We start from the raw sequence: 144,179 nt of genomic DNA on the forward strand, positions 1-144,179 counted from the left end.
TACTTAATGCCTTCTTTGCCTCGGCCTTCTTACAAAAAGAAAGTCATCTTCAACCTCAGCAAGATGGAGTGGATGAGGGATTAGAGGACATCCAACCCCAAATTGGGAAACAAGTTGTCCAGGAATCCCTGGCCGCTCTCAATGAATTCAAGTCCCCTTTTAGGGCCAGATCAACTACACCCAAGAGTACTGAAGGAACTAGCGGAAGTCATTTCGGAACCATTGGCAACCATCTTTGAGAGTTCTTGGAGAACGGGAGAAGTTCCAGCAGATTGGAGGAGGGCCAATGTGGTCCCAATCTTCAAGAAGGGAAAAAAGGATGACCCAAACAATTACCATCCGGTCAGCCTCACGTCAATACCAGGCAAGATTCTGGAAAAGATGGTTAAGGAAGTGGTCTGCGAATAGACTACTGCAACGCTCTCTACTTGGGGTTGCCCTTGAAGACTGTTTGGAAACTTCAACTAGTCCAGCGAGCGGCAGCCAGATTGCTCACCGGGGCGACATACAGGGAGCATACCACCCCCCTGCTATGCCAGCTCCACTGGCTGCCGGTTCAGTTCCGAGCACAATTCAAGGTGCTGGTCTTGACCTATAAAACCCTGTACGGTTCCGGTCCAGTGTATCTGTCCGAACGTATCTCCCGCTACGTCCCACCTCGGAGCTTGAGATCATCTGGGGAGGCCCTGCTCTCGACCCCACCACTCTCACAAGTGAGGCTGGTGGGGACGAGGAGCAGGGCTTTCTCAGTGGTGGCCCCTCGCCTGTGGAACTCACTCCCCGGGGAAATCAGAGCATCACCATCCCTCCTCTCCTTCAGGAGGAGGGTGAAGACTTGGTTATGGGACCAGGCCTTTGGGCAACCAGGCAATTAAAGACCAGCAGGATTGACGAAATGGTATTAAAAGCGGATCTATGAGACAGCAAACACTGACAATGTAAGGGAGGAATTTAGGTTTGTATTGATTTTATTGATTTTATTGATTTTTACTGGAATAATGCATGAAGCTGTTAGTAACTGTGAATTTTACTATAAGTTGTGATGATTGTTGTGATGCTGGCATCTAATCGTGCCTTTACTGTGTAAGCCGCCCTGGGTCCCCTTCGGGGTGAGAAGGGCGGGGTAAAAGAACCCCAAATAAATAAATAAATAAATAAATAAACACTTAGAAACAAATGCGGTCATCGCTAATAGTCAACATGGATTTATCAAAAACAAGTCATGCCAGACTCATCTGATCTCTTTTTTCGACAGATTTACAAGCTGGGTAGATGTGGGGAATGCCGTGGATGTAGCGTGTCTGGATTTCAGGAAGGCCTTCTTTGACAAGTTCCCCCATGCCCTTCTGGCAAGCAAACTAGTCCAATGTGGGCTAGCAAAACTACGGTGAGGTGGTCACAGCTGACCTCCAGTAAGAGCACTCAAGGGCCAGGGATTCCTAGTCCTCAGTGTCTATGACACAGTTTCATTTTAAACATGGTACCCACTCTCCAAAAGCTTCCGACTTCTTTTGGAGTTGCTGCATTAATCTCAAAGTGGGCAGCGGTTGGGAAAAGGGTGAAGAAAGGTTGGCTTGGCAATGACGTTCACATTACATTTGACGCTGAATTCATGGATTGTCGAAGGCATGACTCTGCCCTGCTCCATTTCTATCAAACGAAACCAGATAACCAATGCTTTATTGACATCTATAGCTCTTCTAAATTTTAATTACTACTTCAATCTGCAAGAGTCAATATTTTGTTACTCGAACAAGTTGTCAGCTATGAAATGAGTGGGTTGGCTATTAATATCTCCTGTTTATCTCCAGTAATGAGATCTTGGGATTAAACATCCAGAATGTGCAAAGCTGTGTTGCTGTGCTGTTAGAATATACACTCCAGTCTTGGGAGCTTAAGCTCAATGCTGGCAAATATATAATATCCGTACGGACTTGTGCTCAGTTGCGGTGTGAATGGGAGGAAGAATAGGCAATGGTCCTTGCGTACCTGTGAATTAAGATGTATATGTGTGTGCTTTCCAAAATATATCCCTGCAAACTTGGAATCTCCTAAACCAGAGGTCTTTCAAATTCAAGGTATCCAAATCTCGGTGTGTCCTAAACTTAGGATCTCCAAAACTTAAGGTCTCCCAAACTTGAGCTTTCCGAAATGTAAGGCCTCCCAAACTTGGAGTGTCTGAAACTTGAGCTTTGCATCAATATCTCCTCCAAATGTGAAATCTTCTAAACTTGGGATCTCCAAAACCGAAGCCTCCCAAACTTGAGGTCTGCCAAACTTTGGGTCTCCCAAACTTGGGATCTCTGAATCTTTGCGTCTCCAAAATGCTGAATCTCCAAAACTCAAAGTCTCCCAAACCTGGGATCTCTGAACCTTGCAATTTCTGAAACTTGAGGTATCCCAAACTTGGATTCTCCCCAACTCAAGGTTTCTGAAATATAAATGTCTCCAAAACCAGGGTCTCCAAATTTGGGCTTACTAAAATTTAGCTCTTCCAAATTTGGAAGTCTCACAAACTCAGAATCTCCAAAACCTGAGGTCTGCCAAACTTTGGGTTTCCTGAATTTTGGGTCTCCAAAATTTGGGATTTCTCTAACGTAGGGTCTCTAAAACCTTTGGTGTTCAAAGCTTGGGGTCGGTCCCAAAAAAGGTGGGGTCTCCAAAGCTTGGGATCACCGTATCTTTCGGTCTCCAAAACTCAGGAACTCTGAAACTTGAAGTCTGCATAACTTTGGGTTCTCCTTAACTTAGTCTCCAAAACTTTGAGGTCTCCTTAACTTGGTCTCCAAAACTTTGGGGTCTTCTTAATTTGGTGTACAAAACTTTGGGCTCTCCTTAACTTAGGGAGCTCCTTAATTTGAGATGTTCCAAATTTGAGGATTTTCAAACCTTGAGATCTCCTGTGTCTCTTTGCTAACTAAATGTGGAAAGAAAAGCTATCTTTTTCTTAAAACTCCGGATAAAGATGCCCTTCGCTTTCTGTGTGTATATCTCTCTCTCTATATAAAAATGCTCTGTGTGTATTGAGTACCTTAAAAATAAAAGAACCAATGAATGAAATCACACTAAATTTGGCAACAAAATGTCTCACAACACAAGGAGTGACCATCACTCAACTACCTGGACCAGTCACAGTCTGGTTTCAGGCCTGGCCATGGTACTGAGATGGCTTTGGTCGCCTTGGTGGATGATATCCATAGAGAGCTGGACAGGGGGAGTGTGACTCTGTTGGTTCTCTTGGACATCTCAGCGGCTTTCGATACCATCAATCATGGTATCCTTCTGGGACGACTCTCCAGGATGGGCCTCGGAGGTACGGCTCTGTCGTGGCTCCGGTCTTTCCTGGCGGGTCGATCCCAGATGGTGAAGCTGGGAGATGCCTGCTCAGACCCCTGGCCTTTGACCTGTGGGGTCCCACAAGGCTCTATTTTGTCTCCCATGCTTTTTAACATCTACATGAAACCGCTGGGCAAGGTCATCCGGAGTTTTGGAGTTGGGTGCCATCTCTATGCATACTCCTCATAGGGCTTGTTCTCCAGACCCTTGAGGGTGACTAAAATGATCAAGGGTCTGGAGATGTGGGCGGACCATGGATGATGAGACTTGAAGTACCTCCATTCGCTTGCCGAGACTGCTGCGATCCTCATCCAATGACTGATCAAGACCAAACTTGGGAAACATAACCCCCATGACCCCCTTTATGTGCCAGTGAGGTCTGGGGGAGGATGGACAATGGATGATGGGATTTGTAGTCCTTTCAAACCCTTCGGTTACCACAGACCACTGTGGTCCCCAACAAAGACCGATAAAGACCAAACTTGGCTCACAGAGGCCCCATGACCCACTCTACATCCTGGTGCAGTTTGGAGGAGGATAGACCACACATGTTGGGACTTGAAGTACCTCCACTCACTTCCCAAGACTGCTGCAACCCACATCCAATGTCTGATTAAGACCAAACTTGGCATACAGAGCTCTCATGACCCACTCTACATCCTGGTGCAGTTTGGAGGAGGATAGACCACAGATGATGGGACTTGAAGTACCTTCACTTACTTTCTGAGACCACTGCGACCCTCATCCAAACTTGGCACACAGAGCCCCCATGACCCACTCTACATCCTGGTGCAGTTTGGAGAAGGATGGACCACAGATGATGGGACTCGTAGTACGTTCACTAACTTCCTGAGACCATTGTAAACCATATAAATAACTGATAAAGACCAACCTTGATACACAATTCCTTTCTCAAATAACCCGGGCAGCACCAGGTCCCCAAGCTAGTAAAATAGTAAAGCTAATGGACATGCAAAGATACAGCTATGATCCATAGCATTAAGCCATGGCAGTTTAAGTGTTGTCAAACTCAATCAATTCAGCAGTGTAGACATACCCTTTGTTGTTCTTGATTCATATTTGAAATACGTTTGGTGTTCTTTCCCCTCCTAAATAAGAAGTAGCAGCCAAGAATATTCTTCTGGGGGAATTAAATTTGGACCGTGGCAATTTCTCAGCTTTTTGCAAGGTTGCCATGGAGATCTTGTCAAGTTTCCCGATTCATTGATCTACTACCTTGGACAACCTTTCCGAGGATGATGCGGTGAGGCAGCATGTCAGCCAAGGGAGACGATCCTTACTTTTTAAATGGGGCAGAGATGGGAATTTGGGACACAGTCATCTTACGGAGCCCTCATTTGTTTATTTAGATAGCAAACCGCAGGCTAAAGATGCGAAAACGTGAATATCCTTGTTGCTAATGGTTGCTACCTGATGGACTCTGACAAGCACATAAATATGGTGGAGCTTGTTTATTGATAGCGGAGGTTATTCATGGAGGCACTTATTTAAACAAATAGACACAACCACAACGTAAGTGCAACCCATTAGCTGGAAAGGAAACAGGCTGCTGATGTCTAAGCTATATATATATATTTTTTGAAGAGATGACATCTTCTGAAGTTTGCATCCCTGCAGAGGTAATTGTACACTTTCTTCTGGAACAGCCCACAAAATTTCAGAGAAACGTCTAACAATACGGTGGTAGTTTTTCGACAAGTTTATTTCTACCCTGTTGAAAGTATCCTTTCAAGTAGCTCAGGTGCCTTCTTTGTACTTATGATGGCACAGAAAAGCTTTGCATAACAAGAAAGTTCCCTCTTTTTTGAACATCCTTTATCCAAATGAATCATCTTGGGGTGCATCTTCACTGCCGAATTAATGCAGTTTGTGTTGCATCCCAGTTCAAGAAACAAGACCATAAGATTAAATCCACCACTCTGGACTGTAGAAAAAGCAATACTTGTTTATTGATGAAAAATTGGTTACAAAAGAAAGGTAAATGCAGAGTCAAAAAGCCATAGAAAAACACAGTAGTCAATAGGATCTCTGAACTTGAGCAAAACTTCAAAAGCCACAAAACAATAACCAGGAGTCTGTTAGCCTTTTACTAACCATGAACTTGGAAACTAGAAGCCTCTGGGATTACTGGCCATGGAACACAGGAATTCTGCCAAGACCAGCCACAGTCCTGAACGTTGCTTGACCTAAAGAAGCACCCGGCAGGGACGCTCTTAAACCAAAGAAGCCATTCTTAGAAACGCCCCTTGACTTTTCTGTCTGGGCCTCTTTCTGCTGTAAGCGCTGTGACCTTCGTAAAGACTGGGAAACATTTCTATCTCTGACTATCTGTTCTCTTCGGTCCTCATTATCAACCCTAGGTAGAGAGATATCACGGCTAACTTCCAAAACATTCTCTTCTAGCTGTTGGGTTTCATTTTCATCCTCGCTGACCTCTGCATCAACAACAGATTCCACACTGTCAGAGTCAGGGAGAGCTTGCTCAGTTGGAAAAACTATCAGAGAATCCTGTTCACACAGATCAGGATCAGGCTGAACCCCAACAGTTTAACACTACCTTCACTGCCATGGCTCAATGGTAAAGAGTTGTGTATGCTGTAGTTTGATAAGTTTTTTTTTACTCTTCTTTAGCAAACAATTCTGGTACCTCACCAGAGAGGGAGCAGTGGCGCAAGAGATTAAACTGCTGATCTGCTGAACTTGCTGACTGGAAGGTTGGTGGTTTGAATCTGCAGGACGGGATGAGCTCGCACTGTTAGTCCCAGTTTCTGCCAGCCTAGCAGTTCGAAAACATGCAAATGTGAGTAGATCAATAGGTACTTGGGAGTCGCTCTGGACCGTGCTCTGACCTATAAGAAGCACTGCCTGAATATCAAGCAAAAAGTGGGTGCTAGAAACAATATCATACGAATGCTGACTGGCACAACCTGGGGATCACAACCAGACACAGTGAAGACATCTGCCCTTGTGCTATGCTACTCTGCTGCTGAGTACGCATGCCCAGTGTGGAACACAGCTCACCACGCTAAAATAGTGGATGTGGCTCTTAATGAGACATGCCGCATTATCACGGGGTGTCTGCACCCTACACCACTGGAGAAATTACACTGCTTAGCCGGTATTGCACCACTTGACATCAGCCAGGAAGTAGCAGCCAATAGTGAAAGGACCAAGGCAGAGACATCTCCAGCTCATCCCTTGTTTGGGTATCAGCCAGCACATCGACAACTTAAATCAAGACATAGTTTTGTAAGATCTACAGAGACATTTGCTGGAACACCTCAGCAAGCGAGAGTCCAAAAGTGGCAGGCTCAAACCCAGAACCTCAATCTATGGCTGATAACAAATGAGAGACTCCCCCCTGGGCACACAGAAGACTGGGTGACTTGGAAGGCGCTGAACAGACCTTGCTCTGGCACCATGAGATGCAGAGCCAACCTTAAGAAATGGGGCCACAAAGTGGAGTCCACAACATGCTAGTGTTGTTGTTGTTATTGTTGTTATTATTATTATTATTATTATTATTATTATTATTATTATTATTATTATTTTACTGACACAAAAACACAGTATGTCACAGCAAATGAGCTGGAAGCAACGAAGTTGTAATATAATAATAATAATAATAATAATAATAATAATAATAATAATTAGATGCACAACAAGATGAGTCCACAGCAAACAAGATCACTCTTCTGGCTGTTGTATTGGTTCACACATCGGACACTTCCCAAGCCTCTAGGACTGTGTGATGTTTCAGCGTAATTATACGCATGCAGATCCCAGTAGGGTGGCCTTTTGCAGCTGGCAGAGGGTAATGTTGTCAGTGCCGATTGTGTTTAAGTGCAGGCCAAGGTCTTTAGGCACTGCACCCAGTGTACCGATCACCACTGGGACCACCTTGACTGGCTTGTGCCAGAGTCTTTGCAGTTAAATCCTCATATCGTGTCAGGTTTTCAAGTTGTTTCTCTTTTTCTTATTATTTTCATCATCATCATCACCACCACCAAATTACAACTTCTTTGCTTCCATAGTTTCCATGACAATGAAAATGATGTCAAGCTGCATGAATTTGACAGTGTAGGACCAGTTTTACTTGCTTGTTCAAGGCTAGAGGCATGGTTTAAAATCTAAAAGAATTATATGAACGTAATATGAAGATATGTGATCTTTTCCCTTTTCCTAGTAGTTGCCTTGACCAAACCAGGTAGCAAATAAAAACACTGTATGTGCAGAATGGTCAAAAAAAGGTTGAGAACCACTGGTGTAGACCCAGCCTAATTTCCTTATATTCGTGAGATTGGATGATGGCTTCAACAGCTGGCCTTCTGAATAGATCGGAAAACTCTGAAAAGGTTTTCTCCCCCTTGTCTCTTCTTCAACCTCAGCCAAGAATGATGTGATCTAAATCCATGTGAGGGGAAACGGCAGATTGAGATGGACAGAAATGAAAACAGACAGCAGAGACAGAACATCTTAGGGCAATGGCTGATTCTGTAGTGATCCAACTTGGAGACAGGAGCCGTTGGCGATTGGAGTGTTTAATTCTCTGTTAGAGAGCGGAAGCGCTGTTGATTTGGGGATTGCGCCAGTTGTTGTTGTTCATTCGTTCAGTTGTCTCCGACTCTTTGTGACCTCATGGACCAGCCCACGCCAAAGCTCCCTGTCGGCCGTCACCACCCCCAGCTCCTTCAAGGTCAGTCCAGTCACTTCAAGGATGCCATCCATCCATCTTGCCCTTGGTCGGCCCCTCTTCCTTTTGCCTTCCACTTTCCCCAGCATAATAGTCTTCTCTAGGCTTTGCTGTTTCCTCATGATGTGGCCAAAGGACTTCCACTTTGTCTCTAGTCTCCTTCCCTCCAGTGAGCAGTCGGGCTTTATTTCCTGGAGGATGGACTAGTTGGATCTTCTCGTAGTCCGAGGCACTCTCAGAACTTTCCTCCAGCACCACAGCTCAAAAGCGTCACTCTTCCTTCGCTCAGCCTTCCCTAAGGTCCAGCTCTCACATCCGTAGGTTACTACAGGGAAGACCATGGCTTTGACTAGTCAATGGATCTTGGTTGCCAGTCTGATGTCTCTGCTCTTTACTATTTTATCGAGACTGGACATTGCTCTCCTCCCAAGAAGGAAGCGTCTGCAGTCATCTTTGCACCTAGAAATACAAAGTCTGTCACGGCCTCCACATTTTCTCCCTCTATTTCCCAGTTGTCAATCATTCTTGTTGCCATGATCTTGGTTTTTTTGACGTTTAGCTGCAACCCGGCTTTTGCACTTTCTTCTTTCACCTTGATTAAAAGGCTCCTCAGCTCCTTCTCGCTTTCGGCCATCAGAGTGGTGTCATCTGCATATCTGAGGTTGTTAATGTTTCTTCCAGCAATTTTCACCCCAGCTTTGCATTCATCAAGCCCCGCACATCCTCGCATGATGTGTTCTGCATACACATTAAAAAGGTTGGGTGCAGCCTTGCCGTATGCGCCAGTAGAAAAGCATTAATTCTTCGGTGAGACAGGGAGAGTGCTGCTTTTGGATCAATCCATAATTAGAAAGGAGAAGGAGGTTTTTTTGATCCCTGGTGTTGGGAATTAGCCTGTGTTTCTGTTTCAGGATCCTGATGTGGGAAATGATGAGGGAAATGATGGTGCCGAGGCTGAGGTACAAGATGGAGATGGTTTGGTATGTATAAATATGTGAGAGGAAGCCACAGGGAGGCTTCCCTGGAGACTAGGACGCAATGGAACAATGGCTTCAAACTACAAGTGAGGAGATTCCATCTGAACATGAGGAAGAACTTCCTGACTGTGAGAGACGTTCAGCAGTGGAACTCTCTGCCCCGGAGTGTGGTGGAGGCTCCTTCTTTGGAAGTTTTTAAACAGAGGCTGGATGGCCATCTGTCAGGGGTGATTTGAATGCAGTATTCCTGCTTCTTGGCAGAATGGGGTTGGACTGGATGGCCCAGGAGGTCTCTTCCAACTCTTTGATTCTATGATTCTATGATTCTATGGTCAATGATTTTCAGGCAGACAACGACAGGGAGGCCCCAGTGCAAAGGGCAGTTTCTCATGAGAATATTCCTGCTGGGCCTAGCTGTCGCACCTCGGAGTAGAGACACCTTGCTTAAGACACCAAAGGACATACCAGCAGTAGTCTTTATAGTTCATTAAAGTAAAATATTATTTCTTTATAGTTCATCAGCAACCAGACATTTGTATTATATTTTAACAAAAACAAACAGACAAAACACAGAATATGAAAGCTTGGTAGTTGATCAAATGTCCTTTGACCATTAGCTGGCCACTTGGAGTGTCTCTGGTGTTGCTGCAAAAAGGTCCTCCCTTGTGCATGTGGCTGGGCTCAGGTTGCATTGCAGCAGGTGGTCTGTAGTTTGCTCTTCTCCAAACTCGCATGTCGTGGATTCCACTTTGTAGCCCCATTTCTTAAGGTTGGCTCTGCATCTCGTGGTGCCAGAGTGCAGTCTGTTCAGCGCCTCCCAAGTCGCCCAGTTTTCTGTGTGCCTATGAGGGAGTCTCTCATTTGGTATCAGCCATTGATTGAGGTTTTGGATTTGAGCCTGCCACTTTTGGACTCTCGCTTGCTGGGGTGTTCCAGCGAGTGTCTCTTTAGATCTTAGAAAACTATTTCTTGATTTAAGTCGTTGACGTGCTGGCTGATACCCAAACAAGGGATGAGATGGAGATGTCACTGCCTTGGTCCTTTCACTATTTGCTGCTTCTTCCTGATGGATGTCAGGTGGTGCGATACTGGCTAAGCAGTGTAATTTCTCCAGTGGTGTAGGGCGCAGCACCCCGTGATAATGCGGCATGTCTCATTAAGAGCCACATCCACTGTTTTAGCGTGGTGAGTTGTGTTCCACACTGGGCATGTATTCTCAGCAGCAGGGTAGCATAGCGCAAGGGCAAATGTCTTCACTGTATCTGGTTGTGATCCCCAGGTTGTGCCAGTCAGCTTTCGTATGATATTGTTTCTGGCACCCACTTTTTGCTTGATGTTCAGGCAGTGCTTCTTGTAGGTCAAAGCACAGTCCAGAGTGACTCCCAGGTATTTGGGTGCGCTGCAATGCTCCAGTGGGATTCCTTCCCAGGTCATCCTCAGAGCTAAGTTCAAAAAAGCAAAGGTATATTTCAAAAGACTAATCCAAGGTAACATAGGCAAACAAGATCCATGAAGACACAGGCAAGGCAAAGTCCCATGAGAACATGACAAAGTCCCAAAACATAAACATGAAAGCTGCAAGATAAATCCAAGGTCTCTTGGTTGAAGCGGGAAGTTGCTCTGACACTGAGGCACATTCAAACAGCCTGTTTAATACTCTTTGGACAACACGAAGGCATTCCTATGGCCCTGAGCCTCCCTCTCTCGCCTGCTAGCGATCCTGATACTTCTTCAAACCTTAAATTCCAACTGATCAGCTCGATCTAAACCTCCGGCTTCATCAAGGTCAATTCCCTTGTTAGTGCTTTTCCTCTCATTATCAGGCTGAGAACTCTCTGGCCGAGAACCGTCTTCCCTTCCTGAATCCTGCACCTGGCTCTCAATAATTTCACTTTCCCCAGCATCATCCCTTGCTGTGGGAAACAACTGAACTTCTGTCCCCTGTTCCTGATCTTCTTCATCTAACACAGAGACATCCTTGCTTTGCACCTGACTGTGAATCTGAATCCCATCATCCCCATCAGAATCATTGACACCATCACTCTGTGATTCCAGCTGAGTCACAACACTAGCAATGATAGTTCACTCCCTCTCTCTTTGAGCTCTCAAAATTTGGGTTTAGAAAACAATCTGACACCTGGGAATTTTAATGAGCAGCCAGATAGGGAGCTGAAGAATAGGTGGCTGGAGATTAGCCAGGATCGACAGCAAACTCAGTGTTTACTGGGTTGTTGTAGGTTTTTTCGGGCTATATGGCCATGTTCTAGAGGCATTTTCTCCTGACGTTTCGCCTGCATCTATGGCAAGCATCCTCAGAGGCAGTGAGGCGTTTTGGAACTAGGAAAAAGGGTTTATATATCTGTGGAATGACCAGGGTGGGACAAAGGACTCTTGTCTGCTGGAGCTAGGTGTGAATGTTTCGACTGATCACCTTGATTAGCCTATAATGGCCTGACAGCGCCTAGAGCAAACTTTTGTTGAAAGGTGATTAGATGTCCTTGTTTGTTTCCTCTCTGTTGTTGTGCTGTTGTAATTTTAGAGTTTTTTTTAATACTGGTAGCCAGATTTTGTTCATTTTCATGATTTCCTCCTTTCTGTTGAAATTGTCCACATGCTTCTTTTGGATTTCAATGGCTTCTCTGTGTAGTCTGCCATGGTGGTTGTGAGAGTAGTCCAGCATTTTTGTGTTCTCAAATAATCTGCTGTGTCCAGATTGGTTCATCAGGTGCTCTGCTATGGCTGATTTCTCTGGCTGAAGTAGTCTGCAGTGCCTTTCATGTTCCTTGATTCGTGTTTGGGCATTACTGTGTTTGGTGGTCCCTCTGTAGACTTGTCCACAGCTGCATGGTATATGGTAGACTCCTGCAGAAGTGAGAGGATCCCTCTTGTACTTTGCTGAGCTTAACATTGGTTGGATTTTCTCGGTGGGTCTGTAGATAGTTTGTATGTTGTGTTTCCTCATCAGCTTCCCTCTGCGGTGAGTGGTTCCCTTGATGTCTGGCAAGAACACTTTCCCTCTGGGTGGATCTTCGTCTTGACTCTCGTGGCTTCTTCTCGGTGGTCTTGCAGCTCTCCTGATGTCTGAGGTGGAGTCTCCATTGGCCTGGAGAGCCCAGTTGAGGGGGTTCAGTTCATCTTGGAGGAGGTGGGGTTCGCAGATTCTTTTTGCACGGTCTGCCAAGGCTTTAATGGTGCTTCTTTTCTGACTTGGGTGATAGTTGGAGTTTTTGTGTAGATATCCATCTCTGTGTGTGTGGGTTTTCTGTAAACGGTGTGACCCAGTTGTGGATCTGGTTTGCGGATGACTAGGACATCTAGAAAAGGCAGTCTTCCTTCATTTTCTTTTTCCATAGTGAACTGGATGTTTGGGTGAATGCTCTTAAGATGGTCCAGGAATCTTTGCTGTGGCCCAGTCCATGTGTATGTGTTCTCTGTGTGTATATATCTCGGTGTATATATTTGTGTTTATGTGTATATATGTGGTTTTTGTGCATGCGTTGTAATGTATTTTGTTTGGCTTTAAGTCTCTTCCGCTATGTTTTTCAGCGTTTTTATGAGTGATGGTCACTCATTGGCCTGATAGGTGTGTTGTGTCCAAATTTGGTGTCAATTCACCCAGTGGTTTTTGACTCTCATGGCTTGTTCTTGGTCTTGCAGCTCTTCTCAGTGTTTACGTTGCTCTGAAACGCTCTGTCTGATAAGGGGGAAATCTGGGAGGAAGCTAAACCAATTCCTGAGTTTTGGGATATAAAGTTTGCCTCAAGGGGAAACCTGTTAGATCAGGCATCGTTTGGAAACCAAGTTCATATGCCATGGGAATCCTGTCCAAGGGATCCTGTTCCTGTGGAGTTTTTAAGCCTTTTGGATTGTCTTTGCATCCTGTTTGATTCCTGTCTGGATTAATGCTGTCTTGGATTGCTTTTATTACATGTGTGGACATTGCTTGATGTTACTGCTTTTTATGGACTTATTACTACTTTTTGGAACCTTCTTATTTTCTTACAAGCATTTATTTCTTCTGACTTTTTACTAAGCTTCAATAAAAGAAGATTTGTTTCTTCACTCTTCGTGTGGTGTGTTTTAAAGTCAGAGGGCTTCTTCCTGACCTGGAGTGCAACACCTCGAATATTATGAATGCCAATTATTTTATTCAGATTGAACAGGTCTCTTGAAGTTCAACAGTGACAAATGCAAGATACTCCACTTTGGCAGAAAAAATGAAATGCAAAGATACAGAATGGGGGACAATGCCTGGCTCGAGAGCAGTACGTGTGAAAAAGATCTTGGAGTCCTCGTGGACAACAAGTTAAACATGAGCCAACAATGTGATGTGGCGGCAAAAAAAGCCAATGGGATTTTGGCCTGCATCAATAGGAGCATAGTGTCTAGATAAGGAAGTAATGCTATCCCTCTATTCTGCTTTGGTTAGACCACATCTGGAATATTGTGTCCAATTCTGGGCACCACAATTCAAGGGAGATATTGACAAGCTGAAATGTGTCCAGAGGAGGGCGACTAAAATGATCAAGGGTCTGGAGAACAAGCCCTATGAGGAGCGGCTTAGGGAACTGGGCATGTTTAGCCTGAAGAAGAGAAGGCTGAGAGGAGATATGATAGCCATGTATAAATATGTGAGAGGAAGCCACAGGGAGGAGGGAGCAAGCTTGTTTTCTGCTTCCTTGGAGACTAGGACGCGGAACAATGGCTTCAAACTACGAGAGAGGAGATTCCATCTGAACATTAGGAAGAACTTCCTGACTGTGAGAGCCGTTCAGCAGTGGAACTCTCTGCCCCGGAGTGTGGTGGAGGCTCCTTCTTTGGAAGCTTTTAAGCAGAGGCTGGATGGCCATCTGTCAGGGGTGATTTGAATGCAACATTCCTGCTTCTTGGCAGGGGGTTGGACTAGATGGCCCATGAGGTCTCTTCCAACTCTTTGATTCTATGATTCTATGATTCTTCAAGTAAGCATTCAGAATCCAGCTATACATTTGGAAAAAAAACCTCCCTCAAAACCTATGCAAAATCTCAACCCTAACGAATTCAATGGAGGCCATTAATGAGTCGCTTAATCCCTTCTCTCTGAGTGGATGCAATGTTGACATCAATAAGGCAGTCGATACTAATAAGTTTCAATTCCCTCTGGGGTTGTATGATTCTGCCGACTCTCCCGCACAACAACGCACAACAAGCACACTTTTGCTTTCTTCCACCTCTTACTGAAAAAAAACTGGCACTGTTTCATCTACCTCTTGGTACTTTGTTAAATAGTATTTGTTTACACGGGGTTGGAGGATCAGCACCCAGGAGATACTTGTGTTTGGAAATCCGTTCCTTTTCACAGCACTCGCTGTCATCTGACATTAGACGTGTCTAACATGATATGTTTTCCCTCTAGAGATACACATCCATTTTGGCTTTTTGTTAATGTTGTTGAAATTGGCTTCAACAGCTATATAGGCTTTCATGGCTGGAATCACTGGGTTGTTGTAGTTTTTTCGGGCTATTTGGCCATGTTCTAGAAGCATTCTCTCCTGACATTTCGCCTGCATCTATGGCAGGCATACTCAGAGGTTGTGAGGTCTGAGGATGCCTGCCATAGATGCAGGCGAAATGTCAGGAGAGAATGCTGGCCATGTTCCAGAAGCATTCTCTCCTGACGTTTCGCCTGCATCTATGGCAGGCATCCTCAGAGGTTGTGAGGTCTGTTGGAAACTAGGCAAGTGATGTTTACTTATCTGTGGAATGTTCAGGGTGGGAGAAAGAACTCTTGTCTGTTTGAGGTAGGCGTGAATCCAGCAATTGGCCACCTTGATTAGCATTTAATAGCCTAGCAGTTTTCAAGGTCTGGCTCCTTACAGCCTGGGGGAATCTTTTGTTGGAAGGTGATTCTCTGGCCCTGATTTTGTTTCTTGTCTACAATTCCCCTGTTTTTTGAGTGTTGTTCTTTATTTACTGTTATGATTTTAGATTTTTTTTATTACTAATCATTTATTCACCTCCCAACAAAGGATTCCCCCAGGCAGTAAGAAGCCAGACCTTGAAAACTGCTAGGCCATTAAATGCTAATCAAGGTGGCCAGTTGCTACATTCACACCTAGCTTCAACAGACAAGAGTTTTTCTTCCAGGCTGTACGGCCATGCTCCAGAAGCATTATCTCCTGACATTTCACCCACATCTATGGCAGGCATCCTCAGAGGTTGTGAGGTGTGTTGGAAACTAGGCAAGTGGGGTTTATATATGTGTGGAATGTTCAGGGTGGGAGAAAGAACTCTTGTCTGTTGGAGGTAGGCATGAATCCAGCAATTGGCCACCTTGATCAGACAAGAGTTATTCTTCCAGGCTGTATGACCATGGTCCAGAAGCATTCTCTCCTGACATTTCACCCACATCTATGGCAGGCATCCTCAGAGGTTGTGAGGTGTGTTGGAAACTAGGCAAGTGGGGTTTATATATCTGTGGAATGTTCAGGGTGGGAGAAAGAACTCTTGTCTGTTGGAGGTAGGCATGAATCCAGCAATTGGCCACCTTGATCAGACAAGAGTTATTCTTCCACGCTGTATGACCATGCTCCAGAAGCATTCTCTCCTGACTTTTCACCCACATCTATGGCAGGCATCCTCATGGCTAATCAAGGTGGCCAATGGCAACATTCACACTTGCCTCAAACAGGCAAGTGTTCTTTTTCCCACCCTGGACTTTCCACAGATACATAAACCCCACTTGCCTAGTTTCCAACACACCTCACAACCTCTGAGGATGCCTGCCATAGATGTAGGCAAAACGTCAGGAGAGAATGCTTCTGAAACATGCCCATACAGCCCGGAAAACACACAACAACCCAGTGATTCTGGTCATGAAAGCTTCGAAAACACATTTTTGCCTCCCTTTCACACTTACGTAGCACTGGCCCAGATGTCCCCGTCTCTCTTTAGCAAAGGCTGGAAATGTCTGGAAAAGAACACGATGTACTGAAATGTTTTAATATTTGAAGTTAGTCACCAAGGAGCTGAGAATGAGAACAGGGTTTTGAAGCCCGAACAATAGGCGCAAAGCCATCAGAGATGCTCCGGCACCGGATAAAAATATCTCCTGCTTAGAAAGACGATGTGAAGGTTCAGGTTGGTGCGGGTCTCCATCTCCCTTCTTTTTTGCCTTTAGATTGGAACTACAGGGCCACTTCTCTGCGGTTTCCCAAATGCCTTACTTGTGAAACTTTCTGTGAGTTTTCCATTGATCCTAAGATGAAGATCAGGGATTTGGGTCGAACTAGATGAGAAGATTCCATTCTTTGAAGTTGCTGCCTGAGCGAAAAAAGGTCCAGTACATTTTTGAGACGCGTAGTTCTAAGGTCACTTCAGCTCTTTGGAAACCTACCAATGATTAATGCAATGCCCTTGAATATATCTATATATCTATATATCTATATATCTATATATCTATATATCTATATATCTATATATCTATATATCTATACTAGCCGTCCCCCGCCACACGTTGCTGTGGCCCACATGGCGGTTCAGTGTGGGAAGTTTGCCCCAATTCTGTCGTTGGTGGGGTTCAGAATTCTCTTTGATTGCAGGTGGACTATAAATCCCAGTAACTACAACTCCCAAACGTCAAGGTCTATTTCCCCTAAACTCCATCTGTGTTCATATTTAGACATATGGAATATTCGTGCCAAGTTTGCTCCGGATCCATCCTTGTTTGAGTCCACAGTGCTCTCTGGATGTAGGTGAACTACAACTCCCAAACTCAAGGTCAATGCCCCCCCCCCTCCAAAAATAACCCCTTCCAGTATTTTCTGTTGGTCATGGGAGAACTGCATGCCAAGTTTGATTCAATTCCCTTGTTGGTGGGGTTCAGAATGCTCTTTGATTGTAGGTGAACTATAAATCCCAGCAACTACAACTCCCAAATGTCAAGATTCTATTTTCCCCAAACTCCACCAGTGTTCACGTTTGGGCATATTGAGTCTTCGTGTAGAGTTTGGTCCAGATCCATCCTTGTTTGAGTCCACAGTGATCTCTAGATGTAGTAGAACTACAACTCCAAAACCAAAGGATACTGCCCACCAAATCGTTCCAGTATTTTCTGTTGGTCATGGGAGAACTGTGTGCCAAGTTTGATTCAATTCCCTCGTTGGTGGGATTCAGAATGCTCTTTGATTGTAGGTGAACTATAAATCCCAGCAACTACAACTCCCAAATGTCAAGATTCTATTTTCCCCAAACTCCACCAGTGTTCACGTTTGGGCATATTGAGTCTTCGTGTAGAGTTTGGTCCAGATCCATCATTGTTTGAGTCCACAGTGATCTCTGGATGTAGGTGAACTACAACTCCAAAACCAAAGGACACTGCCCAACAAATCATTCCAGTATTTTCTGTTGGTCATGGGAGAACTGTGTGCCAAATTTGGGTCAATTCCATTATTGGTGGGGTTCAGAATGCTCTTTGATTGTAGGTGAACTATAAATCCCAACAACTACAACTCCCAAATGACAAAATCATTTTTTTAAGTGAAGGACATACATTGGATTGTTAGGTGTCTTTTGCCCAAATTTGGTGTCAATTCATCCAGTGGTTTTTGAGTTCTGTTAATCCCACAAACAAACATTACATATCTATCTATCTATCTATCTATCTATCTACACACACACACACACACACACACTAGCTGTCCCCCTGCCACGCATTGCTGTGGCCCAGTCTGGTGATCTGGAAAATAAAGTAATTAGAAAGTGTCGGTTTCTAATATATGTGATTTATTTATGCTTGTGGGTCAACAGTATATTGTCCTTCTTTAGGGGTCCCTTTCAAATCTGTGATACTGTATCTCTCCCTCTGTGAATCATATCTATCTATCAATATCTATGGCTGGATGGCTCTTTATCAGGAAGGCTTTGATTATGTTTTCTTGCCCTGGTGAAGGGAGTTGGACTGGATGGCCTTAAGTATTTTCTGTTGGTCTTGGGAGTTCTGTGTGGGAAGTTTGCCTCAATTCTGTCGGTGGGGTTCAGAATGCTCTTTGATTGCAGGTGGACTATAAATCCCAGTAACTACAACTCCCAAATGTCAATGTCTATTTTCCCCAAAACTCCATCTGTGTTCATATTTGGGCATATGGAATATTCGTGCCAAGTTTGCTCCAGATCCATCATCGTTGGAGTCCACAGTGCTCTCTGCATGTAGGCGAACTACAACCCCCAAACTCAAGGTCAAACCCTTCTAGTGTTTTCTGTTGGTCATGGAAGTCCTGTGTGCCATGTTTGGTTCAATTCCATCACTGGTGGAGTTCAGAATGCTTATTGATTGTAGGTTAACTATAAATCCCAGCAACTACAACTCCGAAATAACAAAATCATTTTTTGAGTGATGGTCACTCCTTGTGTTTGTAGGTGTCTTGTGGCCAAATTTGGCAGCAATTTGTCCATTGGTTTTTGAGTTATGTTAATCCCACAAACAAACAATACATTTTTATTTATATACACACACACACAGACTTTAAGTCAAGTCATGTCCGACTCTGGGGTGTGGTGCTCATTTCCAAGCCGAAGAGCCAGCGTTGCCTGTAGACACCTCCAAAGTCATGTGGCTGGCATGGCTGCATGGAGCGCCATTACCTTCCCGCTGGGGCAGTACCTATTGATCTACTCACATTGGCATGTTCACGAACTGCTAGGTTGGCAGAAGCTGGGGCTAAAAGCAGGAGCTCATCCCACTCACCAGATTTGAACCTGCAACCTTTCGGTCAACCAGTTTAACCCGCTGTGCCACCAGGATCCAATCATAGTTTAAAGTCACATCAAAATATGGCCATGATATAAATTATTGTAAAATAAATTACTATGTGCAACTCCATCTGCAAACTGCTTCTCCCACACTGTATCATAGAATCATTGAATCATAGAATCATAGAATCAAAGAGTTGGAAGAGACCTCCTGGGCCATCCAGTCCAACCCTATTCTGCCAAGAAGCAGGAATATTGCATTCAAATCACCCCTGACAGATGGTCATCCAGCCTCTGTTTAAAAGCTTCCAAAGAAGGAGCCTCCACCACACTCCGGGGCAGAGAGTTCCACTGCTGAACAGCTCTCACAGTCAGGAAGTTCTTCCTCATGTTCAGGTGGAATCTCCTCTCTTGTACCTCTGAGGATGCTTGCCATAGATGCAGGCAAAACATCAGGAGAGAATGCCTCTAGAACATGGCCATATAGCCCGAAAAAACCCACAAGAACCCATGGCCCTGATAGTTTGAACAGACCATGGCTTGCCCTTATGCCAGGCTCTGAAACCACAGAGTGCACATGAGGACAAAGGCATGGATTCAATGCGATAACACATTGGTTGGCCTTCCTTTGATGAGACATGTAAGCCTAAATCCAACTCACACCTATCTTGTTTATGACTTGAAGGTAAACAACAGCAACAGCAATAACAAGCGGAACAGCAAAATCAGGAATAGTTATGAATCTCTTGAGGACCGATCACATTTGCATCTTGCTACATCTTGACGCAAACTAGTATTGACTGGTCTATTTATGAAAGAGTGTTGAAGCCTCTCAGGACACGAGGAAGCATTGCCAGGTTCCTTAAAATGCAGAGTTGCGAGCGGTCACTTTTTGCCTCCTGGACACTTTCGTCCTCTCTTTTTTACAGCATGACTCATGGGGGAGGGACACGTGAGGAAAACAAATCAGAAAAGGGAACAAGGCTATTCATAGAATCATAGAGTCATAGAGTCGGAAGAGACCTCGTGGGCCATCCAGTCCAACCCCATTCTGCCAATAAGCAGGAAAATCTCATTCAAAGCACCCCTGACAGATGGCCATCCATCCCCTGCTTAAAAACCTCCAAAGAAGGAGCCTCCACCACACTCCGGGGCAGAGAGTTCCACTGCTGAACAGCTCTCACAGTCAGGAAGTTCTTCTTAATGTTCAGGTGGAATCTCCTTTCTTCCATTGCGTCCTAGTCTCCAGGGCAGCAGAAAGGAAGCCTGCTCCCTCTTCTCCCTATGACTTCCCCTCATGTCTTGATACATGGCCCTCACCTGTCTCCTCTCAGCCTTCTCTTCTTCTGGCTAAACATGCCCAGTTCCTTAAGCCGCTCCACATAGGGCTTGTTCTCCAGACCCCTGATCATTTTAGTTGCCCTCCTCTGGACATATTCCAGCTTGTCAATATTTCCCTTCAATAGTGGTGCCCAGAACTGGACACAGTGTGATTCCAGATGTGGCCTAACCAAGACAGAATAGAGCATGGGGAGCATGACTTCCCTGGATCTAGACACTAGACTCCTATTGATGCAGGCCAAAATCCCATTGGCTTCTTTTGCCATCGCATGACATTGTTGGCTCATGTTTAAGTTGTTGTTCATGAGGACTCCAAGATCATTTTCACATGTACTGCTTGCGGGCGGGTTTTTGGACCGGGAGGGCCCTTATCTTTACATGCTCCCGAAAGTACCAAACAAGTCTAATAGGTAAGTTGTATATGTACGAAAGTATATATCTGTTTTGTGTGAAATTGGATGCACGCACAAACATGTGTTTTAGATATCAAACTTTTTTCCCAATCCCGAGAGCGCTTATCATCACGGGCTCCCGAAAGTACCAAACAAGTCGAATAGATAAGCTGTATATATACGGAAGTATATATCTGTTTTGTGTGCAATTGGATGCATGCACAAACATGTGTTTTAGATATCAAACTTTTCTCCCAATCCCGAGAGCCCTTACCATCACGGGCTCCCGAAAGTACCAAACAAGTCTGAAAGGTAAGTTGTATATGTCTGAAAGTATATGTCTGATTTGTGTGAAATTGGACACATGCACAAACGTGTGTTTTAGATCTCAAACTTTTCTCCCAATCCCGAGAGCCCTTACCGTCATGGGCTCCCGAAGGTACCGAACAAGTCTAATAGGTAAGTTGTATATGTATGAAAGTACATGTCTGATTTGTGTGAAATTGGACGCATGCACAAACGTGTGTTTTAGATAGCAAACTTTTCTCCCAATCCCTTCATGTATATAACTGTGAGACACTACAGTAGGAAACCAATGCTGCTGTAGAACAAAATTAAACCCATCCAGAGGGGAAAAAACCCAACATGAATGTATAAAAGTTCCCAATTTAGTTGCTTTTAGGGTGGATCATACGTTGAGATCAGCAGCAAAGGATGCAACCCAAGCATTTCCTCCCATTATTCTACTGGACTGTCTGTCTGCAGTGAAAATAATAAAACGAGGAGACTTTGTTCTGGGAGGGGAAAAAAGAAAACAGATAGATAAACAAACATTCAGACCTTTGTCTCCAGAAATAACATTTGTTGTCAGGCATGTGTCAAGGATGCTCTTAGGTTTAGGATGTCTTACTAGTAAGCTAATACTGATGGTTTGGAGAAACGAAGCCTGGAAAAGTTGCTTTTAATAATATACCACCAGATTCTGGATGCTACATTTGTTTAAAAAAAGTTGTGTAAGATTTCTTTCAAGTATATGAGTTTATAATAATAAATCACTACTTTATTTTTGTAAAAACACATACTATTAAAGAGGTCTTCTAAAAAGGTGTGATCATGAGAGTTTCTGTGCATCTTGAGGATTTCTTTTTGCACTTTGAAGCTTTGTGCAATAACCTTGCTTTCGTGTAAAAAAAGGATTTCTGTACAGAAAAATGTATTTTATGCAAAATACCCAGTTATCCATACAATTAGGGGTTTTCTATGCAGAAAATTCTCCTAACTTGGTGGCATCATAAGAGTTTCTGTGCATCTTGAGGATTTTCTTTTACACTTTCATACGAGGGTTGAATGAAAAGTAATGCCTCCACCTTCATAACTCCTCAACAGATGGCAGTACTGGTATGCGGCAGGTACTGGCTTGTTCAGTAGACTCTCCTCTACAGTTCCGTTTTGGTGGAAAGACTTAGCATTGAACGGTTGTGTTGTTAAAGTATGAAGTATGGAACCCTGCACAGACGGTCAGTCAATGCGACTTAAGCAACATGCAGTCATTGGATTCTTGACAGCAGAAGGTGTCACCCCAAAGGAGATTCATCCGAGAATGCAAGCTGTTTATGGTGATTGTGTTGATGTGAGTACTGTGCGTCATTGGGTGAGTACGTTTAAAGATGTTGAGGTGACACCTTCTGCTGTCAAGAATTCAATGACTGCACATTGCTTAAGTCACATTGATTGACCGTCTGTGCAGGGTTCCATACTTTGTACTTTAACAACACAACCGTTCAATGCTAAGCCTTCCCACCAAAATGGAACTGTTGAGGAGAGTCTACTGAACAAGCCAGTACCTGCTACATCCCAGTACTGCCATCTGTTGAGGAGTTACGAAGGTGGAGGCATTACTTTTCATTCAACCCTCATAGAATCATGGAATCATAGAGTTGGAAAAGACCCCTTGGGCCATCCAGTCCAACACCATTCTGCCAAGAAGCAGGAAAATTGCATTCAAAGCACCCCCGACAGATGGCCATCCAGTCTCTGCTTAAAAGCTTCCAAAGTAGGAGCTCCCACCACACTCTGGGGCAGAGAGTTCCACTGCTGAACAGCTCTCACAGTTAGGAAGTTCTTCCTAATGTTCAGATGTAATCTCCTTTCCTGTAGTTTGAAGCCATTGCTCCACATTCCAAGCCTTCATAAAGGCCTTCAAAGAAAGAGCCTCCACCACATTTTGAAACTTCAAAAAAAGAAAAAAAAAAGAAAAAGGAAAATGTGAAATAGCCTTGCTTTTGTGGGGAAATAAAAATTCTGCACAGAATTTTTTTGCAGCATGCTCAGTTGTATAAATTGGGGGTTTTATGTGTGTGCAAACCACAACAAAAATAAAATAAAATAAAATGTGAAATAGCTTTGCTTTTGTGGGTAAATAAAAATTTCTGCACAGAATTTTTTGCAGCATCCTCAATTGCATCAATCAAGATGTTTTGTGTGTGTGCAAACCCAACAAAAACGAACACACCGTTATGAACACATCTCATCAGGCAACCTTCTTTCCCCAATGTGTTAAGACGCCCTTTCTCTGTGAAGATGAGAGAATGGAGACTGTTCTTTCCTGCTTTACGTCGTATTCTGCCTCCCTTTGCCTTTTGCTTCTCCCTTTCCTGGAACCGAGTCTCTGGGGACAGCTTGATCCTACTGTCTGTCCTGCGCTGCAGACGAGGTTTGAGGAGAGAGGGTTTCTGTCAAGCGCACGGATCCTGAGCTATTTTGGGTCCTGGAACTTGCGAGAGGGAAAGACCAAAGGAACTGCCAGCTTCTCTTTGCCACACAGTGCTGAGCCTCCACCCTCTCCTGACCTTTTTCCTCCTCCAGCAGTGATATTTATAACTTCATTCGCTCTGATCCATGGCTTAATACACAGCCTCATTGCTGATGGAGACAAAGAGACACATACCTTGTTCCCCAGGTGAGCATTCCTTGACTCAATCCGTACCCACTGCCACTACGGGCTGAACTTTGGCACAAACGCCAACGAATTCTGTGCCCAGATCTTCATTAAGCAGTATTTAGTGATCACTTGTGTAATGAAACATCATAGCATCATAGAATCCTAGAATCAAAGAGTTGGAAGAGACCTCATGGGCCATCCAGTCCAACCCCATTCTGCCAAGAAGCAGGAATGTTGCATTCAAATCACCCCTGACAGATGGCCATCCAGCCTCTGTTTAAAAGCCTCCAAAGAAGGAGCCTCTACCACACTCCGGGGCAGAGAGTTCCACTGCTGAACGGCTCTTACAGTCAGGAAGTTCTTCCTCGTGTTCAGATGGAATCTCCTCTCTTGTAGTTTGAAGCCATTGTTCCGCCTCCTAGTCTCCAAGGAACAGAAAACAAGCTTGCTCCCTCCTCCTCCCTGTGGCTTCCTCTCACATATTTATACATGGCCCTCATCATATCTCCTCTCAGCCTTCTCTTCTTCAGGCTAAACATGCCCAGCTCCTTAAGCCGCTCCTCATAGGGGTTGTTCTCCAGACCCTTGATCATTTGAGTCGCCCTCCTCTGGACACATTCCAGCTTGTCAATATCTCTCTTCAGTTGTGGTGCCCAGAATTGGACACAATATTTCAGGTGTGGTCTAACCAAAGCGGAATAGAGCATGGGGAGCATTACTTCCTTTAGATCTAGACACTAGGCTCCTATTGATGCAGGCCAAAATCCCATTGGCTTTTTTTGCCGCCACATCACATTGTTGGCTCATGTTTAACTTGCTCTCCACGAGGACTCCAAGATCTTTTTCACACACACTGCTCTCGAGTGCCTTTAAAATAAGTGAGCAGAGGATGGTGTGTGAAGGTGGGATGGTTCAAATGACCCCAAAGTCCCTGGCATTCCATATTACCTGCTAATGAGAACCTGCCTTGCAGGAATTGACAGACAAGCAGCTTGACTTCATTAAAATAGCTGTGGCTGCCCTGAGTTTGCAAGGCTTTTAATCCCATAATATCTTGGAGGTCTGTTTTTCAAATAGCCCCCACAAGTTGAAGGCTATTGTCATTACATCACAATAAGGCCACAGCAAACACAAGCATATAGAACTGTGTACCAATAGGTAGGCCGCTGCCTGCTCATTACAGACAAGGATGAAGGCAATTCTGTCATCTGCCATAGATGCAGGCGAAATGTCAGGAGAGAATGCCTCTAGAACAGGCATCCTCAAACTGCGGTCCTCCAGCTGTTTTGGCCTTCAACTCCCAGAATTCCTGACAATTGAACAAGCTCATTAGGGCTTCTGGGAGTTGGAAGCCCAAACAGCTGGAGGGCCACAGTTTGAGAATGCCTGCTCTAGAACATGGCCATATAGCCCAAAAAAGTCTACAACAACCCAATTCTGTCAAGAACAGCATATCTTTTTTTCAATAAACCCAAAGTTCCTAGTTTCCAACAGACCTCACAACCTCTGACGATGCTTGCCATAGATGCAGGCGAAACGTCAGGAGAGAATGCTTCTAGAACATGGCCATACAGCCCGTAAAAACCTAAAACAACCCAGTGATTCCAGCCATGAAAGCCTTTGACAATACTCTGGGACTTCTGAATTCAGACTGATAGAGTTTTGGAGCACAATACTCCTGACCTCACAACCATGTTAAAAAACCAAGTATGGATAATTGATGTTGCAGTCCCAGGTGACGGCAGGATTGAAGAGAAACAACTGGAAAAGCTGACACAATATGAGGATTTAAAGATTGAACTGCAAAGACTCTGGCACACTGGTGATCGGCACACTGGGTGCAGTGCCTAAAGACCTTGGCCTGCACTTAAACACAATCAGCGCTGACAAAATTACCACCTGCCAACTACAAAAGGCCACCTTACTGGGATCTACACGCATTATTTGCTGATACATCACACAGTCCTAGACACTTGGGAAGTGTCTGACGTGTGATCCAATTCAACACCCAGCAGAGTGTCTGCTGTGGACTCATCTTGTTGTGTTTAATAATAATAATAATAATAATAATAATAATAATAATAATAATAATAATGAATACCGTAAAAACACAATCCAGAGCAGAAGAGAAAACTGGCCAAAGAAGAAGGCTCTCAATGGTCAGTTCCTGGGAAAAATTGAGAGCCAAATTGACAAAGAAAAAACATGGCTGTGGCTCACAAATGGAACTCTGAAAAAGGAGACAAAGGAGGGCCTGATTCTGGCAGCCCAAGAACAAGCCATTCCAACCAAGGCCATCCAATCCAGAATTGAAAAATCGATGACAGATCCCAAATGTAGACTCTGCAAGGAAGCAGATGAAACAATATATCCCATCCTCAGCTGCTGCAAGAAGATCGCACAGACAGACTCCAAGCAGAGGCACAACACTGCTGCTCAGATGATTCATTGGAACTTGTGCCACAAACACCATCTGCCTGCGACAAAGAACTGGTGAGATCACAACCAGAAAGAGTTACAGAGAATGAACACGCCAAACTCTTCTGTGACTTCCGGATTCAGACTGACAAAGTTCTGGAGCATAATACTCCTGACCTCACGATCATGTTAAAAAACAAAGTATGGATCGTCGATGACGCAATCCCACGTGACAGCAGGATTGAAGAGAAACAACTGGAAAAGCTGACACGATATGAGGATTCAAAGATCGAATTGCAAAGACTCTGGCACAAGCCAGTCAAGGGGGTCCCAGTGGTGATCGGCACACTGGGTGCAGTGCCTAAAGACCTTGGCCTGCACTTAAATACAATCAGCACTGACAAAATTACCACCTGCCAGCTGCAGAAGGTCACCTTACTGGGATCTGCACACATTATTTGCTGACACATCACACAGTCCTAGACAACTGGGAAGTGTCCGATGTGTGATCCAAGTCAACAACCAGCGGAGTGACCTTGCTTGCTGTGGACTCATCTTGTTGTGTTTCTAATAATAATAATACCAACAACAACAACAGTAACAACAATAATGTGATCCAATACAACAGCCAGCAGAGTAACCTTGTTTGCTGTGGAGTCATCTTGTTGTGTTTCAAATAATAATAATAATAATAATAATAATAATAATAATAATAATGTATTGTCGAAGGCTTTCATGGCCGGAATCACAGGGTTGTTGTAGGTTTTTTCGGGCTGTATGGCCATGGTCTAGAGGCATTCTCTCCTGACGTTTCGCCTGCACTTTGGCAAGCATCCTCAGAGGTAGTGAGGCTCACTACCTCTGAGGATGCTTGCCAAAGTGCAGGCGAAACGTCAGGAGAGAATGCCTCTAGACCATGGCCATACAACCCGAAAAAACCTACAACAACCCAATAATAATAATAATAATAATAATAATAATAATAATATCAGTAATGGACAGGATGAAAGCTAACACGTTGAAACATAGTCCAGCCAAGACAGATGGGGGAGGCTCACAATCACTCTCAATGGAGATGGTATGCTTCAACATATGGTCTTGTTTGCTTAAGTGCCTGGTAGGTCTGATATGGAAACCTGATGAAACTTCATCACCATTAATTTGGATCATTTGGAGGACGGGAAACCTATTTGTATACCTAAATGTGCCAATATAAGTAGAATGAGGACAAATTTGTCAGCAGTGGGGACAGATGGGAATTTAATTCCGGCTTGTTTTTGATCAGAATGTTCTAAAAGTTGCTAATCAACAACCTGTCACACAAGGCTGGGTTCTTCTACGGTGTATGCAAAACCGTGGATCCTTCCATGAGAAAGATGCCATACTCCATAATTGATATCTTTTGGAGACCAAGATCACGTTGACAGGTAATATAACACAAAATTACACTACTGTAGCTTTGCTGGAGTTCGGTCACACTGTTGAGCAATCAGTCATTCAATAGGTGTATGGCTGTTCACTTAGTGGTTGAATAACAGTCAATCCAACGTGCGCACACACCACTCCTACGGCTAAGAACCTCACTTATAGATCCTTCTAGATGTCACAACTCTTTGCACAATGATTAGTACTGCTATAACATAGTTTAAGGAAATCTGAATAAGATACCACTCTTGCTCAACTTCTGAAAATGAATAATGGCTTGCATGTCAGCACTTATGGGCCCCTGACCATGTGATCAGATCTGGGACTATTCAGGACTCAGACTCCATTTTAGAAACTGTATGCTTTCAGACTCCAGTTGAAACAGTATGATTTTGGAAGTCTGTCGAAACATGCATGAAGGTCCAACAGGCTTCAGGACAGAGTTTGAGGAAGTATGTGGAAATTGGAAGACTTACTTATTTAGGTGATCCCTCGTTGGCTGAGTAGGATAGTCTTCCAGGATCAGTATTCTTGTGGATCTGTAGGTGACTGTGGAGCTCTATTCTTGATCTGCATCTTCTCCCGCAGTTAGGGCATTGGTTTCCAGGTGAAAGGCGGTCTTGGTCGTGGTTGGCTTGACGCGTCTTCCTCTTGGCACGTTTCTCTCTTTTGTCCTCCATTCGTGCGTCTTCAAATTCTACAGCACTACTGGTCACAGCTGACCTCCAGCTGGAGCGCTCAAGGGCCAGGGCTTCCCAGTTCTGTGTCTATGCCAGAGATTTTAAGGTTGGCTTTGAGCCCATCTTTCAATCTATTTTCCTTCCCACCAACATTCTGTTTTCCATTCTTGAGTTCGGAGTAGAGCAACTGCTTTGGGAGACAGTGGTCAGGCATCCGGACAATGTGGCTAGTCCAGCGGAGTTGATGGCGGAGGACCATCGCTTCAATGCTGGTGGTCTTTGCTTCTTCCAGCATGCTGACATTTGTTCACTTGTCTTCCCAAGAGATTAGCACGATTTTCTGGAGGCAGCGCTGAATGCCCTGGAATGTGCCATTCAGTGAACTTGGCTGAAAGATTTTCTTAAGTAGATTTTCATACCCTCTAATTGGCATATAATTGAAAACCAGTGTGGTTTGAGTGCTGGACTACAATTTTAGGAGATTCAAATTCACTTTTGACCATGGAAATCCCATAGCTGCCCCTGGGCACACACTCCCGACCTTGATAGATGAAATGGCAAACTACTTCTGAACAAATCTTGCCAAGTAAATCCCATGATAGGTTTGCTGTAGGACCTCATCACAAAGACCTTTGGATTAGCCATGTATTGTTGTGAATCCATGGACTTCTGGTGGGGGAATGTGGAGAATCTGTCATTCCATGCCCTGCATTGCGCATTTGCCCTTTGCCCCCATCCCACAGGGAGAAGCATCATCACCTGGCTATGCTCCATTGGTGGTAAGATAACATGGGACGGCATCCATGTTGCCGTGGTGGCAACATACGGTTCCAGCCCAGTTTACCTGTCCGAATGCATCTCCTCCTATGATCCATGGGAGATTAAAATAGTTTGGGGAGGCCCTGCTCTCGGTCCTGCCTCTGTCACAGGCATGTCTGCTGGAAACGAGAGACAGGGCCTTCTCAGTGGTGACCCCTCGGCTATAGAACTTCCTTCCTTGTTGTCTAAAGACATTGAATATTTGCCATATGTAAAGCCACCTTGAGTCTCCTTCGGAATAGAGAAAGGCGGGATACAAATAGAGTAAACAAATAAATTTATCTCCCCTTTCTGTATGGATCCTGGCTGGAAGTACACGTGTGCCATGTAATGGGCTCTGTTCTGAAAGGGGAATACGACTGATCAAGTAGTCCATCTGATGAAATAATTAGAATCCTAGAAAGCCAGAAATGGAGGCATAGAAGAAAAAGGTTTTTTTTTCATATAAGGAGTGACTTGAGAATCTGCAAGTCACTTCTGGTGTGAGAAAATTGGCTGTCTGCAAGGACGTTGCCTAGGGAACACCCAGATGTTTTACCATCCTGTGAGAGGCTCCTCTCATGTCCATGCATGAGAATCTGGAGCTGACAGACAGGAGCTCACCCTGCTCCCTGGATTTGAACAGCTGACCTTTTGGTCAGCAGTCCTGCTGGCACAAGGGTTTAACCCATTGCATCGCTGGAGGCTCCTGAGAAAAGGTATATAATGGGTCTACAGTAAGTCTAAAACAAAGACCAAATTTCAGATCTGCATCAGGTTTCTGCAATCGTCACATTTTCCTTGTTTTCCGAAAGGTCTCATTCTAACCCATCTGAAGAGAGGACCATTTTGCATGGGCAATATAATCAATGTGTTTTAGAGCCTGGGAATTGGTTTTTCTTCCCATAAAGACATTGAGAGTGGACAGAATACGTCTCAGACAAAGGAAAGGTTCTGGAGACTGGCCTTAAGCACATTTGTGCTTATTCTGTCAAGACATAGAGAGGCTCTTTGATGAAGATCCACAGTGATGAGTGTCAAGCACTATCGGTAGTGTTGTTTAGGGGGTTGTCAGAACCTTTCTAGGCAACTTTAAATTTTCACAAAATATTGCTGCTAGAGACGACAAGTTATAAGAAAGGTCACACCTTCAAGGCCAGAATGGAAAGCTGAGAGGAGCCCTTCGATGAGATTATCACTGTTGGAAATAGCAACCTTCTTCAAACCTCCACTATTGATTTGTTATGTATAGAATTTAGATTGTTTACTTATTGTATATGTGTGTTTTGGTATGTAGTTTTCCTTAAGTCTATGTTGTGGGAGGGGCCGCAGACCATGTGATCAGATCTGGGACTATTCAGGGCTCAGACTCCATTTTAGAAACTGTATGTTCTCAGATTCCAATTGAAACTGTATGATTTTGGAAGTCTGTTGAAGCTGAATCCTTTAGAGCAAAAAAGGGGGCTGCAGACCATGTTATCAGAGACTGGGACTATTTTGCAAATCTGCAAAAAAAAAAAAAAAAAGGGGGTTGCAGACCATGTGATCAGATCTGGGACCATTCAGGACTCAGACTCCATTTTAGAAACGGTATGTTTTTAGACTCCAGTTGAAACTGCATGATTTTGGAAGTCTGTTGAAACTGAATGCTCTAGAGCAAAAAAAGGGGCTGCAGACCATGTGATCAGATCTGGGACTATTTTGCAAGTCTGCAAAAAAAAAGGGGGGGGGGCTGCAGACCATGTGATCAGATCTGGGACTATTCAGGACTCAGACTCCATTTTAGAAACGGTATGTTTTTAGACTCCAGTTGAAACTGCATGATTTTGGAAGTCTGTTGAAACTGAATGCTCTAGAGCAAAAAAAGGGGCTGCAGACCATGTGATCAGATCTGGGACTATTTTGCAAGTCTGCAAAAAAAGGGGGGGGGGCTGCAGACCATGTGATCAGATCTGGGACTATTCAGGACTCAGACTCCATTTTAGAAACGGTATGTTTTTAGACTCCAGTTGAAACTGCATGATTTTGGAAGTCGGTTGAAACTGAATGCTCTAGAGCAAAAAAAGGGGCTGCAGACCATGTGATCAGATCTGGGACTATTTTGCAAGTCTGCAAAAAAAAGGGGGGGGGGGCTGCAGACCATGTGATCAGATCTGGGACTATTCAGGACTCAGACTCCATTTTAGAAACGGTATGTTTTTAGACTCCAGTTGAAACTGCATGATTTTGGAAGTCGGTTGAAACTGAATGCTCTAGAGCAAAAAAAGGGGCTGCAGACCATGTGATCAGATCTGGGACTATTTTGCAAGTCTGCAAAAAAAAGGGGGGGGGGCTGCAGACCATGTGATCAGATCTGGGACTATTCAGGACTCAGACTCCATTTTAGAAACGGTATGTTTTTAGACTCCAGTTGAAACTGCATGATTTTGGAAGTCTGTTGAAACTGAATGCTCTAGAGCAAAAAAAGGGGCTGCAGACCATGTGATCAGATCTGGGACTATTTTGCAAGTCTGCAAAAAAAGGGGGGGCTGCAGACCATGTGATCAGATCTGGGACTATTCAGGACTCAGACTCCATTTTAGAAACGGTATGTTTTTAGACTCCAGTTGAAACTGCATGATTTTGGAAGTCGGTTGAAACTGAATGCTCTAGAGCAAAAAAAGGGGCTGCAGACCATGTGATCAGATCTGGGACTATTTTGCAAGTCTGCAAAAAAAAGGGGGGGGGGCTGCAGACCATGTGATCAGATCGGGGACTATTCAGAACTCAGACTCCATTTTAGAAACGTTATGGTTTCAGACTCCAATTGAAACAGTATGATTTTGGAAGTCTGTCGAAAGAGAATGCTTTGAGCAGTGGTTCACAACCTGTGGGTCCCAAGGCGTTTTGGCCTACAACTCCCAGAATTCTTAGTCAGTTTACCAGCTATTAGGATTAACTGAGAAACCTAATTGCTTTGCATGAATACTAGTGGATATTTAACACTAAGGAGAAGGTTGACTCAAGCGAGTTTTTAACTCTCTTCAGGAAGATCATACTTTACAAAAGGTTAGGATCTCTAACAAGGTCGTGCCTCTCCAAAGGTTATGATTATTCCAAATAGTGTGAATGCAAGATACCACACTTAGGCAGAAAAAAATGAAATGCAAAGATACAGAATGGGGGATGCCTGGCTCAACTGTAGTACGTGTGAAAAAGATCTTGGAGTCCTCGTGGACAACAAGGCGAACATAAGCCAACAATGTCATGCTGCGGCAAAAAAAGCCAACATGATTTTGGCCTGCATCAATAGGAGTGTAGTGTCTAGATCCAGGGAAGTCATGCTACCCCTCAATTCTATTCTGCCTTGGTCAGACGACTTTGTCTGGAACCACACTGTATCTAGTTCCAGGCACCATAATTGAAGAGAAGTATTGACAAGCTGGAATGTGTCCAGAGGAGGGTGACTAGAATGATGAAGGATCTGGAGAACAAGCTCTATGAGGAGCGGCTTAAAGAGCTGGGCATGTTTAGCCTGCAGAAGGCTAAGAGGAGACATGATGAGGGCCATGTATAAATATGTGAGGGGAAGTCACAGGGAAGAGCGAACAAGCATGTTTTCTGCTGCTCTGAAGACTGAGATGTAGAACAATGACTTCGAACTGCAGGAAAGGAGATTCCACCTGAACATGAGGAAGAACTTCCTAATGGTGAGAGCTGTTCAGCAGTGGAACTCTCTGCCCTGGAGTTTGGTGAAGGCTTCTACCCTTGGTGGCTTTTAAGCAGAGGCCATCATAGAATCCTAGAGTTGGAAGAGACCTCATGGGCCATCCAGTTCAACCCCATTCTGCCAAGAAGCAGGAAAATTGCATTCAAAGCACATTCAATCACTTTGAATGTGATTTTCCTGCTTCCTGGCAGAATGAGGTTGAACTCGATGGTCCATGAGGTCTCTTTCAACCTTATGATTTTATGATACTGCTATAGATATGTTTTTGCGCATTGGCAAAAACATATCTGCAGAAGTGAGAGGATCCCTCTTGTCCTTTGCTGAATGTAGTATTTGTTGGATTTTCTTGGTGGGTCTGTAGATAGTTTGCATGTTGGCCAAGGGAGACTCCACTGCAGACATCAGAAGAGCTGCAAGACCGAGAACAAGCCACGAGAGTCCAAGACCAAGACCAAGACCCACCCAGAGGGAAAGTGTTCTTGCCAGACATCAAGGGAACCACTGACCGCAGAGGGAAGCTGATGAGGAAACACAACATACAAACTATCTCCAGACCCACCAAGAAAATCCAACCAATGTTACGTTCAGCAAAGGACAAGAGGGATCCTCTCACTTCTGCAGGAGTCTACCGTGTCCCATGCAGCTGTGGACAAGTCTACGTAGGGACCACCAAATGCAGCAGAATTGCCCAAACACGAATCAAGGAACACGAAAGGCACTGCAGACTACTTCAACCAGAGAAGTCAGACATAGCAGAGCACCTGATGAACCAACCTGGACACAGCATATTATTTGAGAACACAGAAATGCTGGACCACTCTCACAACCACCATGTCAGACTATCCAGAGAAATCATTGAAATCCACAAGAAGCATGTGGACAATTTCAACAGAAAGGAGGAAACCATGAAAACGAACAAAATCTGGCTCCCAGTATTAAAAAAAACTCTATAATTACAACAGCACAACAACACAGAGGAAACAAACAAGGACATCTAATCACCTCTAACAAAAGATTGCCCCATGCACTGTCAGGCCATTATATGCTAATTAAGGTGGTCAATTGAAACATTCACACCTAACTCCAGCAGACAAGAGTCCTTTGTCCCACCCTGGTCATTCCACAGATATATAAACCCATTTTCCTACTTCCAACAGACCTCACTACCTCTGAGGATGCTTGCCATAGATGCAGGCGAAACGTCAGGAGAGAATGCCTCTAGAACATGGCCATATAGCCCGAAAAAACCTACAACAATCCAAACCTAAGTGCCTTGCATGAATACTGGTGGATATTTACCACTAAGAAAAAGTGAGTTTTAAACTCTTTTTAGGAAGATCTTACTTTGCAAAATGTTAGTATCTCTAACACGTTTATGCCTTTCCAAAGGTTATGATTATTCCAAATAGTGTAAATAGCCATTTTCCAAAAGATTATGGAAACTGCCATTTCCCAGGGGAAAAAAAATCACCCCAACCTTTATGCCAGTGGTTCTCAAAGTTCCTAATGCCGCGACCCCTTAATACAGTTCCTCATGTGGTGGTGACCTCCAGCCATTAAATTATTTTCGTTGCTACTTCATAATTGTAATTTTGCTACTGTTATGAATCATTATGTAAGTATCTGATATGCAGGATGTATTCTTATTCATTGGACCAAATTTGGCACAAATACCCAATATGCCCTAATTTGAATACTGGTGGGGTTGGGATGGGAGGATTGATTTTGTCATTTGGGAGTTGCAGTTGCTGGGATTTATAGTTCACCTATATTCAAAGAGCATTCTGAACTCTACCAACGATGGAATTGGACCAAACTTGGCACACAAAACTCCCATGACCAACGGAAAATACCGGAAGGGTTTGGTGGGCATTGACCTTGAGTTTGGGAGTTGTAGTTTGCCTACACCCAGAGAGCACTGGGGATTCAAACAATGATGGATCTGAATCAAACTTGGCACGAATATTCAATATGCCCAAATGTGAACACTGGTGAAGTTAGAAGAAAATAGACCTTGACATTTGGGAGTGGTAGTTGTTGGGATTTATAGTTCACCTACAACCAAAGAGCATTCAGAAGCCCACCAACGATAGAATTAGGCCAAACTTCACACACAGAACTCCCATGACCAACAGAAAATACTGTCTGTGATGGTCTTTGGCGACCCCTCTGACACCCCCTTGCGACCCCTCCAGGGGTCCCAACCCCCAGGTTGAGAACCACTGCTTTATGCCATTGTAAATGGTATTTTTTTTTGTTTACATTACATGACATTACATTTTGTTTACATTGTATACATTTGTTTTGCCATGCCTTTCATTGCTATAGGTGAGTTCTGTTGTATATAATTTCGTATGGGATATTGTGTATAGTTTTGCATTGTTGTGTGCTCAAAAATTGCAGCATTCCAGGGAAGTTCTGATGCAGAATATCAAACAAAAGGGGAAAAAAAGTAATGCTAGGGGACACACACACACACATGGATATGAAAAGCCAACCCCAATCCAGGGAAATTGGCTGTGAATAGAGAAAGGTGCTGTTTATGCCAATCCCTTCATGTATTTCAGTTATAGATCAAGCTAGGCGGACACAATCTCCCCACGTAACAGGTAAATGGACCGTGCGGAAGGGTAACTCATTTATGAAAAATGTAATTGCTTGCCACAAAAGGGAAGCTGGCAATTTGCGATGGCAAGCATTGTAATTTTCGGGAAATTCAAAATAGAAGCAAAAGCGCTTGGGAGGGACCGTCCCCATTACGGCTATTCTTTAGACCCTTGACAAGTCTTGCCGTAAGACGGGGAAGGAATTAAAAAATAAGAACATGGGTGATTTCCTGTCAATTTGGAGGGAAATGAAGCAATTTTCTCCTGCTGCCTTTGTTTCGAGTGCTTTGCATCCTGCCAGCAAATGAACACATCACTATGCATACTACCCTAGGGTTCCTTTACTACAACTAGTAGAAAGGGGCTGCAGTAGTAGTGCAGTGGGTTAACCCGCTAAGCTGCAGAACTTGCTGACTGGAAGGTTGGTGGTTCGAATCCACAGGATGAAGTGAGCTCCTGTTGTTAGCCCCAGCTTCTGCCAACCCAGCAGTTCGAAAACATGCAAATGTGAGTAGATTAATAGGTACCGCTTCTGCAGGAAGGTAACGGCTCTCCATGCAGTTATGCCAGCCACATGACGTAGGAGGTGTCTAGGTCCATGGGACAGGGCGAGCTCCCACTGTTAGTCCCAGCTTCTGCCAACCCAGCAGTTCGAAAACATGCAAATGTTAGTAGATCAATAGGTACCACTTCGGTGGGAAGGTAACAGCACTCCATGCAGTCATGCCAGCCACATGACCTAGAGGCTTCAGCTTCTGCCAACCAAGCAGTTTGAAAACATGCGAATGTGAGTAGATCAATAGGTACCACTTTGGTGGGAAGGTAACAGCACTCCATGCAGTCATGCCAGCCACATGACCTAGAGGCTTCAGCTTCTGCCAACCAAGCAGTTTGAAAACATGCGAATGTGAGTAGATCAATAGGTACTGCTTTTGTGGGAAGGTAATGGCTCTCCTTGCAGTCATGCCAGCCACATGACCTAGAGGGTGTCTAGGTCCATGGGACGGGGTGAGATCCCGCTATCAGCTTCAGCTTCTGCCAACCCAGCAGTCTGAAAACATGCAAATGTGAGTAGATCAATAGGTACCGCTTCTGTGGGAAGGTAACGGCTCTCCATGCAGTCATGCCAGCCACATGATCTAGGAGGTGTCTAGGTCCATGGGACAGGGTGAGCTCCATGGGACAGGATATCAGCCCCATCTTCTGCCAACCCAGCAGTTTGAAAACATGCAAATGTGAGTAGATTAACAGGTACCACTTCTGAGGGAAAGTAATGGCTTTCCATGCAGTCATGCCAGCTACATGACCTAGGAGGTGTCTAAGCCCACGGGATGGGGTGAGTTCCCGCTGTTAGCCCCAGCTTCTGCCAACCCAGCAGTTTGAAAACATGCAAATGTGAGTAGATCAATAGTTACCGCTTCTGCGGAAAGGTAATGGCACTCCATGCAGTCATGCCAGCCACATGACCTAGCATGCAGCATGCATCACTTTCAAGTGGCCATGAATCCCATAGTGATGGTGTGCCTGAATGTCTCCTAGCACTGGGTTCTAGAGGCTGTCTGATTGAATGACAGACATGTAATTTGATCAATGGATCTTCCTTCTAGTGCTCTGCCTCATGCCAGGCCAGCCTGTATTGCTATAACATCAACAATGGTGTGACCTTTTTTCACTTCCAAGCTTTTGTTGCTTGGATGTTTTGTTCTACTTCCTATGGCTAATATTGATTTCTAGCTGCTAGCCCTACAAACATATATGGGAGTGAAGGAAGGAAAGAGGGAATGAAGGAAGGAAAGAAAGAAGAAAGGGGGGATGAAAGAGTGGAAGAGAATGGAGAAAGGAAGAAAGAGTGAAGGAAAGGAGGGAGGGAGGAAAGAGAGAAGGAAGGAAAGACAAAAGGGAAAGATGGATGGATGGATGGATGGATGGAAGGAAGGAAGGAAGGAAGGAAGGAAGGAAGGAAGGAAGGAAGGGAGGGAAGGAGGAAGGAAGGAAGGATAAAAGAGTGGGAGGGAATGGAGGAAGGAAGAAAGAGGGAGTGAAGGAAGGAAGGAAGGAAGAGAAGAAGGAAAGAAAGAGAGAAGGAAGGAGGAATGAAAGAGCTGAAGGGAATGGAGGGAAAGAAAAAGAAGAAGGAAGGAAGGAAGGAAGGAAGGAAGGAAGGAAGGAAGGAAGGAAGGATAGATAGATAGCATGGGAAGAGGGGGAGGGCTGAGAAAAGAGCTCAAGGGGTGCTGCACTATAAGCCCGTACCTGCACTATAAGAACAAAGTAGCTGGAAATTAGCAGATTGAGGCTGGTTTCAGAAAGAGAATCTGAATGAGAAGGAAGGTTAGAAGGCAGTCCAAACATTGTGTGGTGGTGATGTTCCAGTATCCAAGTAGGTAGACCGGCCCGGCCATCAACTGTTTAATTATATTCCAGCACTTGACTGGAACTGAAAGGTTTAAGTCCCTAAGAACCTAGTCCAGAGTACATTTACATGCCATTAGTATCACTGGTATGGTTTGTATACACGTGAGGAGGCTCTTACTCAAGAGTAACCCTCTCCATACAACCATCTAATGAAGAAGCCAGTAAATCTTCAAAACCTGCCTGGTGGACTTTCTGAAGGTTCAGTGACCATCTACCCTGTGGACCCTCTACCACCTCAATCTGGAAAAATGTTAGAGACGGCCAGGGTCTAAAGGCAATGAAAAGTAATACTGAACATTTCGGGACTTTTTGCAACTAGACTCCAACCACAATGTGCCAATCTGCTTACCTGGCTTTTTTCTGCACCTGCTTTTTCCTTAACGAGCAAGTTAAGTGGCAAGTTTGCAAAAAAAGAAGAGGAGAAATGTGACATTTGTTCTGCATGCCCGATGATACAAGTGTCTAAAATTGAATGCTCTCCTTTTCCTGTCAATTTCTTCCACTTTTTAATCCTCAGGCTATATATATATATATATATATATAGAGAGAGAGAGAGAGAGAGAGAGAGCGCACTTCGTTTTTAACAAAAGGCCCCATTTATGCTTTTTTTCCCAGGCACTTTGAAATATTGTGGGTATAGTGCTTAATAGCGGAAAAACGAACATGTCCTTAGCGTTATGAGCTACCCTGCTGAGATGGCAACTTGCAAAATACAGGGCTAAATGACATAGTTGACTGCATACTGAGGTCTTGGAATTCAGGTTGCTGCTGAAGCTGCAAAGCGGTGGGTGTGATTTAGACGAGGAGAGGAAGGACTGTGCAGTCTTCTCACAACACCCCACTTTTAGCCAACAGTGTCCCACCACAAGCTGCTGTTACTTTAGGACTCTATTCTCCACAGATCTCCAGCCAGCATGACCAGCAGCCAGCATGACCAGCAGCCGTTACCTCCCCGCAGAAGCGGTACCTATTGATCTACTCACATGGAGGACTTGAGAGAATTGGTATAATGTAGTGTCGAAGAAGGATTCTGGAGGACAGGGCCCACTTGGACATGGAAACCCACGGGTGACTTTCAGCCTTAGCAGAAGGCAAGGGTAACCTTCTCTGAATGAATTTTGCCGACAAAGTCCTATGATAGTAAGGTAAAGGTTGTCCCCTGACATTAAGTCCAGTCATGTCCAACTCTGGGACTCATCTCTATTTCTAAGCCGAAGAGCTGGCGTTGTCCATAGACACCTCATAGAATCTAAGAATCAAAGAGTTGGAAGAGACCTCCTGGGCCATCCAGTCCAACCCCATTCTGCCAAGAAGCGGGAATATTGCATTCAAATCACCCCTGACAGATGGCTATCCAGCCTCTGTTTAAAAGCTTCCAAAGAAGGAGCCACACCACACTCTGAGAGTTCCACTGCTGAACGGCTCTCACAGTCAGGAAGTTCTTCCTCATGTTCAGATGGAATCTCCTCTCTTGTAGTTTGAAGCCATTGTTCCGCGTCCTAGTCTCCAGGGCAGCAGAAAACAAGCTTGCTCCCTTCCTCTCACATATTTATACATGCTATCATATCTCCTCTCAGCCTTCTCTTCTTCAGGCTAAACATGCCCAGCTCCTTAAGCTGCTCCTCATAGGGAGGAGACAGCAAAGCCTAGAGAAGACAATGATGCTGGGGAAAGTGGAAGGCAAAAGGAAGAGGGGCCGACCAAGGGCAAGATGGATGGATGGCATCCTTGAAGTGACTGGACTGACCTTGAAGGAGCTGGGGGTGGTGGGCTGACAGGGAGCTCTGGCGTGGGCTGGTCCATGAGGTCACGAAGAGTCGGAGACGACTGAACAACAACACAAAACATTTGCATGTTTTCGAACTGCTAGATTGGCAGAAGCTGGGGCTGACAGTGGGAGCTCATCCCGCTCCACGTATTCGAACCTGCAACCTTTCGGTCAACAAGTTCAGCAGCTCAGCGGTTTAACTCACTGTGCCACCGGTGGCTCCAGAGAGTAGTGCAACCCAAGTCTAATGGAGGAAACAGTCTCCCAAACCTTCACAATGGAAGCTGATTGCCATTGCTTGATTTGAGCAGTATATAGGACTGAATGAATAGATGTCATGAGGTATGCTGAGTGACACCCCTAAATAGGCAGCCTCTTTAGTCACAGTCCTTTTTTTTTTTTTTTTTTTTTGCAAAATACATTGTTAATACCCAGATGACATACTTTTCACCAGTTTGGAACAGTGCTGAGTTGACGGAAAGCATGCTGAGCATGCTCCAAAACAGGAACACCTCCACACAACCTTATACTTAAGCCAGGTGCAGGTAATATACTGTTGCTACCCCACCAGGATCCATTTAAATCTGCTAAACTATAGTTTCTCTTGTTTGTGGTAGACTATTTGAAAAGTAAAATCTGCTGACCGGTACATGTTACAAACACAGCTTAAGTGCATAGAACCGGAAAGAAATCCTAATGCAAGGAATTATGGATATCATAACAGCTCGAGCCCTGAATGTCATATCGCCTCATTGGCTCAATTTCTTCCTTTTCCTTTTTTTTGGGGGGTGTAAAAAAAATATAATGCCAGACATGAAGAAAATATTAGTTATGTGACAGCTGTGGAAGGTGTGAAGGCAAGCTTGAAATTATAGTCCTCATTTTGAAACTGTTTTGCTCACAGATTGTTCTGTCATTTCTTTTTTCAACAGCGGAGACAAATAAGTAAACCCATCCTGCAAAAAATACTATAGTATATTATTTGTGATAAGGACTAAAAATGCAGTATTTACACTTTTTATGGGGGGAAGGAAGAGTTAGAGGTCAACAACGCAAGTTTTTGCATATCCAGTAGAGTCTCACTTATCCAACCTTTGCTCATCCAACATTTTGCATTATCCAACTCAGTCTGCCTCCAACACGGATCCACATTGGTTTCAATACATTGTGATGTCTTGGTGCTAATTCTGTAAATACAGTAATTACTACATAACATTATCATGCTATTTTTTATTTGCTATTTGTTATTTTTTCTGTCGATTTGTTGTAAAACATGATGTTTTGATGCTTAATTTGTAAAATCATAACATAATTCGATGTTTAATAGATTTTTCCTTGTTGTTGTTTATTCGTTCAGTCGTCTCCGACTCTTTGTGACCTCCTGGACCAGCCCACGCCAGAGCTCCCTGTCGGCCGTCACCACCCCTAGCTCCTTCAAGGTCAGTCCAGTCACTTCAAGGATGCCACCAATCCATCTTGCCCTTGGTCGGCCCCTCTTCCTTTTTCCTTCTACTTTCCCCAGCATAATTGTCTTCTCTAGGCTTTGCTGTCTCCTCATGATGTGGCCAAAGTACTTCAACTTGGCCTCTACTATCCTTCCCTCCAATGAGCAGTCTGGCTTTATTTCCTGGAGGATGGACTGGTTGGATCTTCTCACAGTCCAAGGCACTCTCAGCACTTTCCTCCAACACCACAGCTCAAAAGCATCTCTCTTCCTTCGCTCAGCCTTCCCTAAGGTCCATCTCTCACATCCGTAGGTGACTACAGGGAAGACCATGGCTTTGACTAGGCAATGGATCTTTGTTGCCAGTCTGATGTCTCTACTCTTGACTCTTTGATCGAGACTGGACATTGCACTCCTCCCAAGAAGGAAGTGTCTTCTGATTTCCTGGCTACAGTCTGCATCTGCAGTCATCTTTGCACCTAGAAATACAAAGTCTGTCACGGCCTCCACGGTTTCTCCCTCTATTTTCCAGTTGTCAATCATTCTTGTTATCATGATCTTGGGTTTTTTTTATGTTTAGCTGCAACCCAGAGTTTGCGCTTTCTTCTTTCACCTTGATTAGAAGGCTCCTCAGCTCCTCCTCGCTTTCGGCCATCAGAGTGGTGTCATCTGCATATCTGAGGTTGTTAATGTTTCCTCCAGCCATTTCCACCCCAGCTTTGCATTCATCAAGCCCCGCACATCCTCGCATGATGTGTTCTGCATACACGTTAAAGAGGTTGGGTGAGAGGATGCAGCCTTGCCGGACGCCTTTCCCAATCTTGAACCCGTCTCCTGTTCCGTGGTCAGTTCTGACTGTTGCTACTTGGTCCTTGTACAGATTCCTCAGGATTTTTCCTTAATCCCTCCTTATTATCCAACATTTTCACTTATCCAACATTTTCCCGGCTCGTTTATTTATTTATTTAATTACAGTGTTTATATTCCGCCCTTCTCACCCCAGAGGGTACTCAGGGCAGATTACAGTATACACATATATGGCAAACATTCAATGCCAAAGACACACAACAGATATAGACAGACAGTCAGAGGCTATTTAACGTTTTCTGGCCACCAGGGAAGCTGTCGCTTTCATCGTCCATCTGCGACACTGATGAAGTACTTTCACATTCCCCCGCATGCTTTTGCTGGAGTGCTTTGCTGGAGTCTTTTTTATGGCCTCATAAATTAGTTAAATTAGCCTCCCCGCACATAGGTGGTACCTAATTTTCCTACTTGACAGATGCAACTGTCTTTCGAGTTGCGAAGGTTGACAACAAGCTACACAATTGGCCGGAAGCTCACTCTGACCCAGGCTAGCTTTGAACTCATGACCTTTTGGTCAGAAGTGATCTTAATGCAGCTGACACCCAACCAGCTGCACCACAATCCCGGTGTGTTCGAAAAGTGAAACGCTACTTTATAAGCAAAGTCTAATTGCATGGGGATCACTCATGTTGATGTTTATTTATTTATTTATTTATTTATTTATTTACTTTGCTTGTATACCGCAGTTTCTCAGCCCATAGGTGACTCAACGCGGTTCACAACAAGAGCAAAAAAGTCAATCGTACAACATACAATATTTAAAACCATTAACAGCCTAGTATACAAATAATGACACATCAATAACAACACATTAGCATCTCGTAACTAAAATCGTGATCCAATTCGTCATCCATAAATCCATTCCTATATTCATCGTTCAATTGCACTATTTATCTGAACGCCTGTTCAAACAGCCAGGTTTTTAGTTTTCTTCGAAACACGATTAACGAAGGGGCTGATCTAATGTCCATGGGAAGGGCGTTCCACAGCCGAGGGGCCACCACAGAGAAGGCCCTGTCCCTCGTCCCCGCCAGCCGTGCTTGCGATGCAGGCGGGATCGAGAGCAGGGCCTCCCCAGAAGATCTTAGCGTCCTGGTGGGTTCATAGGCAGAGATACGTTCAGATAGGTAGCTTGGGCCAGAACCGTTTAGGGCTTTATAGGCCAACGCCAGCACTTTGAATTGAGCCCGGTAGCAAATCGGCAGCCAGTGGAGCTGGTGCAGCAAGGGAGTTGTATGCTCCCTGCGCTCCGCTCCTGTTAGTATCAGCTAAATCAGTGGTTCCCAACCTGTAGTCCGTGGACACCTCTGGTTGTGTGGCTGGCACAACTGTTTGCCTTCCAGCCTACTCACATTTGCATGTTTCCCAACTGCTAGGTTGGCAGGAGCTGGGGCTAACAGTGGGAGCTCACCCTGTCCCATGGATTCAAACTGCCTACCTTCAGGTCAGCAAGTTCAGGGGCTCAATATGTCACCCACAGCCACAGAAAATGGACTGGTGTTAGTCTTCCACAGGCTAGAAGCGGCCATTGATAAAGCTTTCTCTTGACCCGCACTAATGATGCATCTTTAATAGGGATGGATCTGAGAAAATGGCCTCTCCTGATATCTTTGACCTAAATCCAGTTGCTCTCTACAAGAATACACCCATTGAATGAATCGGATTTCTCAAAATGCTGAAGTTTCAGCTGACTCAATGGGTAGTTGGGACTAGACATTGTTGGATTTTCCTCCTGAGCCTTCACTAGCGACATTGCCTTTGGGACACACCTAAATACCTTCTCCTCCCTCTTATTTCCTCTCTAAAATGTCAACCAGAAAGGATACTATGCAATTTCTGGACACCATTTTATAGGAGCAATGAAAAAATATTGGGAAGTTCAGATTGGTATTGTCGAAGGCTTTCATGGGCCGAATCACTGGATTGTTGTCGGTTTTACGGGCTGTATGGCCATGTTCTAGAAGCATTCTTTCCTGACATTTCACCTGCATCTGTGGCAAGCATCCTCAGAGGTTGTGAGGTCCGTTGGAAACTAGGAAAATTGGGTTTAAATATCTGTGGAATAATGTCCAGGGTGGGAGAAAGAACTCTTGTCTGCTGGAGCTATTATTTATTTATTTTATTATTTATTTATTGCATTTATTGACCGCCCCTCTCAGCCCGGAGGCGACTCGGGGCGGTGAACAACAACAAAGAAGACAATGTACAGTGAGTCAAGACGATACAAACCAGACAAATACAACATAACATATACTTATACTAAAAATCCGCTTCGTCAAGTCCTGGGGTCATAGTCGAAATTCGTAGTCCTAATTCATTCCAGTGTCAATTTAACTACACTCAATTGAAGGCCTGCTCGAAGAGCCATGTTTTTAGGCCCCTACGGAAGGCCATCAAGGAGGGCGCCTGTCTAACTTCAGCAGGGAGAGTGTTCCACAGTCGGGGGGCCACCACCGAGAAGGCCCGCTCCCTCGTCCCCGCCAGACGTGCCTGTGAGGCGGGCGGGACCGAGAGAAGGGCCTCCCCGGATGATCTCAAGGCCCTCGTGGGCTCGTAGGCCGAGATGCGGTCTGCAAGGTATTTTGGGCCGGAACCGTTTAGGGCTTTGTAGGATAACACCAGCACCTTAAATTGGGCCCGGTAGCAGATCGGCAGCCAGTGGAGTTGGGACAGCAGAGGCGTTGTATGCTCTCTGCGTCCAGCTCCCGTTAACAACATGGCTGCCGCGCGCTGTACTAGCTGAAGCTTCCGGGCCGTCTTCAAGGGCAGCCCCACGTAGAGAGCGTTGCAGTAGTCGAGGCGGGATGTGACCAAAGCGTGTACCACCGTGGCCAAGTCAGACTTCCCAAGATACGGGCGCAGCTGGCGCACGAGCCTAAGCTGTGCAAATGCTCCCCTGGTCACCGCTGAAACCTGGGGCTCCAGGCTCAACAATGAGTCCAGGGTCACACCCAAGCTGCGAACCTGCGCCTTCAAGGGGAGTGCGACCCCGTCCAGCACAGGCTGTAACCCTATACCCTGTTCGGCCTTGCGACTGACCAGCTAGGTGTGAATGTTTCAATTCGACACCTGAGGAACGAACCTGGACACAGCATATTATTTGAGAACACAGAAATGCTGGACCATTCTCACAACCACCATGCCAGGCTATGCAGAGAAGCCACTGAAATCCACAAGCATGGAGACAATTTCAACAGAAAGGAAGAAACCATGAAAATGAACAAAATCTGGCTATCAGTACTAAAAAATTATATCAGTAAATGAAAAAACAAAACTCAAACACAGGGGAACTCCAGACAAGAAACAATCAGGAACAACTAATCACCTTTCAACAAAGGAATTTCCCAGGCAGTAACAAGCCACACCTAAAAACTGTCAGGCCATCAAATGCTAATCAAGGTGGCCAATTGAAACATTCACACCTGCCTCAAACAGGCAAGAGTTCTTGGACATTATTCCACAGATATATAAACCCAACTTTCCTAGTTTCCAACAAACCTCACAACCTCTGAGGATGCTTGCCACAGATGCAGGTGAAACGTCAGGAGAGAATGCTTCTAGAACGGTGGTTCTCAACCTTCCTAATACTGCGACCCCTTAATACAGTTCCTCATGTTGTGGTGACCCCCAACCATAAAATGATTTTCATTGCTACTTCATAATTGTAATGTTGCTCCTGTTATGAATCAATCTGACATGCAGGTTGTATTTTCATTCATTGAACCAAATTTGGCACAAATGCCCGAGAGGCCCAAATTTGAATACTGGTGGGGTGGGGGTGGGGGGGAGAGATTGATTTTGTCATTTGGGAGTTGTAGTTGATGGGATTTATAGTTCACCTACAATCAAAGAGTTCAGCGTGGATTTCTTTGCATTTGAGTCTTTTGATGTGCTTTGGGTGTGCAATTTATAATCGGAGGGCTTTGAGGGCTGCAAAAGATATTTCCGAGTGTGCATCCAAACTGCAGCTTACACCTTCCCCACCCCAGGTTCAGCCCGTCATAAAGAGAGAAGCAGTCCTTCTAATCGCCTGGTTTAGGATTCTTGCTTGAGGGAAGAAGCTCTGACATGAAAAAAGAGTTGTCATTGTCACCCTCGCTTTATGTGTGGTGCCTGAATGTGTGTGTGTGTGTGAGAGAAAGAGAGAGCAGGCGGGAGAGGAATGAGCTTGATGGCACGAGGATATTTACACAGGCACTTCGCCAGAAAACAGTGTTGTGTTTTCTGTAGATATGCTCCTTTAGGAAGGGCATCGTTTGATATTTTTTCTCCCCTCCAAGCTTTCCTCACATCCCTTCATATAATGAAGGCAAAGCCTGCAAAATCTTACTTGTAGAAATGGTGAGAAGGAGGAGGAAAGGAGGAAGGAAAAAAAGAGAAAGAGACTTTAGTCAAAACCCAGCGACGGATTTTAAAGCCTGTCTCTTTTTATTTAAGGCGAAATGACATGATGCTAAAGGACAGCCATTTCCAGTTAGTTCCCATTTTGCAAAGAAGTTACCAGAATCCACGAAAGGTCCTTGGGGAGAAATTGAACTGCTGGGGCAAGAGAGGAGGGAGAAGGGAGGAGAAACAGGGTCTGCATGGAATCAGGTCCTAGAAAGCCACGGGAACCCGTTCCCCTTTGAACCCCCTTCTGCAAAATCTTGCTTCCTGTCTCTATTCCCACTGCCAGGAAAAACAAACCTCGCCCTTGCTTCTGAGCACAATCCTGAATTTATCCAAGGGTCTTATTTCCAGGGAAGCCCACCTGGGCCCATAACTCTAAAAGAGGTGGTCTTGGTCATCTTTCCCATCCAGGTGCATTCCTAAAAGTCTTTTTTTGGGGGGACGGGGAAGACAAGGAATGAAGTATGAGCCACTTCCTATCCTTAATATGCAGCTAAAGTTGCAGGGTAAGATCCCTTAGGATGATAGCCGGCTAGGTTGGTTATATATTGGAGAGCGCAGCTCTTGGCTGCTCCGTGTGCGTGTGCCTGTGTATTTCAGTCTCGCAGCTGCGGAGTGTAATAGCAGATGCTCGCCTGAGCTAAGCTGATTTACTTGTTCAAGATCTGACCTCATCATTTTGCCGGGATGGGCTCCCACCTAGACTCTTCAGAAGATCGCAACTGAGGGCGTGCAGGTGTGTGCCAGGAAAAGCAAAGAGAGACAAGGCTCCCAGGAAGGAAGGATGGAGAGGAGGCACTGACAACCAGCAAGGAGAACAAGGGCTTGTTTGGTTGGATAGAACAACTGGATTTTTGTTTTGTGGTTCTTGCTGCTTTTGCAAAGATGTCAGTCTCCGGGAAGAAGGAATTCGACGTGAAGCAGATCCTGAGGCTGCGCTGGAGATGGTTCAGCCACCCCTCGCAGAGTTCCACCGGCACCGGAGGTTGCCTCCAGCAGGAAGGATATGAGCATCGAGGGGCCCCGGTGCAGGGCAGGCTGAAAAGCCACTCGCGGGACAGAAATGGGCTCAAGAAGAACAACAGCCCCATCCACCACAACATCTTGGCGCCCGTGCCCAGCGGACCGACCCCGGTGCCCCACCGCCCCATCCAGACCTGGCAAGAGGACCTCATCGAGCACCTTCAGGGGACAGAGGAGATGCCCAAGGCTGGTCCCAAGGAGAACTATGAGAAAGAGGAGCCCAACAAGAACACACAGGAGACACAAATCATCACAGAAGAGAACAGCGAGGAGGCAGTTGAGAGGTGAGCATATTTTACATATTCTTTTGAGATGTTGTAGTAGTAGTTCTTACTTATGTGTTTATTGACGTCATTACTATATAATCATTACTTTGCACAATGCTAGATTTGAGAGGACAGATCACAGTCCCCAGAAACATTACAATTATACACAGAGGAAGGGCAAAGGTGAGCATTTTGCATATTCTTTTTGGTGTGTTGTAGTAGTTCTTACTTATGTATTTATTGACGTCACTACCAGTACTATATAATCATTACTTTGCACAATGCTAGACTTGAGAGGACAGGTCACAGTCCCAAGAAACATTACAATTATACATAGAGGAAGGGCAAAGGTGAGCATTTTGCATATTCTTTTGGAGTGTTTATGTATTAACATATTTATTTATTAACGTCATTACCAGTACTATATAATCATTACTTTGCACAATGCTAGACTTGAGAGGACAGGTCACAGTCCCAAGAAGCATTACAATTATACATAGAGGAAGGGCAAATGTGAGCATTTTGCATATTCTTTTGGGGTCTTGTAGTAGTTCCCACTTATGCATTTATTGATGTCATAAGTAAAGATATTTATTTATTTATTTATTTATTTATTTATTTACCATATTTATATACTGCCTTTCTCAGCCTGAAGGCGACTCAGGGCAGTTTACAAATGGCACAATTTGATGCCTCCAACAACACAAAATCCAATCAAAAACACTTAGCATAAATATAAAAACCACATGAATCAAGAAAAACCATAAAGGTAAAGGTTTTCCCCTGTCATTAAGTCCAGTCGTGTCCAACTCCGGGGTGTGGTGCTCATCTTCATTTCTAAGCCAAAGAGCCAGCATTGTCCGTAGACGCCTCCAAGGTCATGTGGCCAGCATGACTGCATGGAATGGCATTACCTTCCCACCGGAATGGTACCTATATTGATCTACACACATTTCCATGTTTTCGAACTGCTAGGTTAGCAGAAGCTGGGGCTAACAGCGGGAGCTCACCCACTCCCCAGATTCGAACCTGTGACTTTTCAATCAGCAAGTTCAGCAGCTCAGTGGTTTAACCCACTGCGCCCCAGGGGGCTCCAATTACCAGTACTATATAATCTTTACTTTGCACAATGCTAGACTTGAGAGGACAGATAGCATTCCCAAGAAAAATAACAATTATACACAGAGGAAAGGCAAAGGTGAGCATTTTGTATATTCTTTTGGGGTGTTGTAGTAGTTCTCACTTATGTATTTATTGACATCATTAGCAGTACTATATAATAATTATTTTGCACAATGCTAGACTTGAGAGGATGGATCACAGTCCCAAGAAACATTACAAATACACACAGAGGAAGGGCAGTTTCCAACAAACCTCACAACCTTTGTGGTGCTTGCCACAGATGCAGGCAAAACATCAGGAGAGAATGCTTCTAGAACATGGCCATACAGCCTGAAAAACCTACAACTACCCAGCAAAGGAAACTCTTGTAAATAGAGACATTTGGAGTATTTCTAGCAGCACCAATTACACATGAGATTACAGCATTTTGTAGGATTGAGAAGTTGTGCTCACAGAGCAGCGTAAAAGGTAGCTTTTGGCTCAAGGTGCTCTTCAATTAAACATAAATTGTCGTTTGCTGAAACAACTTGGAACTGCAGAATATTCAGTTCGGACCTTCAGAAATATGTACTAAATTTCTGAAGCTTTTGACGTAAAGTTAATGAATTTTCCTTCTAAACGAACATGAGTTCGGCAACGGAAAATCTGTCTCTGTTTTGTGCCTGGCATTTCCTGTTTGTGGCATGCATCCCCCAAAGAAATGAAGTCTTTCACACATTGCCTGATTCCGTCAATGCATTTCTATAGCTCTGCAGAGCATGTTATGTTGTCTTTCAGATAAATGATCTGGCTAAGAATTCTCCCTTCGGTGTGACTTTGTCCATAAGTTTGATTCGGGGGCGGAAGAGGAGTCACACATACGTGTGCGTTCCTACTTGTGTGGACACTGCATGTGTATTTGTATGCGCACATAGACCTACACAGATGCAGCCTCTTGGCATTCTTGCTTCGACTGTTTACTCCTTGAGAGATATAATTAACCTTGAAGTGCATGGGAAAAAACAGCAAGAAGATTCTCAAAGGTTTATTTCCAAAAGCATGCCTTGGAACAAGAGCCTAAGGCTGCAGCCCTATATGCAGTTATACGTATTTATTTAAGAGCAAGTCCTATTGAATTCGGTTATAATTGCATACTTTAGGTTGGCTAGTAAACCTGCATTCTGAAACACTACAGGTCAAAGTTCTGGAATCTTTGATGTGTTGTTTCTCAATGCATAAGGATTATATAGAAGCAAACATTCTTGGAAATGAATGGGATGCTTTCAGGATCAGAGTGCAAGTTTATTTACTCTGAGCTGAGTAAATAAAGGAATAATGAGACTGATAGCCATGAAATTGTGATGCAAGAAAGACATTGCAGCGTGGTTTGGATGTGTTTGGAACTCTAGTTCCAGAAATATTTCAATTATTTTTAACTGAAAGTTCTTGTTTCCATATTTTCCTTCACATAATGCAGTGTTTCTCTACCTTCCTAATGCCGTGACCCCTTCATACCGTTCCTCATGTTGTGGTAAGGAGCCCCCAATGGTGCAGTGGGTTAAATCCCTGTGTTGGCAGGACTGAAGACTGACAGGTCGTAGGTTCGAATCCGGGGAGAGGCGGATGAGCTTCCTCTATCAGCTCCAGCTCCTCGTGTGGGGACATGAGAGGAGCCTCCCACAAGGATGATAAAAACATCAAATCATCCGGGCATCCCCTGGGCAACGTCCTTGCAGATGGCCAATTCTCTCACACCAGAAGCAACTTGCAGTTTCTCAGGTCGCTCCTGACACGACAAAAAAAAATGTTGTGGTGACCTCCAACCATAACATTATTTTCGTTGCTACTTCATAACTGCAATTTTGCTCCTGTTAGGAACCGTAATGTAAATATCTGATATGCAGGATGTATTTTCCTTCACTGGACCAAATTTGGCACAAATACACATACACCCAAATTTGAATGCTGGTGGGTTGGGGGGAGGGAGGGATTGGTTTTGTCATTTGGGAGTTGTAATTGCTGGGATTTATAGTTCACCTATGATCAAAGAAGGAGCCCCCGGTGGTGCAGTGGGTTAAAGCACTGAGCTGCCAAGCTTGTTGATCGAAAGGTCGCAGGTTCGATTCCAGGGAGCGGCGTGAGCTTCCGCTGTCAGCCCTAGCTTCTGCCAACCTAGCAGTTCGAAAACATGCAAATGTGAGTAGATCAATAGGTACCGCTCCGGCGGGAAGGTAACGGCGCTCCATGCAGTCATGCCGGCCACATGACCTTGGAGGTGTCTGTGGACAACGCCAGCTCTTCGGCTTAGAAATGGAGATGAGCACCACACCCCAGAGTCAGACATGACTGGACTTAATGTCAGGAGACTACCTTTACCTTTACCTTACAATCAAAGAGCATTCTGATATCCACCAACAATGGAATTGGACCAGACTTTGCACACAGGACTCCCATGGCAACGACTGAATGCCGCAATAATTACAATTATAAAAGCAAAATAAAATAATACAATATAATACATTAAAACAACATTAGTTATCCAATAATAAAGGCATTTCCATTATAACAACCGTCTGGTCTAATTCACTGTTCAGGCGCCGTTATATCCATTACCAAAAGCCTGGTTCCAAAACCACGTCTTCAGTTTTCTTCTGAAAGATAGGAGGGAGGACGCCGATCTAATTTTGCTGGGGAGCAAATTCCACAGGTGGGGGTTCACCACCGAGAAGGCCCTGTCCCTCGTCCCCAGCAGCCGCGTTTGCAAAAACAGAAAATACTGGAAGAGTTTGTTGGGCTTTGACCTTGAGTTTTGGATTTGTAGTTCACCTACATCCAGAGAGCACTGTGGACTCAAACGATGATGGATCTGGACCAAACTTGGCATGGATACTCAATATGCCCAATTGTGAACACTGGTGGAATTTAGGGGAAAATAGACCTTGACATTTGGGAGTTGTACTTGCTGGGATGTATAGTTCACCTACAATAAAAGAGCCCCTTGAACATCACCAACGATAAAATTGGGTCAAACTCAAAATCTGTGTCTGGAAGATTGAAATAGATATGAATATACTGGGATTCATTCAGTCTTCAGGGCCAGTGTATCTCTGAAATGTTTCCAAAAAGTATTCATAACTACCCAATGTTCTTTTCTTGTGTGGTCCTATGTATTTGTACTGAGAAGTAGATTCAAGTAAGTGGTGTTTATTTCCAAGGAAGTGGGCACAAGAGGGTAGATTTGGGTTTGATCTGAAGGACAATGATAACATGTGGATTAAATATTGTAGCACGTGGGAATGATAACTCTTAACACAACTGGGTGAGATTTCAAATGTTTATGTATATTTTAAAATGTTTTTTTCTCATATTTTGGGACTTTTAGCTGAGAAATTTGTGCATGAAAAATAGTATTTCTGTGCAAAACACCGTTTTGTGCAAAACACCATTTTGTGCAAAACACAGTTTTCTGCACAAAATTTATTTCTTTTTCTCCCTGGACTAACAAAATAAACCCCGAAACGTGAAAAATCTGGTTTCTAATATTTTATTACTATAGACTGGAACCGCAAACTTAAGATGCTATTTATTTATCGTGTCAGAAGCGAATTGAGAATACAGCTATAATGTATACAAAAACCACAAAAGAGTTAAAAACTTATTAAACTAGATTTCCTTTGACCAGAAGTTGGCCACTTGGAGTGCCTCTGGTGTCACTGTGAGAAAATAATCCATTGTGCATGTGGCAAGGCTCAGGTTGCATTGTAGTAAGTGGTCTGTGGTTTGCTCTTCTCCGCACTCACATGTCGCGGACTTCACTTTGTGGCCCCATTTCTGAAGGTTGGCTCTGCATCTCGTGGTGCAAGAGCGCAGTCTGTTCAGCGCCTTCCAAGTCATCCAGTCTTCTGTGTGCCCAGGAAGGAGTTTCTCATTCGGACTCAACCACTGATTGAGGTGCTGGGTTTTAGCCTGCCACTTTTGGACTCTTGCTTGCTGAAGTGATTCTGCGACTCTCTCTGTAGATCTTACGAAGCTATTTCTTGATTTAAGGCATCAGCTTGCTGGCTGATATCTGAACAGAAGATGGACAAGAGGTGTCAATGCCTTGGTCCTTTCATTACAGGCTGCTACTTCCTGGCAGATATCAGGTGGTGCAATACTAGCTAAACAGTATAATTTCTCCAACGGTGGAGGACGTAGCCATCCTGTGATAATGCTATCACACGATGCTATGATGATGTTGAAGTGCACGCAGGCCCAAACAATTTCTGCATTGGGTTGTTGTAGGTTTTTTTGGGCTATATGGCCATGTTCTAGAGGCATTTCTCCTGACGTTTCGCCTGCATCTATGGCAAGCATCCTCAGAGATAGTCAGGTGTGTTGGAACTAGGAAAAAGGGTTTATATATCTGTGGAATGCCCAGGGTAGGACAAAGGACTCTTGTCTGTTGGAGCTAGGTGTGAATGTTTCAACTGATCACCTTGATTAGCATTTGATGGCCTGGCAGTGCCTGGAGCAATCTTTTGTTGAGAGGTGATTAGATGTCCTTGCTTGTTTCCTCTCTGTTGTTGTGCTGTTGTAATTTTAGAGTTTTTTTTAATACTGGTAGCCAGATTTTGGACACAGCATATTATTTGAGAACACAGAAATGCTGGACCACTCCAACAACCACCATGTCAGACTACACAGAGAAGCCATTGAAATCCACAAGCATGTGGACAATTTCAACAGAAAGGAGGAAACCATGAAAATGAACAAAATCTGGCTACCAGTATTAAAAAAACCTCTAAAATTACAACAGCACAACAACAGAGAGGAAACAAACAAGGACATCTAATCACCTCTCAACAAAAGTTTGCTGCAGGCACTGCCAGGCCATCAAATGCTAATCAAGGTGGTCAGTTGAAACATTCACACCTAGCTCCAACAGACAAGAGTCCTTTGTCCCACCCTGGTCATTCCACAGATATATAAACCCCTTTTTCCTAGTTCCAACAGACCTCACTACCTCTGGGGATGCTTGCCATAGATGCAGGCAAAATGTCAGGAGAGAATGCTTCTAGAACATGGCCATACAGACCAAAAAAAACCTACAACAACCCAATGATTCCGGCCATGAAAGCCTTCGACAATACAATTTCTGCATTGTATAGTTTTGAATTGGGTACTTCATTGTGTTGTTTTTACCTGCAAGTTCTAAGGTCAGGATGACTAGAAAGTGAAAGAAATAGTAATTGTCACCATTCCGGTAGCTGACAATTAACATTCTTTATCTGCTGCATTCCTTTCTGGATTTTGATGACAAATGTCTTATTGACTCACATGAACTTAATAGAATGACACATAGAAGAAATTTGGACTCATCAAGTGTGAATATGCTTGAGTCATAACCTCTTTCTCTCAAAGCACTGTGGGTGTCGGGGTTGTTGTTTTTTTCAATGTCCTCTTACATTATTATGTTTTCATTATCACACGGTGTCCTTGTCTCCAAGGTGCCTGGGAAACATTTTAGCATTAATGCCTCACTTGTCTTATTTACTTCTCCTTGGGAAAAGTGAGGAATGCATCTCCCTCTACATCAGTGGTTCTCAACCTTCCTAATGCCGCGACCCCTTAATACAGTTCCTCATGTTGTGGTGACCCCCAACCATAACCCTAACATTATGAATCGCCATGTAAATAATGATCTGCAGGATGTACTTTCATTCACTGGAGCAAATTTGGCACAAATACCCGGTATGCCCAAATTTGTCTACTGGTGGGGTTGGTGAGGGGATTGATTTTGTCATTTGGGAGTTGTAGTTGCTGGGATTTACAGTTAACCTGCAAACAAAGAGCATTCTGAACCCCACCAACAATGGAATTGAACCAAAGTTGGCACACAGAACTCTCATGCCCAACAGAAAATACTGGAAGGGTTTGGTGGGCATTGACCTTGAGTTTGGGAGTTGTAGTTCACCTACATCCAGAGAGCACTGTGGGCTCAAACAATGATGGGCCTGGACCAAAGTTGGCATGGATACTCAATATGCCCAAATGTGAAAACTGATGGGTTTGGGGGAAATAGACTTTGACATTTGGGAGTTGTACTTGCTGGGATTTATAGTTAACCTGCAAACAAAGAGCATTCTGAACCCCACCAACAATGGAATTGAACCAAAGTTGGCACACAGAACTCTCATGCCCAACAGAAAATACTGGAAGGGTTTGGTGGGCATTGACCTTGAGTTTGGGAGTTGTAGTTCACCTACATCCAGAGAGCACTGTGGGCTCAAACAATGATGGACCTGGACCAAAGTTGGCATGGATACTCAATATGCCCAAATGTGAAAACTGACGGGGTTTGGGGAAAATAGACTTTGACATTTGGGAGTTGTACTTGCTGGGATTTATAGTTCACCTACAATCAAGGAGCGTTCCGAACCCCACCAATGATAGAATTGGGCCAAAGTTCCCACACAGAGCCTCCATGACCAACAGAAAATACTGTGTTTTCTGGTGGTCTTTGGCGAACCCTCTGACACACCTTTGTGACCCTCCCCAGGGGTCCCGACCCCCAGGTTGAGAAACACTGCTCTACATGTTATTGGAGTGCAATTTCCATCAACTTGAGCCGGCATAACCAATGACCAAAGGATGATGGAAGCTGCACTCCTAAAGCATCTCCTCCCCCATGAACATCCCTGGGAGAATGACCATCATTTTGACAAAGGAGGTTCTTGCACAAATATAATGGCTTGTGGGTTCCTTTCAGGAGTGCTTTCCTAACAACAAAAATATTGCCCCCAAACAGCAGTTGCTGATTCCCAGTGATCTAAGGGACTCCTCCACTTTAGAATCCTAGAGTTGGAAAAGACCTCATGGGCCATCCAGTCCAATCCCATTCTGCCAAGAAGCAGGAAAATCGCATTCAAAGCACCCCCGACAGATGGCCACCCAGCCTCTGTTTAAAAGCCTCCAAAGAAGGAGCCTCAACCACACCCTGGGGCAGAGAGTTCCACTGCTGAACAGCTCTCACAGTCAGGAAGTTCTTCCTAATGTTCAGATGTAATCTCCTTTCCTGTAGTTTGAAGTCATTGCTCCACATTCCAAGTCTCCAGGACAGCAGAAAACAAGCTTGCTCCCTCCTCCCTATGACTTCCTCTCACATACTTATACGTGGCTATCATGTCTCCTCTCAGCCTTCACATCTTCTGCAGGCTAAACATACCCAGCTCTTTAAGCCGCTCCTCATAGGGCTTGTTCTCCAGACCCTTGATCATTTTAGTCGCCCTCCTCTGACCACATTCTAGCTTCTTCTCCAGTCTCTTCCCCTCACATCTTGATACATAGCCATCATGTCTCCTCTCAGCCTTCTCTTCTTCAGGCTAAACATGCCCAGCTCTTTAAGCCGCTCCTCATAGGGCTTGTTCTTGATACCCTTGAGCATTTTAGTCACCCTCCTCTGACCACATTCTAGCTTCTTCTCCAGTCTTTTCCCTCACATCTTGATACATGGCTTTCATGTCTCCTCTCAGCCTTCTCTTCTTCAGGCTAAACATGCCCAGCTCTTTAAGCCGCTCCTCATAGGGCTTGTTTTCCAGACCCTTGATCATTTTAGACACCCTCCTCCGGACACATTCCAGCTTCTTCTCCAGTCTCTTCCTCTCACATCTTGATACATGGCCATCATGTCTCCTCTCAGCCTTCTCTTCTTCGGGCTAAACGTGCCCAGCTCTTTAAGCCGCTCCTCATAGGGCTTGTTCTCCAGACCCTTGATCATTTTAGTCGCCCTCCTCCAGACACATTCCAGCTTCTTCTCTAGTCTCTTCGTCCCACATATTTATACATGGCTATCATGTCTCCTCTCAGCCTTCTTTTCTGCAAGCTAAACATGCCCAGCTCTTTAAGCCGCTCCTCATAGGGCTTGTTCTCCAGACACTTGATCATTTTAGTCATCCTCTTCTGACCACATTCCAGCTTCTCCTCCAGTCTCTTCCTCTCACATATTTATACATGGCTATCATATCTCCTCTCAGCCTTCTTTTCTGCAAGCTAAACATGCCCAGCTCTTTAAGCCGCTCTTCATAGGGCTTGTTCTCCAGACCCTTTATCATTTTAGTCGCCCTTCTCCGGACACATTCCAGCTTCTCCTCCATTTTGTCTTATTCTACTATTTCATATACACAAACCTATCTGGTTGGAAAGAAAGCCAGGGGTGAAAAAATATGTATAAGAAGCACTAAATCTGAACAGCACAAGGGTGGTGATGGAGATACGAAGAATAATCTCTTTCTTCCTTTTTTTGTTTACAAAAGCATGGGGCAATGGTAACCTTCCAGATGTTTTCCCATGTCTCCATTACAGATCATATATGTACGCGTATTGCTATAGGCAACATTGGGATAAATAAGTGACCTAATGACGGTGGATCTGGGGAAACATAACTTGATGCCGTGATCTTTTTGAAAGGCAAGGCATGTGCGTCTCACGGTGTCAATCTTGCACCTTTCCTCGGCAGCCCAGGAGGCAGGATAATGATTTTCTATCTAGCTGACCCTGACCTTATTTGGCTGGTGTTGATTGGAAGTCATTGTGCGAGCTTGAAAGTAGCTTACGTTGCTATTAGTTAGTGGCCCAGTTCAATGTCATCTGCATAGAAAGTGCCGATGTGACTTGAAATTTAAATGTCAATGGAATTCAGAAGAGTTCGCAATGGTCGGCCAGAGAGAGAGAGCTTCTTTAGTTCCAATGCCAGGTCAAGGTAGGTTTCTGTTGTTGTTCATTCGTTCAGTTGCTTCCGACTCTTTGTGACCTCATGGACCAGCCCACGCCAGAGCTCCCTGTCGGTGGTCACCACCCCCAGCTCATTCAGAGTCATGCCAGTCACTTCCAGGATACCATCCATCCTTCTTGCCCTTGGTCGCCCCTCTTTCTTTTTCCTTCCATTTTCCCCAGCATCATTGTCTTCTCTATGTGACCTCCTGGACCATCTCATGCCAGAGCTCCCTGTCGGTGGTCACCACCCCCAGCTCATTCAGAGTCATGCCAGTCACTTCCAGGATACCATCCATCCTTCTTGCCCTTGGTCGCCCCTCTTTCTTTTTCCTTCCATTTTCCCCAGCGTCATTGTCTTCTCTAGGTGACCTCCTGGACCATCCCATGCCAGAGCTCCCTGTCGGTGGTCACCACCCCCAGCTCATTCAGAGTCATGCCAGTCACTTCCAGGATACCATCCATCCTTCTTGCCCATGGTCGCCCCTCTTTCTTTTTCCTTCCATGTTCCCCAGCATCATTGTCTTCTCTAGGTGACCTCCTGGACCATCCCATGCCAGAGCTCCCTGTCGGTGGTCACCGCCCCCAGCTCCTTCAAGGTCAAGCCAGTCACTTCCAGGATACCATCCATCCATCTTGCCCTTGGTCGCCCCACTTTCTTTTTCCTTCCATTTTCCCCAGCATCATTGTCTTCTCTAGGTGACCTCATGGACGATCCCATGCCAGAGCTCCCTGTCAGCCATCACCACCCCCAGCTCCTTCAAGGTGAAGCCAGTCACTTCCAGGATACCATCCATCCATCTTGCCCTTGATATGCAGCATCATTCTCTTCTCTAGGTGACCTCCTGGACCACCCATGCCAGAGCTCCCTGTCGGTGGTCACCACCCCCAGCTCCTTCAGAGTCATGCTAGTCACTTCCAGGATACCATCCATCCATCTTGCCCTTGGTCGCCAGAGCTCCCTGTCAGCGGTCACCACCCCCAGCTCCTTCAAGGTCAAGCCAGTCACTTCCAGGATACCATCCATCCATCTTGCCCTTGATCGCCCCTCTTTCTTTTTCCTTCCATTTTCCCCAGCATCATTGTCTTCTCTAGGTGACCTCCTGGACCATCCCATGCCAGAGTTCCCTGTCGGTGGTCACCACCCCCAGCTCATTCAGAGTCATGCCAGTCACTTCCAGGATACCATCCATCCATCTTGCCCTTGATCGGCCCCTCTTCCTTTTTCCTTCCATTTTCCCCAGCATCATTGTTTTCTCTATAATGACCTCCTGGACCATCCCATGCCAGAGCTCTCTGTCAGCCGTCACCACCCCCAGCTCCTTCAAGGTGAAGCCAGTCACTTCCAGGATACCATCCATCCATCTTGTCCTTGGTCGGCCCCTCTTCCTTTTTCCTTCCATTTTCCCCAGCATCATTGTTTACTCTTTGTGACCTCATGGACCAGCCCACGCCAGAGCTCCCTGTCGGCTGTCACCACCCCCAGCTTCTTCAAGGTCAAGCCAGTCACTTCAAGGATGCCATCCATCCATCCATCTTGGCTTAAAGAGTCGGGCTTTATTTCCTGAAGTATGGACTGGTTGGATATTCTTGGATGTCTACGTCAAACAGCTCTATTGCTCCTTCTCTGTTATGAAAGGCACAGTAAATAAGCTAGTTGGGAATTTTACTCTACTAATGGGTCTATGTGGGAGTGATCCTGGACTCATCGCTGAGCCTGGAACCCCAGGTTTCAGCAGTGGCCGGGAGAGCTTTTGCACAATTAAAACTTGTGCACCAGCTGCACCCATACCTTGGGAAGTCTGATCTGGCCACAGTGGTCCACGCTCTTGTTACATAGACTACTGCAACGCACTCTATGTGGGGTTGCCCTTGAAGACTGTTCGGAAACTTCAACTGGTCCAGCGAGCGGCAGCCAGATTGCTCACCGGAGCGACATACAGGGAGCACCCCCCTGCTGTGTCAGCTCCACTGGCTGCTGGTTCAGTTCCGAGCCCAATTCAAGGTGCTGGTTTTGACCTACAAAACCCTGTACGGTTCCAGTCCAGTGTATCTGTCCGAACGTATCTCCCTCTACATCCCACCCTGGAATTTGAGATCATCTGGGGGGGCCCTGCTCTCGACCCCACCGCTATCACAAGTGAGGTTGGTGGGGACGAGGAGCAGGGCCTTCTCAGTGGTGGCCCCTCACCTGTGGAACTCACTCCCGGGGGAAATTAGGGCATGAACATGCCTCCTCTCCTTCAGGAGGAAGGTAAAGATGTGGTTGTGGGACCAGGCCTTTGGGCAATCTGACAACTAGACAAGGACAACCAGACGAATAGGACTGACAGGACTGACAATTGTGGAATTGGAATTTGAACTATGAGATAGCGAACGCTGACCGTCAATGAGGAGAAATGGGTTAGCATTGGTTTTATTGGTTTTATGGCTGTAATGCAAGAATTGTTGTTAATTGTTAATTGATGTTATTTGTTTTATTGCTGTTATGTGATGCGGACTTCGAATTGTGCCTTGTTTTTGTAAGCCGCCCTGAGTCCCCTTCGGGGTGAGAAGTCCGGGATAGAAGTAACCGAAATAAATAAATAAAATAAAATAAAATATGCTTGTCTATAAAGCTATTGTCCTCCCAACCGTGCTATACGCCTGCGAGACGTGGACTGTCTACAGACGTCACGTGCAACTCCTGGAATGATTCCATCAGCGCCGCCTCCGAAAAATCCTGCAAATCTCTTGGAAAGACAAGCAGACAAATCTCAGCGTGCTGGAAGAAGCAACGACCACCAGCATTGAAGCGATGGTCCTCCACCAACAACTCCACTGGACTGGCTATGTTGTCTGGATGCCCGACCACCATCTCCCAAAGCAGTTGCTCTATTCCGAACTCAAGAATGGAAAAATGAAATGTTGGTGGACAGGAAAAGAGATTTAAAGATCTGCTCAAAGCCAACCTTAAAAACTCTGGCATAGACACTGAGAACTGGGAAGCCCTGGCCCTGGAGTGCTCCAGCTGGAGGTCAGCTGTGAGCAGCAGTGCTGTAGAATTTGAAGAGTCACAAATGGAGGGTGAAAGAGAGAAATGTGCCAAGAGGAAGGCACGTCAAGCCAACCCCGACCGAGACCGCCTTCCACCTGGAAACTGATGCCATTACTGTGGGAGATGATGCAGATCCACAATAGGGCTCCATAATCACCTACGGACCCCCGTCAGGACACTACACTTGGAGGAACATTATCCTCGGACAATGAGGGATCATCTAAGTAAGTATTGTACAGATTCCTCAGGAGAGAGACAAGGTGGCTTGGTATCCCCATGTCAAAATGGTGATCCCTCTCTATTCCATGTACAAAAGCCACATGTTGTTGTTCATTCATTCAGTCGTCTCCGACTCTTCGTGACCTCATGGAACAGCCCACGCCAGAGCTCCCTGTCGGCCGTCACCACCCCCATCTCCTTCAAGGTCAGTCCAGTCACTTCAAGGATGCCATCCATCCATCTTGCCCTTGGTCGGCCCCTCTTCCTTTTGCCTTCCACTTTCCCCAGCATCATTCCCTTCTCTAGGCTTTGCTGTCTCCTCATGATGTGGCCAAAGGACTTCCACTTTGTCTCTAGTATCCTTCCCTCCAATGAGCAGTCGGGCTTTATTTCCTGGAGGATGGACTGGTTGGATCTTCTCGCAGTCCAAGGATCACTCCAGCAAAGGATCACCGCCTTGTTGTGGCGCTGGAGCTTGAGCACCTCAATCATGTCATGAGCGAAACCGTGAAGGGCCACCCAAGATGGGATGGTCGTGGCAGAGAGGTCAGACCAAATGTGATCCCTGGGGAAGGCAATGGCAAACCACCCCAGTATCCTTGCCAAGAAAACTAAATGGACCAGTACAACAAAAGCCACATATCTTGACTGTTTTACTTCAGTAGTGAAAACAGGAGAACATCCTTCAATGAACCCAAGGTATCAGGCTAATTTGGGGCTGGTCAGCTTTCAGAGTTTGAGCATGGTGCCACCTAAAGCCAAGGACAAGATGGTGTCCATCCTCATTCATTGGCTGGCAATTGAATCTCACATCAGTAATGGCAATGGTATAGCATCCTGTGCTGTATAGGAAACACCAATCTAGTTTAATGGAGCCCAAGACTGCTTGTATGCCATATACCAGTCTGCCCTCCTTGAAAGGGACTGGATGGGATGTCCCATGGAAGCTGGCACCATTTCAGCTCTGTTGTGCATGGAAAACGGTGTTGATATTCTAGGCACATATTCGATAGTCTTTCTTTGCCCTGGTTCTTTTGTGTCTAATGCCAGACAATTTTGCTCTAAACCCCCAACGCTGTGAATCTGGTTTCCCATTTAATCACATTACAGTCAGTAGGGGCATCATTTTGAAAGAAACCTAAATTATATATTATACTTTCTCATTACAGGAAGCAAAAACGGGCTGTAGTTGGTCCCCACGGGAGCGATGATAGGCTAGCCGCGTAGAAGTGGCCTTTAAGTAAAGGTTATACACAATTCTGTGAAATGCACTTGCATTAAGAGAAGTTGTTAACAAGTCCAGAACAAGCCTTTAAGCTTAGCTTTGGTGCCGGAAACACACAGGAGGAGAATTGTGCAGCGTTGTGTGTGTGTTTACAGCTCCATCTGAATGGTTTGATGGAATGGTACTTTGGAGGACAGAGTCTCCCTGCAGCGGCCCTTCCGCTGTCTCCGATATGACAGGCAAAAAGAGCGAATGCAATTTTTGATTATGTCAACAGAAATATAGGCTGGCAACCTACTCATTGGAGCTAGTGTAGTGTTGTGGTTTGAGGACTCTAGAAGACTAGAATTTGAATTGCCACTCAGCCATGGAAACCCACTGGACGACCTTGGACAACAAGCCCTCCCAGCCTCAAAGGAAGGCAATAGCAAACCCACTCAGAATGAATCCTTGAAAGCAAACTCTGCAACTTGTTTGTCTTGGGGTTGCCATACACCAGAAATGATTGAAAGGTACACAACAGCAACAAGATTCTATTCATTGATTATGGGGTGAGAAGACAAGCCACCTCATCACATGCGGGTCTTGCCCCATCATAGGACGCTTTCCATATGGAGCAGGTATGGAGACTGCCAGAGCCCATCACATGACGTAAGGCTACTTTCAGCAGGGCTCCATGTTGAAAACATGGTGGGAAATTTTTTATTTATTTATTTATTATTTACTATATTTATATACCGTCCCTCTCAGCCTGAAAGTGACTCGGGGCGGTTTACAGTTGGTGCCAAGATCATAAAATACAATTTCCATACAATAAAAACAATCTGACAATAAAACCATAACAAAATCAATAAAAACACGAACATTAGGGTCTCCTATTAAAAACATTGTCCAATCACATCCTCCAACCATTCCATTTTCCTATGTCTATTACACTGTATTTGGAAATGCCTGCTCAAAGAGCCAAGTCTTGACTCACTTTCGAAATGTTAAAAGGGAGGGGGCTGATCTGATATTCTTAGGGAGGGCATTCCATAGCTGAGGGGCCACCACTGAGAAGGCCCTGTCTCTTGTTCCCGCCAGCCATACTTGTGACAAAGGCGGGACTGAGAGCAGGGCCTCCCCAGACGATCTTAAAGTCCTGGAGGGTTCATAAGGGGAGATACGTTCGGACAGGTAGGTTTGGACGGGTGGCTCGGTGTTCTGACTGAGGAAGCTGGGGACAGTGTGGGGGGAAGATGAGCAGGGACAGGGGAAGGAGGCAATGAAGGTGATGCAGAGCATGGAGTGACCGTTCCCTCCACTGCCCCTTGGATTTGTCCCGGTGTGCCACAGATACCCCCAGTGTCACCTGGCTTCAGGACCTCAATGGGATGAGCTCCTAGGACTAGGAAGACCACAGATAAAATACATAAGACCTCATCAGTAAAGAAAGTGGGGGAAAGATGGAGGGAAATGTCTTATCCCGCTCTCCTCCCATCTTTCTCTGTCTTCTGGGATGACCATCCATCCCACATCCTTTAACTGTTTTTCCTGGGCTTTACTCCTTCTTTCTCTATTGGGAGTTTAGTGAGACCCAAGCCCAGATAGAGGTCATTGGGCTCTGTTTCCATACGCTTGGGAAACAGAGCAATATGGAGACCCATCAGAAGTCCCCTTACGTTGTCTTTTGGCCTCTGTGGGACTCCTGTAGGACTCTATTTCCCAAGTGCATGGAAACGGAGCTCAAAGATCTTGATCAGGAATTAGAGCTCAAAGAACTCAAATTACAGGAAAGGAGATTTTACCTGAGCATTAGGAAGAACTTCCTGACTTTAGAAGTTGTTCAGCAGTGTAACTCTCTGCCTCAAAGTGTGGTGGAAACTCCTTCCTTGGAAGCTTTGAAACAGAGGCTAGATAGCCATCTGTCAGGGGTACTTCGTGCTTTTCCTGCATGGCAGGGGGTTGGACTGGATGGCCCATGTGGTCTCTTCCAATGCTATTATTCTATGGTTCCATGATTCTGAATAGCAGGGGGTTCAACTGGATGGTCTATGTGGTCCCTTCCAACTCTATTATTCTATGGTTCCATGATTCTGTATGGCAGGGGGTTGGACTGGATGGTCCATGTGGTCTCTTCCAGCTCTATTATTCTATGGTCCCATGATTCCACATGACAGGGGGGTGGACTGGATGGTCCATGTGGTCCCTTCAAACTCTATTATTCTATGGTTCCAAGATCCTACATGGCAAGGAGTTGGACTGGATGGTCCATATGGTCTCTTCCAACTCTATTATTCTATAGTTCCATGATTCTTCATGGCAGGGGGTTGGACTGGATGGCCCATGTGGTCTTTTCCAAGTCTATTATTCTATGGTTCCACGATCCTGCATCACAGGGGGTTGGATTGGATGGTCCATGTAGTTTCTTCCAAATCTATTATTCGATGGTTCCATGTTTCTGCATGGCAGGGGTTGGACTGGATGACCTATGTGGTCTCTTCCAACTCTATTATTCTATAGTTCCATGATACTTCATGGCAGGGGGTTGGACTGGATGGCCCATGTGGTCTCTTCCAAGTCTATTATTGTATGATTCCACGATTCTGCATGGCAGGGGGTTGAACTGGATGGTCTATGGGGTCCCTTCCAACTCTATTATTCTATAGTTCCATGATTCTTCATGGCAGGGGTTGGACTGGATGACCTATGTGGTCTCTTCCAACTCTATTATTCTATAGTTCCATGATTCTTCATGGCAGGGGGTTGGACTGGATGGCCCATGTGGTCTCTTCCAAGTCTATTATTCTATGGTTCCATGATCCTGCATGGCAGGGGGTTGAACTGGATGGTCTATGGGGTCCCTTCCAACTCTATTATTCTATAGTTCCATGATTCTTCATGGCAGGGGTTGGACTGGATGACCTATGTGGTCTCTTCCAACTCTATTATTCTATAGTTCCATGATTCTTCATGGCAGGGGGTTGGACTGGATGGCCCATGTGGTCTCTTCCAAGTCTATTATTCTATGGTTCCATGATCCTGCATGGCAGGGGGTTGAACTGGATGGTCTATGGGGTCCCTTCCAACTCTATTATTCTATAGTTCCATGATTCTTCATGGCAGGGGTTGGACTGGATGGCCCATGTGGTCCCTCCCAACTCTATTATTCTATAGTTCCATGATTCTGTATGGCAAGGAGTTGGACTGGATGGTCCATGTGATCTCTTCCAACTCTATTATTCTATGGTTCCATGATCCTGCATGGCAGGGGGTTGGACTGGATGACCCATGTGGTCTCTTCCAACTCTATTATTCTATGGTTCCATGAATCTATAATCATCTGATGAACTTTATAGACAACTTCCTCAAGTGCAAAGATATATCACTGAATACCAAAGTCAGCATTGTCCACGCCATTGCATTTCCAATGTGTATGTGAATAGAATTGAACAAGGATGTCACAGACCTGAGTCTGTAAAGCAGGACTGTTGATGATAGGGTGACTTGGAGGTCTCTCCTTCGCATGGTATGAGTCAACCAGAAGTCCAAGTCAATCTGCAGATGTGAAGAACAAAGAGCCACCATGACTAGCAATAACTGCATCTGTATAATTTCACAATAATCCCATCTCTTTATCTTTGAGACATAAAGAAAAGGAACAAAAGGAACAGTTTGCTCTTTCCAATCATAGTTAGCAAATCTTTTAAGGCAGCAATTGATTAGTCTTGTGAAAAATGGCTCTTCAAAACGTTTGTGCTGATAGTGGGTGAAAAGGCAATTCAGCCGAGATGAGCTAGTGAAGGCAGTGCTTTGATTGGCTTAATAAAAGGGGGAAAAGGCACAAGGCTCGTGGAATCAACAGGAAATGGCATCACAGTATCTGCATTTCTAGACGGTCATAAAATACAATTGCTGAGTTTATAGAAATGCAGCGTAAAAGCACTTTAGAGCTAATGGTCAATTAAAGGCTCTTTTATGACCGAATCATTGACTTTCCCAAACTATTTATGAGGAGATCACCACAGACCATTAGTGGAACATGCTTTACATTTTGGAAAGCGATCCATACATGTGCCATTAGGGCAAAGTGGATGCGTGGGGCACACATTATCCACCAGCCTTGGGCCTTTCAACCACGAGGCCAAGGTCTGCCTCTAAGGAATATGTCAACAACCAGCAAAGTACCATTTAGAAATTGCAAAGTTGGGTATTGCCTTGAATGTACAATGGATTATCATTCTGCATTTACTTTTTTTTGAAAGAAAAGAAAAAACATTCTAGTTCTTGTGGACCACTGGTGGTCCATGGACTACAGGTTGGGAACCACTGGGGTAAAAGAAGAGGAAGGGTTTTTTTTTTTAAAAAAAGAGGGCATATTCCAACAGGTTTCATCTGGGATAAGGGGATAAAACTTGTTTAAGATGGGAATCGAGTCTTGAGGTATTGGTAGGCAAAGATATCCGAGTTGTGGTGCAGCTGATTGAGAGTCAGCTGCATTAAAAATCACTACTGACCAAAAGGTCATGAGTTCAAAGCCAGCCCAGGTCAGAGTAAGCTCCCAACCATTTGTCTAGCCTGCTGTCGACCTTTGCAGCCTGAAAGACAGTTGCATCTGTCAAGTAGGAAATTTAGGTACTGCTTATGAGGGGAGGCTAACTTAACTAATTTACAACACCATAAAACTCTCCAGCAGCATGCAAAAGAATGAGAAAGTACTCCATCAGTGTCACAAGTGGATGGTGAAGCAAGGGCTCTCCCGGTGGCCAGAATTCAAAGCATACCCTCACGAAGCTGGAAAGTTAAATAGCCTCTGTGTCCCAGTGGTGATCGGCACACAGGGTGCAGTACCTAAAGACCTTGGCCAATGCTGACAAAATTACCACCTTTCAGCTGCAAAAGGCCACCCTACTCAGATCTTCACGCATGATTCGCCGATACATCACAAGTGTCAGATGTGGGAAGTGTCAGACGTGTGATCCAATACAACAGCCAGCAAAGTGATCTTGTTTGCTGTGTGCTAATCTTGTTGTGTCTCAAATAATAATAATAATAATAATAATAATAATAATAATAATGAAAGGGTCTTTGAGTGAAATTTGCAAATGCTAAGCAAGGGGCTTTGAATGAAATTAACAGCAAAAGAGAAATATACCCTTTTTCTGCAGAAAAGGAGCAACACGGAAGAAAATGTTTTTAAGATACAAGATGTGACATGTAGAGGTCATACAAAGTTCAAGCCTACATAGGAAGTAGTTGTGTTGTGGTTAAGCCAAAGGTTGTGGTTAAGCGCAGAGTCTGCAGGTACAAGAAGCTACTTTCCATCAAAAGGTCAAGGGAGAGGGGCTGGAAAGAGAGTACTTTCCATGACCTATTACTTGAGTATAAAAGTCAGCAGAAACAGAGGAGGGGCGCGGCAGTCACTTGAAGGGTAGCATCTGCGTATGCTTGCCAGGCTGTCCGTCTTCTTCATGAAGAAACTAAAATAAACCTTGTTTTTTGATCTTTTTTTTTTTTGGTACTGTCTCCTTCCTTACGTGCTCCCATGATGTGGACCTAAGAAGACCCAATTTAGGGTCTCTAACAATAATAATAATAACAACAACTTAAAAATGGGGGTGAGACATCAGGGTAAGAGAAATCCTCCCCTTCGAAGGGAAATCAACTCCTGGAAGAATTATTATCATGGGGGAAAGGGGTCTCTAATCCTTGTTTCCACAACAAGCCAAATTTTGCAAAAATGCAAATATCACAGGGACTGAAAGTGAGGGGAAATCTTCTGAGCAGGAACACAGACAGTGAAAGAAACACCAGGAGGGTGTTAAGTCTTCCCTATGCTATCTAAAGAGAACACACACACATATATATTTGGCTGGAGTTACGCTTTAAAAAACGTACCTGTTCCGACTTACTTACAAATTCAACTTAAGAACAGACCTACAGAATGTATCTTGCTTGTAACTTGGAGAGTGCCTGCACTGGGACTTGAGTATCCATGGATTTTGGTAATCATTTAGGGTCCTGGAACCAAACCAGGGCAGATACCAAGGGCTCACTCTACTTTACTGTCTGAATGAGGAAAACAGTTCATTAATTCTTGATGGCGCGGACAAGGAATGCAGCAGTAATATCCAAAGCTCTCCCTCACTCTCTTCATGAAGCCAAACACACTCAGCTAGCCAAGGATTTCCTTTACAATGTTGCAGAACTCTTGTCCCCTGGCATTTCCTTCTGAATGACTTTACGCTCTCACTTTTACCCCCATTCAGATGACAACTCTTTCCTCCAACCCCTTACCATCCTCCAACATCTCCCTCCTCTTTTGAACACCAAGTCTTATCTACTGCAACATCGGGAGAAGAGTGTGAGAAAGGTATCATCGGGACAGCGGCTTGTTTCTCCCGATGATGTTGTTTCTACGGAAACGACCGTTTCTAATTATGGCAGTTCTTTCTGACAGATGATGTGAAATAGCACATTGCTGGAGAGCAAAGCACCAGATCACACACGCTCCCAGGATCTGCAAACTGAACCTTCACCAGCATGCAGGTGCTCCATTATTGGTGTCCTCGGCCATTGTTTTTCACGGGCTTTGTTTTGCCCAGGAGAGATTTCTCACTCAGGGACCTCAGCTGCGCATACACACAATGTCATGTGGAGAGGTGTTTGCTTCAGTAATGCACCTGGCATTTGGCCATGTACCATTACAGTCCTTCTTTCCCAGTGGAGTGCCTTGGGATCCTACCTTCTATGTCAGTAAATCTTTGGGCTGCTTACTTGCCTCTCTGCTTTCTTTGTGGTGGACTTATTTTAGAGTTGGGGACTCTGGCATCATCTAGTGGCCTTTCTGATGATGCTAGAGTCACAGTAGGCTTTCCCATAAAGCAGAGTGAGACCATGCATTCCATGCACACAAAAGGGCATCAAATGATTAGTTATTGATTTAGTTATTACTATATTTATACCATCAGGAATGGGGAGGGTACCCATGAATTTTCTTTTTCATGCATGCAAAAAACTAGCTTTGGATTGTGTGCGCTTTCTACTTGATAGATGTAAAGAAGTACAGTAGTTAGGCAATCCCTCGTTGTCCGAGTAGGATAGTCTTCCAAGATCAGTGTATTAGTGGGTCCGTAGGTGACTGTGGAGCCTTATTCTTGATCTGCATCTTCTCCCACAGTGAGGGCATCAGTTTCTCAGAGGCAACGCTGATGGAATCATTCCAGGAGTTGCATGTGACATCTGTAGACAGTCCACGCTTCGCAGGCATATAGCAGAGTTGGGAGGACAATCGCTTTATAATCAAGCACCTTGGTATCCCTACGGATGTCAAACACTCTCTGCTTTATTTGGAAAAATGCTGCACTCGCTCAGGTGGTGTTGTATTTCAGTGTCAGTGTTGACTTTTGTGTGCACTTTCTACTTGATAATGTAAAGAAGTACAGTGATACCTTGATTTAAGAGTTTAATTTATTCCATGACTGAGCTCTCAACTCAAATCACTCATGTCAAGGTGATTTTTGTACTGGGAGGGGCCTTCCCATTATATGCTCTTGAAGGTAACTAAAGTAGTGAAAAAATAGATAGAATGAAGGAAGACGGTTCTGTGCAGAACTCCAATCATCATCATCATCATCATCATCATCATCATCTATATAAATAAAAACGTAATGTTCGTTTGTGGGATTAACAGAACTCAGAAACCACTTGACGAGTTGACACCAAATTTGGACACAAGACACCTCACAACCCAATGTATGTCCTTCACTAAAAAAAATGATTTTGTCATTTGGAAGTTGTAGTTGCTGGGATTTATAGTTCACCTACAATCAAAGAGCATTCTGAGCCCCACCAATGATAGAATTGGGCCAAATCTCCCACACAGAACCCCCATGACCACCAGAGTGGGCCACAGCAAACTTGGCACACAGTTCTCCCATGACCAACAGAAAATACTGGAAGGGTTTGGTGGGCACTGTCCTTTGGTTTTGGAGTCGTAGTTCACCTACATCCTGAGAGCACTGTGGACTCAAACAAGGATGGATCTGGACCAAACTCTACACAAATACTCAATATGCAAAAATGTGAACTCTGGTGGAGTTTGGGGAAAATAGAATCTTGATATTTGGGAGTTGTAGTTGCTGGGATTTGTAGTTCACCTACAATCACAGACCATTCTGAACCCCACCAACGATAGAAGTGGGCCAAATCTCCCACACAGAACCCCCATGACCACCAGAGTGAGCCACAGCAATGCTGGCAGGGTTGGCTAGTCTATATAAATAAAAATGTAATGTTAATTTGTGGGATTAACATATCTCAAAAACCACTGGACGAATTGCGTCCAAATTTGTCCACAAGACACTTACTAACCCAAGGAGTGACCATCACTAAAAACAAATGATTTTGTCATTTGGGAGTTGTAGTTGCTGGGACTTATAGTTAAGTTGCAATCAAATAGCATTCTGAACTCCACCAATGATAGAATTGAACCAAACGTGGCACACAGGACTCCCATGACGAACAGAAAACACTAGAAGGGTTTGGTGGGCCTTGACCTTGGGTTTTGGAGATATAGTTCACCTATGTCCAGAGATCACTGTGGATTCAAGCAATGATGGATCTGGAGCAAACTTGGCAAGAATATTCCATATGCCCAAATATGAACACAAATGGAGTTTGGGGGAAATAGACCTTGACATTTGGGAATTGTAGTTACTAGGATTTACAGTTCACCTACAACCAAAGAACATTCTGAACCACACCAACAACAGGATTGGGGCAAACTTCCCACACAGAACCCCCATGACCAACAGATAATACATAAGGCCATCCAGTCCAACTCCCTTCACAAGGGCAAGAAAATGTAAACAAAGCCCTCCTTACAAAAAGCCATCCAGCCATAGATATAGATATAGATATATATGATTCACACACAGAGAGATATAGTATCATAGATTTGAAGGGGACCCCAAAAGAAGGACAATGATATGTTGCATGTTCCAGAGTAGGCAAATCAGACAATTTTCACATCAACACTGACAAAGACACAGCAATAATGACTTGTTCTGAAACGCTACCTGTCCTAATTGGCCATATTGGACTAGACGGTTCCATGGACCGACTCTCTACAACAGTGTTTCTCAACCTGGGGGTCGGGACCCCTGTGGGGGTCGCGAGAGGGTGTCAGAGGGGTCACCAAAGACCATCTGAAAACATAGTATTTTTTGTTGGTCATGGGGGTTCTGTGTGGGAATTTTGGTCCAATTCTATCATTGGTGAGGTTCAGAATGCTATTTCATTGTGGGTGAACTATAAATCCCAGCAACTACAACTCCCAAATGCTGAGGTCTATTTCCCCCAAACTCCACCAGTGTTCACATTTTGGGATATTGAGTATTTGTGCCAAGTTTAGTCCAAATCCATCATTGTTTTAGTCCACAGTGCTCTCTGGATGTAGGTGAACTACAACTCCAAAAATTCAAGGTCAATGTCCACCAGACCCTTCCAGTATTTCCTCTTCATCATGGGAGTTCTGTGTGTGAAGTTTGGTTCATTTCCATCATTGGTGAACTTCAGAATACTCTTTGATTGTAGATGAACTATAAATCCCAGCAACTATAACTCCCAAAGATCCGCCTAGTCAAAGCCATGGTATTCCCTCTAGTCACCTACGGATGTGAGAGCTGGACCTTAGGGAAGGCTGAGCGAAGGAAGATCGATGCTTTTGAGCTGTGGTGCTGGAGGAAATTGCTGAGAGTGCCTTGGACTGCGAGAAGATCCAACCAGTCCATCCTCCAGGAAATAAAGCCCGACTGCTCACTGGAGGGAAGGAGACTAGAGACAAAGTGGAAGTACTTTGGCCACATCATGAGGAGACAGGAAAGCCTAGAAAAGACAATTATGCTGGGGAAAGTGGAAGGCAAAAGGAAGAGGGGCCGACCAAGGGCAAGATGGATGGATGGCATCCTTGAAGTGACTGGACTGACCTTGAGGGAGCTGGGGGTGGTAACGGCCGACAGGGAGCTCTGGCGTGGGCTGGTCCATGAAGTCACGAAGAGTCGGAGATGACTGAACGAATGAACAACAACATAACTCCCAAATGACAAAATCATTCCCTCCAACCCCACCATTATTCAAATTTGGACGTATTGGGTATTTGGGCCATATTTGGTCCAGTGAATGAAAATCCATCCTGCATATCAGATATTTACAATATGATTCATAACAGTAGCAAAATTACAGTAATGAAGTAGCAACAAAAATAATGTTATGGTTGGGGGTCACCACAACATGAGGAACTGTACTAAGGGGTCACGGCATTAGGAAAGTTGAGAACCACTGCTCTACAAGGACTTCCTAGATTATCTTCTAATTTTTCATAGTGCAATCCTGCCTGTCTCACCTAAGAAGCATATTTTTGGGAAAGAGAAGGGGAACGGGCAACTGGGTTTGGCAATTTAGTGCCTTAGAGAAGGTCTTGTCCTCCCAACGTCATCTGTTCAGCAAGTCATTTTTCCCCGCAATCATTCTTACCTAAAACAGATATTAAAATGTATAAGCAATTGCAAAGTAAATAAGATTAATTGCAAAAGCAATTATTATAGAGCAGCTGGGTGAACAATTACTGACTCCGGCATAATTAGGCTCGCAGCACAGGGCTGCTGGAAATAAATCAGATCCACGGGCACCAGCTCTTCCTCTTCAGGATTTGTGGAGTCGGTCCCCTGTTACCGCAACTCATCTGCATTTGATAGCCGCTGGACTTGGACAACTAATCAAGCCGTAATTGGCTATTTACTTGACATGCTGAACAGGTTATTAGTATTGCAAAGGCAATGCACATCTTTTAATTTATCGCCACATATGTGAACGCACATCTTTTGGGATACTTGGCTGCACGACGAGAATATCATTTATTTAGGTCACAGCAACCAAACGATTTCATATATTTCATTGCAAAATGTTTGACGGGGACATTCTCAAATTTTGTCAGACATCGAGGCTTCCTGGGTCAAAGCAAAACAATGGCTTGAATCTGACACAAGGGCCAAATTCTTTCTAAATGGGGGAAGAGAAGGGCCAAAGGGTTTTGCTAACATATAAAGCCATTGTTTACAAAAGTGCTACTTGTTTTCTTCTTTCTTCCTCTCCCTTTCCCCTTTTTCATGTTGCCATAGGCCAGCAGAGCTTTGGAAAGTGATTCAGTGTAATTCCTGTCTGCCAGGTGAATTTTGAATACCTATCTACCTGTCAAAATCTACCTGTCAATGTGTCTGTTAGTACCACAAAGGCTGTTGCTAGGTGAAGTGGCCTTCAGTGAAGTCACTGGATTGGCTGTTACTAGGTTAAAATGTGTGTGTGTGTGTGTATTTCTGTGTGTGTCTGTTAGTACCACAAAGGCTGCTGCTAGGTGAAGTGGCCTTCAGTGAAGTCACTGGATTGGCTGTTACTAGGTTAAGATGTGTGTGTGTGTGTATCTCTGTGTGTGTCTGGTTGTACCACAAAGGCCGTTGCTAGGTGAAGTGGCCTTCTGTGAAGTCACTGGATTGGCTGTTACTAGGTTAAGATGTGTGTGTGTGTGTGTGTGTGTTTGTACCACAAAGGCTGTTGCTAGGTGAAGTGGCCTTCAGTGAAGTTACTGGATTGGCTGTTACTAAGTTAAGATGTGTGTGTGTGTGTGTTTGTACCACGAAGGCTGTGGCTAGGTGAAGTGACCTTCAGTGAAGTTACTGGATTGGCTGTTACTAAGTTAAGATGTGTGTGTGTGTGTGTTTGTACCACAAAGGCTGTGGCTAGGTGAAGTGGCCTTCAGTGAAGTTACTGGATTGGCTGTTACTAAGTTAAGATGTGTGTGTGTGTGTGTTTGTACCACGAAGGCTGTGGCTAGGTGAAGTGACCTTCAGTGAAGTTACTGGATTGGCTGTTACTAAGTTAAGATGTGTGTGTGTGTGTGTTTGTACCACAAAGGCTGTGGCTAGGTGAAGTGGCCTTCAGTGAAGTTACTGGATTGGCTGTTACTAAGTTAAGATGTGTGTGTGTGTGTGTGTGTGTGTGTTTGTACCACAAAGGCTGTGGCTAGGTGAAGTGACCTTCAGTGAAGTTACTGGATTGGCTGTTACTAAGTTAAGATGTGTGTGTGTGTGTGTGTGTGTTTGTACCACAAAGGCTGTGGCTAGGTGAAGTGGCCTTCAGTGAAGTTACTGGATTGGCTGTTACTAAGTTAAGATGTGTGTGTGTGTGTGTGTTTGTACCACAAAGGCTGTGGCTAGGTGAAGTGGCCTTCAGTGAAGTTACTGGATTGGCTGTTACTAAGTTAAGATGTGTGTGTGTGTGTGTTTGTACCACAAAGGCTGTGGCTAGGTGAAGTGGCCTTCAGTGAAGTTACTGGATTGGCTGTTACTAGGTTAAGGTGTGTGTGTGTGTGTCTGTATGTCTCTGTGTGTGTGTGTTTGTACCACAAAGAATGTTGCTAGGTGAAGTGACCTTCTGTGAAGTCACTGGATTGGCTGTTACTAGGTTAAGATGTGTGTGTGTGTGTGTGTGTGTGTTTGTACCACAAAGGCTGTTGCTAGGTGAAGTGGCCTTCAGTGAAGTCACTGGATTAGCTGTTACTAGGTTAAGATATATATGTATGTGTGTATGCGTGTCTGTATCTCTCTGTGTGTGTGTTTGTACCACAAAGGCTGTTGCTAGGTGAAGTGGCCTTCAGTGAAGTCACTGGATTGGCTGTTACTAGGTTAAGGCGTGTGTGTGTGTGTGTGTCTGTATGTCTCTCTCTGTGTGTGTTTGTACCACAAAGGCTGTTGCTAGGTGAAGTGACCTTCTGTGAAGTCACTGGATTGGCTGTTACTAGGTTAAGATGTGTGTGTGTGTGTGTGTGTGTATCTTTGTGTGTGTCTGGTTGTACCACAAAGGCTGTTGCTAGGTGAAGTGGCCTTCAGTGAAGTCACTGGATTGGCTATTACTAGGTTAAGATGTGTGTGTATCTGTGTGTGTGTCTCTCTCTGTGTGTGCTTGTACCACAAAGGCTGTTGCTAGGTGAAGTGGCTTTCTATGAAGTCACTGGATTGGCTGTTACTAGGTGAAAATAAATACATATGTCTGTCTGTCTATCTATCTATTGCTGGTCTGTTTGTACTACAAAAGCTGTTGCTAGGTGAAGTGACCTTCAGTGAAGTCACTGAATTGGCTATTACTAGGTGAAGATATGTGTGTCTATCTGTCTGTCTATCTATCATGTTGGTTTCTTTGTACTACAAAGGCTGTTGCTAGGTGAAGTGGCCTTCAGTGAAGTCACTGAATTGGCTGTTACTAGGTGAAGATATGTGTGTCTGTCTATCTATCTATCTAATCTATCTATCATGTTGGTCTCTTTGTACTACAAAGGCTGTGGCTAGGTGAAGTGGCCTTCTGTGAAGTCTTTTGAAATTATTTCGTGTACAGTGGTCCCTCGCTACTTCATGGTTCACTTTTCGCGGACTCGCTATTTTGCGGTTTTTCAATATGGACTGAAGAGCGTTTGTCTGTATGGAGAGGCTGTGGATAAAGCTGGAGCCGAGGATTACGTGAACAACACATTCAAGGAGGATTAGTGTATAAATGTGTGGGGAGGGCTTATAAAGCCCTAAAAATAAAATAATGTATAAATGCTAAAATAAATATAGCATTCCTACGCGGATTTTCACTTTTTGTGGGTGGTCTTGGAACGTAACACCCGTGATAAGTGAGGGGACACTGTACTCCATTATCCAGTGTATGTTTGCTATATGATCCCTTAGTGCAGTGTTTCTCAACCTTCCTAATGCCGCAACCCCTTAATACAGTTCCTCATGTTGTGGTGACCCCCAACCAGAAAACTATTTTCATTGTTATTTCATAAATGTAATTGTGCTACTATTATGAATCGTAATGTAAATATCCAATATGCAGGATGTATTTTCATTCACTGGACCAAATTTGGCGCAAATACCCAATATGCCCAAATTTGAATACTAATGGGGTTGGGGGGAGGAACTGGTTTTATTATCTGAGAGTTGTAGTTGCTCGGATTTATAGTTCATCTACAATCAAAGATCATTCTGATCTCCACCAATGATGGAACTGAACCAATCTTGGCACATAGGACTCCCATGACCATCAGAAAATACTAGCATGGATCTTGAGTTTGGGAGTTGTAGTTCATCTACATCTGTGGACTCAAACAATGATGGATCTGGACCAAACTTGGCACAAATACTCAATATGCCCAAATGTGAACACTAGTGGAGTTTAGGGGAAATAGACCTTGGCATTTGGGAGTTGTAGTTGCTGGGATTTATAGTTCACCTACAATCAAAGAGCATTTTGAACCCACCAACAATAGAATTGGACCTAACTTTCCACACGTAACCCAGATGACCAAGAGAAAATACTTTGTTTTCTGATGGTCTTCGGTGACCCCTCGGACACCCTCTTACGACCCCCCCAGGGGTCCCGACCCCCAGGTTGAGAAACATTGTCTTAGTGCCTCTTCCTTTCCTGAATCCAGCCTGAAAATCTGACACTTCTTGAAATTTGAGCTTCATTTAGTTTGCATGGGAGATTATTGCATTTCCTAGTGTTCCCTTTCTTGGGAATTGGAATGTATATGTTTCCATCTGTCTGCAATTCTTTTTGTTTTCTGTCTTTGTTGACAGATTAAAATTAAAGTAGGCTCTGGCTCTACTTTATTATTTAAGCCATTGCTCCTAGCGATTTATTTCTCCCAAGTGCTTTGAGTATCATTACTACTAGTTTACTTTCTGAAACTGTACCTTGTGAAGGCGGATCTGGCCAGGGTGGTCCATGCCTTAGTCACTTCCAGATTGGATTACTGTAATGCACTCTAAGTGGGGCTGCCCTTGAAAATGGCCCAGAAATTTCAACTGGTCCAATGGGTGGTGGCCAGGATGTTAACTGGTGCTCCTTACAGAGAGAGGTCAACCCTCCTGTTTAAGGAGCTCCATTGGCTGCCGTTCATTTTCCGGTCCCAATTCAAGGTGCAGGTGCTTACCTACAAAGCCCTAAACGGTTTGGGACTCGCCTACCTGCGTGACCACATCTCTGTATATGAACCCACACAATCTCTTCAATCATCTGGAGAGGCCCTGCTCGCGATCCCACCTGCATCGCAAGCGTGATTGGTGGGGACGAGGGAGAGGGCCTTCTCAGTGGTGGCCCCTCGACTCTGGAACTCACTCCCCAAGGACATCAGGCATGCCCCAACATTGGCAGTCTTTAGAAGGAGCTTGAAAACGTGGTTGTTCCAGTGTGCCTTCCCAGAATAAGGAAACTCCAAGCAATATGTCCCAAATGCACATTTCTAGAGATCTAGAATTGCCTGCATGCTCCACCTATCCCTAAAATATCTATCCTATTTCACCTGATCATGCCCAGCACTTTTTAAAGATTTTAATTATTACATTTGGCCCTGCCACTCTTTTTAATGCACCGCAGTGTTATTGTTAATGTTTTTGCTTGCTTATGAGTTTGTTGTTATTGTATTGTTGTTGTTGTGTTTTACTGATGTATTTGGGCTCGGCCTCTTGTAAGCCGCACCGAGTCCTTCGAGAGATGGTAGCGGGGTATAAATTAAGGATTATTATTATTATTATTATTATTATTAGTATTATTATGTTCCTAAAATCAGGTTCTTTATGAAACAACTTTTTTTCTTAGAGAAAATGTGTAGTAATCTATATAAATAAATATGTGTTTTTGAAAGAGGCTTGTAAATATGCATTGTGGGGGAGTCTCTTAAAACGCAGCACGCTTTTATGTCAAATAAGCACAAAATAGGATTGGGAGAAAGTTGCAGGGTTCAAAGCCCAGTCCCGTTTCCATTGGAAATAAATGTTACTGTTAGTCTGCAGGAATCTGCTGTGAAATCCAACCATGGATGTTAATGCTTTGGGGCTTTGTAATAAAGGCTAGATGTGTTTTAACAGTTACGAGGCGTAACATTTCCTCGTTTGTGTGTGACAGCAAAAAGGGAATGCGCTCTCCTTGGATCGCGGTGGGCGCGAAAGAACTCCCCGGCCTCAAGCGGCGCGGCTTTTCTCTTCCCTGTAGGTCTCTTGATACTCCTCCTGCTTCATAAATACAAATAGGTTTCCTGTTTTCTGAACAATGCAACACGAGAGCTAGCCGTGGCAAAAATTGGCTCATTTAAATCCCAAACTCATAAAAATAACCGGCTGATGAAAAATGGAAATGATTCTCCAGGCCCCAACACCGTGCCAGTTTCTATTAATGTTACATGAGTTTCTCTGTGTACTGGAGGCACATCAATATCTCCTGCGGAGGACATTTTCCTTAGCATCAGGTATCTTTGTAGAGTTTTTAACACACACACAAACACACACACACACACACACACACACAAATTAATAAAAGGAGGTACCATTCATTTTATTCAAAGCTGACAAACACACTCCGTTTTGAAAAATGTTTATGCTTAATTCCTCCAATTTCCCATAAACTAAATATCCATCATTATATTCTAGCTAATTAAATATCTGGGTTGCTATGAGTTTTCTGTTCTGACGTTTCACCCACATCTATGGCGGGCATCCTCTGAGGTTGTGAAGTCTATTGGAAACTACCGGGCTTTAGCACAGCTGGTTAATCACCACCAGCAATACATTTTGCCAATTGAAAGGTTGGTCGTTCGAAACCCGGGTTGGGGTGAGCACCTGAACTTCTGGGGAAGGCTGTCTGACCATGTTCCAGAAGTAATATCTCCTGACATTTCACCCACATCTATGGCAGGCATCTTCCGAGGTTGTGAGGTCATTTGGAAACTACCGGGCTTTAGCACAGCTGGTTAATTACCATCAGCAAAAATCTTACCAATCGAAAGGTTGGCCGTTCGAAGCCCGGATCGGGTTGAGCACCTGAACTTCTGGGGAGGGCTGTCTGACTATGTTCCAGAAGTAATCTCTCCTGACGTTTCACCCACATCTATGGCAGGCATCCTCCAAGGTTGTGAGGTCTGTTGGAAACTACCAGGCTTTAGCACAGCTGGTTAATCCCACCAGCAATACATCTTACCAATCGAAAGATTGGCTGTTCGAAGCCCGGGTTGGGGTGAGCACTTGAACTCCTGGGGAGAAGTATTCCAGAAGTATTCTCTCCTGACATTTCACCCACATCTATGGCAGGCATCCTCCGAGGTTGTGAGGTCTGTTGGAAACTATCGTGCTTTAGCACAGCTGGTTAATCACCAGCAGCAATACATCTTACCAATCGAAAGGTTGGCCATTCAAAGCCTGGGTTGGGGTGAGCATTCGAACATCTGGGGAGGACTGTTTGGCCAGAAGTAATCTCTCCTGACATTTCACCCACATCTATAACAGGCATCCTCAGAGGTTGTGAGGTCTGTTGGAAACTATCAGGCTTTGCACAGCTGGTTAATCACCAGTAGCAATACATCTTACCAATCGAAAGATTGGCTGTTCAAAGCCCGGGTCAGGGTGAGCATCCGAACTTCTGGGCAGGCTGTCTGACCATGTTCCAGAAGTATTCTCTCCTGATGTTTCACCCACATCTATGGCAGGCATCCTCAGAGGTCGTGAGGTCTGTTGGAAACTACCGGGCTTTAGCACAGCTGGTTAATCAACACCAGCAATACATCTTACCAATGGAAAGGTTGGCCGTTTGAAGCCTGGATAGGGGTGAACACCCGAACTTCAGGGGAGGGCTGTCTGACCATGTTCCAGAAGTGTTCTCTCCTGACGTTTCACCCACATCTATGGAAGGCATCCTCTGAGGTTGTGAGGTCTGTTAGAAACTACCAGGCTTTAGCATAGCTGCTTAATCACCAGCAGCAATACATCTTACCAATCGAAAGGTTGGCCGTTCGAAGTCCGGATCGGGTTGATCACCTGAACTTCTGTGGAGGGCTGTCTGACCATGTTCTAGAAGTATTCTCTCCTGACGTTTCACCCACATCTATGGCAGGCATCTTCCAAGGTTGTGAGGTCATTTGGAAACCACCGGGCTTTAGCACAGCTGGTTAATCCCACCAGCAATACATCTTACCAATTGAAAGGTTGGCCATTCGAAGCCTGGGTCGGGATGAGCACCCGAACTTCTGGGCAGGCTGTCTGACCATGTTCCAGAAGTATTATCTCCTGACGTTTCACCCACATCTATGGCAGGCATCCTCAGAGGTTGTGAGGTCTGTTGGAAACTACCAGGCTTTAGCACAGCTGGTTAATCACCAGCAACAACACATCTTACCAATCGAAAGGTTGCCCGTTTGAAGCCCGAGTCGGGGTGAGCATCCAAACTTCAATCCTGCTTTACTGTCCACCTAAGTAGTTCGAAAACAACTCTGAGCTGTGAGTAGAGAAATTAGACACCGCTTAAGCAGGCAGGTATTTTAGGGCACCATAAAAGAAATATCAGAAAATGCCGGCGATCAAAGGAAGGAGGAAATCTGTGATCAAGGCTCTTCATCATAGAGAATGGAACAACAGCACTCCCTTGTGGCTGGAATCAAATACAACCTCCAGGATGCCAAAGTTGGGAAAAATGCCAACATAATATCTCTATCTGTTGTCTTTCCTGTTTGTTTAACGGCATTGAATGATTGCCATGTATGTGTTCTCTGATCCACCCTGAGTCCTCTTTGGAGTGAGAAGGGTGGAATATAAATTCTGTAAATAAATAAATAAACTAGGCAAGTGGGGTTTATATATCTGTGGAATGTCCAGGGTGGGAGAAAGAACTCTTGTTTGTTGGACGCAAGTGTGAACGTTGCAATTGACCACCTTGATTAGCATTGAATAGCCTTGCAACTTCAAAGCCTGGCTGCCTCCTGCCTGGGGGAATCCTTTATTGGGAGGTGTTCACTGGCTCTGATTGTTTCCTGTCTGGAATTCCCCAGTGTTTTGAGTGTTGTTTTTTATTTACTGTCCTGATTTAGCGGTTTTTTAAAGTACCGGTAGCCAAAGTTTGTCATTTTCTGGTTTTCCTCCTTTCTGTTGAAATTGTCCACATGCTTGTGGATTTCAATGGCTTCTCTATGTAGTCAGACATGATACTTGTTAGAGTGTTCTCAAATAATAAGCTGTGTCCAGGTTGGTTCATCAACAATGGATCTCCCCCAGGCAGGAAGCAGCCAAGCTTTGAAGCTGTAAGGCCAATGCTAATCAAAGTGGCCAATTGCAAAATTCACTCTTGCCTCCAACAGACAAGAGTTCTTTCTCCCACCTTGGATTTTCCACAGATATATAAACCCCACCTGCCAAGTTTTCAACAGACCTGGGCAACATCCTTGCAGACGACCAATTCCCTCATGCCAGAAGCAACTTGCAGTTTCTCAAGTTGCTCCTGACACACACAAAAATGACCATATAGTCTGGAAAACTCACAGCAATTGATTCTGGCTATGAAAGCCTTCGAGAACACATTAATTAAATATATTTCAATATATTCTAACTATCTTATTCTTCTTTGAAAGTGGAACTTTGTGAATATTAGTCTCGGGGAACACCAAAAGCCCACTTGCATCGAGATCATCGAACGCCTTCAAATTGTTTTCCATTTCTAACCAATGTTTTTCCCCCCATTTTAAAAAAAATGCATCTCATTGCAAGCGAGAAGGTTTGCCTCTGAGTAGACATATCTAGGACTGAGCTCTCGGGGGAACCGAGAAAGGATGAATCAATGAACAGAAGGGAGGCAGCAGCTTCAGGTCCAAAAAAAATGGGAACATGAGAACAGGATGGGAGCCAGGAACAGATAAGCTTATGATTCCCGACACAATGAACGCCAATAATCGTTTTGGGAAATTTGCCACAAGACAAGGGCATAGCATGGCTACTTTGCATCAGCATCTAACTCACCAGAAGGCACCGTCATCATTCCAATTCCATTTTTGAAGAATTACACTGAACGGGATTAGCGAGGCCACCCCCAAGGCATTTGGGTGCTCTGGAGCAATTCTGGCCATTGTCCAGAATTGCCTGAAATGCAATGCCAGCAATTTGTAGAGCCATTTGCCTAATAGTTTGAAATTTTTTGAGCTCTGTGCCCATATTTATCTTTTAATGCAGCAGCCTATTTGGCGGCTTGGCTTGAAATGTACAGAGCATTCAAATGCTGGCACTGAGGATAACTCGTTCAGACTGAAAAATGGGAAAGGAAGTGGTCGTTATGCATTTTTAGCCAGCTGAAGCCAATCCTTCTGGCTTTGAATGGACTTTTCTCTTAGGAGGAGCCATGATCTGGCATTAGGAGCTTCATAACTGAACAAACAGGCATGTTGAGATGGAGAAAGTCTCATCTTAACTACAGCTATTTCACACCCAGCTCAAGAGAATGAGATGGTGAAACTGATTTTATTTATCGTACTAGATGTCCCCTGCCAGGCGTTGCTGTGGCCCAGTCTGGTTGTCTGGAAAATAAAGTAATTAGAAAGCATTGTGGCGGACCAGCGAGGCAAGACAGCAGTTAAAGAGTTAATTTAAGGTCTTTAATGTCAATTAACACATGAAAAAGGGCTCTTAAAAGCAGAGCAATAAACACAAAAGAGCTTGCAGCCAGCAGGAATGTAAATAAACAAAGGTCCAAGCAGTCAGCTCTGCGAAAAGGAAAGCAATGATAACACAGTCAATTCCGAAGTCCAAACAAATCAATTTATTATTTATTTATTTATTTATTTATTTATTTCTGTTGCTTATACCCCGCCCTTCTCACCCCCAAGGGGGGACTCAGGGCGGCTTACAAAAAGAAGGCACAATTCGATGCCTTATCCAAATACATACAATTATAAAACAATTACAATAGTTAAACAATTAACGAATTAAAAACATCAGTATATAACACAATAACACAACAATAAACAGTCTCATGGTCAGTGTCTCGAGTTGCATAGGTCCAATAGGTTTCGTCATTATTTGCCCATCATTATGGTCTTTCTTTTTTAGCTGCCAGAATTTCCAAAAGCCTGGTCCCACATCCAAGTTTTCAGCTTTTTCCTAAATGAGAGAAGGGAAGTTGCTGATCTAATCTCCCCGGGGAGTGAGTTCCACAGGTGGGGGGCCACCACTGAGAAGGCCCTGCTCCTCGTCCCCGCCAGTCTCACTTGTGATAAAGGCGGGGTCGAGAGCAGGGCCTCCCCAGAGGATCTTAAACTCCGAGGTGGGATGTAGAGGGAGATCCGTTCGGACAGATACACTGGGCCAGAACCGTATAGGGTTTTATAGGTCAAAACCAGCACCTTGAATTGTGCTCGGAATTGGATCGGCAGCCAGTGGAGCTGGCATAACAGGGGGGTGGTATGCTCCCTGTATGCCGCTCCGGTGAGCAATCTGGCTGCCTCCCGCTGGACTAGTTGGAGTTTCCGAGCAGTCTTCAAAGGCAACCCCACGTAGAGTGCGTTGCAGTAATCCAACCGGGATGTGACAAGAGCATGGACCACTGTGGCCAGATCCGACTTCCCAAGGTACAGTCGCAGCTGGCGCACAAGTTTTAATTGTGCAAAAGCTTTCCCGGCCACCGCTGTATTCAGCATGAGGAGCGGTCCAACGAAGTCACAAAGCGATAAGCAGGAGCGTAGAGTGGTCAGGCAGTCCAAGGGTCAGGGCAGGAGATAAGACTCACGATTCCAATTTCGGCAAGGTCGTCAGCACAGTCAGGAAGCCACGAAGCTGTAAGCAGGAACTCAAGGCAAGAGTTTAGGAACAAGGCACATGGAAACACAACACTTTGAACTCTGCAACTAGACTGCTCCCAAGCTACTCCTTAAATGTCATCAGAGTCACTGGATTCACCTCCAGGTGCATCCATTTCCACAGGTGAATCACGACTTCTCCATTGCTGCCATTCTGCACTTCGGACTGCATCTTGCGAAGCAGTATCTGAAACCCAAGTGTCTGTGAAACCATGGAACTCATCGCTGGAAGTTGGAGCATTAACCACATCTAACACTTCTTGGACCGTGGTCCAATCCAGCTCTTCATCCTCGCTGTCAAACTCTCCGCAATCTGCTACATCTTTAAGCCGTTTGGAAATAGATTCCCCATCACTGTCTGAGCTGCGTGCTACTCACTTTACACCACGGTAATCCTCCACCTCCATTTCCTCATGAGTAAACCCCTCAAAGTCTTCCTCATCCGTAGGCTCTAAGAACAATTCCCTAATGCACTTCAGCTGTTGCTGAGCATCTTCCTCTTCCAAGCCTCGTTTCCTTCTACTAACACTAGTAGTTACATGAGGCAAACGCTGAGTTACAACACGTTGGTTTCTAATATATATAGTGTCTTTATACTTGTGGATAAACAGTGTTTCTTGCTGTTTCTTTGTCAGTGTTGATGTAGAGCAGTAGTTCTCAACCTACCTAATGCCGTGACCCCTTAATACAGTTCCTTACGTTGTGGTGACCCCCAACCATAACATTATTTTTGTTGCTTCTTCTTAACTGTAATTATGATATGGTTCTGAATCGTAATGTAAATATCTGATATGCAGGATGGATTTTTATTCACTGGACCAAATTTGGCCCAAATACCCGATATGCCCAAATTTGAATACTGGTGAGGTTGGAGGAGATTGATGTTGTCATTTGGGAGTTGTAGTTGCTGGGATTTATAGCTCACCTATAATCAGAGAGCTTTCTGAACTCCACCAACGATGGAATTGAATCTTACCTGGCCACACAGAAATCCCATGACCAACAGAAAATGCTAGAACGGCTTGGTGGGCATTGTCCTTGAGTTTGGGAGTTGTAGTTCACCTAAATCGAGAGAGCACTGTGGACTCAAACAATGCACGAACACTCAGTATGTCCAAATGTGGACTCTGGTGGAGTTTGGGGAAGTTGGGAGTTGTAGTTGCTGGGATTTATAGTTCACCTACAATCAAAGAGCATTCTGAACCCCACCAATGATAGAATTAGGCCAAACTTCCCACACAGAACCCCCATGATCAACAGAAAATATTGTATATTCTGATGGTCTTCGGGGACCCCTCTGACACCCCCTCGCGACCCCCCCCCCAGGGGTCCCGACCCCCAGGTTGAGAAACACTGATGTAGAGAGTGTCTGGTTTGCCTACTCTGGAACAGGCAACATATAATTGTCCTTCTTTAGGGGTCCCTTTCAAATCTATGATACTATATCTCTCTGTGTGTGAATCCTATCTATCTATCTATCTATCTATCTATCTATCTATCTATCTATCTATCTATATCTATGGATTGATGGCTCTTTGTCAGGAGAGCTTTGATTATGTTTTCTTGCCTTGGTGAAGGGAGTTGGACCTGATGGCCTTAAGTATTTTCTGTTGGTCATGGGGGTTCGGTGTGGGAAGTTTGCCCCAATTCTGTCGTTGGTGGGGTTCAGAATGCTCTTTGATTGTAGGTGAACTATAAATCCCAGTAACAACAAGTCCCAAATGTGAAGGTCTGTTTCCCCCAAACTCCATCAGTGTTCATATTTGGACATATGGAATATTCATGCCAAGTTTGGTCCAGATCCATCATTGTTTGAGTCCACAGTGCTCTCTGGATGTAGGTGAACTACAACTCCCAAACTCAAGGTCAATGTTCAACAAACCCTTCTTGTGCTTTCTGTTGGTCATGGGAGTCCTGTTATGCCACGTTTGGTTCAATTCCATCATTGGTGGGGTTCAGAGTGCTCTTTGATTGTAGGTGAACTATAAATACCAGCAACTACAACTCCCAAATGTCAAAATCAATTTTTTGAGTGAAGGACATACATTGGGTTGTTAGGTGGTGGAGGCTCCTTCTTTGGAAGCTTTTAAACAGAGGCTGGATGGCCATCTGTCAGGGGTGATTTGAATGCAATATTCCTGCTTCTTGGCAGAATGGGTTTGGACTGGATGATGGCCCAGGAGGTCTCTTCCAACTCTTTGATTCTATGATTCCACGGAGCACACTTTGTGAACCACTGTCATAGAGGATGCACTTGAATAAACCCCATGCCCTGTTTTCATGATTTCCTGTACTCCCAGCTTGATAAATTTAGGAAGGGATGATTTTCCAGGTTTCCTTTGCATTCATTTTGTTATCTCCAGTAAACTGTAAAGAAAAAAAAAATGTAGTGCCAGTTGGAAGAAATCCCAGATGTGCAATCCAACATGAAAACAAGGCAGCAGAGACCTCCTCTACACCAGCGCCGCTCTTGTTAGTTCTACTTAAAGTTCATTGCTCTTTTTTGCTCAGGTTCTTTGGTCATTTTGCCATTTCCGTAGACCAGTTCTTATGGTGCAAGTGACCTAATTTCATTTTTCCAACAGGCTATCCATAAGCAGCGGCTCTCCTGCAGAAGTGAATAACAATGGATCCGATGAATACTTCCATTCTGCAACTCATGCGGAGCAAACGTTCCGCAAGATGGAGAATTACCTTCAGCAGAAACAACTATGTGACGTCCTCCTCATTGCTGGAGACCACAAGATCCCTGCTCACAGGTAAGTGTTGAGACTGGTCCTTTAATTTCTCACCTTTAATTGAAATTTATATATATATATATATATATATATATATATAGAGAGAGAGAGAGAGAGAGAGAGAGAGAGAGAGAGAGAACTTACTCATTTATCAAAAAAGCTCATTATTTGAGGCAAATGGAAACATTGTTGGTTGGGTTAACAGTGCGCTCTGGATGTAGCTCAAGTACAACTACTATAAATCATGGTCAGTTCTCCCCAAAGCTCTTGTTCAGTTGCTGATCAATTCCTCTGTTTATTGTGTGCCATGGGTAAGGATAGGAAAGGGTTAAGGAAGAGGAAGTGGGTGGGGTCATGCAAATTCCACAGAAATGGAGAGAGAAAGGAATCATGGGACGACTCCCATGGAAAAACAAACACCTAAGATGAAATTATCTCCACATGAAAGTCTTCATTTGGGTGGGGGGCAGTATGGTGTTTGTGGAGGACACTGGCAGGGTTTGGGCTACGTGTTCATGGTGCTCACTATAACCTGCAATGTCAGTGGAGGGAGTGTTGCAACCCAGAGCAGGAAACAAGACCCTAAGATAACAATTCACCACACTTTACTGTAGGAAAAAACAATCCTTTTTTATTGATGAAAAATGGTTTCAAAATAGAGGAAAATGCAAAGTCAAAAAGCCACAGTAAAAATCAGCAATCAGAAATGTCCATGAACTAGATCAAAAACCCAAAGCAACACTGTAAAATCCTGGAACCTGTTAGCAATCTACTAACCGTACTTGGAGCACTAGAAGCCTCTTGGGATGAAGGCCTTGGGAAATGGGAGATCTGCCAAAGTAATGCCTCAGTCTAAAACGATGCCTGATCTAAAGAGTCAACCCGGCGAGAGGCACTTAAAGCCGAGGAATCTGTTTTGTGACACGCCTCCAGGCTTTGAAGCCCTTGTTTCTTTTTTTTTCAATCTGGCTGACCTTCACAAACTCTGCAATTCACCCCTGTTCTGCCAGATCTGTCCTCTTTTATCCTCATTAAGGATCCCAGGTGTTAGCTTCTCTGGAAAGCTAGAAGGGAGTGAAACATTCTCATGAGAATGTGTACTTTCACTTTCCAAGCCTGCAGGAGTTTCTTCTACACTGACCTCAGAATCAACATTTTCATTAGCATCAGGAAGTACATTTTCAGTTGCATCAGGAAACACAATCAGAGAATCAGGTTCAGGTTCAGGTTCATACCCAGGCTGAACCCCAACAGGGAGGGACATGGGTGTATCCTGGTCAGTGGGAACTATAGCTGTTTGTGGAGGCGGGAGTCTTTTGGTGTAAGTGGACACCTCTGTCACTTGTTTGATAAAAAAAAATGGTCCAAAACTCATTTCGGATGTGGGGGGCACTGGTGGTTCGATTCTAAAGTCAATTCCGATTTTCACAGAAAAAAATGTTCAAAACTTTTCGAAACTTCCGAGACTTCCGAATCCTTTCGTTAATGGTTTGAAAGTGTTATTTCCTGTTTCATTGGGTGGTTGTTTTACTCCAGAAGTGGGGAAAAGCAAGTGGAGGAAATTCCTTCCTTCTTTGGTTTAAAACTGTCTTCTCTGACTTCAAAACTGGCTTCTCTGACTTGATCCAAGGCCAGGGACCAAAAGCAGGAAAAAGCTGAATCCTTTCCGACTCACTTCATGAGTCGTAACAAAAATTGTGGAAAAACTTCGGAAGGGCAAAGGGACTTCTATTTTTTTTTAAAAAAACTTCAAAATCATTTTGAAAAGGTAATTTTTCTCCAAATTTATTCTGAATTACGAAGATTCCGATGGTACCTAATCATTCCTATCCACATTTTCACTTTTATTGTGTGTGTGTTTGTGTGTGCCTGCATTGGCTACTCAAAGGAGAAGGTTTAACTGGTAGGAAGGTTGCCAGTGAAGCAAAACAGCTCTCTGAGAGACTATTAAATGACTTAATCACTCTTTGCTTGTGACTGCAGAGATGCGTAACACTCCAATCATAGGCCAAAGGAGTGCTATTCCATGGTCACAATGCATCAAAACAAAACAACTGAGGCAAGACACACAATTACTGAAGGCTGATGCTGTTCTCTGTATTCAAAGCTCATGCTCACAAAATCCCTCTCTTCCTAGGCTGGTTCTGAGCGCTGCCTCTGACTATTTTGCTGCCATGTTTACCAATGATGTCTGCGAGGCCAAACAAGACGAGATAAAAATGGAAGGTGTGGATCCTGATGCACTCAAAGACCTTGTGCGATATGCCTACACAGGTAAACCTGAAGTCTTTTTCTTTGTGGTGCTGACACTCTATGGTCCAGTTGAACACCCAGTCATTTGAAGAAGATAGAGCATCACTCCTTCTCTTTCCAATGGGATGTGACACCAAACAAGCTACTTTTAGTTGTATTTTGATTTTAGCAAGCCATTGGTTTCTAGTCATACTTTGAAGGTATGGATTCAAGTCTCCAAAGAATTATGAATGATCTTGAGTTAAGTATCTCTCGTTTGGACTTTCCTCCTGAGGACAGTTTTGGAGACTCATGGGAAAAAAGGTGGGATAGAACTGTGACATGTACATGGTCCCATATTTGTATAATTTCTTCCACTGCTTTTGGTGCATCTACACTGTAGAATTAATGCAGTTTAACATCACTTTAACCCCCATATCACCGTGCTATGAAATCTTGGGAGTTGAAGTCTGGTAATGCACCGTCGGAAGCCGTATAAAATTACATCTCCCATGTTTCCATATAATTGAGCACAGCACTTCAAGTGAAGTCAAACTGCATTCGTTCCACAGTGTAGATGTGTCCTCTGTCTCATAGCTCTGTCTGGAAAGATATGTAAAGACTGAAACATTCTGAAACTTGGCAGACTTAAAGTCATAAATGCTTCCTACAGGTGCGCCAAATTTTATCCTGATCGCTATAAAAATGCCAGAGAAATAAGCCTTGAATTTTTTCCCCATTGCTGTAAATGGAACAAATCTGAAAACAGTGACAAAACTTCTGAGAATTGGATTACGAAACGAAATGGGACCCCTCTGAATCTTTACGAAATGAATCAGGGGCCACCTGAATCTCTGAAATGAATTAATAATCAGATTTCAGTTGGTTTGCACACCATATATATATATATATATATATATATATATATATATATATGTGTGTGTGTGTGTGTGTGTGTGTGTGTGTGTGTGTGTGTGTTTTAATGACCCACAGGTATCTTGGAACTGAAAGAAGACACCATTGAGAGCTTGTTGGCTGCAGCTTGTCTCCTCCAGCTTTCGCAAGTCATTGAGGTTTGCTGCAACTTTCTCATGAAGCAGCTCCATCCTTCCAACTGCCTAGGGATCCGATCCTTTGGAGATGCTCAAGGTTGCACAGACCTCTTACAAGTGGCCCATGTGTACACTATGGTGAGTATTGAGACAACACAGTGTCTAGAGAATTGGTTCTCAACCCTCCTAATGCCGCAACCCCTTAATACTGTTCCTCATGTTGTGGTGATCCCCAACCATAAAATTGTTTCTGTTGCTACTTCATAACTGTAATTTTGCTACTGTTGTAATCATAATGTAAATATCTGAGATGCAGGATGTATTTTCATTCACCGGACCAAATTTGGCACAAATACCCATTACACCCAGATTTGAATACTGTGGAATTGGGGGTGGTGGTGGTGGGGTATTTTATCATTTGGGATTTGAAGTTATTGGGATTTATAGTTAACCTACAATCAAAGAGCATTATGAACTCCACCAACGATGGAATTGAACCAAACTTGGCACACAGAACCCTGGAAGGGATTGGTGGACATTGACCTTGAGTTTTGGAGTTGTAGTTCTCCTACATCCAGGGAGCACCGTGGACTCCAAGAATGATGGATCTGGACCAAACTTGGCACGGATACTCAATATGCCCAAATGTGAACACTGGTGGAGTTTGGGGAAAATAGACCTTGACGTTTGAGAGTTGTAGTTGCTGGGATTTATAGTTCACCTACAATCTGATTGAATGATAAAATTGGGCCAAACTTCCCACACAATTGGCACTCCCAAGACCAACAGAAAATACTGGAAAGGTTTGGTGGGCATTGACCTTGAGTTTGGGAGTTGTAGTTGTAGTTCACCTACATCCAGAGAGCACTGTAGTGAAGTGATTTGAGTATAGGAACATGACTCTGAATATCAGGTTTAAAATCCCTGCTTGCCATGGTAACCTGTTAAGTGTTACGTTGTGCAAGTCACATTCCCTCAAAATGAGAGGAAGGCAAAAAGTAAATCCCCCTAAGCAAATCTTGGTAGGAAAACCCTGCAATAAGGTCACTTTGGGTTGCCTTAAGTTGGAAATGACTTGTGGGCACACAACAACAAGAAGATGCTGTGTCCATTTCTGGGCACCACAATTGAAGGAAGATGTTGACAAGCTGGAATGTGTCCAGAGGAGAGCAACTAAAAGGATCAAGGGTCTGGAGAACAAGCCCTATGAGGAGCAGCTTAAAGAGCTGAGCATGTTTAACTTGCAGAAGAGAAAGCTGGGGGAGACATGATGAGGGCCATGTATCAAGATGTGAGGGGAAGTCAACAGGGAGAAGGGAACAAGCTTGTTTTCTGCTTCCCTGGAGACTAGGACGCAATGGAACAATGGCTTCAAACTACAGAAAAGGAGATTCCACCTCAACATGAGGAAGAAATTCCTAACTGTAAGAGCTGTTCAGCAGTGGAACTCTCTGCCTGGAGTGTGGTGAAGGCTCCTTCTCTTGGAGGCTTTTAAACAGAGACTGGATGGCCATCTGTTGGAGGTGTTTTGAATGCAATTTTTTGCTTCTTGGCAGGGGGTTGAACAGGATGGCCCACGAGGTCTCTTCCAACTTTATGATCCTGCTCTCTATATATGTACTAGCTGTACACGCCACGTGTTGCTGTGGCCAACCTTCCCTCCCTCATTCTCTCCTTTCTTTCTTTCTCTCCTTCCTTCCCTTCCTCTTTTTCTTTCCCTTCTTTCTTCCTTCTCTACCTGTTTCTTTTCTCACTTCCTTTGTTCTTTTCCATCTTTCCTTGTCTCTTTCCTTCCTTCCTTCCCCCCTTTCTCTCTTTCGTTCCTTCTCTCCTTCCTTCCCTCTCTCTTTTGTTTCTTCTTTTCCTTCCTTCCTTCCTTCCTTCCTTCCTTCCTTCCTTCCTTCCTTCCTTCTCTACCTTTCTTTCGTTCCTTCTTTCTCTCTCTCTTTCTTTCTTTCTTTCTCTCTTTCTCTTCTCTTCTCTTCTCTTCTCTTCTCTTCTCTTCTCTTCTCTTCCCTTCCCTTCCCTTCCCTTCCCTTCCCTTCCCTTCCCCTTCCCCTTCCCCTTCCCCTTCCCCTTCCCCTTCCCCTTCCTTCCTTCCTTCCTTCCCCCTTTCTGTGTATATGTGCTTTGTGTGTGTATATATGCATATATGTGTGTATATATTTGTGTATATATGTGTGTTAGTGTATATATGTGGTTTTACGCATGCGTTGTAATGTATTTTTTTGTTTTTTGACTTTTAAAGTCCCTTCCGCTGTGTTTTCCAGTGTTTTTATGAGTGATGGTCACTCGTTGGTCTGATACGTGTATTGTGTCCAAATTTGGTGTCAATTTGTCCGGTAATTTTTGAGTTATGTTAATCCCACAAACGAACATTACATTTTTATTTATATAGATGTTTTTGTGCATTGGAATATTTGTTCCTAACAATTCAAAGAGATATGTAGGTATATCAGTATAATAATTGAGAAACCTAATTGCCTCGCTCCCTCCTTTACATTGTGCCTATGCAATCAATTGGAGACCCCTCTCGCTAAGTGTTTGCCATTCTGGTAGTGTGTTGGTACGGCTGTACCAGGAGCTCCAACTTTATTTTCTTTCTGTTATCTGTTTTGCAGTCATAGGGCAGGCCTCCTGTCCATCACAATTAAGCTTTGGTTCCGCCCCTTGTTCTGGGCTCTGGGAGGAGAAGAAGCCATTTTTTTGGGCAGTCCCACACACGGTAGCTAAGCTATAGGATGTAGACCAGCTCGTCCCGTAGAAAAGCTTCCTTTCTCAATAACCATCCAGGGAAAAATAACATCCGGGGATACAGAAGCAGAAATTCCAGGAGAAAGGTCCCAAAAGCTCTGGCTGAGAGCTCACAGCCTCTCAGCCTCACAGCATCAGAGGGAACAGCCCAGAAGTTTCTAAGAATTCTCGAAGGGAGAACAGCATTACAGGTCCACGAAACTCCAGCTGAAATATCTTCAAGCCTCGGCTGGTAGGTCTACTCAATACCCAGACACATTTGGAGTTGGTAGTAGGTCCCACACCGATGAGGCATAGATAGAAAGCAGCCTGGGAGAGGTTAAAAAGGGTTTTTCCTACAGAGAAAGTTTAGTTAGTCAAAGTCAGGTACCAGTCCATTGAGGACTAGACTAAGAAAGCCTTGAAGTGTTGTTTGAACCATTGAAGATTTGTTGTTTGTTCCATAATAAAGACTTTGTTGCATCATTAAAGACTCTAAAGACCATCACTTCAGAAAAATCCCTGAGAACCTCTCTTTGAGGCCCCCTGGCTTCCCACTTGGCTTAAAGTATACGTCCTATAGAAAAGTATAGCTGTTACAGGCCCAGCGCGCGACAGAACAAGTAGATACCAAATTTTAACCAGCATTGCAAGAATTTTCACCCTTGCTATATCCAGTGAAAACAAGCTGCTTGATATAGTATAGTCCACTCTGCCTTCTGCTGCAAGATTTGCATAGTTCCCTGTAAAATGGTGAGATGGGGAGTGCTGAGAAGAAGGGCTCGTTTGCACGACTCCGTTTAATTTGGAGAATTTTTAATCTGCAACTAAGCTAATTGATTGGTCGCACCAATCCAACACAGGCATGCTTTTCCGTTCAATGCCTTTCTTTCCAAAGGGCAAAGGGTGGGCTTCTCCAACGCTCTGTTGCAAGATGATAGAGGAAAGCACAGCTAGATCCCTTTTCATGACCCAATAAAGAGACCTCGGTCGAAGGAAGGAATATGCACTGTTCCTTTGAACGGATTTAAATGCCTTTGGTGGCATGGAAATTGCAGCCGCATTAGGAGCAAAAATAGGAAGGACGGAGTAGGTTGGGCAGCTGGCAGTGGAGACAATTAGGAGGAAGAAAAGGCATTTTCGAAGAGAGCATGCTAGCCCATTGCTAATTCAAAGCGGAGGAAAGAATAACCAGGCTGCCAGGTGGGCAAAGAGAGCTCGCTGTGAAGCTAAATAAGGGTATAAATATTTCAGTGGAGAAGGTCTAGAGGAGCCTCTCTCTCTGCTCCTTCCAATGAATGAAAGAGGGAACAATTACTGGGCTCCCCGCCTGAAATGGAACGGATGGGAGGATGGGGAGAAGTTCAAGCCGATGCATTGTTAACATTCGAAGAAGATGAAAAGCCCTGCGAAGCCCAGGAGGAAGACTTCGGTGGTTTTGAAGCCTGCCGATGGGGCGCATCCAGATGGCACGCCCCATCATTGACTTTTTATAACTCTGCGGGTGAGTTGTGTGCCGTGTGAGGCCCTGGTTGTGCACTGCATAGGCCCTCAGAAAACATTGTAGAGCTGCAAGTGCCATCTTTAGTAGAACAACCAGAAGCAAGCTTACTTACTTAGGAGATTTCTCATTCAGTTCTTGTGGGTTTTTTCGGGCTATATGACCATGTTCTAGAGGCATTTCTCCTGACGTTTCGCCTGCATCTATGGCAAGCATCCTCAGAGGTGACCTCACCTCTGAGGATGCTTGCCATAGATGCAGGCGAAACGTCAGGAGAAATGCCTCTAGAACATGGCCATATAGCCCGAAAAAACCCACAAGAACTGAGTGATTCCAGCCATGAAAGCCTTCGACAATACAGATTCCTCATTGTCTGAGTATATTGGCCTTCCAAGTGTAGTGTCTTGGTGGTGGATATATAGGTAACTGTGGAGACCTATTTTTGACCCGCATGCTCTTCCACAGTGAGGGCATTGGTTTCCAGGTGGAAGGTGGTCCCAGTCACGGTTGGTTTGATGCGCCGTCCTCTTGGCACATTTCTCCATTTTGTCCTCCATTCATGGCTCTTTGAATTCTGCAGTACTGCTGGTCGCAGCTCACCTCCAGTTCTTCACAGTTCTTGGTGTCTAGGCCACAGTTCTTAAGGTTAACTTTAAACCCACTATTAGCCCCAGCTTCTGCTAACCTAGCAGTTCAAAAACATGCAAATGTGAGTAGATCCATAGGTACTGCTCTGGCAGGGAGGTAACGGCACACTTTGCAGTCATGCTGGCCACATGGCCTTGGAGGTGTCTATGGACAACACCAGCTCTTCAGCTTAGAAATGGAGATGAGCACCAATCCCCAGAGTCGGGCACAACTGGACTTAATGTCAGGGGAAAATCTTTACCCTTACCTTATCTTAAACCCATCTTTACATCTCTTTTCCTGTCCACCAACGTTATGTTTCCTGTTCTTGAGTTGGGAGTAGAATAACTGCTTTGGGAGACAGTGATCGGGCATTCGGACAACGTGACCGGTCCAGCAGAGTTGATGGCGGAGGAACATCGCTTCAATGCTGGTGGTCTTTGCTTCTTCCAGAACGCTGACATTTGTCCACCTGTCTTCCCAAGAAATTTGCAAGATTTTTTTGGAGGCAATGCTGATGTAATCGTTCCAGAAGTTGAGTGTGACGTCAGTAAACAGTCTATGCTTGGCAGGCGTATAAGAGCATTGGGAGGACAATAGCTTCATAAACAAGCATCTTGGTCTCCCTATGGATATTCCAATTCTCGAGCACTCTCTGCTTCATTCGGAAAAATGCTGCACTTGCAGAGCTCAGGTGGTGTTGTATTTCAGTGTCAATGTTGACTTTTGTGGAGAGCTGGCTGCCAAGGTAGCGGAAATGGTCAACATTTTAAAGATGGGCTCAAGGCCATCCTTAAAAACTGTGGCTTCGCAGGGCTTTTCATCTTCTTCGAATGTTAACAGTGCCTCAGTTTGAACAGAAAACGGAATGTTGGTGGACAGGAAAAGAGATTTAAATATGGGCTTAAAGCCAACCTTAAAAACTGTGACTTAGACACCGAGAACTGGGAAACCCTGGCCCTTGAGTGCTCTAGCTGGAGGTCAGCTGTGACCAGCAGTGCTGTAGAATCTGAAGCAGCACAAAGGGAGGGCGAAAGAGAGAAACGTACCAAGAGGAAGGTGCATCAAGCCAACGTCTTCTGTCTGGAAACTGATGCCCTCACTGCGGGAGAACATGCAGATCACCTACGGACCCACCACCAGGACACCATACTTGGAGGACAATCTTACTCGGACAACGAGGGATTGGCTAAGTAAGTAAGGAACAAATATGGGGATTAATCCCATTTTTTGCCTTATTAGGTTCTTGTGGGTTTTTGTCTTTCATGTTCCTTGATTCGTGTTTGGGCATTACTGTGTTTGGTGGTCCCTCTGTAGACTTGTCCACAGCTGCATGGAATACGGTAGACTCCTGCAGAGGTGAGAGGATCCCTCTTGTCCTTTGCTGAACGTAGCATTTGTTGGATTTTCTTGGTGGGTCTGTAGATTGTTTGTATGTTGTGTTTCCTCATCAGCTTCCCTATGTGGTCAGTGGTTTCCTTGATGTATGGCAGGAACGCTTTTCCTCTGGGTGGATCTTCATCTTTACTCTCGTGGCTTGTTCTTGGTCTACCGTATACCATGCAGCTGTGGACAAGTCTACATTGGGACCACCAAACGCAGCGCCCAAACACAAATCAAGGAACATGAAAGACACTGCAGACTACTTCAACCAGAGAAGTCAGCCATAGCAGAGCACCTGATGAACCAGCCTGGACACAGCATATTATTTGAGAACACAGAAATGCTGGACCACTCCAACAACCACCATGTCAGACTACACAGAGAAGCCATTGAAATCCACAAGCATGTGGACAATTTCAACAGAAAGGAGGAGACCATGAAAATGAACAAAATCTGGCTACCAGTATTAAAAAACTCTAAAATTACAGCAGCAAAACAGCAGAGAGGAAACAACCAAGCACATCTTAACACCTCTCAACAAAAGATTACCCCAGGCTCAGCCAGGCCTTCAAATGCTAATGAAGGTGGTTTAGTTGAAACATTCACACCCAGCTCCAGCAGAGAAGAGCTCTGTGCCCCACCCCAGTCATTCCACAGATATATAAAACCCATTTTCCTAATTCCAACAGACCTCATTGCCTCTGAGGATGCTTGCCATAGATGCAGGCGAAACGTCAGGAGAAATAACTCTAGAACATGGCCCTATAACCTGAAAAAACCCACAAGAACCTAGTGATTCCAGCCATGAAAGCCTTCGACAATACATTTTTGCCTTATTCTTTGTCCTTAGGTAGGAATGAAAACAGGCATGATAGTCATGGGTTGAAACAGAGAGTTGGCTCAGATATTGCTCCAGAGCGTTGAGAGTGAAGACTTCCCTCCTCACCTTACCTTTGCTGCCATTGATGTTGACTATTAACAGTTTCCTGCCTGGTAATCTTGCTTCCACAGGGGAGAAAATCATTTCCTATGCACAGCTCAGGCTATTTTTGAAGTGTGCAACGACTCTTCCATCTTCCTATTTACTAACTATCACAAAGAGCAGGAAGCGGAGGAAGGAGCCAGGCCACCCTCTCCTTTTTGCACCCAAGATTTATAGCTTTCATTGCAGAGAACAATGTAATGGAGATGATGTTGCTAGTAGTCCACGGTGCTGTTAATATACTAACATATCTTTTGTTTGGGTTGCAGCTCAAAAGCGTACTTATTGATTAACGTGTTGATTAATTTAGGCATGGGTGTGTACACGAGAAAATATATTTCGAAGTAAACAAGCCAAGATGTGCTTTGTTTTCAAATTATGAGCATGTGTCCTTTGATTTGTATTATTCAAGAAGTAGGAAAAGTGCTAGCATTAAAGCTCCCATTAAATAAAATACACTATCTTATTAAATTAGAACTCTGTCCAAGGCTTTTAAAATCAATTCACACAACCTCTGCATCGATTAAGGTTGTAGTCTGCTATTTTCCTAGAAATGCTGGCAGAAATAATATAATAGTAATATGCTTTATTTATATTCCACTCTATCTCCCCAAGGGGACTCAGAGCAAATTAGTAAAAGTAAAGGTTTTCCCTGATATTGAGTCCAGTCTGGGGGTTGGTGCTCATCTCCATTTCTCAGCCGATGAGTCGGCATTGTCCGTGGACACCTCCAAGATAATGTGGCCAGCATGACTGCATGGAGCGCCATTACTTTCCCACAGAAGTGGTACCTTCTTGATTTACTCACATTTTCATGTTTTCGAACTGCTAGGTTGGCAGAAGCTGGGCCTAACAGCAGGAGCTCACTCCACTCCCCGGATTCGAAATGCCAACCTTTTGGTCAGCAAGTTCAGCAGTTCAGCAGTTTAACCCACTGTGCCACCAAGTTCCCCCAGAGCAGATTAACGAACATGTATATAGCAAACATCCAATGCCGTTATACAATTTACAACAAAGACAGACAGTACACAAGCAGAGGTAAAGGCTTCCCTCTTTTCCATCTTTGGCATCTGGAGGCTGTGCTCAACTCTGGCCATGTGGAGGTGCTGTTGTTCCATTTTCCAGGCCAAGGAGCCTGTTTGTCCGTGGACACCATTCTGATCAAATTGCCGACATGTCTTCATTGGCACTTTTTGCCTCCCCATCAAAGTGGTACCTATGGATCTACTCACATTACTGTTTTCTAACTGCTAGGGAGGCAGAAGCTAGGGCTGACAGTGGGAGCTCACCCTAATCCGCTGCTTTGAACTGCCAACCTGGTCTGCAAGATTTTCTGCAGCTGGCGGTTTAGGGCCAAGCTTTAGCACAGCTGGTAAATCAACAGCAATGATAAGGTTACCAGTTTGAAGTCCCGGGTTGGTGTGAGCTTCCGACTGTCAGCCCAGCTTACTGTTGACCTAAGCAGTTTGAAAACAGCTTGAGCTGTTATTAGAGAAATTAGGTACCACTAAAACAAACAGGGGAGGTATTTTACAACACTATAAAGAAAAGAAAAAACCAGAAAGTGCTTGGCAACCAAAAGGAAGGAGGAAGTCCTGATGGCTCTTTGTCATAGAGGTGGAACGATAGCACTTCCCCGTAGTTGGATTTGAGCACAACCTTCAAGGCTCCAAAAAGCTGGACGTCAACACAACATACCTCCTTTCTGTTCTGTCTGTCTCAGCATTATCTATCCAAAACGGCATTGAATGTTTGCCATGTATGTGTACTGTGATCTGCCCTGAGTCCCCTTGGGGAGATAGGGAGAAATATAAATAAAGTGTTGTTGTTATTGTAACCCGCTGTGCTATCGTGGCCTCTGATAATAATCCATAGGAGTTCTTGTGGGGTTTTTCGGGCTATATGGCCATGTTCTAGAGGCATTTCTCCTGACGTTTCGCCTGCATCTATGACAAGCATCCTCAGAGGTGAGGTCTCACCTCTGAGGATGCTTGCCATAGATGCAGGCGAAACGTCAGGAGAAATGCCTCTAGAACATGGCCATATAGCCCGAAAAAAACCCACAAGAACTTAATGATTCCAGCCATGAAAGCATTTGACAATACATTAAATCTATAGGAGCTTCATTGAGTGTTGTGGAGGTTTGCAAATCTCCACTTCTTGTTTTGAGGGCATGATCTTCAAGTTCTTCTTTGACTTGGATTAAAATTGCATCTGAAAGGGAAATTCTAATTTTTCCTGCCTCCTGACTACATGCCTTACTCATACATAGATATGACTCACCAGTTTCCATCCTGATTTGTCAACAGAAAATTTGACATGACACATTTGCTCTGTCAATTAATTTTTTTCCCGGGCACAGGGGTATTATGCAACCACAACACGCAAGAGATTGTTCCCAAAATAAGGATTTTAAAAATGCCCTTAAGTATGGGTACATTTTTCTGGTAGGGCACACAGAGTAGGAAATTTACAGGTGGTAATAGAAACCAAGGGACATTCCTGTATTGTTTACTTTGAATGCTGGGCAAAGCTGTTCAGACTCACTGTCACCAGTGCGCCACCATAATTCGAAAATAGTGTATAGCACATATAATAACCACCTATGGCTACACACTGCAGGGAAATATTGTACATTGTTTGCAAACATTCCCAAACAAAAACTTCCTTTGTGTCCCAGGATTGGAAGAAATGTCATTTTAAGTTGTTTAAATACAAAGAGGGTTTGGAGGGGCCAATACTATTACTTGATACAGTAGATCATTCCTACTGAAATGGCTCTCTTGGGGTGCATCTACACTGTAGAATGAATGCAGTTCGACACCACTTTAATTGCCATGGCTCAATGCTACAGAATCATGGAAGTCGTTGTTTTGCAAGGTTTTTATCCTTCTCTACCAAATAGTGTAAATTGGCGTCTCACCAAATTACAAACACCATTATTCCATAACATTGGGGCCAAACTGTGTTGATTGTACACTGTAGATAGCATATAGCTATATGCCGCTATATGCCGGCGAGACATGGACTGTCTACAGATGTCACATGCAACTCCTGGAACGATTCCATCAGTGCTGCCTCTGGAAAATCCTGCAAATCTCTTGGGAAGACAAGCGGGGAAACGTCAGCGTGCTGGAAGAAGCAAAGACCACCAGCATTGAAGCGATGGTCCTCCGCCATCAACGTGTCCACTGGATCGGGCATGTTGTCTGGATGCCCATGTTGTCCGGATGCTCTACTCCGAACTCAAGAACAGAAAATGGAATGTTGGTGGACAGGAAAAGAGTTTTAAAGATGGGATCAAAGCCAACCTTAAAAACTCTGGCATAGATACTGAGAACTGGGAAGCCCTGGCCCTTGAGAGTTCCAGCTGGAGGTCAGCTGTGACCAGCAGTGCTGTAGAATTTGAAGAGGCACGAATGGAGGGCGAAAGAGAGAAATGTGCCAAGAGGAAGGCGCGTCAAGCCAACTCCAACTGGGACCGTCTTCCACCTGGAAACCGATGCCCTCACTGTGGGAGAAGATGCAGGTCAAGAATAGGGCTTCACAGTCACCTACGGACCCACCGCCAGAACACTAACCTTGGAAGACTATCCTACTCGGACACTGAAGGATCGCCTAAGTAAGTAAGTACACTGTAGGTGCAGATTTATTCCACGATTGCAACATCAGAAACTTTTCCCTAGGTGTCCAGTTCCAGACTTCAGTGCAAGTTAAGTGTATTCCATCACAGCATTGTGCATCTTAATACATTTATGCTAATGTCATGCTCACCAGACACTGAGCTCTAGTTGTATAAAAAGTGCTATAAAATGCAAATGGTTTTTAACTTCCTCCTTCGGAAGTTCAAGCTGTTTTTATTTCCTCCTTAGGAACACTTCACCGAAGTAATAAAAAACCAGGAGTTTCTCTTGCTGCCTGCCTGTGAAATCGCCAAACTCTTGTCCAGCGATGACATCAACGTCCCAGATGAGGAGTCCATATTCAAGGCGCTGATGATGTGGGTCCGGCATGACTTGCACAACAGGCAACGGGATCTTGGCATGTTGCTGTCTTACATAAGGCTGCCCCTCCTCTCCCCACAGGTAGGGCCTCTGTTTGTGCAATGGGGAGGTGATGCATTGGGGGCATGGGGATGATTATGGGGAGAAAGCCATCCATCCAGATTGACATGAAAGAGTATGCAGACAGCTCCAAATGACTTCACGCTGAATAGTATCACCACTCCTGTTTCTCTCTTAGGACCTCATCAGGCAGTCAGGGGGAAAGTGGGGGAAACCGGAGGGAACTATCTTACATCATTCCAATTTTTCTCCATCTTTGGGGGAAAATAGACCTTGACATATGTGAGTTGTAGTTTATTTATTTATTTATTTATTTACTTTGCTTCTATACCGCTGTATCTCAAGCCCGAAGGCGACTCACGGCAGTTCACAAACAGTAAAAACAGTAGAAACAGCAGTGGTTCCATACAACATATAACAATTGACTTAACACATTATCCATAAATTACCAATAAGCAATTACAATGCACAATTATTACAAAAAACAACCGTACCCAATCTTCTCATCATCCAAGCGTAGTCCAGGTTCGTCGTCCATTGTTCCATTCCTATGTTCCATTACCAGATTGCACTAAATTACTCAAACGCCTGCACAAACATCCGGGTCTTCACCTTTTTGCGGAATACCATTAGAGATGGTGCTAGTCTAATGTCCGTAGGAAGGGCGTTCCACAGCCGAGGAGCCACCACCGAGAAGGCCCTATCTCTCGTCCCCGCCAGACGAGCTTGAGAAGCAAGCGGGATCGAGAGCAGGGTCTCCCCGGAAGATCTCAAACTCCTGGTGGGTTCATAGGCAGAGATGCGGTCAGATAGGTAGCTTGGGCCGGAACCATTTAGGGCTTTAAAGGCCAACGCCAGCACTTTGAATTCAGCCCGGTAGCAGATCGGTAGCCAGTGGAGTTGGCGCAACAGGGGGGTTGTATGCTCCCTGCGCTCCGCTCCTGTTAAAATCATGGCTGCCGAGCGTTGGACTAGTTGGAGCTTCCGAGCTGTCTTCAAAGGCAACCCCACGTAGAGAGCGTTGCAGTAGTCTAAACGGGATGTAACCAGAGCGTGGACTACCGTGGCCAAGTCAGACTTCCCAAGGTATGGGCGCAGCTGGCGCACAAGCTTTAGCTGTGTGAATGCTCCCCTGGTCACCGCCGAAACCTGGGGTTCCAGGCTCAGCGATGAGTCCAGGGTCACACCCAAGCTGCGAACCTGCGTCTTCAGGGGGAGTGCGGCCCCATCCAACACAGGCTGTAACCCTATGCCCTGTTCGGCCTTGCGACTGACCAGGAGTACCTCTGTCTTGTCTGGATTCAATTTCAATTTGTTCGCCCTCATCCAGACCGTCACAGCGGCCAGGCACCGGTTCAGGACCTGGACAGCCTCCTTAGTAGCAGGTGGAAAGGAGTGACAGAGTTGGACATCATCCGCGTACAGATGACACCGTACCCCGAAACTCCGGATGATCTCCCCCAGCGGCTTCATGTAGATGTTAAACAACATGGGAGACAATATTGAGCCCTGAGGAACCCCACAAGACAATGGTTGTGGGGTTGAACAGGTGTCCCCCAACAACACCTTCTAAGATCGACCCTCCAGGAATGACCGGAGCCACTGCAAAACAGTACCTCCAAGACCCATCCCTGCGAGACGTCCCAGAAGGATACCGTGGTCGACGGTATCGAAGGCCGCTGAGAGGTCAAGCAGCACCAACAGGGACACACTCCCCCTGTCGAGCTCCCGGCGCAGAAATCCCAGAAATCCTAGAAATCCCAGCCAGTTCACCAGCTGTTAGGATTCCTGGGAGTTGAAGGCCAAAAACATCTGGGGACCTACAGGTTGAGAAACACTGTCCTAAGTGAACAAAGGAGTGTTGATGCTGTTCCTGCATGTCTATGGAGAAAGTCTATCCATTTGATGTTAAGTTCAATTTTAATGCCAGGGTGCCAAATACCATTGCAATATGTCTATATCCTGAAATACTTCAGTTAGGTTATCACATCACCATCAAGATTTGTGCATTGGATGTCACACTACACTTCAGAAGTGGATTAATTGAACACATTTTGGAATTTACTACTTTAGTGCTGTATACTGCATTTTGTAATAGCCAATAGATGTTTGGTCTTCCCTTACTTACTTCATATTGTTTTGTTTAATTTGGGTTAAATTTCTGGGCCTGCATGGCATGCACACGCGTGCATGCACGCACACACTCTTTCCAAGGCAAAGATGCTTAGAGCACCATGTGCTCACAAAAAGCAGGTGAGGAGCCAGGATTGACTCCCGCTTGTTTTCGTCTTGAGCTGAATTTCTTACTGGAAAGGAACTTCCCGTTACATGTTCCTGAAGGTAACAAAAGAAACAAAAGAACAGATGAAACTAAGGAAAATAGTTCCGTGCACAACTCTATTTTGGATAGGGAAATAAGTCAATGTGATGAGGTGCAAAGATAGCATGCTTCTTTCAGTATGAACAGCAAAACATTGCCTGTTTTAGCTCTTGGCAGATCTGGAAAACAGCCCTATGTTTACGGACGACCTTGAGTGCCAGAAGCTTCTCATGGAAGCCATGAAATATCACCTGCTCCCAGAAAGGAGGTCGATGCTGCAAAGCCCTCGCACCAAGCCTAGGAAGTCCACCGTTGGCTCTCTTTATGCTGTGGGAGGCATGGATGCCACCAAAGGTAAGAAGCACCGTGTGGTCCATGAAAGCTTAAGTCACAATAAATAAATGAAACGGGGCTCCAGAATTCATGTGATGTTGGATATTCTTTTATTTTCAACTAGCCGCCCCTTGCCATGTGTTGCTGTGGCCCAGTCTGTGCATATGTGTTTTGTGTGTATATATATGTGTATATATTTGTGTATATGTGTGTTTGCACTCTCACACACACACATATATATTATTTTGCACATGAGTTGTAGTGTATTTTTTGTTTTCTGGCCTTTTAAGTCTCTTCCACTGTGTTTTTCAGTGGTTTTTTTGAGTGATGGTCACTCATTGGCCTGATATGTGACTTGTGTCCAAATTTGGTGTCAATTCGCGCAGTGGTTTTTGAGTTATGTTACTCCTACAAAGGAACATTACATTTTTATTTATATAGAAGTAGCATTTTCATAGTTTAATGAAGTGAAGCATGTTATTAATTATCTGTCACACCCAACCCCTGCCTGTGTGATGGCTGAAAAACATCCATAATTTAGATGCCACTACACATACGATTGCTTGAAGAGTTCAATATTCCTTGGATCAGAGAATTTCCCATATGGTTCCATATCAGGCTGGTCTTAATGGTAGTTACCGTGTTACACATAACTGCAGAATTGAGAAAGTTTTTTTTTTGTGTGTGGTTCTCACTCATAGGATGTTGACTAGCAAATTATAGCCTGTGGGCTTTTTGCACCACCCAGATCCTCGAACGCTCCAGAGACTCAATTAAATCTCATTCAACATGCCTCAGAAAGCAATAGTACGCCATCCAATTTACTGTCTCTCATTTCAACAGGCACCACAACTATTGAGAAATACGATTTGAGGACAAACAGCTGGATACAGATTGGAACCATGAATGGGAGGCGGCTCCAGTTTGGAGTGGCTGTGATTGACAACAAGATCTACATCGTGGGCGGAAGGGACGGCTTGAAAACTTCCAATACAGTCGAATGTTTCAATCCAATCACCAAAGCCTGGACTGTGATGCCTCCAATGTCAACTCACAGGCACGGATTAGGTAAAGATGACAGGCGGTTCGAAACAGCCAGTCGGTAATGACACGCTGGAAATGTCAGCTGTTAAAAAGAGAAAGGAGCCTCAGAATTAAAATCCCCCAAATCCCAAAGACGACAAATCTCAATTGCCAATTTGACAAGCTGAGAGATGGGTGAATTTGTCAGTTTGCCTCTCTTGGATATTTGAATTTTAAAGGGAAGTGCCAATTTAGTCAGTCCTTGCAAACTCACCAAATTCAATAGGTTCATTTGCAGCACGGAGATCCATCAGTCATGCAGATGTTAGAGCAGACATGGACAAACTTGGGCCCTCCAGGTGTTTTGGACTTCAACTCCCACCATTTCTAACAGCCTCAGGCCCCATCCTTTTCACCTTCAGCTGTTTTATAGTTCCAGAATTACTTCCACTCTCTTGTCCTCAGGTGTAGCAATGCTTGAAGGACCGATGTATGCAGTGGGAGGCCACGATGGCTGGAGCTACCTCAATACAGTTGAGAGATGGGATCCTCAGGCTCGGCAGTGGAATTATGTAGCCAGCATGGCAACCCCTAGGAGCACCGTGGGGGTTGCAGCACTCAACAGCAAGTATGTACAACTGAATTATCCTCTCTTTCACACACTTGCCTGGAAACATATACATAAATACACATGTACGAGGGGCTGCTGATAAGTCTTTGGCTTTGTGTTTTTGTTTTGTTTCTATGGTAACCAATGTTTCATCACATGAAAGCCTTATGTGTCCAATATATGTTTTCAAAATTTTGTGTTTGTAGCTTATGGCAACAGTGATCTAGGCACACGGGAAAACAAAATGGCAGAGTCTAAGGTGATATTCACAGCAAATGAGGGCAGAGGAGTGATAAAATTCTTGTTTCTGCAAGGAAAGTCCATGAAGGATATTCATGGTGATATGTTGCAGACATTGGGGGATCAATGACCTTCATATTCTACAGTTAAGAACTGGGTTTCCAAATTTTAAACAGGCCACTTCAGCACTAATGATGAGGAACATCCTGGATGACCGAGAGTGGTTGTTGTTCTGGAGATCGTCGATGCTGTGCACAACCTCATATTGGAGAATCGTCAAATTTCATCTAAAGGAATAGCAGATTTCATGGGGATTTCTCGTGAACGTGTGTGTGTCATTATCCACAAACATTCTAACATGAAGAAGCTCTCTGCAAAGTGGGTCCCCAAATGTTTGACAACAGCTCAGAAAAACGTGTGAGTGAAAACTTCTTGGTCCATTTCTCAACTTTTCCAGACTGATAAGAACTTCCTGGATCGACTGGTCACTATGGATGAGACCTGGATTTATCTGTATCACTGTGATACCATGGAGCAGTCAAAAGAATGGAGGCACAATGGTTCTCCTCGTCCAAAGAAGTTCAGGGTGCAAAAATCAGCCACTAAGGTGATGGCGTCTGTGTTCTGGGATAAGGAGACTGTACTGCTAGTGGACTACCTTCAAAATGGTTCCACCATCAATGCAAGGTATTACACTGAACTTTTGGAACATTTGAAGGTATCTCTGAAGCCCAAAAGGTGTTGTCCTGCAAGACAACACCTCCACTCATATTGCACAAGCAACCATGACAAAACTGGTGGAGCTAGGCTTCCAGCTGGTTAACCACCCACCTTATTCACTGGATCTAGCTCCCTCTGACTATCATCTGTTTCCAAACCTGAAGAAACATCTCAAGGGTACCAAATTTCACACCATTTCTGATTCCTTGGCTGCTACGGATTGTTGGTTTGAGGCACAACCAAGATCCTTCTTTTTGCAAGGCTTACAGAACTTGGAATGCCGATGTAAGAAGTGTGTTGATATCAGTGGAGAGTATGTGGAATAAATGTAAAGTTTTATCTTCCTATCTCCTTTCTTTCCAGGTAAAGCCAAAGACTTATCAGCAGCCCCTCGTATCAACCCCACCAAGTTATATTTGCTCCTCCTGTTCAGTACTACTGGGAAGTCGTGCTTGGAATATGGAAGATTAATTTAAGTAAAGAGAAACACTTAGTACAGAAACATAACATCAGAGTCTGGGTTCTTACATCTAGCTTCACGACTAGGAATCTTTGGAGAGATGAGATGAAGACTTCAAGAGACTGATTACATTATGCAACGTGGTTCTTGTTCCTGGGTTGTAAATCTCATTCCCTAATTGGTTCTGTCATAAAATCACAGGAAAGGGTTATTAAACGGCAAAAAGTTTGTTTTGGTGGGACATCCTGCTCTAGCACATTTAACCCAGTTGTTTTCCTGTTGGCTACTCCAGGTTGTATGCAGTCGGTGGGCGAGATGGCAGCTCTTGCTTAAAATCCATGGAGTGTTTTGATCCTCACACAAACAAATGGAGCATATGTGCCCCGATGTCGAAGCGACGGGGAGGCGTTGGCGTTGCAACCTACAATGGGTTTCTGTATGTGGTGGGAGGTCACGACGCACCTGCTTCTAACCACTGCTCTCGTCTTTCGGATTGTGTGGAAAGGTATGGATAATAAAGGAATTAGATAAATGGTCCCCGGATATTTTGCCCTTCAACTCCCAGAAATCCTAGGTAAAGGTAAAGGTTGTCCCCTGACATTAAGTCCAGTCATGTTCAACTCTAGGGGTTGGTGCTCATCTCCATTTCTAAGCATTGTCTGTAGACACCTCCAAGGTCATGTGGCCACTGGCATGACTGCATGGAGCGCCATTAAACTGGCTGGGATTTCTGGGAGTTGTCGGACAAAACACCCAAGGACCTACAGGTTGAGAACCCCTGAGTTAGATGCTTGCAATCTCCAGATCATTGAAGCTGCCTTCTGTATACTGGCTTCTATAATGTTTGCAAAAGGACATGCAATTGCATTAGTCCCAGGTTACATGAGCATGAGCCATCAATAGGATTCTAATTGCATGTTTTTTTTAAAAAAATATTCTTAATTAAAAATAATCAAAGATCCAATTTGATAGCCTCCAAAAATGGAAGGTCAAACCAACAAAGATGTTATACTGTGAATTTGTTCCCATCTAATGGTGAATGTAGACCAGGCATGGGCAAACTTGGGCCCTCCAGGTGTTTTGGACTTCAACTCCCACCATTCCTAACAGCCCCAGGTTCCTTCCTTTTCCCCCTCAGATGCTTAGGCAAAGTGCTGGGCCCATAATCAATGTTAAGCTGAGTGCTGGGCCCATAATCAATGTTAAGCTGATTGCTGGGCCCATAACCAATGTTAAGCTGAGTGCTGGGCCCATAACCAATGTTAAACTGAGTGCTGGGCCCATAACCAATGTTAAGTTGAGTGCCGGGCCCATAACCAATGTTAAACTGAGTGATGGGCCCATAAACAATGTTAAGCTGAGTGTGGGCCCATAACAATGTCAAGCTGAGTGCTGGGCCCATAACCAATATTAAGCTGAGTGCTGGGCCTATAACCGATGTTAAGCTGAGTGCTGGGCCCATAACCAATGTTAAACTGAATGCTGGGCCCATAACCAATGTTAAGCTGAGTGTTGCGCCCATAACCAATGTTAAGATGAGTGTTGGGCCCATAACCAATGTTAAGCTGAGTGCTGGGCCCATAACCAATATTAAGCTGAGTGCTGGGCCCATAACCAATGTTAAACTGAGTGCTGGGCCCATAACCAATGTTAAGCTGAGTGCTGGGCCCATAACCAATGTTAAGCTGAGTGCTGGGCCCATAACCAATATTAAGCTGAGTGCTGGGCCCATAACCAATGTTAAACTGAGTGCTGGGCCCATAACCAAAGTTAAGCTGAGTGCTGGGCCTATAACCATTGCTAAGCTGAGTGCTGGGCCCATAACCAATGTTAAGCTGAGTGCTGGACCCATAACCAATGTTAAGCTGAGTGCTGGGTCCATAACCATTGCTAAGCTGAGTGCTGGGCCCATAACCAATGCTAAGCTGAGTGCTGGGCCCTTAACCAATACTAAGCTGAGTGCTGGGCCCATAACCAATGTTAAGGTGAGTGTTGGGCCCATAACCAACACTTAAGTGGTTGAGGGGGGAAAGGAAGGGCCCCGAGGCTGTTAGGAATGATGGGGGTTGAAGTCCAAAACACCTGGAGGGCCTAAGTTTGCCCATGCCTGGTGAAGACTCATATAATGCAGCTTAAATGCATTTGATTGTATTATATGAACCTATACTGACCATATAATGCAGTATCGATGGGGCCAAAGTTACAATTAATGAAATCATATCTAGTCCTTTTGTATGTTACCTCTATGTGCATATATATAACACATGAACACACGTGTGTTCTTGCCATCTAACAATGGGTAAATTATCAATTCTCATATTCAAGATGTCTTTCGGAGGCTCCTACATTGAAATTGCTCATAAGTTAGTTTGTTACAAAGGCAAGCGATTGACTTAACACGTTTTAAGTGGTACGCAGTCCAAAACATTACTTAGAACTATAGTGACAATACTAGAAATGCCTTGCTTTTGGTCGTGCAATTATTTGAAATCCTTCAAGTGGGAAAATATTTGGAAACGGCTACTTGACTTTCATAATATTAGCACTTCATGCTTCATGGCTATTCGGAATGCACAGCATATTTGTGATTTTTCAGCGCACAATGTGAGGGACCATCAAAGGCAGACCCAGAAGGTGAGCCTGGAGGGCTCTCTAGTGGCCAAACAAGGAGGTATCGGATGCCCCAGTTTTTGCTCTGTACTCGGAACAAAGCTGAATCAACGTTTCCTTAAAGGAACTTCCATCCTTCAGCTTTGGAAGCACTGAACATCACTCATACTCTCTTATGCTATCTCAGTCACTTTCTGTTCCCAAAGTGTCATGCATTGCTTTCTAGCCAGACAAGAAATGTTGTTTTCTCCAGGACCAAATTGGAATGAAGGCAAAACCATTTGGCTTCAGGGCAAAGACATCTGAGGACCTCATCACATTAGAGCAGTGGTTCCCAATCTTTTTTTTTTTAACCAATGACAACTTGACCAGGGACCACTCTCCAACATTAGTACCAAAAGGGTTAGGCAAAGATAAAGGTTTTCCCCTGAATCATAGAATCAAAGAGTTGGAAGAGACCTCATGGGCCATCCAGTCCAACCCCTTGCCAAGAAGCAGGAATATTGCATTCAAATCACCCCTGACAAATGGCCATCCAGCTCTGCTTAAAAGCTTCCAAAGAAGGAGCCTCCACCACACTCTGGGGCAGAGAGTTCCACTGCTGAATGGCTCTCACAGTCAGGAAATTCTTCCTAATGTTCAGATGGAATCTCCTCTCTTGTAGTTTGAAGCCATTGTTCCGCGTCCTAGTCTCCAAGGAGGCAGAAAACAAGCTTGCTCCCTCCTCCCTGTGGCTTCCTCTCACATATTTATACATGGCTATCATATCTCCTCTCATCCTTCTCTTCTTCAGGCTAAACATGCCCAGTTCCCTAAGCCGCTCCTCATAGGGCTTGTTCTCCAGACCCTTGATCATTTGAGTTGCCCTCCTCTGGACACATTCCAGCTTGTCAATATCTCTCTTGAATTGTGGTGCCCAGAACTGGACACAATATTCCAGATGTGCTCTAACCAAAGCAGAATAGAGGGGTAGCATTATTTCCTTAGATCTAGACACTATGCTCCTATTGATGCAGGCCAAAATCCCATTGGCTTTTTTTGCCGCCACATCACATTGTTGTCCAGTTCATTTTCTGGTCTCTATTCAAGGTGCAGGTTCTTACCTACAAAGCCCTAAACGGTTTGGGAACCGCCTACCTGCGTGACCGTATTTCCGTGTACGAACCCACACGATCTCTTTGATCATCTGGAGAGGCCCTGCTCATGCTCCCGCCTCCATCGCAGGCGCGATTGGCAGGGACGAGGGAAAGGGCCTTCTTGGTGGTGGCCCCTCGACTCTGGAACTCACTCCCCAAGGACATCAGGCATGCCCCAACTATGGCAGTCTTTAGGAGGAGCCTGAAAACATGGTTGTTCCAGTGTGCCTTCCCAGAATAAGGAAATTCCCAGCAATATGTCCGTAAATGCACTTTATTAGTGATCTAGGATTGTCTGTACCCCCCTTCTCTCTCCGAAAATTTTCTATCCCATCTGGTCATGCTAAGCATTATTTTTAAATTTTTAATTATTACATTTGGCCCAGCCATAGGTTTTTAAACGTCGTGTTATTGTTAATGTTTACTACTTATTTTTTATTATGAGTTATGTATTGATTTGTATTACTGTTGTTATTGTTTTTACTGATGTATTGTGGGCTCGGCCTCATGTAAGCCGCACCGAGTCCCTTGGGGAGATGGTAGCGGGGTATAAACAAAGTTTTATTTATTATTATTATTAGTTGTTGTGTCCGATTTCTAAGCCAAAGAGCTGGCGTTTTCCATAAACACCTCCAAGGTCATGTGGCCAGCATGACTGCATGGAGTGCTGTTACCTTCCTGCTGGAGCGGTACCTATTGATCTACTCACATTTGCATGTTTTCAAACTGCTAGGTTGGCAGAAGCTGGGGCTAACAGCAGGAGCTCACCCCATTCCCCAGATTCGAACCTGCAACCTTTCGGTCAGCAAGTTCAGCAGCTCAGCAGTTTAACCCACTGTGCCACCAAGGACCCCCAGAGCAGATTAACAAACATGTATATGGCAAACATTCAATGTCGTTATACAACTAACAACAAAGACAGACAATACACAGACAGAGATAAAGGCTTCCCTCTTTTTTGGCATCTGGAGGCTGCGCTCAACTCCAGGCATGGGAGGTGCTACGAATCGGTTTTTGGTCAACTTTAGATTTGGTTTGGTTATTTGGGATGCTGATTCAGAAAACTGAATTGGATAGACCACATCAGCTCTGGTTTCTGATATAGAACATATGACATCCATTAGTCACCATTTGCTTGTCCACAAAAAAACCCAAACATATTTAATAATGCATTGTTGATATGGTAGTAGTAATCTTTCATGGGTAGTCAGGCTCTCCTGTCCCAACATTCCCGTTGTCTCAGCACTATAAGAGGGTTTTTCTACGTGGTTTCGAGGCAGTGGTGTAGTAATACTGAAGCCACGGACCATATTTTCGTTCTTACGGGCCACTGGTGGTCCACGGACCAAAGGTTGGGAACCACTGCACTCGAGAATGGATCTACTTTAAATCCGGTTGCTGCCTCCTGCAGAATTCTGGGGTTTGTAGTTTAGTGAGGCCCAAGACTTGTCTAGCAGAGCAGTATAAAAGCCTAAACTCTCTAAACTACAAACTCCAGAATCCTGCAAGAGGCAGCAACCAGATTTGAAGTGGATCCATGATCTAGTGTGACGAGGTCCCAAAAAGAGCAAGAATCAGTTTAATATGACCTCCGGATCCATGGATTTGATATCCACTGTTTCACTTAACCACACGCCAAAAATAATTCCTGACGGAAGTGTTTGTAGGCAGGATCCAGTTGAACTCTTTGCCAACAATGGTCATAGTAAAAAGGTAAAGGTTTTCCCCTGACGTTAAGTCCAGTCATGTCTAACTCTGGGGTGTGGTGCTCATCTCCATTTCTAAGCTGAAGAGCCAGTGTTGTCCGTAGACACCTCCAAGGTCATGTGGTGAGCATGACTTCATGGAGCGCTGTTACCTTCCCACCGGAGCGGTACTTATTGATCTACTCACATTTGCATGTTTTCGGACTGCTAGGTTGGCAGAAGCTGGGGCTAACATCGGGAGCTCACGCTGCTCCCCGGATTCGAACCTGTGACCTTTCGGTCAACAAGTTCAATGGTCATAAAAACTACTTTAAGAAAGGTGACCACTATCCTGAGAGTGATATCCTAAGAATAGTCTCTACAGCCACCTACGGACCCACCACCAAGATCCTACACTTGGAAGGCAATCATACACGGCTGCATGTGATAGCCTATGACTAAGAACAATATAATCTGTTGTTTTTTTAGAGTCTTAACACTTAATGTTTGTTCATTGTGTCCAAAATATTCCAGGTATGATCCAAAGACAGACACTTGGACGACTGTAGCTCCATTGAGCGTTCCTCGGGATGCTGTAGGGGTCTGTCCTCTTGGAGACAGGCTATATGCAGTCGGAGGCTACGATGGACACACCTACCTGGATACCGTGGAATCCTATGATGCCCAAAATAACGAATGGACAGAGGTACTTTCCTTTGGTTTTGTTCCCTCTTCTCTTAATAAACTCCTCATAGAATCATAGAATCAAAGAGTTGGAAGAGACCTCATGGGCCATCCAGTCCAACCCCATTCTGCCAAGAAGCAGGAATCTTGCATTCAAATCACCCCTGACAGATGGCCATCCAGCCTCTGCTTAAAAGCTTCCAAAGAAGGAGCCTCCACCACACTCCGGGGCAGAGAGTTCCACTGCTGAACGGCTCTCACAGTCAGGAAGTTCTTCCTCATGTTCAGATGGAATCTCCTCTCTTGTAGTTTGAAGCCATTGTTCTGCGTCCTAGTCTCCAAGGAAGCAGAAAACAAGCTTGCTCCCTCCTCCCTGTGGCTTCCTCTCACATATTTATACATGGCTATCATATCTCCTCTCAGCCTTCTCTTCTTCAGGCTAAACATGCCCAGTTCCCTAAGCCGCTCCTCATAGGGCTTGTTCTCCAGACCCTTGATCATTTTAGTCGCCCTCCTCTGGACACATTCCAGCTTGTCAATATCTCTCTTGAATTGTGGTGCCCAGAATTGGACACAATATTCCAGATGTGGTCTAACCAAAGCAGAATAGAGGGGTAGCATTACTTCCTTAGATCTAGACACTATGCTCCTCTTGATGCAGGCCAAAATCCCATTGGCTTTTTTTGCCGCCACATCACATTGTTGGCTCATGTTTAACTTGTTGTCCACGAGGACTCCAAGATCCTTATTGTTGTCCCACTTCTAACTCTACTATATTCAACAACTGTTCTGTTCACTGAATCCGCCACTCCTTAATGCTTCTTCTAGCCCAGTAATTCCCAACCTTTTTTTTGACCAGGGACCACTTTGGCTAAGAATCACTCCAACATTAGTACCAAAAAGGTTACGAATCTGGTCAAGTTTAGATTCAGTTTGGTTATTTGGAGTGCTGATTCAGAAAATTGCATTGAATAGACCACATCAGCTCTAGTTTCTGATACAGAACACATGCCATCGAATAGTTGCCGTCTGCTGGCCCACAGAAAAACATATTTAATAATCTAGAGCTGATGTGGTCTATCCAATACAATTTTCTGAATCAGCACCCCAAAGAACCCCAGGGAGAGGCCTAAAAATGAAGACACGAAGATTTTTTTTGTTAGGCTGTGTTATTAAAGGTTTAAACTCCCTAAACTACAAATGCTCATGTTCAAAAAACAAGGGGAGGGGGCTGTGATTGAAAAAACTACAAAAAGCAGATGTGGAGACCAAGGCCAAGAAAGTGCTGGTGAGAGCAACACATTTATTTATTTATTTATTTTTATTTACCTTACTTATATACCGCTGTTCTCAGCCCTAAGGCGACTCACAGCGGTTCACGACAAATACGAACAGCAAAAATTCAGTGCTACAGTATAGAAACAGTTAACAACCTAACACATTACGCAATTAATAAACAGTTACTACAATACCCATTCACTGTCGTCTCATCATCAAAAACATGTTCCAGATTCGTCATCCATTGTTCCATTCCAGTGTTCATTAACCAATCATTGCACTAATTATTCGAACGCCTGCTCAAACAGCCAGGTCTTCACTTTTTTGCGGAATACCATTAGAGATGGTGCTAGTCTAATGTCCGTAGGAAGGGCGTTCCACAGCCGAGGAGCCACCACTGAGAAGGCCCTATCTCTCGTCCCCGCCAGCCGAGCTTGAGAAGCAGGCGGGATCGAGAGCAGGGTCTCCCCGGAAGATCTCAAAGTCCTGGTGGGTTCATAGGCAGAGATGCGGTCGGATAGGTAGCTTGGGCCGGAACCGTTTAGGGCTTTAAAGGCCAACGCCAGCACTTTGAATTGAGCCCGGTAGCAGATCGGTAGCCAGTGGATTTGGCGCAACAGGGGGGTTGTATGCTCCCTGCGCTCCGCTTGTGTTAAAATCATGGTTGCCGAGCGTTGGACTAGTTGGAGCTTCCGAGCTGTCTTCAAAGGCAACCCCACGTAGAGAGCGTTGCAGTAGTCTAAACGGGATGTAACCAGAGCGTGGACTACCGTGGCCAAGCCAGACTTCTGATGTCTCCTTCCGTCCTTCTCTCCCTCTCCTCCAATGGCAGTACTCACCCCCAGCACCAATTTTCCCTGCATGTCTTGCAGACGTTATTTTAGGTTTTGCGACCTACCAGTGGGCCACATCCCATCGGTTGGGAATCCCTGTCTAGCCAGACATTCATTCTGTCTGATATTTTGTTCTAGGAGAGTGCAGGGTGTTAGTGCTATATATAAAACTCTAGGCACCTGTAGTAAAGGAAACAAAAAAAAAGTTGCTCTTATTGTTTCTAGACATCTATAAACAAAGAACAACAGAAAAACAACAACAATCCCACCAACTCAGTTACAGAAACTCTCAAAGCGGGCTTCTCACCTTGCAGGGGACTCAGGGCGGATCACAATACACATATACATGGCAAACATTCAATGTCATAGACACACAACATATATAGACAGACACACAGAGGCTATTTAACTTTCCAGTTTCATGAGGGTATGCTTTTTGAATTCCGGCCACCAGGGGAGCTGTCGCATCACCATCCACTTCTGACACCGATGGAGTACTTCCTCATTCTTTTGCATGCTGCTGGAAAGTTTTATGGCATCATAAATTAGTTAAATTAGCCTCGCCGCATAAGGGGTACCTAAATTTCCTACTTGACAGATGCAACTGTCTTTCTGGCTGCAAAGGTCGACAGCAAGCTAGACAAATGGCCGGGAGTTTACTCTGACCCAGGATAGCTTCGAACTCATGACCTTTCGGTTAGTAGTGATTTTAATGCAACTGACTCCTAACCAGCTGTGCCACAACCCAGTCCATGAGCTGAAGCAAAAGTCCTGACATAACCATCACCTTCCTTAATATAACAACAACAACAACAACAACAACAACAAATAAAACTTTATTTATATACCGCTCTAGCCCTCCGAGGGGGATTCAGGGCGGTTTCCAAGCAACATCACCAAAACATACAGAGTAAACAGCACAACAAAATTAAAAATTAAGCAGCACCTAAATTTCCTACTTGACAGATGCAACTGTCTTTCAGGCTGCAAAGGTCGACAGCAAGCTAGACAAATGGTTGGGAGCTTACTCCGACTCAGGCTGGCTTCGAACTCATGACCTTTTAGTCAGTACTGATTTTAATGCAGCTGACTTTCAACCAGCTGTGCCACAACCCGGTCCATAAGCTGGAGCAAAAGTCCTGACATAACCATCACCTTCCTTAATTTAATAATAATAATAATAATAATAATAATAATAATAATAGTAATAGTAATAATAATAATCATATTTTATTTATATACCTGGGCTTACTTTGAAATCAGTAGTGATTTTAATGCAGCTGACTCTCAACCAGCTGTGCCACACCCCGGTCCATAAGCTAGAGCAAAAGGCCTGACATAACCATCACCTTCCTTAATATAATAATAATAGTAATTATAATAATCATACTTTATTTATATACCTGGGCTGGCTTTGAACTCAGTAGTGATTTTAATGCAGCTGACTCTCAACCAGCTGTGCCACAACCCGGTCCATAAGCTGGAGCAAAAGTCCTGACATAACCATCACCTTCCTTGATAATAATAATAATAATAATAATAATAATAATAATAATAATAATAATTTATTTATATAGCTGGGCTGCCTTTGAACTCAGTAGTGACTTTAATGCAGCTGACTCCCAACCAGCTGCGCCACAACCCGGTCTTGTACATACAATATGTACATACAATACAGGCTAACAATTATACACATTTACAGACAGTTAGTGGAGGCTTGGAAGGTTGCTATTTCCATCACCAACCTGATGCTTCCAGATCAGCATATTCTATCATATATTGGAAAATAGCAATTGTGACATGACAAAGCTTCCTGTTGCACACAGCCTGAGTGATGTAAGATCAGGATCTTGCCACATTCTGGATGGAACAAACTGTTCCATGTACTTTTGGCAGGAGATAGACGGTTATTCAGAAGGAAAGTAGGAGGAAAGTCGTCTTGTTATCCTGATTCATTCAGAGTGACAAGCCACACGCTGCAGGGCATTAACTAAACATCTTCTGTGCTTTATAGGAAGTTCCAGTCAACATCGGAAGAGCCGGCACCTGCGTTGTAGTTGTAAAGCTGCCATGACAGACCTTTTCAGGTGTGAAATAATACATGAGTACAGCTCCACAAAAGCAGCACGGCATAAGCAGAGGAAATGTATCCTTGAAAGCCATTCACACTGCTTTCATTAAAGATGGAGACGTGAAACGGATGAACCAATGTGAAGCTCGCGCATGAAAACAACATTTCCCCCCCCCCCCTGCATTCCAAAGACAAACTCAACAGATGTTCAATCATCACGGTGACATTAACCTCCATTCATAGCGGAGAGCTGGGTACACACTGTGCTTTGAAAAAAAAGAAAGAAAGCGAAATTGTCGTCAGAGTGTCAAGAACAGCCACTTCTGTGTCAAGAACAGTAATAATACAACGAATTCTGTACTTTTTGCATTTAATTGCTTGTCTTGTATAGTAATACTCGGTATGGAGAAGAAAGGTGTAACAGGCTCAGAAATGTCAAGGGGAAGGGAAACATTATTTGGAGGGGTTGTTAATACAAGAATGTACTCTATTTGGAGGACTCCAGGAGTGGTAGAATCCATGGAGATGCAATGAGATAGGAACTGGGGGCTTCATATCAGTTTTGAGGAGCTGCATCTGATGTACGTACTGCATTTTGCTCACTGTGATGTGGGGGTTCTCAGGCTGCCTCAAAACTTCCAATCCCCAATAATGCACATTTGTGTGTTTTTAAAGATGTTATTGCCCTTGATTCTGTATCATGTACTTAGCATAACTAAGTAGTAGGCTTGGTTCAAAACTCATTTTGGATGTGGTTCAATTCTAAAGTCAATTCTAATTTTCACAGAAAAAATATTCAAAACTTTTCAAAACTTCTGAGACTTCCAAATCCTTTCATTAATGGTTTGAAAGTATTATTTTCTGTTTTATTGGGTGGTTTTTACTTTGAAAGTAGTTGTTTTACCCCAGAAGCATGGAAAGGCAAGCAGAGGAAATTCCTTCCTTCTCTGATTTAAATCTGGCTTCTCTGGCTTTAAAACTGGCTTGTCTGGCTTGAGCCGAGGCCAGGAAATTCCTTCCTTCTCTGGTTTAAAATTGGCTTCTCTGGCTTTAAAACTGGCTTCTCTGGCTTGAGATGAGGCCAGGAAATTCCTTCCATCTCTGGTTTAAAACTGGCTTCTCTAGCTTTGAAACTGGCTTTGGCTTGAGCCAAGGCCAGGAAATTCCTTCCTTCTCTGGTTTAAAACTGGCTTCTCTGGCTTTAAAACTGGCCTCTCTGGCTTGAGCCGAGGCCAGGAAATTCCTTCCTTCTCTGGTTTAAAACTGGCTTCTCTGGTTTAAAACTGGCCTCTCTGGCTTGAGCCAAGGCCAGGAAATTCCTTCCTTCTCTGGTTTAAAACTGGCTTCTCTGGCTTTAAAACTGGCCTCTCTGGCTTGAGCCAAGGCCAGGAAATTCCTTCCTTCTCTGGTTTAAAACTGGCTTCTCTGGTTTAAAACTGGCTTCTCTGGCTTGAGCTGAGGCCAGGAAATTCCTTCCTTCTCTGGTTTAAAACTGGCTTCTTTGGCTTGAGCGGAAGCCAGGGACCAGAAGCAGGGAAAAGCAAGCAGAGGAAATTCCTTCCTTCTCTGGTTTAAAACTAGCTTCTCTGGCTTTAAAACTGGCTTCTCTAGCTTGAGCCAAGGTCAAAAAATTCATTCCTTCTCTGGTTTAAAACTGGCTTTTGTGGCTTGATCCTAGGCCAGGGACCAGAAGTGGGGAAAAGCTGAATAATTTCCAACTCAATTCCTGAGTCGTAACAAAAAGTGCCAGAAAAAGCTTTGGAAGGGCAAAGGGACTTCTGTTTTTTTAAAAAGCTTTTCTATCACTTCAAAAAGGTAATTTTAACAAAATTATTATGAGCAACAAGTTATTCGAGCGACTGTCCATGCCTACTAAGTAGTATCTCCCAACCTGACTTACCATTTATAGGGTAGCAGCTGCTGCAAGCAGCAGAGTCCTGTTCTGTTGATTTGGATGTTCCCATCTCCAGTGAGTGATTTTCAGCATGACACTCAGGGTCCATCCAGACAGGACCTTTATCCCAGAGCTTCCACAGCAAATAGGAGAGTGTCCAGATGCCGTTCCCTGTAAACATGGAAGTAATCGGCCCAAAGGCAAAAAACACAAGATTTCCAGCTGAGGGAATATCGCGGTTTTGAGCCAAATATGCGGACCTTCACATGTCTGTATATCCCTGCAATCAAAAATCTGGGTTTGTTCCTGGGTTTTAGATGTTTGTTCCTGATTGGCCAGTCCCTAAAAAGAAGGTGACACTTAAGTAGAAGGCAAAAACATTGTTTGTGTGCCAGAAACTTCATGAAACATGTGGAGGCACATTTTCTCTGGCCAGAACAAAGAACGGAATTTTTGCAGTGATTTGCAGCAGTGATTTTCCGCATGTCCTAATCTTGGGGTTTTTCTACCTCCCCCCCCCCTCCCAAAAAGCCAAAGTTTCTGGTGGAAGTCCCACAGTGGCCATCTTGGGAGCCTGTAAATCTCACAACAAAGCATCAAGTCTGGACAACGGAGGCAAAAATCCCGAGACCAACAGTTCTGTATGTGGACTTCTTCTGAATACATGTCAATTGGGGTGGATTTGATTGTCTACTGCCTTTCCTATATGACTGATAGGATTTTAGGATAGATCCTGGCACATAAATACTGGTCTTTAGTGATCTAGGAACCATGAAAAGACCCAAAATTGAGGAGCAAGGCAGTCAGAGGACAAACCAGGGGCTACAGAAGAGCACAGGTCATGGAGCACAACAATGTCTAGGAAGGACCTGTCCTTCAAGAGAGGTTCAAATAGTGCAGGGAGCCCTCTTTTCTGCCTTCTTGTCAAGTGGAATTTACCCTGGATGTTGCCAATTATAAGACAATATAAAAATATAAATCTATATTGAAATTAATGCAGAGAAAGGATCTAAGCAACCTAACTTTGGGAGATGGATGTGGGAATATGTGGATGCTATGTGAAATAAAGAAGTAAAATATAAATCCAGCGGTGTATGGAGTCCTATCTGTAGATCTCATTCTATTATTTTGTCTGTACATATTTCCATAAAGAAAGACGCCTCAATCATTTATTTTTCGTGTCAAAAGTGAATCGAGAATTACCCAAGGATGATGGACCTCCACATATCTTGGCGGTGGATACGTAGGTGGCTGTGGAGACCTATTCTTGACCCACATGTTCTTCCGCAGTGAGGACATTGGTTTCCAGGTGGACGGCGGTCCTGGTCAGGGTTGGCTTGGCACACCTTCTTCCTCTTGACACATTTCTTCCTTTCGCCCTCTATTTATGCTTCTTCGAATTCCACAGTACTGCTGGTCACAGCTGACCTCCAGCTATAGCGCTTCCCAGTTTTCGGTGTCTATACCACACTTTTTAAGGCTGGCTTTAAGCCCATCTTTAGATCTCTTTTCCTGTCCACCAACATTACATTTCAGTGAATTGAGAATACAGTTATAATGTATAGAAAAACCACAAACAAAGTTAAAAACTTGGCATTATACTAAATGTCCTTTGACCAGAAGCTGGCCACTTGGAGTGCCTCTGGTGTTGCTATAAGAAGGTCCTCCATTGTGCGTGTTGCAAGGCTCAGACTGCATTGCAGTAGGTGGTCTGTGGTTTGCTCTTCTCCACACTCGCATGTCATGGACTCCACTTTGTGGCCCCATTTCTGAAGGTTGGCTTTGCATCTCGTGGTGCCAGAGTGCAGACTGTTCAGCACTTTCCAAGTTGCCTAGTCTTCTGTGTGCCCAGGTGGGAGTCTCTCACTCGGTATCAGCCACTGATTGAGGTTCTGCATTTTAACCTGCCACTTTTGGACTCTCACTTGCTAAAGCGTTTCTGTGAGTGTTTCTATAGATCTTAGGAAACTATTTCGTGATTTAAGGCAGTGGCTTGCTGGCTGATATGTAAACAGAGGATGGGCTGGAGATGTCAATGCCTTAGTTCTTTCATTGCTGGCTGCTACTTCCTGACAGGTCTCAGGTGGTGCAATACCGGCTACACATTACAATTTCTTCAGTGGTGTTGGGTGTAGACATCCTGTGATTTTTTTTGAGAAACTGCAAGTTGTTTCTGGTGTGGGAGAATTGGCCACCTGCAAGGACCTTGTTCAGGGGATGCCCAGATATTTTGATGTTTTACCATCCTTGTGGGAGGCTTCTCTCATGTCCCCGCATGGGTAGCTGGAGCTGACAGAGGGAGCTCATCCGCGCTCTCCCGGATTTGAACCTCTGACCTGTCAATCTTCAGTCCTGCTGGCACAAGGGTTTAACCCACTGCGCCACTGGGGGCTCCATAATGCGGCATCCACTGTTTGAGCGTGGTGAGATGTGCTCTACATTGGGCATGCGTACTCAGCAGCAGAGTAGCAAAGCGCAAGGGCAGATGTCTTCACTGTGTCTGGTTGTGATCCCCAGGTTGTGCCAGTCAGCTTTCACATTATATTATTTCGAGGATCCACTTTTTGCTTGATAGTCAACCAGTGATTCTTGTAAGATGGAGCACAGTCCAGGGTAACTCCCAGGTATTAAGGTCCTTTCATAATGGCAAATAATATGACAGCTTGGTTTAAGTATGGTATGGATTTCCCCCCTTTTCCCTATGGAGAACCATCCCCTTGGAGTTTGCAGCAAAAGATGCTGAAATTTTTAGAGAAACCCATCACAGTGGAAATGCAATTGCCAATACCATAGATGCTCCGTTAATTGGAACTCCCAAGCAACCAATGAAAAATAATACTTAAAAAAATGAAAATGCAATCAATGCGGACAATTTCAACAGAAAGGAAGAAACCATGAAAATGAACAAAATCTGGCTACCAGTATTTAAAAACTCAAAAATTACAACAGCAAAACAACAGAGAGTAAACAATCAGGCACATCAAATCACCTCTCAAAGAAAGATTCCCCCAGGCACTTCCAAGCCATTAAATCCTAATCATATAGGGCTGTGCAACCACGGAAAAATTTGTTTCTAAACTCGATTCATTTTTAGGGGGGTTTTGCGTTTCGTTATTTTAAAGAATTCTGAAAATTTTCTTAAAAAAAGTTCGATATTTACGAAATTTCGGAAATTACGAAACAATTACGAAACAATTACGAAACAATTACGAAACGAATTGAAAAATTCGTTTCGATTTTTAGTTGCTCCTGAATGGTTCAATATCTCTTCGTTATCCAAAAAATAACGAATTAATAACGAATTACGAAATTAACGAACGAAACCGCACAGCCCTACTAATCAAGGTGGTCAGTTGAAACATTCACACCTAGCTCCAGCAGAAAAAAGTCCTTTGTCTCACCCTGGTCTTTCCACAGATATATAAACCCATTTTCCTAATTCCAACAGACCTCACTACCTCTGAGGATGCTTGCCATAGATGCAGGCGAAACGTCAGGAGAAAATGCCTCTAGAACATGGCCATATAGCCCGGAAGACCTACAACAACACAGTGATTCCGGCCATGAAAGCCTTCGGCAATACAATATTTATTAAGTTTGTATCTGTGCTAAAATGATATTAGTGAATTTCATTAAGCTGAAAAGCTTATTGCCTACCGTTTAATTAAAATTGCATACTGTGTTCACAGAGCTCTTTCTGTATTACAGTAAAACCATGTTGCATTAAGTTAAGATTGTCTTATTTGCTTTTAATTACTGTACTTCAATATCAATATCAGGTCAATACAGAGTTTATGGCATGGTATAGTATGAGTTAGGCCTATTTTCACCCTTAATTCTCAATCAACCAGACATTACAATTATATCGGGCACTTATGAATCGCCATCAGTGCCGGTTAACGGAGAGTCTACTATAATGCAGACGTTGGAGCCAAAGATATATCAAAAGTATTGTTTCTGTACCAAGAACAGAAGAAATCAACAAGATATATACAAGACCAATATCATTTGCAGTTTGAACTAAGCTTGCCAGCAAAAGTGTGGATGCATAGCTTTCTATGTATTGTTATGAACATTTAAAAGATGTCATATATCGATATAAGTAAAAATGTAATGTTCGTTTGTGGGATTAACATAACTCAAAAACCACTGGACGAATTGACACGAAATTTGGACACTACACCCCCAGCAGAGTAACGAGTGTCTATCACCCATAAACACACACACACACAAAACTCCAGCGGAACAGACTTAAAAAGCCCAAAAATACACCAAATAAACATATATACATACACTGATATACATATGCACATGTACACATTCACATATATATATATATATATATATATATATATATATATATATATGCATATATATGCACAAACACACACAAATATACACATATACACACACACATACACAGCTACACACAAATATGCATAGAGACAAACACACACATATATACAATATGCATGTACACATATAAACACACAAATACACAAATATATACACATACATACACACATTTATACACAAATATATACACACACAAAACACATATACACAGACTGGGTCACAGCAACGTGTAGCAGGGGATGGCTAGTATATATATGGCTAGTGTGTGTGTATATATATATATGTGTGTGTGTCTGTCTGTGTGTGTGTGAATGTTTGTTCGTGTATGTATGTGGAGGGCAGAAAGGCAGAAGTGTATGTGGCAGTTTTCTGATTGGCTGCCACTTTCACAAGCCACTGTGACGCACCTGGACCAAACTTGGCACACATAACACCCATGAACCCCTTAACGTCTTGGTGCAGTTTGGGGGAAGTGGACCACGGATTATGGGATTTGTAGTACTTTCAAATGGTTTGGTTCCCAGGGACCACTGTGGCCTCCAACAAAGACCGATAAAAACCAAACTTGCTAAACCGAGCCCCCATGACCCACTCTAAATCCTACTGCGATTTGGAGGAGGGCAGTCCATGGATGATAGGACTTGAAGTACCTCCACTCGCTTTCCGGGACCACTGCGATCCTCATCCAATGACCGAACAAGACCAAACTTGGCACACAGAGCCCCCATGACCCACTCTCCATCCTGATGCAGTTTGGAGGAGGATGGACCACAGATGATGGAACTCGCAGTACCTTCACTAACTTCCTGAGACCACTGCAAGCCATATAAATAACTGATAAAGACCAACCTTGATGCACAATTCCTTTCTCAAATAACCCGGGCAGTGCCGGGTCCCCAAGCTAGTCTATACATATATCTCACAAATGGAGAGGAGGGGAGATTCTAATGAATTCAGTAGATAAAATTTGCACCATGGCAAACCATCTGCTGTTCTCAGATCAAACGCGGTGCTTCTGATGGTTCCTGGAACTGTCTTTGCTGCACAAAACCATCTGTCAGAACCTTTTTAATGATTTTGGCTCCTTCTGGAATAATCACCATTAAGACCCCTTTGCCAGTAAAGCTCTAATATAATCACGTTTGAAGAATGGAAACATGTGCATTATATGGATACGACTAGGCAGTTACCTCCATTGTGAACACAAAACTTTGGACGCATTTAGATGAACATCATATGAAGCCAAGAGAACTGTGGAACGTTGATCATTAAAATAAGGGTGTTTCCATCAAAACCAGAAAAAAGATGTCAGAGAGCAAAGAAATTGCACCAGTGGCTACCTGCTACAGAAAACGAAAATATAAAATGTTATCTTAGATTAGTAGGTAACCAATGTCAATAATGGAGCCCCCAGTGGCGCAATGGATTAAACTGAGCTGCTGAATTTTTTGACTGAAAGGTCAAAGGTTCGAATCCAGGGAGCGACAAGAGCTCCTGCTGTCAGCCCCAGCTTCTGCCAACCTAGCAGTTCAAAAAGATGCAAATGTGAGTAGATCAATAGGTACCACTCCGGCGGGAAGGTAATGGCGCTTCATGCAGTCATGCCAATAGCCATATGACCTTGGAGGTGTCTACGGACAACGCTGGCTCTTTGGCTTATTATTATTATTATTATTATTATTATTATTATTATTATCTTTATTTGTACCCCGCTAGCATCTCCCGAAGGACTCGATGCGGCTTACAAAGGCCAAGGCTTCAAAACATAGCATAACAATCCACAACCTAAAGCAAATCAAAAACAGTTAAAGCAATATTAAAACAACAAGTAATAAAACAATACACCAAGACACAATAAAATTGGGCCGAGCCAGAGTAATGGGTACAGATTAAAAGTGCTGATGTGACAGGTGATATGAAGGATTATAGGGTAAGTGCAGTGTGCTAGCAATCTTAATTTCTACTAAAGTGCTTCTGGGACTTGTTGGAGTTTTCCTATTCTGGAAAGGCACATCGGAACAGCCAGGTCTTCAAGTTCTTCCTAAAGACTGCCAATGTAGGGACCTGTCTAAGATCTTTGGGGAGGGTGTTCCAGAGTCGGGGGGCCACCACAGAAAAGGCCCTGTCTCGCGTCCCCACCAGACACACCTGCGACGTAGGCGGAATCGCGAGCAGGGCCTCTCCGGATGAACGAAGTGAGCGCGTGGGTTCATAGACGGAAATGCGGTCACACAGGTAGGATGGTCCCAAACAGTTTAGGGCTTTGTAGGTAAGCACCTGCATCTTAAATTGGGCTCGGAAAATAAATGGGAGCCAGTGGAGCTCCTTAAACAGGAGGGTTGACCTCTCTCTGTAAGGAGCACCAGTTAACATCCTGGCCAGTTGAAATCTCCGGGCCGTTGGACCAGTTGAAATCTCCGGGCCGTTTTCAAGGGCAGCCCCATGTAGAGCGCATTACAGTAGTCCAATCTAGAGGTGATCAAGGCATGGACCACCCCGGCTTAGAAATGGAGATAAGCACCAACCCCCCAGAGTTGGACACGGCTGGACTTAATGTCAAGGGGAAAACCTTTACATTACCTTTGTCAGTAACAAAGCTGGCTGGGGATACTAGGAGTTAGGCTTCTGCATGGATACAATTTGGCCAGTTTCTTCGGCTAATAGGGCTGGTCCGGCTTGTTCAGATGGCCGTAATGGCAAGGGCTCGATCTCCGTGTTTTTTCCGGCTACAACAGAACAGTGGGTGTTGAAAACTGGCTGCCTCAGTTACAAGTGGAGTGTGGGAGGAGGCAGCCATCAGAAGGAAAAGCACGAGGGGGAAAATGGCATCACTCCAGGGTTTGCAAAGCAAGAGGGATTTTGTAGGAAGCCCAGGGTAGGATCACTCCAAGTCAATCTCTCTTCTTTCCTTGGGAAGTGAGGAAGCCTCCTTTAAAAAGCTGAGTGTGCTGCAAGGAGGGAGCACTGGGCACGCCTGCAGTGCCTTCCTCCTCAAGAGTAGAAACAACTTTAACTACTAAGTAATGTAAAGGTTGTCCCCTGACTTTAAGTCCAGCCGTGTCCGACTCTAGGGGTTGGTGCTCTTCTCCATTTCTAAGCCAAAGAGCTGGCATTGTCCATGTCCTCCAAGGTCATGTGTCCAGCATGATTGCATGGAGCGCCCTTACCTTCCTGCTGAAGCGGTACCTATTGATCTACTCACATTTGCATGTTTTCACTGCTAGGTTGGCAGAAGCTGAGGCTAATAGCGGGAGCTCACACCGCTCCTTGGATTCGAACCTTTGACCTTTCTGTCAACAAGCTCAGCAGCTCAGCGGTTTAACCCATTGTATCACTGGGGGCTCCCACTAAGTATTAAACCCGAAAAGGGTCCCCTGTTAGCGCAGCAGGTTAAACCACTGAGTTTCTAAACTTGTTGACTAAAAAGCCAGTGGTTTGAATCTGTGTTGTGGGGTGAGCTCCCTTTGTTAGCCCAGCTCCTGTTAACGTACTCACATGCAAATGTGGCCAGATCAATAGGTACCGCTTCTGTGGGAAGGTAACGGTGGTTATGCTGGCCACATGACCTTGGAGGTGTCTACGGACAACGCCAGCTCTTCGGCTTAGAAATGGAGATGAGTACCAACCTCCAGAGTCGGACTCAAATAAGACTCAATGCCAAGGGGAAACCTATTAAACCCGAAGCAGAAAGAAGATTGAAGCACGGGGGGGGGGGGGGGGGGGGGGGAGGCACCACTTCAGGATCTGCAAATCAAGAGAAGAGAGAGGGCTTTTTAAAGGAAGCCTGGGGTGAGAATAGCTCCAGATCAATTGCTCTTCCTTCCCTGGGAAGTGCGGAAGCCTCCTTAAAAATGCAGAAAGAGTGGTATCTTAACTCTGACACTTTTAATCCAGGTCTTAATGAAGGATATAAGGACAAACGATGCCTGAAATGACTGGAAAGGGAGCCTGAGAAGCCCCCTCCCGCTATTGATGGTCTGGATCGAAAAAGAATCTTTTGCTTCCCAAACCAAAAATGGATTTCTGTCCTCCTGAATTTGGGAGGCTCCTGAAAAATGGATGGGGGACCTCCACCAAAAACACCGAAACGAATCACGATTTACTTGCATTGCACAAGCCTACTAGGAGTTGTAGTCCAATGCCTTTTACAGAGATCTACAGAGACACTCGCTGGAACACCTCAGCAAGTGAGAGTCCAAAAGTGGCAGGCTCAAACCCAGAACCTCAACCAATGGCTGATACCAAATGAGAGACTCCCTCCTGGGCACACAGAGGACTGGGCGACTTGGAAGGCACTGAACAGACTGCGCTCTGGCACCACGAGATGCAGAGCCAATCTTCAGAAATGGGGCCACAAAGTGGGATCCACGACATTCGAATGTGAAGAAGAGCAAACCACTGACCACCTGCTGCAATGCAACCTGAGCAACCACATGCACAATGGAGGACCTCCTTGCAGCAACACCAGAAGCACTCCAAGTGGCCAGATACTGGTCAAAGGACATTTAATCAACTACCAAACTCACATATTTTGTATTATGTCTGTTTGTTTGCTTTGTTCTGTTAGAAATGTATTATAATTTGACTGGCTGCCCTGACACGAAATAAAAAATAATAAATTCATAATCTGAAAGATTTTGGGGACAAGATCTCCTTTTACTTTCCCCAATTTTACAAGTTAAATATCTATGAGATTAATCGAATAGGTCTCCTGTCCTCATCTATCCTGTGACATAATATCGTCCAGGTAAAACTATACTACATCATCCTTCTGCTTGCTTAGCTCACCTCTACATTACTTGGGAACAGTTGAATGACTAATTTTTTTGCATGTTGCATCCTTTCAGCTCCTAAAATCTGAAAGGGAGGTGGATCCAAACAGCTCTGTGTTGCCATGAATACGATTAAAGGGCTGAATTATTAATCGGCATTAATAATACATTGGGCAAACATTTGTAGTAGTATTAGTCCTGTTCAAACAAATAAGACAGAGCTAGGCTCGTGAGGTGGGTGAAAAATCCTTATTTTTCTCAGCTAAAATGGACTGGTTCCAGGAGAAGTTTTGGCCACAAGCGAAATAGCTCCCTGAGGTTTTTAAAGAGAGTGGTGCCAACCGAGGAGAAAGAGGTTCATTCTGCTGGAACAGATGCAGAAATCCACCTGCAATTTTGCATTACGCATTAGGCAATGCAAAATTATTATGAGTATTTGTGCTGGTACCAGGCATGTAGCTTCAGCCCCCCCCCCCCCCCCGAAATTCTCATGTCGTTTTGCAAACATTATATGATCTGGAGATTGCAATGATCTGGAGATTGCAAGCACCTAACTCAGGGGTTCTCAACCTGTAGGTCCCCAGGTGTTTTGTCCGACAACTCCCAGAAATCCCAGCCGATTTAACGGCGCTCCATGCAGTCATGCCAATTGCCACATGACCTTGGAGGTGTCTACGGACAACGCCAGCTCTTCGGCTTAGAAATGGAGATGAACACCAACCCCTAGAGCAGGCATGTAGCCGGGGGGGGGGGGGCCTCAGGGGGCTTCAGCCCCCCCCCCCCGAAATTCTCATGGTGGTTCGCGAAAAGGCCTTACTGGTGCATTATTTAAACTGTTATGTTTATTCATATCATGATCTGATCACCATACTCAATATATCCCATATGCATGGGGGTATTGGGGTAATGATACAAAAGATTTGCTAGGGTAGACCCTCTTTCACTCAGACTCAGCCCCCCCGAAACTCAGCCTGCCCTGAAACCCCCCCTGAAAAAAATTCAGCCACCCCCCCCCCCCCCCGAAACGAAATCCTGGCTATGGGCCTGGCTGGTACGGCTGTACCAGGAGCTTCAGCTTCATTTTCTTTCTATTGAGTGTTTGCATATATTCCAAGGTTCCATGCATTTTGCAGTAAGGTGGCTTCCCTTAGTTTGCAATTATAGGGCCAATGACCTGTCTATCATTGTTAAGTTTTGGTTCCGCCCCTTTTTCCAGGGCTCTGGGAGGGAAAGGGAACCATTTTTAGTTCAGTCTTATAGTGGAAAGCTTAGCTACAGGACAAGGATCAGCTCCATCTGGAGACAAGCTTCGTTTCTCACAGCATCCAGGGGAAACAGAAGCATCCGGGGGAAACAGCCCCACATCTTTCGTGGAAAAGATCCAAAAGAACTCCAGCTGGAGAATCTACAAAGCCTTGGCTGGTAGGTCTACTTGGGTAACCAGAAGCAATTGGACCTGGAGTAGAGCCCACACCATCAAGCATAGAAAGTAGATTGCCTGGGAGGGGTTAAAAAGGGTTTCCTCTTAAAGAAAAGAAACAGTGTACGAAGCCAGTTGCCTGTCCATTTGGGCAAGTTAAGAAGCATTTGTTTGACTTGTTGAAGATCTGAGAAATGTTTGTTTAAATTGTTGAAGATCTAAGCAATAATAAAGGACTTTGTTAAACCTTTCAAGCATCTAAAGGCTTTTGTATAGGAAAATCCTTAAGGCCTCTCAGCCAAGGCAACCTGGCTTCCCGCTGGGCACAAAGAGCACATCCTGTTCAAAAGATAATTATTATAGGTATTACAGTATTGCTACCACTATGGTTGTATTCTTACTCTCAGCTATTTAGAGTGGCACTTCTGGGGCTTTCTGCATTCATTGAGCAGTGGGTTGAAGTGCTGAACTACTGAACTCGCTGACCAAAAGGTCGCATGTTCAAATCCGGAGAGCTACGTGAGCTTCCGCTGTCAGCCACAGCTTCTGCCAACCTAGCAGTTCAAAAACATGCAAATGTGAGAAGATCAATAGGTACTACTCCGACGGGAAGGTAATTGTGCTCCATGCAGTTATGCTGGCCACATGATCTTGGAGGTGTCTATGGACAATGCCGGCTCAGAAATGGAGATGAACACCAACCCCCAGAGTCGGACACAACTGGACTTAATGTCAGGGGACAACCTTTACCTTTACCGACCTAATACATATAACGACTTTGATACCTGCCATTTGCCATATCAATTCTGGCAGCAGATAACTTTGGTCATCCTTCATATTGAAGTAGCCCATAGTCTCTAGTGCAGGATTGCTATCAATATCTTTTACTCATGAAGATAGTTTTATCATTAGAATTGGAACTAAATAGATCATGGCAAAGCATTTGTAAGTAATTCCAAATGTGTTTTCCCCAGCCTACTGTTCTGTCGAAGAGGAAGATGTGAACGTGCACTGGATTGTTACAGTATTTTACCTGCCTTTTTTCCCTTTCCAGTAGTAGATTGCAATAATCACTAATAATAGCAATCTTTCCAAAAGTATTTGACTCTACAGAGAGTAACATTGAAGTATTTAGCAATTCCAACATGCAGATAATTCTTGCAATAAGCACTTTGCTCAGGAGATGGTGCTGTATGATAATCTTTATAAGAAACATAGCTTTGAGAAGAATCTCTTCCATTTGCAATGCGATTGGGAACTAAGATACACTGGGCATACTTTGCTTACACAAGCTCTTTGCAAAAATGCGTACACCCCAGATGCTCCCCTTGCTGTCAGGTCACGTTCCACGCTTTTAGCAAAATTTTCAGGAATTGAGAGGAAAATTCTCTTTCCTTCCCTGTAAGTCTTTTTCATTCTCTTTGGTCTGGATGTAGGCAGTGGTCAATGTGGCCCCCTCATTCTCATCCTTGTGGCTATTTGCAGGATACCTGCCATGCCCTTGCCTAGGCAGAAGGTGAGTGCAGAACATCTGGAACATCTGCTTGTTAAAAGGAGTCTTGTGTAAGTGGAGTCATCCCCACTTCTCCCTGTTCCCTGTTCCCTTTCCTCTCCAGGAAAGGAGAGGGAAAACTCATTGGGTGCTGGATATATGACTAGCCCCCTTTCCCCAAAGGCATCTTGTGTAAGTAGAGTCCTCCCCACTTCTCCCTATTCCCTTTGCCCTTTCCTCTCAGGAAAGGAGAGGTAAAACTCATCAGGTGTTGGATATATGATTAGCCCCCTTTTCCCAAAGGAGTCTTGTGTAAGTGGAGTCCTCCCCACTTCTCCCTGTTCCCTTTGCCTTTTCCTCTCAGGAAAGGAGAGGGAAAACCCATCAGGTGCTGGATATATGTCTAGCCCCCTTTCCCCAAAAGTGTCTTGTGTAAGTGAAGTCCTCCCCACTTCTCCCTATTCCCTTTTCCCTTTCCTCTCCAGGAAAGGAGAGGGAAAATTCATTGAGTGCTGGATATATGACTAGCCCCCTTTCCCCAAAGGAGTCTTGTGTAAGTGGAGTCCTCCCCACTTCTCCCTGTTCCCTTTGCCTTTTCCTCTCAGGAAAGGAGAGGGAAAACCCATCAGGTGCTGGATATATGTCTAGCCCCCTTTCCCCAAAGGTGTCTTGTGTAAGTGGAGTCCTCCCCACTTCTTCCTGTTCCCTTTGCCCTTTCCTCTCCAGGAAAGGAGAGAAAAAACTCATCGGGTGCTGGATATATGTCTAGCCCCCTTTCCCCAAAGGTGTCTTGTGTAAGTGAAGTCCTCCCCACTTCTTCCCTTTGCCCTTTCAGGGAAGGAGAGGGAAAACTCTTCAGGTACTGGATATATGACTAGCCCCCTTTCCCCAAAGGAATCTTGTGTATGTAGAGTCCTCCCCACTTCTCCTTGTTCCCGTTTCCCTTTCCTCTCCAGGAAAGGAGAGGGAAAACTCATCAGGTACTGGATATATGACTAGCCCCCTTTCCCCAAAAGCAGATGTGGAAGAGTGGCAACATAAAGTTTTTTTTAAGTATTTCAGTTTTGGGATTTGTGTATATGTGTGTATGTATACTTACATTAAAAAAAACTAATGCGCATTTAGGAGATGCTCAGAACCTGCTGTGGTGTAGACTCTACTTAGGCGTATAAGACACATCAGCAATCTCTTTTTGAAACAATGAAGTCCTACTACATTTTTTCTACAATGAAACATACATTTGTGCATCACTCATATTATTGGCACATATTGTCCTCCCCACTTCTCCCTGTTCTCTTTGCCCTTTCTTGTCTAGAAAAGGAGAGGACAGACTCAGCAGGTCCTGGAAATGTGACTAGCCCCCTTTCCTCAAAGGCAGACATGGATGACTGGCAGCATAAAGATTTTTTAAAAGTATTTCAATTTTGGGATTTGTGTGTGTGTGTGTGTATACCTACATTAAAAAATAATGCAAATTTAGGAGATACTCAGAACCTGCTGTTGTGTAGACTCTATTTAGGTGTATAAAACACATCAGCAATCTTTTCTTTAAACTGTGAGGTCCTACTATGTTTTTCTGCTATGAAACATCCATCTGTGCATAGCTCATATTATTGGCACATGGGTGTCCACATTTCACCACAGTTGCTTTACATTGTGCTGCTGCGACCACTGGCTCCAACATTCCTTGCTGTGTGTTTGCCTCTATTGCCAATTCTGGGCATGGCTCACTCCTCTAATGCATCCAGCATCCTCCAGCTGGCGTTTGGGCTTGGTTCCTTCTATTCAGTAGGCTAGCTTGTTGGATTAAAGAAACCTGACAACAGAATAAACAGAATACAAAACAGACTGGGTTGTGTGATTAGAATCGCAACTGACTTTGATACTGATTTCATTTAATCATCTTTCCCTGCAAGCAGTATTTAGCATTTATTCAGAGCCACCAGGGGATAAACACTGCCGAGAACATGAGGCTGAAGATGGCAGAATACCAGGAGGAAAAAGTGTGAATGGAAGCAACAAGTGAAGCCACAATGGTCGAGCTTGGACAATATGTCTACCAAAATGATGGCTGGTCTCTCATGCAGTAATTATAATGTTTGTCATAAGTCTGTGTTACAACATCACAATTAAGCTTTATGGGTTGTTGCTGCTGTAGTTCAGCGTGATAGTAGCATTGCTACTAGTGGTAGACGGGAGAAGACGGCTGCGCAGTAGGCTTGGGTAACAACGGAAAAATTTGGTTCTAAACTCGTTTCGTTTTTAGGGGGGCCCTTGCGTTTCGTTTTTTTTAAAGAATTCTAAAATTTTCCTTTTAAAAAGTTCGAAATATACGAAATTTCGTAAAATTACGAATCGATTCGTTAATGGTGGACGCAATTGCGCAATATGCTAAAAAACCCTCCAAATGGGACAGGGGGAACTTCTGAAGCTTCCCTCTCCCTCTGTTGTTGACTGTTGGTGTGATAATTTATTTTTTATCACTGATAAAACAAACAACAGCTATAAAACTTGCACCAGACATACGGAAATAAAATGCGAAACAATTACGAAACAATTTCAAAACAATTTTGAACCAATTACGAAAAAATTACAAAACAATACGAAATAAATTGGGAAAATTGTTTCGATTTTATTTACTCCTCACAGTAGTCCTGCATGGCTCAATATTGGATCGTAAGCTAATTTAAATACGAATTAATAACGAATTATGAAATTAACGAACGAAACCGCCCAAGCCTACTGCGCAGGTGTTGGAGGACGAGCAGCAGCGAAAGCGGATTAGAGAGATAATCATGGCCCCGTCTGATTCCGAAAACTTCGAGGGTTTCTCTGACTGTGAAATGGGGGATGGGGAGGAAAGCAGGGGAGTTAAGTGGGTTACTTGCGATCAAGACTCTGATGAGGAGATTCAAGTGAAGCGTATCCGTGATATACTTAGCGCTCCTACGGAGGATGAAGACTTTATGGGCTTTGACGGGAGTGATGGGACTGGGAGTGACATGGGGGAGGAGGATGATCTTGACTGGACCCGTGTACAGGAGATTAGGGATATCTGTACCCAGCCTACCTCCAGTGATAACTTTGAGGGGTTTACTGAAGAGTGGCAATCGGGGAACACCTGGCAAGATCTAAGTCTTGACAGATGCTGGCAAAGGTGGAGGGATGGTGGTTTGGGTTCAGCTGCAGGGAATGGGGCAGCTGAGAGTGATGATGAAAGGGTGGGGTGCAGCTCATCTTCTGAGGAGGAACTTTAAGATATGAATGGGGTTTGTGTCAATGGATCTTTGCAGAAGGCAAAGTGTCTCTTTTGGGGTGTGAATCTTTGTTCCTGCCACAATTCTCGAGCTTGGATCCTTGGACTACAGATTCCTGTGTTCCTGTGTTTTCCTCTTGTGAATCCGTGAACGATGACTTCTACTCTACTGTTTTTGACTCCGGATCGTTTTGGACAATGCTTTCTTGCCTCTTGGACTTATTCATCTTGCTTGCATCGTGCTTTGACTTCAGAACGTTTTTGGACTCTGCTTTTGCATTTACCTAACGTGCTTTTGATCATTCTTTATATTTTGTGGATTTCAAGTGGATTGCTTCATATTTTAGTTAATCCAGATTATACACCAGAATAATCCGGGTTATTTTTAAATTGCTTATTTCACCTTGTTTTTGATACCAACACTTTGGTTGAACTTGAGGCACTGAAGTAAGTGTTTCAAAAACTCTTTTGTGAACAATAAAACTGTGTTTGGACCTTGCAACCTGTGTTTGGCTTTACTGAGGCTTCTTGGTCTTGACAGTTGCATACAGTTCTTTGAGTGACTTTGAACCATTCATATGTTGTCAACTTGAGAAAGTTATGTGCTGTTTTGCATATGTTAAACCTGTCATTTTCATAGAGGCCATTTCCCAACATAGTTTTGTCACCACTTTCTCTTTGAATGGGGAACTAAGGATTCCTGCAACTTCTTGGCTACTTCTGCCCAGAGTAACCCTGTAAACATCTCATGACCAGAATTTCCAAATCGTGAGAGTGGTTAAACCAGAAGGGCTGAGTCAACTTAAACATTTTCCACTTCAGTGCATCCAGTTAGGTCATAAATATTCTTACAAAGTAGTGAATGGTTGCATGGATAGGGTTTCCTTCCCTCCCCCAAAACCTTCATGCAACAAGTGGGACTCTTAGAAGAACCAAAGGAAGGAAGACAATGGATTCTGAAAAGAGAAGTTAACCCTGCTGAAATTGGGTGTCCTCTCTCCTTCCCTGTCCTACCTTTCAAAATTATTAATTAATTAATTAATTGATATCCTGCCTTTCTCCCCATCAGGGATTCAGAGCAGCTAACAACATGGTATACAACATACAAGTACATTTAGGAGCAAAAGGAAATAGACATAGTCAATAATAACAATTAAAAATAATAATAATACCGGTTATTTTTACAGGCTTGACTACTGTAACGCCCTCTACATTGGCCTTCCTTTGTCAGTGATCCGGAAACTGAAACTGGTGCAAAATGCGGCGGCTCGTCTTCTGGCCGGGGTGCCGGCGAGGTGTCGTATTACCCAATTCTACAACAGCTGCACTGGCTACTGATTGAGTACTGGATTACTTTCAAGGTGCTGGTACTAACCTTTAAGGCCTTATATGGTCTGGGGCCGGCGTACCTGAGGGCCCGCTTATCCCCCTACCAACCCCAGAGATTACTTCGGTCCGAAGACCAAAAATTGCTTGAAGTCCCCAACATCCGGACTTATCATCTGTCCTCTACCAGGCAGAGAGCCTTCTCGATTGTGGCCCCTGATTTATGGAATGCCTTGCCAGTTGAAACCCGAACCATCCGAGAGCTACTTGCTTTTCGGAAAGCCTGTAAAACCTTTCTTTTCCGACAAGCTTTCGATGGGTGAATAACTCGGGACTATGTCTGTTCTCGGGAGCCCCCGGTGGCACAGTGGATTAAAGCAGTGAGCTGCTGAGCTTGTTGATTGAAAGGTCGCAGGTTTGATTCCGGGGAGCGGCGTGAGCTTCCGCTGTCAGCCCTAGCTTCTGCCAACCTAGCAGTTTGAAAACATGCAAATGTGAGTAGATCAATAGGTACCGCTCCGGCGGGAAGGTAACGGCACTCCATGCAGTCATGCCGGCCACATGACCTTGGAGGTGTCTACTGACAACGCTGGCTCTTCGGCTTAGAAATGGAGATGAGCACCACACCCCAGACATGACTGGACTTAATGTCAGGGGACTACCTTTACCTTTACCTATGTCTGTTCTCATTTTTATTGTATTTTAAAGTTGGTTGTATTGTTTTAATCTACTGCTGTAAACTGCTCCGAATTGGGAGTGGCGGTATACAAGTTAAATAAATAAGTAAAATAAAATAAAATAAAAATGCAACCAGCACTTTAGTTAAAAAATAATACACATAAACTGAAGCCATTGTCCTTCCCATTGCCATATGTCCATATGGTATTGCACAGAAAAGTCAGCCCCAGATGTTACTATGGCACCTATCACTCTTATATTAATCTTCATTAAAGGCCTGATTCCAGAGAAAAGTTTTGATCTGACACCTGAAAGTTAGTAGGGAGGAGGCCATTCTGATGTCTTCTGGAAGGGTGTTCCAGAATTTCAGAGCAACCACCAAGAAGGTCCTCTCTCTCATTCCCACCAATTGTATTTGCGACGGTGGTGAGAATGAGAGAAGGGCTTCTCCTGTTGACTTCAGGGTTCATGCAGGTTCATACAGAGAGATGCGGTCTTCTTAGTAGACTGAGCTCAAGTTGTCAAGGGCTTTATAGGTTAAGACCAGCACTTTGAATTATGCCTGGAAGCTGGCTGGTCACCAATGCAGTTGTTTTAGGAGTGGGGTAGTTCTTTCCCTGTAACCAGCCCATTAGCAATCTGGCTGCTGATCTTTGAAGCAGCTGAAGCTTCCAAACACTCTTCTGAGGCAGCCCCATGTAGAACACATTGCAGTAGTCTAAATGGGATGTAACCAAGGCATGTACCACCATAGCCAGATCAGTGTTTTCAAGATACGAGCTGAGCTGGCGCACAAGCTTTAACTATGCGAAGGCCCTCCTGGCCCTGTCAACACCTGGGTCTCCAGGGTCAGTGCCTCGTCCAGGAGGACTCCCAAGCTGTGGACCTGCATCTTCAGAGGGAGTGTAACCTCATTTAACATAGGCTGTAGCCCTAAACTGTGATCTGCCTTATGACTGACCATGAGTACCTCAGTCTTGTCAGGACCCAGTTTCAATTTCTTCATCCTCATCTATTCCATCATAGATGACAGGAACCTGTTCAGGGTCAGGACAGCTTCCTTGGCTTTTGGTGGAAAGGCCCAACTAGCCTGAAATTTCAAGGAGAGTTTCATCATTTGGATAAATAACCCTCATGATCTGGACAGGTATGACTCCATAGACTTCTTGCTAGTTCTGATGAGCCCATAGCTAAGCATGGGAATGAACCTGGGTCCCCAAGTCCTATTCTGTTGGTAAAATGGCATATTTCATAATAGGCTGACCACATTCTTGCAATCAAGGGTCTGGAGAACAAGCCCTATGAGGAGCAGCCTGAACAGCTGGGTATGTTTAGCCTGCAGAAGAGAAGACTTAGAGGAGACATGATGAGGGCCATTGAATGTGTCCAGAGGAGGGCGACTAAAATGATAAAGTGTCTGGAGAACAAGCCCTATGAGGAGTGGCTTAAGGAGCTGGGTATGTTTAGCCTGAAGAAGAGAAGGCTTAGAGGAGATATGATAGCCATGTATACATATGTGAAAGGAAGCCACAGGGAGGTGGGAGCAAGCTTTTTTTCTGCTTCCTTGGAGACTAGGACGCGAAACAATGGCTTCAAACTACAAGAAAGGAGATTCCATCTGAACATGAGGAAGAACTTCCTGACTGTGAGAGCCGTTCAGCAGTGGAACTCTCTGCCCCAGAGTGTGGTGGAGGCTCCTTCTTTGGAAGCTTTTAAACAGAGGCTGGATGGCCATCTGTCAGGGGTGATTTGAATGCAATATTCCTGCTTCTTGGCAGAATGGGGTTGGACTGGATGGCTCATGAGGTCTCTTCCAACTCTTTGATTCTATGATTCTATGATCAAGAGGTGAGGGGAAGTCACAGGGAGGAGGGAGCATGCTTGTTTTCTGCTGCCCTGAAGACTAGGACACAGAGCAATGGCTTCAAACTACAAGAAAGGAGATTCCACTTGAACATTAGGAAGAACTTTCTGACTGTGGGAGCTGTTCAGCAGTGGAACTCTCTACCCTGGACCATGGTGGAGGCTCCTTCTATGGAAACTTTAAAACAGAGGCTGGATGGCCATCTGTTGGAGGTGCTTTGGATGCAATTTTCCTGCTTCTTGGCAGAATAGGGTTGGACTGGATGGCCCATGAGGTCTCTTCCAACTCTAGGATTCTATGATTCTAATACTAAGAGAACCATATTTCCTATTGAACTGCTAGTGAGTATGTCCTATTGAACTCAAGTGGGACATGTTCCAAGATACACATGCAGAAGGTTGATGACGACATCGTCTGTGCGCATTCAGAAGAAGATCTACAAGCCACTCTAAACACCTTTGCAGAAGCATACGAGAAGCTCGGCTTGTCATTGAACACTGAAAAAACCAAGGTGCTGTTCCAGCAGACACCAGCCAACCCCTCTCCAATATCAGTGATACAGCTTAATGGTGTAACATTACAAAATGTTGACCATTTCCGCTACCTTGGCAGCCACCTCTCCACCAAAGTCAACATCGACACCAAAATACAACACCGCCTGAGCTCTGCAAGCGCAGCATTTTTCCGAATGAAGCAGAGACTGTTTGAGGACCGGGACATCCGTAGGGATACCAAGGGGCTTGTCTATAAAGCTATTGTCCTCCCAACCCTGCTCTATGCCTGTGAGACGTGGACTGTCACATGCAACTCCTGGAACGATTCCATCGGCGCTGCCTCCGGAAAATCCTGCAAATCTCTTGGGAAGACAAGTGGACAAACGTCAGCGTGCTGGAAGAAGCAAAGACCACCAGCATTGAAACGATGGTCCTCCGCCACCAACTCCACTGGACCGGCCATGTTGTCCGGATGCCCGACCATCGTCTCCCAAAGCAGTTGCTCTACTCCGAACTCAAGAACGGAAAACGGAATGTTGGAGGACAGGAAAAGAGATTTAAAGATGAGCTCAAAGCCAACCTTAAAAACTGTGGCATAGACACTGAGAACTGGGAAGCCCTGGCCCTTGAGCGCTCCAGCTGGAGGTCAGCTGTGACCAGCAGTGCTGCAGAATTTGAGGAGGCACGAGTGGAGGGTGAAAAAGAGAAACGTGCCAGGAGGAAAGCGCGTCAAGCCAACCCCGACCGAGACCGCCTTCCACCTGGAAACCAATGCCCTCACTGCGGAGGAAGATGCAGAGCAAAAATAGGGCTCCACAGCCACATACGGACCCACAAGAATATTGGAAGACAATCATCCTCGGAAAGCGAGGGATCGCCTAAGTAAGTAAGTAAGTAAAAGCAGAAGGTTGAGCTATGAGGCACACAACAACATCAATGACACTAAAAAATGTGCCCTCACCTCAATGGACTGCCTCTTGTTTTTCCTAATTACATTTAGTGGGGAAAATAGAGTGTAGGGAGAAATTACTCCACACCTAGCTTCTTTTGAACTAATGCCTTCCTTCAGAGGAACTAGTTAGATCAATACATCTGTACACATCTGTTTCTATGCAGTGCCATAACCAATTAAGAACATTGATCTCCTGATACCTCTGGGGCATACAGAATTGTTCAGCTTGTTTTTGAGTACACTTTACCATTCATTAAACATGACTTTAAAATCCAGTAGTCTCATTACCAAGATATAATTGGATTTATTCACAATAAAGCCCGAGGAATGTAGTGATAATGAAGTCTGCTTCTCCCACTCTCCTCGGAAAGATCCTGGTCCATTTCAAAAAGGGAAGGAGTGAAAAATACTGTGATAAAAAAAGTAAACGCACTGGCTGTAGTGTTGTGTGGTTTTGTTTTTCCCCCTCTCTTGCTCTCTCACACAAAGTTACAAAACAGACCTTTGCCTTCCAAACTGAAACATGCACTGCTCAAATAGAAATGCATTCAAATCAGCATGCAATTTGGCACACTGCAACACCTATGGCTTTGAAGAAGTCAATCATGTTATATATTGGACAGCCACCACATGGGCTTCTTGCATGGATGACAAACAGAGAAGACAGAGTCAATTGGTTTTAGTGGTTACAATTAGAATACTGAAGCAGGAAACCTATGTGCCATCAAGAGCAGAAGTGGCCAACCCTTCTCTTTGGAAGAGGCTTCCATGTTGTTGTTGTTGTTGTTGTTGTGTATTTATTCAGTTGCTTCCAACTCTTTGTGACCTCCTGGACCAGCCCAGGTCAGAGCTCCCTGTCGGCCGTCACCACCCCCAGCTCCTTCAGAGTCAAGCCAGTAAATCCTAGGATATAGTTAAGTTGTTGTTGTTTATTTGTTCAGTTGCTTCTTCTGGACCAGCCCACACCAGAGCTCCCTGTTGGCTGTCGCCACCCCCAGCTCCTTCAGAGTCAAGCCAGTCACTTCAAGGATACCATCCATACTGAAATACTCCGGGAAATAAAGCTTGACTGCTTATTGGAGGGAACGATATTAGAGGCAAAGATGAAGTACTTTAGCCACATCATGAGAAGACAGGAAAGCTTAGAGAAAACAATGATGCTGGGGAAAATGGAAGGAAAAAGGAAGATGGGCCGAACAAGGGCAAGGTGGATGGATGGCATCCTTTTTTTTAGAAATACTTTTTATTTTATTGAGATAGTATAGAATACATGGAAAGATGGATGGCATCCTTGAAGTGACTGGTTTGACTCTGAAGGAGCTGGGGGTGGCGATGGCCAGCAGGGAGCTCTGGCCTGGGCTGGTCCAGGAGGTCACAAAGAGTGGGAAGCAACTGAACAAATAAACAACAACAACTTAACTATATCCTAGAATTTGTATGGATGGATGGATATAGTTAAGTTGTTGTTGTTTATTTTTTCAGTTGCTTCCGACTCTTTGTGACCTGCTGGACCAGCCCAGGCCAGAGCTCCCTGTCAGCCATCACCACCCCCAGCTCCTTCAGAGTCAAGCCAGTCACTTCAAGGGTACCATCCATACTGAAATCCTAGGATATAGTTAAGTTGTTGTTGTTGTTTATTTGTTCAGTTGCTTCCAACTCTTTGTGACATCCTGGACCATCCCACGCCAGAGCTCCCTGTCAGCCGTCACCATCCCCAACTCCCTCAGAGTCAAGCCAGTCACTTCAAGGATACCATCCATACTCAAATCCCAGGATATAGTTAAGTTGTTGTTTATTTGTTCAGCTGCTTCCAACTCTTTGTGACCTCGTGGACCAGCCCAGGCCAGAGCTCCCTGTTGGCCGTCACCCCCCCCCCCCCCAGCTCCTTCAGAGTCAAGCCAGTTACTTCAAGGGTACCATCCATACTGAAATCCTAGGATATAGTTAAGTTGTTGTTGTTTATTTGTTCAGTTGCTTCTGACTCTTTGTGACCTCCTGGACCAGCCCAGGCCAGAGCTCCCTGTCGGCTATCACCACCCCCAGCTCCTTCACAGTCAAGCCAGTCACTTCAAGGATACCATCCATACTGAAATCCTAGAATATAGTTAAGTTGTTGTTGTTGTTTATTTGTTCAGTGCTTCCGACTCTTTGTGACCTCCTGGACCAGCCCACGCTAGAGCTCCCTGTCGGCCGTCACCTACCCCAGCTCCTTCAGAGTCAATCCAGTCACTTCAAGGCTACCATCCACCCATCTTGCCCTTGATCGGCCCCCCTTCCTTTTTCCTTCCATTTTCCCCAGCATCACTGTCTTCTCTAAGCTTTCCTGTCTTCTCATGATGTGGCCAAAGGAGTTCATCTTTGCCTCTCATCTCCTTCCCTCCTCTGAGCAGTCAGGCTTTATTTCCTGAATGGACTGGTTGGATCTTCTGGCAGTCCAAAGCACTCTCAGAATTTTCCTCCAACACCACAGTTCAAAAGTGTATCTCTTCCTTTGCTCAGCCTTCCTTATTTGTTGTTTATTAGTTCAGTCAGTTCCAATTCTTTGTGACCTCCTGCACCAGTCCATGCCAGAGCTCCCTGTCAGCCATCACCATCCCCAGATCCTTCAGAGTCAAGCAAGTCACATCAAAGATACCATCCATCCATCTTGCCCTTGGTCGGCCCCTCTTCCTTTTTCCTTCCATTTTCCCCAGCATCATTGTCTTCTCAAAGCTTTCCTGTCTTCTCAGTATGTGTCCAAAGTACTTCACCTTTTGCCTCTAATATCCGTCTCTCCAGTGAGCAGTCAAGCTTTATTTCCTGAAGTATGGACTGGTTGGATCTTCTCGTGGTCCAAGGCACTCTCGGAACTCTCCTCCAACACCACAGTTCAAAAGCATCTCTCTTCCTTTGCTCAGTTTTCTTTATGGTCCAGCTCTCACATCCATAGGTGACTACAGGGAAGACCATGGCTTTGACTAGGCGGATCTTTGTTGCCAGTGTGATGTCTCTAATCTTCACTATTTTATCGAGATTGGACATTGCTCTCCTCCCAAGAAGGAAGCGTCTTCTGATTTCCTGGTTGCAGTCTGCGTTTGCAGTCATCTTTGCACCTAGAAATACAAAGACTGTCACTGCCTCCATGTTTTCATGCTCTATTTGCCAGTTATCAATCATTCTGATTGCCATAATCTTGGTTTTGTGATATTTAACTGCAATCCAGCTTTTGCCCTTTCTTCTTTCACCTTGATTAGAAGGCTCCTCAACTCCTCCTCACTTTTGGCCATCAGAGATTTTTTTAGGGGATTGGGTGGGGTGGGGTGCATAGGGAATTTGTCCTTGGCTTCCTCTGTGATTCAGAGAGCGTGACTCACCAAGGGTCACCCAATAGGTGTCTAGGTCCAAATGTGATTTGATGCCTGGTCTCCCATGGTGCCATGCTGGCTCCCAAGTGTCTGAACTGTTCCTCAGATACTGCAACATTTTTTTTCTGAAAAAGAGCAAGACTAATGTGATTGCCTAAAAGAATTTGCATCCCTGATTAAAGGCTCCCCCCCCCCCCCCCACAAAAGAAGTAGCAGAATATTGTGCTCCTTTGGCAAATATTTATACTTTTTCCATATTTTTCCTAACTATGTTTTTGCTAATTAAAATCACAACCCTGGTTTGTGCCACAATCTGTAACTCTAATTAGCAGGATTACAGGACTCTGTGCCAAAGAGATTCCATATTGCTCGCTAATCCTATTAACATTCTGTCAACGATAAGTTAAATGGCCTCTATTTACATCAATGTTTACTCTAATTAAGAAAGATTAGTAGACAGATATGGGATCACCTCCATTTCCTTGAGAAAGAAGGGCTAACCATGCAAAGATGGAAGCAGACATTTATTTTCTTAAGCATCTTTTTGGAGCACTTTCCATTAATAGAACTTGAAAGTGCTTTATTATAAAAATAGATGGAATAAAACAAGTGGTTCAAAATAATAAAGCAATGACACAGCATTAACACCCCCCTGCCCCACAATAAAATAGCCCATTCAAAGGTTTAATTAAAACCCAGGAGTCACAAACAACATTAATGATCACAAAACTCATTGGAGAAATGCAAAGAAACATATTTTTAATTGATTGAGAAACACACAATATCTTACTTTGCAACCCAACAAAGTGGCTGTATGATCCGTAACTTATCATACCATTTGTTCATTCGATCAGTCATCTCCGACTCTTCGTGACCTCATGGACCAGTCCACGCCAGAGCTCCCTGTCGGCCGTCACCACCCCCAGCTCCTTCAAGGTCAGTCCAGTCACTTCAAGGATGCCACCCATCCATCTTGCCCTTGGTCGGCCCCTCTTCCTTTTGCCTTCCCCTTTCCCCAGCATAATTGTCTTCTCTAGGCTTTGCTGTCTCCTCATGATGTGGCCAAAGGACTTCAACTTTGTCTCTAGTCTCCTTCCCTCCAGTGAGCAGTCGGGCTTTATTTCCTGGAGGATGGACTGGTTGGATCTTCTCGCAGTCCAAGGCACTCTCAGAACTTTCCTCCAGCACCACAGTTCAAAAGCATCGATCTTCCTTCACTCAGCCTTCCCTAAGGTCCAGCTCTCACATCCGTAGGTGACTACAGGGAATACCATGGCTTTGACTAGGCAATGGATCTTTGTTGCCAGTCTGATGTCTCTGCTCTTCACTCTTTTATCGAGATTGGACATGGCTCTCCTCCCAAGAAGGAAGCATCTTCTGATTTCCTGGCCACAGTCTGCATCTGCAGTCATCTTTGCGCCTAGAAATACAAACCCTGTCACGGCCTCCACATTTTCTCCCTCTATTTCCCAGTTGTCAATCATTCTTGTTGCCATAATCTTGGTTTTTTTGATGTTTAGCTGCATACCATACATACCATAGACACTATATATACCAATAACATAGACACTGTATATACCAATAACAATACCGCCACTACTTCTCCTTTCTCGACAAGTTTGTCATACTTATTGCAGTTTATGTGAAATCAATGAGGAACATATTAATCATAGACAACTTAAGTTCTGCTGACTTCAGACAGGCTGCTGAAAGGATGATTAAATCTGGATCTAGCCCACTGTCTAATACTGTTAACTATGTGA

At 44.5% G+C, this 144,179-nt stretch overlaps 1 protein-coding gene across 1 annotated transcript; it reads left to right on the forward strand.

Moving 5' to 3' along the window:
• The first annotated feature begins 46,399 nt into the window (after window positions 1-46,399).
• KLHL4 (kelch like family member 4) lies at window positions 46,400-119,549 on the forward strand. Its single transcript, XM_060756396.2, has 11 exons — window positions 46,400-47,256; window positions 85,839-86,012; window positions 88,129-88,265; window positions 89,217-89,413; window positions 100,374-100,586; window positions 103,053-103,239; window positions 104,062-104,286; window positions 104,707-104,869; window positions 106,564-106,776; window positions 112,237-112,408; window positions 116,512-119,549. The coding sequence occupies exons 1-11, from the start codon at window positions 46,835-46,837 to the stop codon at window positions 116,569-116,571; spliced, it is 2,163 nt and encodes a 720-aa protein (XP_060612379.2). The 5' UTR covers window positions 46,400-46,834; the 3' UTR covers window positions 116,572-119,549.
• Window positions 119,550-144,179: the final 24,630 nt, after the last annotated feature.

The sequence above is a fragment of the Anolis sagrei genome, chromosome 10 (genome assembly GCF_037176765.1).
Source record: "Anolis sagrei isolate rAnoSag1 chromosome 10, rAnoSag1.mat, whole genome shotgun sequence".
Lineage (NCBI taxonomy): Eukaryota > Metazoa > Chordata > Lepidosauria > Squamata > Dactyloidae > Anolis > Anolis sagrei.

Coding starts and splice junctions, on each gene's coding strand:
- KLHL4 (XM_060756396.2), top strand. CDS start 46,835: ATGTCAGTCTCCGGGAAGAAGGAATTCGACGTGAAGCAGATCCTGAGG. Junction 100,587..103,052: donor TGCCCCTCCTCTCCCCACAG/GTAGGGCCTCTG, acceptor TGCCTGTTTTAG/CTCTTGGCAGATCTGGAAAA. Junction 104,870..106,563: donor GTTGCAGCACTCAACAGCAA/GTATGTACAACT, acceptor TGGCTACTCCAG/GTTGTATGCAGTCGGTGGGC.